We start from the raw sequence: 144,179 nt of genomic DNA on the forward strand, positions 1-144,179 counted from the left end.
TTCATTTTGTGTATCATATGTGAATATGGGGGGCTTTGCTCTAAAATTTTGTTGGTTAAATAAAATACTAATAATCTTTCATTTATTATTCTTCATTAAGCATAAATGGTGCTTCTAACAAAAAGTTATCAAAACTGCTTTTAAACATTCTGTTATTGTCAGAGATCATTGCCTAAAAGCCCAGCAAGAATTAGTTCTAATAGTAGGCTGATTTTGTGCTTTCAAAAGATTAATTAAATGAGGGAACAGCTTTGCCTCTTGTCTGTTAGTGCTCCCAGCACACTCTTGATCATGCAGGGGAAACTGCTATGTACTTATATTGCAGTTGCATCTAGTCAATGTCATGTGCAACTCCAGTCATAAATACCAGAAGTCTTGATCTCTTCTGGGTATGCTTGAAACAGGTTTGGGTTTTTTGGTTTTTGTTTGTTTGTTTGTTTTGTTTATTTCAGTAGGACTACAGTTGTAATCAAAAGTTTCAGGATGACAACCTGTAAAGGTATGTTCTGCCTATTGCTATAGCAGTGCTTTATCAGTAAGTGAGAGCACATCAGCAGCACAGTGTAAAAGAAGGCAAAATAGTTCCTTCCTATTCTCAAACTCATTCTTTAAATTACTGGAAGCTGTTAATTTTTACACAAAAGTGTGTTTCATGTTTGCATTTTTATCTTTCCAGTTGTGAAGAACACTTCAGCACAAATAATTTCAGTGGGGCAGTATCACTTACTGTGTCTAAGCAGAGTGTGTTGAACATTACTGCAATATAATTATTCTTAGCAAAACCTGCAGTCTAGACATAGAGAACAAGAGGAGCAAACTGCGTGCCTGCTTGTGGGTTATTTTCCTTATGCTGTTTTCTCATCAGTAGTGTCAGACTCCTAGGGAAGAGTCTGCTCAAGAGGTTTGTTTCGAGATAGATGGGCTTTCTGCCTAGATCCCAGTTTTGAACTGGGCCAGTAAGGAGACACTGACTGAGAGTCAGTGGTTCAAGGATACTGTGCAATAAATTTTCTTGTCTCAGGGGATTATAGTGAATCCACAGGCAAATGCTGCCTGTGCAGACAGCAGGATGCTGAGCACAGCACCATGGATAGAGAGAGGGGCTGGTGGCCACAGGGGATGCAGAGCATTTTGGGATGCTTCTATGGGAATGCTTCATTAAGGGATATGAGACAGGCTGAGAGATGCCAGTTGTTAAGTCCCGGTCTGATTGTCAGGCTCGGGGAAGGTTTGTAATCATCCCAAGGGCGAAATTAAGACACAAATGAGGTCATATGCCGCCAATCAGACGTTTTATTGGGTAAATATAAAAGAATAAAGCGATAGGAAAGGCAGGAAATATTAGGAGGAAATTAAGCAAGCATTCAGAGAGATAAGCAAAGGATAGTCACCACCATGGATCCAGCGGCGTCCCGTTGGTCCTCAGTCTTCAGTTTTCGGTGGTGGATTGTCACACTCAGGTTTCCTTGTGCCTTGTCTTTTATCCGGTATTGGAGAGGGAGTTTGCCCTCTCCTTTCCCTTTGGTAACTCAGGGCAACATCACGTACCCAACACATGCACATCTAATCACACAATATATATTGTTGGTGGGCAAGTGGCCTGGCCCGGATTGGTGTCCTGTTCTTGGTGGTGCCTGATAAGCCAAAGAATGGCCTGCTGCTTCAGCAAGTTTGCACAAGTTTCCTTGCCAGATGGTGGTACTTGATAAGCCAAAGAATGGTCTGCCCTCGGGTCTTGTCAGAGAAAAGAGTGGTCTGCTGTCCGGTCTTATCAGATAAACACACACAAGCAAGCTTTGAGACAATTGTTCTTAACACTTCAGTCTCTTACACCACCCTGTGGCTCAAAGATTGCTGTCTTGACTCGCAGATCTCTGCCTTCATGGCCCATGGTGGTGATACAGGGAGAGGATAGTAAGGTAAGAAGAGAGCATTTGTTTAAACAATTTTTACAACTAAAGGTCTTGGTTGGTACACTGCACGGATATATTTAACATTGTCTGGTGATGGGGCGGCTATAAATTGCTTATTGGTTACAACGCGCTGAATTAATTCTATTAAACATGGAGTGATACATGGTAAAAATAATAGCATTGCTAAACCACACAACATATAGAACAAGATACGCTTAACCCAAGGGGTACCTGGAAGCCATGAAAAGGGATCAAATTCCCAGCCTTTCCAGGTCTGAACAGGAACCTGGGCTAATTTTCTTATTCCAGAGGTTATTTGTTTAACAACTTGACCGTTATCATCTATTTTTAAACAGCAATTAGAATCATTTAATTTACCACAAACACCTCCTTCTTCAGCTAGCAGGTAGTCGAGAACCATACGATGTTGCAAAATTGCCGTTCGCATTTGTGTGGTTTGATCTGCCAATAGGTCCAAGGCATGAGCAGTTTCATTGGTAATAATTTCTAAAATAGCTTGTAGTCGAATAATGCGATTTAAATTATAAACAGGTTCTTGAGCACTGCTAATCACTTCATTGGGGTTCCAGGTGGCAGGCCCATAGTGTTGGATAATTTGTTCTGGGGGCCACTCATCCTTTCCCCACGATTGGCTACTACCACCTGCTATAGCGGTATTAACAGATCATTTGCTCCGTGTAAGGTCATCATATAATTTAACACCCAAATTATTATCATCATTCTTGGGAAGCAGAAAAAACAGGGGACGAATTACTCCAACATAACATACTTCAGAACACTTTGCTGGTAACACTTTGTATGCATGGTGACCACACACCCAGTAGTAACCCTTTAAGGCTCGATGGCCATTAGCAAAAGGTCTTTTCCATTCTTTTGCTGATTTGCCAGCATGTGCATTGGATTGGAAATATGTAGATTTTTTTGGCCCAAAAGGATTACCATTTACATTACAATTCCAAGTGCTTGAGTCATTTCTACACCACTTACACCTCCATGCTCCCGAATAGGGACTCCAGGTACAGTTGATGCCAGCGGCTTCCTCAAAGATAGTATTGTTTGTAGGAGACAAGAAATAAGGGAATCCAGAGCCATATCTAGATGGGTCATACTACCCCCAGTGGACCTGGCAGACAAGTTTTGTAAATGAATGATAATGTTATCCTGTGTTGTCTGGACTTTTTCTGTTTGACTCCCTGCAATTAGCACATCATCAATGTACTGATAAACTTTAACCCCTTCCTCTGATGGGATTAGTTCTAATTCTCCTGCTAAAGCCTGGTGGGCTGATGTGGGGGAATGTTTATATCCTTGAGGGAGCCGTGTAAAAGTAAACTGTTGCCCCTCCTGGGTAAGAGCAAAACGATCTTGGTCCTGTGGTTGCAGAGGGACCATAAAGAACATATCTTTAACATCAATAGTTGCCATAATAGGATGTGCTTGTTCCTGAACAGTGGCTATGAGTTCGGCAATGTTCGGTACAGCGGCCGTTAACGGGCCCGTGTTTGCATTGAGCCGTCGGTAATCGACTGTTAGTCTCCACTTCCCATTTGGTTTTCGGACTGGCCATACAGGAGAATTAAAGGGAGAGTGAGTAGAAACTACAACCCCCTGTTCCTTTAATTCCTCCAGTACTGGGGAAATCCCCTCTCGTGCCCCAAGGGGCAAGGGATAGGGTTTAACATTTGTTAATCTTGAAGGGGGAAGTAAAGGTGCAGCTTGTAAGAGACCTATATTTATCAGTGGCACACCAAAAGACCAGCTTCCCCCTTTATTGTCTGTCCACACTTTACCCTTCAGGACATCAAGCCCTAAAAGATTAAGTGGGACCAGCCCCACAATCATTTCCACTGGAGTGGCTGTCTCCTCCCCTGGTAGCTGTAAATTGACCGTAGCCAGTGCCTGTGCTTGAACGCATCTGCCACAAACAAACGTCGCTTAGACAATGATATACCTCCGCGCGCTGCATCTTCTGTCTTGGTGGCTGAAATTTGAGCACCGGTATCCACTAAAAATGTAATGGGTACTCGTCTAAATCCTACAAGGCAGGAGATTAATAAATCACCTCGATGACCTATAGTGAGCTGTCTAATATACACCCACCCTTCGCCCCCCTGCTCACTACAAAGGGGCGAAGGAATTAGTTTCCCGTCAGCCTTTGGGGGGCAGTCGAGTCAGTCAAATTGATTAGGGGCGGGGGTGCACTGGGAACCGGACTCTCAAACATTTTTACTTTGGCCACTGGCTTTTCGGGCCACTCTAAAACTAATTTTTCAAGCCTATCAGTTGGTAACCCGTCCATAAGATCTCGAGGAACACCTTTTTGACACCCTACGGTCCACAGGCTATCACGCTTGTTTGAGATGTTTCTTCCGCCAGAAAGTTTAATGAAGGACACTCTCTTTTCATTTTCAAGGTGTGAGGGAGGCTTTGTTTCAGTATGTCTTAAACCCTTCAGGTCTGATTTTGGGGACGGGGTACTAACTGGGCCATATTTTCGCCCGTAATTGATTAATTCCTGAGCAACCTCTCCCCAAGTCCATACTTTAAAATTTTGGTTCCTGCGATCAGAAGTCGCCAGTCCAGGTAGTGCGGTTGAGACCTTTTCGCCCTGGGGCATTGCGTTAATTGTACTTTGTAATTGTATGCCCAGAGGTTTTAAAGATTCAGGGAGGCCCCTTATCAGGGGGGTCATTCATTCAGGGTCCACCGGCATCATCATCGGGGACTCCTGTTTGAGCTTAAGCTCACGATCATACATCATTTGCAAACATGCCGCTTTCTGTATATTTTCTACCAATTGATCAATTGATCCTATGATAGCAAGAGGGTCTCCTCGTTCCAACGGACTGAGGCCTCCAGGCCAGTAAGCTGCCCTTTGGGTTAGGGACCAGGGAGCGCGGTGATCACCGGTAGTTAAAAACACTCCGGGCCCCCAATATCCTTCAGCCTCCTTTTCGCTTAGTAATATCTGGTCCCCACCTGACAATGACACCCTCCACACATATTCTGTCTCTGATTCTTTAGAGGTGCGGCCAAACTCCTTCTTTTTAATTTAGCCAGTTCCATAGCGGTATACGGCACTTCTTTGGTAGTAATTTGAGGGGAGTCATCTTGGTCATTGTCATACGTGAATTCAGTTTTAACCAAAGGTCGGAGAGAGTAAGGAGGCATCTCTAATTTGTCTAATCTTAATTTCATCTCTTCTAACTCCTCGCAAGGATATACAATTTTCTTTTTGGGGGGCGAATGGCCGTCATGACTCTCGCCCGTGAGGAGTTGCTCTTTAAGAGCAGGTTGCAGATAGTCTGCCTGGGCTCTCTCCTGCTCTAGTTGCTCTTTTAAGTTCTCTACTTGTCATTGCAAGGATTGGACAAGGGCTTGTAAGCACTGTATGGTCTGAGACTCGGCACTACGCTGCCGGTCTCTTGCTTCCACAGCTACAACTAAACTGGCACCCAAAATGGCGCATATAATTGATTTTCCTTTTCCGGCCCGAAGTCAAGTGTCCTTTTGCAGGGCGCTGATTCGGTCGGTAACACTCTGCAGATTATGCCAATTATCTTGTGCCGAATCGATACCTGATACCAAAGGGCGTGCATTATGTTTTTCCAAAAAATTATACAGCATGTCCCTGCCCGCAGTGATAGTGTTATCATCATGCGTATTCAACAAGCGGGGTGGTCATCTCAGGAAGGCAGCACGCAAGTATTAATTCTACACAAAGTTCCACCCCTAACGTCCCTGAGAGGTACGCACCTAAAACAGACCAGAGGTAAAACGGAGAAAAAGTGTGGCACTCTCACTTCAAGGGATCCTGTCCGTGACGCCAAAAATGTAAAGCCCTTCTCCGATTTTTGGCTTGTGGAAGGTTTGTAATGATCCCAAGAGTGAGAATAAGACACAAACGAGGTCAAATGCCGCCTACCAGGCCGTTTTTATTGGATAAAAGCAGAAGAATGGAGTGATAGGAAAGGCAGGAAATATTAGGAGGAAACTAAGCAAGCATTCAGAAAGATAAGCAAAGGATAGTCACCACCATAGATCCAGCGGTGTCCCATTGGTCCTCTGTCTTCAGTTCTTCGTTCGTGGGTGTACACCATGGTCTTTTATATATAGCACGTGTCCACAGTCCGGTATATGCGTATACATCCCGATGCTTTAGGTCTCGTCTCGCCTATCACACAGGCTTTACATGACCATCAGCAGGAAACAATGTATATTCTTGGTGGGCATCTGGCCCAGCCCAGACAATGGTTGGTATGTTGCTTTGATGGTGCCTGATAAGCAAAAGAATGGTCTGCTGCTTCAGCAAGTTTGCATAAGTTTCCCCGCAGGCTGCAGTGTCTTGGTTTCACAAGGGTTTCACATTTCCCCGGTGTCTTATCAGGCAAGCATACACAAGCAACCTTTGAGACAACTGTTTGACATTCCAGTCTCTTACACCACATCCATTAAAGGATGGAGATTCTCCTTAGTCCTCCTTTTGTTGCTAATGTATTTATAGAAACATTTTTTGTTGTCTTTTACAGCAGTAGCCAGTTTAAGTTCTAGTTGGGCTTTGGCCCTTCTAATCTTCTCCCTGCATAACCTCGCGACATCCTTGTAGTCCTCCTGAGTGGCCTGCCTCTTCTTCCAATGGTCGTAAACTCTCCTTTTATTCTTGAGTTCCAGCCAAAGCTCACTGTTCAGCCAGGCCTGTCTTCTCCCCTGCCAGCTTGTCTTTCGACACATGGGGACAGCCTGCTCCTGTGCCTTTAAGATTTCCTTCTTGAAGAACGTCCAGCCTTCCTGGACTCCTTTGCCCTTCAGGACTGCCTCCCAAGGGACTCTCTCAACCAGGCTCCTAAAGATGCCAAATTCTGCCGTCCAGAAGTCCAAGGTAGCAGTTCTGCTGACCCCCGTCCTTACTTCTCCAAGAATCGAAAACTCTGTCATTCCATGATCACTATGCCCAAGACTGCCTCCAGCTGTCATATCACCCACAAGTCCTTCTCTGTTCACAAACAGCAGGTCCAGTAGGGCGCCTCCCCTGGTTGGCTCAGTTACCAGCTGTGTCAGGAAGTTATCTTCCACACACTCCAGGAACCTCCTAGACTTTTTCCTCTCCGCTGTATTGTATTTCCAGCAGGCATCTTGTAAGTTGAAGTCCCCCACGAGAACAAGGGCTAGAGAGTGTGAGACTACTCCCAGCTGCTTATAGAGTACTTTGTCCACCTCTTCATCCTGGTTGGGTGGTCTTGAACAGACTCCCACCATGATATCTGCCTTGTTGGCCTTCCCCCTGATTCTCATCCATAAACACTCAACCCTATTGTCACCATTGTTAAGCTCTAGACAATCAAAACAGTCCCTAACGTACAGGGCTACCCCACCACCTCTCCTTCCTTGCCTATCCCTTCTGAAGAGTTTATAGCCATCCATTGCAGCACTCCAGTTCTGCGAGTCATCCCACCATGTTTCCATGATGGCAACTATGCCATAGTTTTCATGCTGCGCAACGGCTTCCAGCTCCTCCTGTTTGTTGCCCATGCTGCGTTCATTGGCATAGATGCACTTCAGCTGGGCTATTGCTCCTGCCACCTTTTTGGGGGGAGAAGCCCTAGTTCCTACATGACCATTCTCAGGCACTTCCGTGGTTTCTAACACATCCATAGCCTTTGCGGCTTTGCTGCTGCATGGCTTTCCATCCCCTACCTCCACTAAGACAGCAGACCAAAGGACCTCTCTAGCACACCGTCCCTCAAGTATACAGGCATAAAGCAGAAGTAACTGTTGAAGCCTTCAGAACATAATGGTGCATGGCCAGGATAATGATTGCTAGTGATTACAGACTCTGTGCAGCCCATGGTAGACCCTTCAGCCCAGGCTCCATGTGCTCCCCCTGTCCATGACATGGTGGTGAGGCAGTCTATCAAGCAGCTGTACAGTCCCTCCTTTTTCAGCCTTTCTTTCTTTAAATTTTCTTTTTTCTTATTTTCTTTCTTCTTCTTTCTTTAAATTTTCTTTTTTCTTATTTTCTTTCTTCTTCTTTCTTTAAATTTTCTTTTTTCTTATTTTCTTTCTTCTTCTTTCTTTAAATTTTCTTTTTTCTTATTTTCTTTCTTCTTCTTTCTTTTTTCTTTTTTTTCAATAGGAACCAAAAATATATAGGGAATGTTGAGCTTTCCCCTCTTATCCTAGGAAAGAACAGGGAAAGAGCAAAGGGAGACAAGTTTCATTATTAAAGTAACAATTCAAAACTGCATTATAGCCGTCTTCACTGGAGATAGATGCAGTGCAGGGCACTGCATTGCATTGCATTGCATTACCTTGCAGACTTAGTCCTGTGATTATTCTGCCTGGGAACTGGCTGGATTGAGTAAAGGCTCCTGTTTAGACCCTTGTATCACAGTTCCTTTTGCTATGGAAAAAAAAAGGTTGATGGCAGAGAGTATGGCACATCATTACCTCTTTCTCAACTATATCTTGGATGTTCCTAGGACCATCCTATATTCTTCCCAGGGCATTCTGTGTTGCAATTGTCAGAGAGATATGCTACCCTAAATGGATATTTCACCTGACTCATTACAGCTATTCTTACATTGTTATGGCAAAAGACCAGAGTAATAGACAACCAGTGTGCTTTGACTCATTTGTGGAAGCTATTTGGTGATAATTTACCAAGAGTAAATATAATTCTCATAAAGATACTGAATCACAAAAGGTGCAGAGGCAGCAGAGTTGGATATAGAAACAGCAACCTAAATTTGTAGCAAATATTGTTGGCAAAAGTGAACGTGATTTGGACCAGTTGTGACTCAAGTCACTGCTTTCCTTTGTAGAACTCTGTTCATTTAGCTCAGCCCCAAAAGTGACAAAGGTAAGAAAGCTTTTTATAGACTCCGCATCTTTTCAGTATGCTAAGCAACCCCCTTACCTGCAGAAAAATTGCAATGGCCCTGAAAGTACATACATATTTTTGTTTATCTGTTCAAATTGCCTTAATTTCTGTTCTTAAGTTATATTTTACAAGAGTGAAAGCAATTAAACCTTCATTGTCCAAGCTTTCAAGTCAGTATGGCAGTACTGTCATGCATCCATTTCATTTGGGAATAGACTAATTCTCAGTCACACTGCTAAAGAGATAAATGCAGCTCCTTAGGTTAATCTTGTTTTATTATTGAGTGACATTCAGATGTTTGCCTCAGTTCAGAACTGTGGACTCTTCCTTAGTTAAACATCTTTTATATTATGAAAATAACCATGATTTCCAATACAGTCGGAAAATTGTAAGAAATAAAAAGGAAAAGAGGAACAAAACAGTGATCATATTAATTTTTCAGTTCTCGTGATTCAGAGGAAGAAAATCAGGATGTACTGTGTGCTGTTTAATTTGTAGTTAATGACATTTATTATAATGACACATTAGACATTCAGAGCTTTGTCTTCTATTGTTTTTTTTTGAATTTTGATATGTTCAGGTTTTGAAATGAAGTAGAGTTGCATTATATTATATTGTATTGTATTGTATTGTATTGTATTATTATATTATATTATATTATATTATATTATATTATATTATATTATATTATATTATATTATATTATATTATATTATATCATATCATATCATATCATATCATATCATATCATGTCATATCATATCATATCATATCATATCATAATACTATACTATACTATACTATATGATATGATAATACTATACTATACTATACTATACTATACTATACTATACTATACTATACTATACTGCATTGCTAGAATGCAATGATATGATATGATATGATATGATATAATATGATATGATATGATATAATATGATATGATAATACTATACTATACTATATGATATGATAATACTATACTATACTATACTATACTATACTATACTATACTATACTATACTATACTACATTGCTAGAAGGGAAGTCTCTTTCTATAAAAGCAGATTCCAAAGCTCAGTGAGGAAAGGATCTGACCCTATATGGATCCAGATTAGACAAAAATGGCTACCTCACTTACAGCGACACCACAGAGGCAGGTGTTTTCCTTGCTTTGCATTAAGTACTGATGATGTGCCCAAGTCAGTACCAAACAAAGGTGGAAAACAAAAAAGGGGGATATAGGAAATTTAACCTTGATACTAACTTTCTCTCCTACAAACAATTCTGCCAGGGAAAAGGGAATGAGAACCTTCTTTATAAGATCATTTCAGCAATCTATTTTAGAAAATATTATTTGCAGTGTTTCTTGTCTGGTTTGGGCACTGCTCTGATGGGAAAAGATGTTTCAAACTCATTTCTAAAGTAGAAAGAGAAGTTCTGGTACTTGATCCTCCAGTTGAATACTTTCTAAAAGGAGTGGAATAATTTCTAAAAGTTGTTCTGCTAGTACAACTAACAGTGATTTTTCAGAAGAGCCACAACAAGAAAACCTAGAAGTAGAAGAAATTTAGCAAACTTCTGCCATATTTGAGTAATGAAGCAAAGGTGGCAATGCCAGTAACTTTGTAAGTAGACTAGACAACCCAATAGAGCTTGCACACGAGAGAAAAAAGAGAAACAAAGTGCACTGGAAGACCATGGAGTGGTGATATCTGAGAGGAATCTGTCAAAACAGAGGTTTTCAGTGACTCAGACACCATTTACTTTACTATATTTAGCATTGGTTTATTTTGCCTAGCACAGGAGTTGAAAACAGAGAGACTGAAATGAAGAACCGGAAATGGTTTACAAAGATTTCTTAACAAGTAATATTCTGTATGGGTGCTTCATCCTAGAACTGCACCTTCTCGTTTTCTCTACATTACTTGATCCACAAAAGTGTAATTTAGGTGAAAATTAATATTTTTTATACCCTAAATACTCAAAAATGGGTAAGTGGAAATCCAGTTAGGTTAAACATGCAAAACACCCTAAATTTTCAAGCTTGTGTATGGAGCCATTCAGTGTAAGAGGTTTACAAAGCTGGGGTTCTGCTACAGTTTCCGTTTTAATCATTTGACTTCCCTGTGACATCAGTCAGTAGATCAAATGCATCCAGAATGAAGCTCTGGTAGGGCCTGCCTATGACAGGAACCTCTGATTTCACTACAGCAAAAACTAACTTTCAGCAATCCTAACTCTCAGCAACTTGCCCTGGCAGTTTCCACATGAAGAGGTGAGGAAGTACATGCTAATACACCGACAGCCTGAGAGGTCCATAAAATAAACTGCCTTTCTCCCATTGTCACTGTAGACCTCTTCTGGGTACAGCTGCCCCATAAGGACTCTGGCAACACGTTCCTGAAACAAATATCTCACCAAGACCAGATGCCACAGAATCTAGTGCCGATATGGCTCATGAGAGGTAATAGACTTCGTCTGTTTATTTCTTTTTTTTTTCTTTTTTTTTTTTAAGGAAATCAAGGAGGAAACTGCTTTGAGAAATAGGAACTCCTGTCTGACACTCAGAAATCTAAATTAATGTGACAAACTGCCATGATTTTCAATATTTATTTACAACTACGTCCCAGTTCATAAATCTGCAGTGGTGACTTCTGCTGTCACATTGTATATATCATATATACAATATATCATTGTATATATCATATATGCATATGTCATATAACAATAATTCAGGAAATGGAAATGTTAGAAATCATCAGTGTGTTGAACTAAACCACATAAGCATTAAATTTTTGCCTGATGTGTGCTATTCCATAGTATTATCAGTACTAAAACAAAAACTGCACATCATGTAATTTTTAATAAGAAAATAAAATTAAAAAAAAAATAACAAACCAATTTTAGTCGCAAATTTTTTGAAGTCAAGAGAAAAAGTTCCATTCTCTTTGGATTAGGCCTTTTTCAAAGATTATGATTTTATCAATTGATGTGAAATGTAAAGCAAAGATCAGGAGTGATATGTAGAGAGTTTCACCTGGACCATACGCATTTATAAAGCTACTGTTCTGACCGGGCAGCATTTTACACTTCTGTTCTTTTTGGATAAAGTCATAGAAGAAAAGGGACAAATAGCTTCATTGTTAACAAAACCAATTTCAAACTCTTCTCTTTGATCCAGTGATGAGATCTGTCATGATTACTGAGAGATACATTAATTAATGTGCTGAAACTCAATAAAGTAAGTAAAGTAACTATTGATTAGCTTTTGTGAACACAAACACACTGGAGGGAAGTCTAGACATAATGCTTATTAAAAACAAATACTGCAGTATTTCACAGTAATAGTTATAATAATTTGGCTTCCAACAGCATTTAGAGCCATTAACATAGAATATTGCAGTGGGTTTTGTGAGCACGAGTGTACCTGACACGCTCAGAAACAAATCTTTAGCTGCTTCTGTGGAACTAATCTGGTATATCAGCTGATCAGCTGCCACCTTTATTATTTATTCTCTAGCCATACATTTTAAAAGATTTTTTTGCTGGGACTTTTGTTGTTTTGTTTTACAACTTGCAGTCTGACACTGTAACTTTAAAGACTACTTGCTTAAAGGATAGATTTGTTCAAGGGAAGTGTGTGTGTGTATCCAGTTGAACTGAACATGGTTATTTCTCAACAGTCACTGATTTCATTTGTCACTCTATTGCTTGAGTCAGGGGAGTGGATTAAGGCACAGGATGTCACTGACACTTTAAGAGAGCATCCTTTTTGGAAAGCCAGTTTATTGTTTGGTGTTTATTTGAATAAAAAGCTCTTCTTCAAAATGTGAGCTGTTTCCTGAGAGGAGGCAGAAGCTGTATTCTTCATACAGAAGAAGTATTCTTCATGGGAGAAGAAGTATTCTTCATGGGAAAGGGAATGATTTAGTGCACCAAGTTACCCAAGGAATTTGCTACAATCCACTCATGCCTCTGCAGAAATGAAAGGATGTGGCCTCATCATAGTCAAACCCATAAAGCACATTGACAGCCAGGAGAACAAGTCCTCAGCAGTGCTACTGGTCATATTGACCAGTGGAAGCTTTTTCTTACTAGAAAATCTACTACAGATCACTCCAAGATTTTCATGGGATTGACTAATGAATAGCAAGGAACAAATTAAGGACAAAGTTGGCTGTTCCATCTTTCACTTCTGTATCTCTTCAGATTGCTGTTTGGCTAAGGTAATAGTCTGCTGTCGTCGCTGTCTTTTGTGTTACCTGTAAAGGCGACATGTTGGGATTAAAAGTCATTGGTCTTTTTCACAAATATTTCCTGACTATATCTACTAACAAGTTTCTGTTGTGTGTTTTATTGCAATCACATGTTTTTGACTAATTGCTGAAATTAAAAGCACTTTGTTACAAAAGCCTAAATAGTTTGTTCTGACATTGTGTTTCAAAATTGTATTTCTTTGCATAGCTTCATGTATTGTTTGATTAGTTTTTTTCCATTATTTGCTTTCACCTGGACAAGTTACATTTAGAATTTATCTGAAAAAGCACCTATTTGAAGTACTTAAACTGGAGGTACATAAACTCTAGGGTCCCATATATTAGCACTGAAAAAACAGTGGAGCAGCCTCACAGTAAGCAGTATATTTAATGTAAATTCTTAAACTGTTATAAAACCCACAACAATATATAACACTCAAATTCTGCAAACTTGTTTCATTTACTAAAGAAAAAAAAATAAGCCTCTTCAATTAACTCTAAACTTCAGAAATATTTTATATAACTACAGGCCTTATGGTTACAACTTCCCATTAACTTCCCTAAGAATTTCAAAAGGGAAACTGAACATCTAGCAGAGAAAAGGGAAAATGAATGTAAAAGACCTGTGGATGGTCCTGAGATAGGTCTTGCATGTGTTGTGCTTATGTTAAAAACGTTTTTTCTGTTAGAAAGGAAAGTTGTCATAGAGAAACATTTGCCATTTTAATATTGTAGAGCAGTGTCAGGCAATAGAACTTTCTGTTTGGGGTCAATCACCTTAAAATAGGTGCAAATGTGCAGAGTGCAAAGATGAAAGCCTCAAAATGAACAAAAGACAGTAACAGTCTCTGCAAGCACCTTTCTGCTGAGGGATTGAGGTGATGTTTCTGGAATAATGTCCTTGAATTTGAAATCAGCTCATTTCAAACATTTTTCTGCAAGAGGTTCATGCAAACTCGAACCATTTGAATTTTGGACAATGGATTTTTGTTATATTTCAGTATCTTTGATTCAGCAGGAACAAAGATATCTTAATTAAAAATAATAAGTCGAAAAAAACGCCCAATTTTTCTTTCAGGCTGACTTCAAAATCCTTGATATTGATTATTTCATTTCTGTATCCTGTGATGCCCATATGTTGTAATGCTTATCTTTTTTTTCTATTAAAAAGTCTATTCTATAGATTATAATGCCATTTTCATCTCCATTGTATGCAAAGAAACTGTTTCCCATTTTACAGTAAATACGTCTGTTCCTCTGCCCCATAAAAGCACCATCTAATGACTTTCAGTAGTTCAAGAAGTCTATTAAATTAGATTTGAGAAATACTTTTATTTACTGCATTACCGTTTTTGTGTTTTCTGTTAAAAAAAAAAATTGGTCTATTAACATAGGGATTGAAGTCTTTTGTCTGCTTCCCAAGAGGAGAGGCATGAATAATAATGATCTGCCTCTACACTGCCTCCCGCTGCTGAGTTAAGAGAACTATAGCAATACTCAGCTATATCAGAAACTCAGTTCTTCTCTATGCCAAGGGAAATAAAACTGTTTTTGATATAATATTGATTTTTGAAGGTTAATTTTCCTTGGATATTTGTGGATATCTATGTATGAGATTGTTATGAGAAAATCAAGGTCAAGTTCTTTCATACATGGTAATGATGTTCACTTTCCTCATCCAATACAGGATTAGAAAGAACAACCTGAAGGTAAAAGATGTAGCTACATTTAAATAATTACATTATGTGGTAACACTGCTGTATCTTTGCATGAAATTTTGGCAAAGGGTGAAACCTGTGAAATGAATAAACAAGCAGTGAGCCATGAAGGAAATATTCACTAAAAAAAAATTACTGCATATCTGGTGCTTCAGAACTCAAGCAGTAACACAGAAGTAACCAATTTGTAGGGGAAATCGTATTTTTGGTGTTTTGTGTGTGTGTGTTTGTACTCTCCTGATCTTTGGAATCTCAGTGATATGACACCTGAAATCTCCTAAATCTTAGCCCTGGCTCTGCATCATTCTTGAGAGGTCTAAAGTTGTGGGAAATAGAACCCCTACATATGCACATATCCAAGCTCCTCTTCACTAAAGAGAAATGATTCTCATATCTCAAAGTGACAGCCATCTCTAGAAATCACAGTGACCTATTCATTAAAGACCTGAGTCCCATGTTCATGGTAGAATTCATTAAGCGATGTTATTCTCTGAGCAAATGCTATAGAACTTCGTGGTCTGACATTCATAAATATTTGTGTCGGGCAATTACCCAGTAAAACTTCAGTGTATCGGAAAAGAAATATTAAAATAAAGTCAGTGTTATTTTATTTTTTTTCTTTAAGAAGATTTGACTTCTGTCACTCAGGTTTAGTGCCCTGCTTCTTTTGCATGAAGAATGGGATAAGCTCTCCACATCAAAAATATCATCTTGGCCAAGGTAATTTAATTCCATCGAATCAGAGCTGAAGCCCTAGTATGTGGAGACGTTTATAGCCCACTGTCATTCTGGCAAGTGACACAAATAGAGGGTGGAGCAGGTGCTGAGCAGAATTGTCATATTTCCATAGCAAGGCTGGAGAGCTTTGTGATTTATGGATGCTCAATATACAACTGTGACGCCCCACAGGTGAATATACAAGTTGCAAATCTGTAAACAGCTACGGTGGGAATTCACTAATCTCTTCCTGCTGTATCTTATTCTGTACAGGTCCTTGAGCTTTGTATAACAAAGTTTTGACATTGTGCTCTGTAAAAACAAACACAGCAGCTTGCCAGGGCTTGTCAGCAAGGACAATAACACATTTTACTAAGTCTGTAAAACTTATCATTGTTCATAATGTCACACTGTTGAGAACTGGAAAAGCAGAACTAATAAGGCCTTTCTAGAACAATTTCTAATGTTCCTTGAAAAGCAAACGCATGGTTTTACTTATTAGATTGAATCAAGGTAATCCAAAGCTCTGAATAAAACTAAGATGATGAGATATTTCTCCACATTGAACAGACAATAAACTTCATGATATCCAGTTAGTTTAGTTGGGATCAGATCTTTTTTCTTTCTTTTTTAGTCCCCATCAACTATTACCTTCTGTTTATATTTTAAAGGAAGCTATGGTCAGTGCCTTTCACTGTGAATAGAAGCATGAAAAGGGAGGAAAATTGGTCTGAAAATTTTTAAAAGAAATCTGCTGTCTCTTAAAAGAAAATGCGATCAACTTTTTCACTCACAAATGGCTATTCAGACAGCAAGACCCATTGATAAATGTAACTTTTAAGTGAGAAGCTTCCTAAAAATATGACTGTGACAGCACAGGCCTAGATGTGCATTTTAACATGACAGATTATAAAATGTTACAACGTAGTGTATCCTGGAGATTATAGGACGTTCATCAACACATTTAGTGGTTTAATTCCTTGGAAATTGGGCCTAGAATCACTGCAACCTTTCCATCTTCAAAATTGCTGCCATTGTAGAAAAAGTTCTTCAAAATATTTCCAGAACATTTGTCAAAAAACCCACAATTTTACAGGTTTTCATCATTGGAATGCATCCATTAGCAACTAAGGATAGCTTCCCAGTGTCTGGGTAGACCCAATGGTGTCATCTGTAGACCCAGTGTTATTTAGTAAGACCAGAAAAATTTCATGTGGGTAGATTCCAGTAACTTTCCAACCCATTGGCACTGTGAGATTGGAAACTTCATGATCAGTTCTATTCTTTGAGAGGGATCAAAAACAAAGAGAAAACAGACAGAAAGGTGGCACTGTTTGGCTCATGTTCTTTCACAATGGAGCCCAGCCCAGCTAATTTATGTGATTAGCTTAGATCCTGCCTCACAGAAACCCTTAGTGTCTCGTTAATCCAGAGTACCTAAAGCTCCATAAATATCAAGTGCTGAGAAGAAAATGCCTTTGAAAACCATCACAGGCTTTTGGACTACGTATTGTAGCTCCTCCCTGACTACACTGACTACGTAAGAGATGGTTTTCCTTCACAGCATGATTCATTCATCACACATTAGGTATTAACCTTTCTTATCAGAGCCGTTTCTTTGAAGCTCTGCCACAATATCCAGTTATCATTCTCTGCCATCATATGGGTGATGCTAATTCAATTGCTTTCATGCTGAGCAGTATCTGGCTCTCTAGATTCTTCAGTAAGTGTGCCATGATTCGGAAGATGGAACAAAACACATTTAGGGCAGGGCTGAATTTTTTCCCTCACTGAGGAATTCATTAGTTGCTGGTGCCTGTACACTTTACATTGCATTGCACTGAAGTTTCCGGTAGAAAAATACCACCCATTGTTTAGGATGTGCATTTCCGAGAATGTTTAAGCATCTGGATCTGAGCACCTAAGGAACTCAAAGGTTGATTAGTGGAGCACCTATGGACTAATAAACCTGCAGGTTAGGCAGTTAAGAAAATAGACAGTCTGGATTGCTGTTTGGGATTTAGCTCGCATCTCAGTTAAAGAGGGTGATGAGAAAAAGAGATATCATCCTTAGGGAATGATACAGTCTTTACATATGGCACAATTCTTTACATATGGATTTGTATGGGATAGCCATAGTTAATAGGTTCACAGTGATTGGGTTTACATGCCCAATACACATACACAGTTTGGGTGTTAACCTTATGGGTATGTTTGCATTCAAAACTTTGTATGAAGGAAATTTTAAATGCAAATGTATTGTCATCTTGTTCTGAAATTTGGCCCTAAATGTAAGAAGCCACACCTCTAGAGGGATTCGATATATTTCACTTTAGGAAAAAAACACTTCCCATATTTATTTTATCTAAATTTCCTCTGATAGTTCATATTCCTGCTACTCTTTGAGCAAACTTTAGAGCTTACTGAATTGGTGGTGTTTGTTGATTTCTATCTAAAGTATATATGTTTACATGGAGTAAAACATGCTTTATTACACTGATGAACAAGTTATTCATTTGACCCTCAAACAGAAAGCTATCTTGATAATATACCTTTGAAATATGCAGCAGTTTGGTCGAAAAATACTCTGATGATACTTTCATGGCTGCCATTAATGTTTTTTTTTCCTCTTCTCTATTTTAAAATGTATTGTCAGATTTATTTACTGTAGTATTAAGTTTCAAAGCCTAACCATTTCTAACCCAGCACTTCTAATGTGATTCAGTCCTTTGACTCAAAAGTCTTATTCTCAGCTATTAAATCAACATGTGCCTTTATGACTCAACATTTATCTGTGGGATGATAATTGAATTCATAATTTAGAAAGGCATCTGTATAAATAGGTGTTTACTAATAACTGCAAAAAATAATCTTGCCATGCTCCTTCTTATAAAAAGGAAAAAAAATAAATGAAGAAAAAAGATCTCTTAAAATCTGTTCTTCAAACAGATATTCTTGATATGAACACCCTCCCACACACCACCCCCCCACACATACACACACAAATGTATTTATTTACATCTGCATGAAACTTCCATACATATCACTTTGTATACCTTACATGTAAAGGCAATTTACACTAGTTTTAAGTCTCCTTTGTATTCTAGGAGGGATGTAAAGATCCCAGAGGGTCTTACTATAAATGAAAGCTTATAGTCTGAGTGTTATTAATTAAATCACTCTTCAACTAGGTTATACTTGGAGCTACTCATGCTATGCATACGTGAATAGACACTGTGTTAAAATCCATGCCATCCTGAATTCATTTCTGATACTTTATAAACAGAGGAAGGCATTGCTAGATATTTCTGGCTTTGCCTTTTTCCCATTTCCTTTCTTGCAATTCCTTCTCAGAAACCCAAAGCTGACATTATTTTCTCGTTATGAGTTCTTGAATCTGTGAGTCATTCTGTAGTAACCATGTATTGCACAACTGCCAGAAAAAACAAGGAACTGGGCATCTCTTTCAGTCCTGTGGTCCTGTGTATCTATAAGTGTCTCTGTGATGGTTATTATGGCTTCCATGGTCCATTTTGCAACTGCCATTCTTTGTGATGTTTGTCACTTCACTTCTGTCCATTCTTTTCTTGACCTAAAAAGTCGTTACTGCTTTTCCTATTTCCATGACAATTAGAGATTGACTGTGAAAGTGAATGTGTCTTTGCAAACATAGAGCCAGTATCAATGGGGAGGAACTAAAAGGAGAATGACTCGAGTTAAGATTCAGGAGACATGAGACTCAGATCTCATGGGAATTAAAATTGGTTTTTAGCTTACATTAAGTTCAAAGGAAGAAAGATGAGACTCAAGTAAAAATTACCATAAAAATGTGTGCCATATGCTACAGGATTTTGAACAGTTTTTCTCTATTTGAAAGATAACTGCAGCATAATTTCTCTACAGACTCACTAGCTGCATCTAAAGTGTTTGGGGATTACCCAGCTGCATGGTCAAAGGATTACATCTGAGAAAAGGCCTTACCAGATTTACTGCAGACTGCCTCTGAAACTGCTATGAATGTAGGTGTAAGACTTATATATTCAGCCACTCCAATGTTGGAAACTCCTTCTGGGAAAAGATGAATGCCAGCAACATGCATACAGGCTTCAAGAAGTGCATTTACCATTTTTCCCCTTAGATTTCCACTTTAGGAAGATATTTGACTTATGGATATCTTCTCTGCTTCAATTGTACCATCAATTTACCAGGAGGCATTGCTGCATCTTGAAGCTTTGAGTTGGTTCTGGGCTGACGTGCCTCAGGCTTTCATCAGAAGGCACCAAAAGATACTCTAGATGTTTCTCTCTTTGTCCCCACCTCACACTCCATGCTAAGGCTTACTATCTGTAAGAATAATATCTCCAGCATAAATGTAAGAAGAGTTTCACACTCCAGCATCAGGCCTGAAAATGAGACGAAGCAAACCAAACTAAAACAGTGATAAACACTGACTACAAAATATAACCAAGGAAACAAGCCCTAAGCAGAGAGCAAGAAGGAGGGAAAAAATAGAGTGGGGAAGAAATGTGATTAATTTTAAAACTTAATTTAATAAATTGTGCTAAAGATGCTGAAAAATGCATTTAGCTCTCAACTTCCAGGACTGTACATTGTGAACTAGCATCTAGCCATAATGGGGTTTCTGCTCCATCAGCTGCAATAATTATTTTCCGTGATTTGCCTTGGTCATTTTATATAACGATTTCTCCGTGTGTGTGTATATGTGTATGTGTGGGTGCATGTGCTTTTGTGTGCATTTCCTTTGGTTCCATTTTCTTATTTTTCTTTTCTATCAAAAAAGAAAACAAAAAAACCCAAAACAAAACACACCAAGAAGGGAAAATAAAGATCATTTAAGACACATTTTGATCACTGCCTTTGTTAATATTTCTTACAAGGAAGTGCAGCCTCCTGGTCAGTGCTCATTGCAGACCCTTTCTCTACCCAGTTTACAGAGAACAAGGGTTCCACCGTGCTCAAGGTCTTAGTCGTGCTTGTCCCCTAATATAGCAGTTAGTATAAATGCTTCCCCTTTTACCACAGGTAGCTTACCTGCTATCGTTACACTTATTTTGCAAGGTTGAAACAAGGCCTCAGGGTCTTTAGCAGTGCTCATCAGACTGCAGGCTCAGATTTGTATACTTGGGACGTTAAAAGTATGTTGTGTCAAGCACTTAAAATCATCAGCTATTTTTTTCACTTGATTTGCTCAAGAACCAGGTGTCACTGTTGGTTGGGAAGTGGATCTCAGTTTTCCCTCCTCCCTGTTCAGAATCTCAGTAAGACCTTTCTCTCCATTTAAATGCTGGTAGTGTTCTATGAATCTCAGTTTTCTTACATTCTCCAACAAGACACGCTAACACACGTGGTCTTGAGAATGTGCAAGTGTATATGTATAAAACAAAAAAACTAAACACAAAAATACAACCTAGCAACAACACTGATTTGGATCATGCTGTGATGTGTGTTTATATCTTTTCGATCTATATTTTCTTTTATTAATCATCCCCTTGCACTGTATCTGAAAGTGTTAGCTACTGTTTCTCAATTACACCCACTGGTAAAACCTGCCCTGCAGTGTTTCTCACAGCAGTTGCCCTTCTAGCGTCAGCTCAGCAGATGAAAAGCAGATGGAAAATTCCAGGGGTTCAGGTCTGAATGTTTCAATGATAAGTTAGCATAACATGGACTGGTGAAAGCTGTGTTTTGAGTCTGCTATGCAAAATGAGACAGCTGCATTCTAGCAGAGCTGTTTGCATGGGAGACTTAGCACTGGAAAGCAGGAACAACAAATAAAGGATTCAAGGAATTCACACTCAAAGAAAGAGTGAAAATAAAAAAGGAAAAGGTAAGTAGTGGGAAAGTGAGTAGCAGGGACAGCTCACCCCACCTAGGGCCCTTTTAGATCAGATTTGCTTCTGTGGAGAGACAAACCGCCAATCCAGGGACATCCTTTAGCTGAGGCATTTATGTTCAGTTTCTGCAGGCTCCTTCTTCTTGCAATAGAAGACAGAGCCCATTTAAGAACCATCCTGAATCATCTGAACTTTTCTCTCTCTCCCTCCACCCTCCCTTTTCACTGACTGCAATGGAAATCTGGGTCAATGGAGTTCCTGATTAGATACCTCTGTTAGATGCCTTGAAAAAGTGAATTGGCTGCAATTTCAGCCAATAGTCAAAGGAAATCAAAAGAGACCCTGGACAGTGGATGGGAGTTATCTGAGTCTGAAACCAACCTCAGAACAGACATAAAGGTTCTGTTAAGGCTTCTTCTTGTCCATGTTAGAGTCAACTTTGGGCCACTCATTACCTCCAAAATGAAGATCAAAGATAATTTTTATCCAAACTGAAGACTGGTGTTTATGAAGCCCTCAAATTACCTCCCACACATGTTCCTCATTCCTACTAATTTTATTTATGTATTTAAATCGTTGCTCACTGGGATACTCTCATCAGATGCACATCTCGCTTTCGGGAGAGTTCCCAGGGGAGAGGCAGTCACACAGTATTACTACAGCCCTGTTAAGTACAACACAAACAATATTCTGCAGTATAACTCAATCTAAGCTAGCAGGCAGCTGTACAGAACAGTCATCCAATCAATTAATTTTAATAATAATACTTAGCACTTACAAAGTATGTTTCAACTTCAAAGCACTTTTCAAACAGAGAGGGCCAAATTGGGGCTTCCCTGGTGTGACTGAATTTGACAGAGGAAGGATAGTGAGAAATATTGTATTGCAAACACAGTTCTGCACCTCTCTTCCCTTTCCTTTTCTCCATCCAGACTCGCAGTAATTTCAGTCCTGTTTTTCCCCTTCATTAGACAATACACAGACATTTCAACAAATCACCACTGTGCCTTTTTCAAGGAGTTCACAATCAAAGCCTGAGACATGAGTTACTTCGTGTATCTAGACAACATGTAGGTTAGAGTTAAACTCTCGCCATTTTTTTTTTCTGACTCAGGATAAGAAAAATGCCACCATGCAGACAGGAGCCTTTTCTTAGTACCCTGGTGCTGGAGTGAAGTGGTACTGCAAAATTCACCATTTCTTTTCCTTTGGCTCCTAGTTTCCGATTCTGTTTTCCATGTAAGGATACCAGTACACTACACCACATATTTGTGGATTTAAGTGGAACAGCTTAAGAAGTTTGCTTCCTTTCCATCCTTTGCTTTCTCCTGCCTCATTTCATGGGAAATTAACTTAAAATGATCTAGCTAAAAAGGGTACTGATGTCAGAAACCACTTTTATTTCCTTTGATATATCATTCCCACAAATGGTCTATTGCACCTACTGGACAAAAACATGCTGTAGGGAGGATGGAGAATGTCTAATGTTATACCTGCTAATGCCATGTTCATTAACTCTCCAATTTTGCTGTTATTATGTGACATGATGCATAATGCATCTACATATTAATAGCAAACACATTGACTACTAAGAAGATGATAATATAGGGGATTATTTAATATCAGATGAAAAATCTCAGCCACATGTATAAAGACAAATTAAATCTCTCTCTCACAGGATGTTCTAGGGCTATCTCAGCCCTTGACATTGCTGTTCACCAAGTGCCAGCTGGGGCTTCACTCATCTTTATTTCAAGTACTGACACAAATTAGCTTTTAAGACAAGACTCTGTAAGAATGCCACATAAAACAGTTCCTTTGTTCTTGCACACAGAGTAAAATTAGTTTTGGCTTAAAAACAGCAAAAAAACCCTGTTTTGTGAAAACTGGTTTGCTGTTATGCTTCTAGTCTTTTTCTCTCCCTCTCTTTTTTTCTTGCTTTTTTGAGATTTAATTTTTTTATTGTTTTATGGATATAAAGCACATAAAGAAAAATATACTGTAGATCAGCTGCAATCATTTTGTCATTGTTGAAGGATATTATTATCTAAAAAGCATTTACGGAAGAGAATATATGATCATTTATATTCATAAAATTTGTTCAAATTAGTTTAATGTTCTCAACAATATATCACACAGCTTTTTCTCTGTTAATCACATGTTTCTTGAAAACAGGACAAATATATCTTTGTGTTTTATCATATCCATTGTTTAGGTTGTATATTTTACATATATGTTGACAAGATAATTTAACTCATTGCACCATTTTGGAGTATTAAATAATGAGGATTTGTATTATATCTATATCTTATGGACCTGCTTTTGATAATTTAAAATCTAAAAAGAATCCTAAAAGGATGCCTTTATGGAACACTGAAGATTTCAAATAGTTTTTGTATTCATGTTCTCTCTGGGAAGATGTTATATTATGTCAGTGATTATTTATCTGTACAACTCTAATTCTGGAACCTTATCTAAATGTAAACACTTCAATCCACAATAAGAGTTCTGTAGTAATATATGTTTTTCAAAACTATTATGTTCCCCAAAGTTGCACTGGTTGGGAAAAAAAATGGTGACATTTGAAAAAAAATTTATAAATTATTTGTTTGTGAGCTTTTGACATTCATGGTTTTTCTCTTTAAGAGATTTCTGTTCTAATTTTTACGGAATTTTGTTCATATCAAAAGGACTGTCATGGTTTAACCCCAGCCGGCAACTAAGCACCACACAGCCACTTGCTCACTCACCCCTCCCTGGTGGGATGGGGGAGAGAATCGGAAGAGTAAAAGGGAGAAAACTCATGGGTTGAGATAAAGACAGTTTAATAGGTAAAGCAAAAGCCACCCACGCAAGCAAAGCAAAGCAAGGAATTCATTCACTCCTTCCCATCGGCAGGCAGGTGTTCAGCCATCTCCAGGAAAGCAGGGCTCCATCACGTGTAACGGTTACTTGGGAAGACAAACGCCATCACGCCCAATGTCCCCCCCTTCCTTCTTCTTCCCCCAGCTTATATACTGAGCATGATGTCATATGGTATGGAATAGCCCTTTGGCCAGTCTGGGTCAGCTGTCCTGGCTGTGCCCCCTCCCAGCTTCTTGGGCACCTGGCAGAGCATGGGAAGCTGAAAAGTCCTTGACTAGTGTAAGCATTACTTAGCAACAACTAAACCATCAGTGTGTTATCAACACTATTCGCACACTAAATCCAAAACATAGCACCATACCAGCTACTATGAAGAAAATTAACTCTATCCCACCTGAAACCAGGACAGCGAGCTTTTGACACTCTTGGTTTTTCTCTTTAAGTTCTTTCTGTTCTAATTTTTACAGAATTTTGTTTATATCATTTTGAGAACTGCACTGTGACTCTTGCCTCTAAATATTGATAAAACGGAGAAGAATATTACAAGTGTGATAACACAGTGAGATGTACAGAGGAGAGTTCTAAAGATACTTCTACTTCTACAGGTACCTTTACCTCTACAGATATTTCTTAGTGGTGCTCTGGCTTCATGTGAGTTATTACATTGTTTACCCACAATTTTTTATGTCATTTATTTTTAGTTGCAAGTTGATTACTGTAATCACAAGAGAGCATCGGTTTCATCAGAACAAAACTTTCTTGGATCCCACAAAGAAACAGGATACGAACTGCATGTTCCAGGTGACAAAATCATTAGGATAAAGTGAAAATGGTACAAGAACTATGCCCCACTCCTTTCCTCAACATTTGCTATTAGATAATCATCAATAAACCTATATTTTGGATCAGTTAATACTATTCATTAATTTTAAAGGAAAAGCAAGTCATTTGATGCAGGACTAGGCATTTTACAAAATGATAAGAAGCATTTGATGCTGTCCTGCGTGACATACTTGTCTCTAATTTGGAGAGACATGTATTCGATGGATGGACCACTCGGTGGATAAGGAATTGGCTGGATGGTCGCACTCAAAGAGCTGTGGTCAACGGCTCGATGTCCAAGTGGAGATCAGTGATGAGTGGCGTTCCTCAGGGGTTGGTATTGGGACCGGCACTGTTTAATATCTTTGTTGGCGACATGGACAGTGGGATTGAGTGCACCCTCAACAAGTTTTCCAATGACACCAAGCTGTGTGGTGTGGTTGACACGCTGGGGGGAATGGATTGCCATCCAGAGGGACCTGGACAGGCTTGAGAGGTGGGCCCATGGGAACCTCATGAAGTTCAACAAGGCCAGGTGCAAGGTCCTGCACCTGGGTCAGGGCAATCCCAAGCACACATAAAGGCTGGGTGGAGAATGGGTTGAGAGCAGCTCTGAAGAGAAGGACTTCGGGGTGTTGGTTGATGAGAAACTCAACACAACCCGGCAATGTGCGCTTGCAGCCCAGAAAGCCAACCGTATCCTGGGCTGCATCAAAAGAAACGTGACCAGCAGGTCGAGGGAGGTGATTCTCCCCCTCTACTCCGCTCCTGTGAGACCCCACCTGGAGTACTGCATTCAGCTCTGGGGCCCCCAACATAAGAAGGACATGGGCCTGTTGGAGCAGGTCCAGAGGAGGGCCACAAAGATGATCAGAGGGCTGGTGCACCTCTCCTATGAAGATGGGCTGACAGAGTTGGCCTTTTTTAAGTCTGGAGAAGAGAAGGCTCCAGGGAGACCTTATAGAAGCCTTCCAGTACCTGAAGGGGGCCTACGAGAAAGCTGGAGAGGGACTTTTTACAAGGGCATGTAGTGATAGGACAAGGGGTAATGGCTTTAAACTGAAAGAGGGTAGATTTAGATTAGATATAAGGAAGAAATTCTTCACTATGAGGGTGGTAAGGCACTGGAACAGGTTGCTCAGAGAAGTTGTGGATGCCCCCTCCCTGGAAGTGTTCAAGGCCAGGTTGGATGGGGCTTTGAGCAACCTGCTCTAGTGGAAGGTATCCCTGCCCATGGCAGGGGGTTGGAACTAGATGATCTTTAAGGTCCCTTCCAACCCAAACCACTCTATGATTCTATAATTTGTGATATTACAATCTGGATTTCATCCAGAGTGATTTGCCTGAATAATGTTTCCTGCATCCCTTAACACCATACGATGCTCTATTATCTTGGGCCACTGTTACCTTCTGTAAGAGACTGGAATGTCAGACAATTGTCTCAAAGCTTGCTTGTGTATGCTTGCCTGATAAGACATGGCAGAATTGCAAAACCCGGGAAACCCAGACACTGCAGCCTGCGGGGAAACTTGTGCAAACTTACTGATGCAGCAGACCATTCTTTTGCTTATCAGGCACCATCAAAGCAACATACCAACCATTGTCTGGGCTGAGCCAGCTGCCTTCCAAGAATATACATTGTTACCTGCCAATGGTCACGTATAGGTGAGACCTAGGCGAGACCTAAAGCACATGAACAATGCGTGGGGCATATACACATGTACCGGACTGTTGACACGTGCCGTATATAACAGACTGTGGAAACAAATCGCGGTGTGTGTACCCACCACCGAAGAACTGAAGACTGAGGACCAACGGGACGCCGCTGGATCCATGGTGGTGACTATCCTTTGTTTATCCTTCTGAATGCTTGCTTAGTTTCCTCCTAATATTTCCTGCCTTTCCTATCACTCCATTCTTCTGCTTTTATCCAATAAAAATGGCCTGGTAGGCGGCACTTGACCTCGTTTGTGTCTTAATCTCACTCTTGGGATCATTACAAACCTTCCCCAAGCCCAAAATCGGACTGGGACTTTACACCTTCATACTTCTAGTTTCCCATACTTTTGATTGACTTGTTTATTCATCACATAGAGTATTTGGGAAAATCTTTTGTATCTCTGTATAACATAACACAGAAGATAATAAACTGAAAAGACCTTTAATCATTATTCCAAGTAAATTGAGGCAATTTCCATTAGCTTGGGCCTTAGTGGTTTTCACAAATGAGGAATATGGTGTTAAAGACTATGACTTACTTTTTTGGGCACCTTGTTCCTGTCTGTATGCCCTAACATTAAGAAGCTACAGGATGGCAACCTTTCTTAGAAGTTGTGAGTGTAGCAACCAAGTAGTTATAGTCATCCCAACAATCTCAAGGATTCGAGTAAAAGTCCAAAAGAATAAATGCTAGAAAATATTAAAGAAATATAAATTCAAATTTCTAGTAAGCATTTCTACACTTCAAACTACTCCTAACTGCTTCAGAAAGACTTAGTTTTTCAGAGTAGGACAGTAACAATGTATCTCATTAAATGCTCACATTTATTTACTCCACCATGTCATGCCCCTGTCATACACAGTTCAAATTTGCTCAAAAGTTACTTGCTTTCAAAATAAGTCATCATCATATCAGGATCTGAAGTGTGCTTGCCCCCACCCCGTCCCCCTTGGGGGCTATATGGCCATTGCAGTTAATTTAATTTAGGAAAAATATAAAATGAATCTTGTTGTACTCCCCCCCGGGAAAACATGTTTCGCAAATGAAGTACTGCAGACAAAAAGAGAGAGCACACACAAGCTTGGGAGCCATGCATCCTCCCAGACGTTCATTTGCATATACCCTCTCCTGCTTAGTGGGCACTGGAAACAGCCCTTTATATTTATCCTGAAACTAAGTATTCCTCGTTAAGCATCAGGGGGACCTAGTGCATTCTGACAGGCTGGTTTTGAAGACACCCTCATGGATTTTTCACTTTCTTTTTCCCCTCCTTTTTCCTCTTGAAAAATAATAAATAAAAATGTATTACATAATTGTGTTGTAGACTTTAATAGTTAATATACTGAGGATTTGAAAGTGATTGGTGAATAGGCAAGAGTGGCAGGTAAGGTGGTGATGGATGTGTGAGGTTGGATCTTGAGACCTGGTCTGATGGCATGAGTTGCTGAATTTTGTGGTGAGCCACACTGAAAGTTTTCAGGACTCAAAGTAACCATAGAGGTGAAGATTTTTTGGTTTCTTTGAGAGGGTCTGCAATTAATAACCTACCTTTTTGCTGGTTTACTCAGTTATTCTGGGTTGCCTACTTGAATTAACATGGGTCACCAGATGCCAAAACACACTGTAATTTCATCTGACCTGGGTAAAACCCTCCCTTGCTAACTTACATTTTAAAGTAATTCCTCAAGGGCCAACTTACGCCACTGGCAGAAGATGTTCCAAAACAGAATAAATGCTATACTTTTTTCTATGAAAAGTAAATGAGGTGGAGGGACCATGTAGTCAGGTCACAATCCACCAGCTCTATATTTGCACTGTTTCTACTTCTTTGTGTTTTGCTGCATGAAGGGAATTGTATCTTGCCTCCAAATAGTTGCAAATGTGCAAACATCTAGGAAAGTGTGTGGGCACCTTCCCTCGACTAGTTTCAGAGACTGAATGCATAAGGTTGAGAACAAGTTATAGCTAAGAGCAGTTATAGCTAAGAAAGAAAGCAACACAAAACACAAAACATGATCCTTTTTGGCTAAACCATTTTATCTGCTTGTTTATTTTTGGGTCCCCTTTCCATGGCAAATAAAAAAAAAAACAAGGAAGTCCTTTCAATAAAAACTTCTCACCACTGTATTACTTCTCTATGTTATTTTGGCCTAACTTTACCTCACCTCAATTTTGGCATTTAGAAGCTGGGGGCATAAAGTCAGGTGCCTGGGTGCTGTCATTGTCAATGGAGAGTGATAGTAGACCCATACCTTTAATTTCTTCTTTTTCTTCTTTCTTCAGGAAAATACTGTGTGGCCAAGAAAGAAAAAAAAGTGAAAAAAAGAAAACCATGTCATTTCAGATTTCATTGTCTCATGTGTTGTCTTGTTAAAGTGTTGCATTTGGCTAGGACTTTCCTATCAACTTACAATTCAATGTAAAGTGACAACGGCAGCCAGACATGGTGTGAGTTCTAAAAGGGTGTCCATCAACAGAGCTTTAAAACTGACGGGGAAAAAAAAGGTTCACAAAATAGAGTTATAGTACTTTTCACCCTAAAATAAATAATAACACTTGAATTATGTTTACATTTCAAAACCATTTAAACATTTTGAGGGTGAGTTTTTATGTTGGTTTTTTTTAATTGATTTTTAAAAATTAATTAAAGCTGCATGCATCTAAAATTGCATAACCTGACTCTTTGAGAGACCCTTCCTTTTGTATCTGGAACTTACCATTTCAGGAATGGATAATGCATCATGAATTTCAAATAGACATCCAGAGGTAGCTCAAATAATTGTCCCCATTCTGTGCTCACAATGACTTTTCTGGTATAGAAAGAAATCTTCTTCACTCTGAAATGAATAAACTGAATTAATTTTAAAAATTAGATTAAAAATGAAAATTATTTTTATTGAAATTTCCCATTTCAAAAAGAAAAATGTCAATTTGCTCTTAAAGTAATGATCTGGTTTTTGACCAGTCCTTCAAAATTTCATAGTATTCCAGATCAGAAGGCACCATTATCAGACCAAGCATCATCTATATCCTGAATTTTGCAAAACTGGTAATTACTGCACATTGGTTCCAATTATTTGTTATTTGTAAAACATTTGGTTAGAATGGAATCTGGCACTGAGCTAGAAATTTCAGAAGACAGAGAACTCACCAATACTTTTGCAGCTTAGTTTTCCTGGTAAGCCAGTTCTTAAAAAAAAAAAAGAAAACAAACAAAAAAACCCCCCAAAGCCGAATCAATTTCTTCCAATTTTGATTAATATAAATACAGTGCATTTGGTATGCATTTTATCTCTGTGTTTCTCTGCAAGATAATAAAGTGGTTTCACATGAGGATGTTTTCCTCTCTTAAGGTACTCAAATGTTTAAGTAGAAACATCCCTCTCTCTTCTTTCTGATAAACAGGTTTATCTTTTCAAATTTAACATTTTTCTCCAGAATAAAATAATTTCAAAAGATATTGACTGATATTTTCCTCTTCTTCACTGCCACCTTACAATGATTAACATCAAGCACAAATTCAGTCTTTCCATTCTTGTATCCCCACCACCATATACGAAGACCAAAATTTCATTATTTTTGCTTAGAACTCAAAAATTATTTAATCAAGACAGTAAACATTCCTTGTCTTTAGAAGCTTCTGAATTTTTTAACCACAGAATCTTTCACTGAACTCTTGTCAAAGTTTTTGAGAACCCAATATTCTATTCCATGATGTGCAATATTCTTTTATTCATAAATATGTATCACCTTGCTAATCTTGCTCCTTGGTTCATAATCTTTCCTAACCATACAGAAAATGTGATCTACAGCACAACTAAGCATCTTCTATGGGCATTAATCTAAATAACATAGCAACTGGTGGGAGACAGAGGAAAAGTGTGTGATTAGGAGCTGCTGCTTCTGCTGCCGCTTTTTTCATCTAACAGTCACAGTCCCCCCTGACGAAAGAGGTGGCTTCAAATGTTGATTGCATATAATTTTGCTCTTAGTGATACATTTGGAATGCCGCTAATATGAACCTTTGATGACAAAGAAAAATATTTGAACAAACAACTAACTCATCAATTCTTACTAATCTAAGTGGGTCTATTAGTGTTTTCCAAAAGCCAATTAGGTATAACTGGCAGCTACTGGTGATAGACTATTCTGGTATTTTCATAAATGCACAGAAGCTGCTAATATGTTATGGACGTCACATAGTCAGTTTTGCTTGAGATATGCTAAGCTGCTAAAACATATGTTCAAAAAGTTACTCAATATAGTAGTATAAAGCATATGGAGTATATTTATATACCCTCCACTATGTACTGAAGGGAAAGGTGTGCTATAAAAGACCTCGTAACCACATAGTAGAGTGTGTCACCTGCTTCTGCACTTTATATTGTTATGTCAGTGAGTGACTTTATTAGCTAGACAAGAACTGCAGGCAGGCAGTAAGTGATGTATATTAACAACTTCTCTCAATTATATCAGGTCCTGACCCTGCTCCCATTGAATTCCATGGCAAAACTCCTACTGACACCAATTGTGTAGGCTTGGGCTTGCATGTTTTAGCATTTGCACACTGTCTTTAATTTTAACTGTATTTTATAAAGACTGAGAGATAGGAGAACATTCAACTTATTTTACAAAAGGGAGAAGATAATCGGTGGCTGAATTTAAGGTAGTTTCTGAAGGTCATAGTTGGAATTACCATAGACAGAGCTAAACTCACATTCTTGTTTTCTGCAGATGTTCAAAGACAGGCAGAGGTGAACTGGTCCAGGATGGAGGTTTTGGAAGGGTTAGAGGACTTGTTCTGTGGGAAGTGTTGCACGTGATCTGCACAGCTACTGCTGGGTTTGCAAAGGAGCTCCGAATGGAATGAAAAAAATATATTCATTTTTCAGTGCTCAAAATTTGTGAAGAAGCAGAATATTGGACAGTCTGACAAACTGATTAACTTATGCCTATTTTTAGGGGCATGCAACTACCTTGCAACTGACAGTTATGCATGGTGTACCCAAACCCGAGTGTGGGAAACCAGGTGATTGTAACTGATTGATAGTGCACAGAAACCTGACTGACAGCAGACAGGAGCACATAAACCTGCTTAACAAGGCTGTTTAATGCAAAGTGGATGCATTTGGTTGCATATAAATACTCTCTCTAGAGTTACACTTTCCTGTCAGATTTTATACTACAAAAATAAAGGGTTCACATGCAGGTACTGGCACATAAGACTTTCACAGCTGTTCCTGAAGGAAATAATTTCTATCACCAGCTGTACTTCTCCTCCCTAGGGATGTAACCTCTATGGATCTGTCCCTTCTATTCATTCCTTCTCAACTAAACATTAAAAAAAATAAGGAAATTAATAAACACACACACAAAATTGTGTGAAAGTTGGGAGTAAGTGGAAATCTGAGGCTCTTCACAGCATGAGTAACACACAGGACTTTGCTTGAGCCATAGCTCATAGCTACTGTATGCCACAAGTCCTACAGACCAGTTTTTATTCTATCCCATGCAGGTTTCTGTTTTCCGCTTCAGTCACCCTTCAAAAACGTTTTTTCATGAAGTCATGTGTGGTCCATAAAGTCAAGGTAATGGCCCTCAAGTATTTACTACTATTAAATATGGGGGATTACAATGGTCTAGTAGAGAATTATATGAAAAAGGAAAAAGAAAGAGCAAATTTAAGGTGACAGTGTGTGTCTCATATAGTACACATACTGACCAGGTATATACCTGTGGACAGAGAAATAAGTGATGTGTTATTTGCAGACACTTTATGTAATCCCTTGGCATACATATGTGCTAGCTGTGGTATGTATATTATAGCCCTAATTGCTCCTGATGTTTGTTGGTATGCAGAAGATCATCTCTGAAGAAAGGTTGCTTTGGGAGAAAAACTAAACTAAAAACCAACACAAAAGGATTTTGTAAAGAAGCCTTTATTCCTATGGAAATGCCACATAGAATTCAGTAGGAATGAAAACATCGAATTTCTGAAAAAAATAGAGTTATTTTAAACTTCAATTAAATCCCATTGCATTGAAACCCCAGCACATGAAAGCATTTTATGTGTGTAACTAACTTCAATGGCATCAGCGGAACTTCAGCTTGTACTTAAATTTAAGCACATGCTTCAGCAGTCCATTGAACTGGAGTCTTGATATGCAATGATATCCTTTCTGCAGTTTTTAAACTACATATTAATTAGCCATTTTACTTCATTCATAGTTATGCTTCTGTTATAAAAGTTAGTACAAGAGTTATGCAGAAAAGTTCTTGTGTGTTATTGAACTCTCTAACATTTTTCTATGAGAATAGTTTCAAGCTTTTTTTCCTCCCTCTATTTGCTGTGCTCCATAGCAAACCTCACAATTTTAATCTTTGTCCTTTAAGTATATCATTTATCCCCAAATAGTGTCATCTGCACAACATAGGTATCTTTATACATATATTTTTACAGTGTCACCTCTTTATCTTCCCTCTCTCTTTACTTGTACTATTTATCAAACAAACTACTTTGTGTTACACCTGTAAACTTTTTGTTTTAAATAAAATATTAATGCCTTCTCTTTATAGATGAAGAAACTTCTGTGGGCTTGAGGCAGACAAGAGGAATTTTCTGTAGATGAGTTTTTTTCCTGACTTTCCTGAAATGGAACACAACATTATATCCTTGTTATAAAAGCCTATCTGATATGTATGCAATATAAATAATACTACATTTTATTAATTTTAAAAATTCTGTAAGATTTTGTGAAATTGCTATATTATACTGTATTATTATTTGAGTCTGTAGCTCATGCTCTACTCAGTTCTGCAGAGCATTTCTAAAGGACAGGGAAATGAATTATCCTTCTGGATACATCAGAGGTTTAATTAGTGGAATACTAAGGTGTCGTGATTTAACCCCAGCTGTCAACTAAGCACCACGCAGCCGCTCGCTCACTCCCCCCTTGGTGGGATGGGGGAGAGCATCAGAAGGGTAAAAGGGAGAAAACTCGTGGGTTGAGATAAGAACAGTTCAATAACTGAAGTAAAATAAATTAGAACAGTTAAATAGGCAAAGCAAAAATGATGCACGCAAACAAAGCAAAATAAGGAATTCATTCACTATTTTCCATGGGCAGGCAGGTGTTCAGCCATCCCCAGGAAAGCAGGGCTCCATCACGCGAAACGGTTACTTGGGAAGACAAACGCCATCATGCCCAATGTTCCCCTCTTCCTTCTTCTTCCCCCAGCTTATATACTGAGCATGATGTCATATGGTATGGAATAGCCCCTTGGCCAGTCTGGGTCAGCCCTCCCTGGCTGTGCTCCCTCCCAGCCCCCCGTGCACCTGGCAGAGCATGGGAAGCTGAAAAGTCCTTGACCAGTGTGAGCACCACTTAGCAACTATTTAGCCACAGCATAGCACTACTTAGCAAGAACCAAAACATCAGTGTATCATTGACATTATTCTCATCCTAAACCCAAAACACAGCCCCATACTGGCTACCAAGAAGAAAATTAACTCTATCCCAGCTGAAACCAGGACATAAGGCTAGCTAAATTATCAGCTGTCTGATAACCAGGTTTGAAAAAGAAAAAAATAGAGGATTTTTGTCTGTTTTCCCAAAAATTATCTGGTCCCCTTGAATTTGAGAAAAGTAATAATTAATTCTGAAGCTATATCTCCGCAAAACATTAAAAAAAAAAACTTTAGTGAAGAACAGTATTTCAAATCTTGGTGAAATGCAAAAAAAAATCATTTTTGAGTGGAATTTTCAATTTTTGAATTCCAGACCAAAGGTTTCACCCAGTTTTAGTCGTTAAATATTTGTGGATGGATAAAGAAAATAAAAAACCCAATATCTTAGTTCATGGTCTAAATACCCAATGTGCCTGTCTTCACCTTTCCATTTATTATATTCTTCCCAGTCTTTGCTGGCATATTTTTACATTATCATTTGATGATAATTAATAACAGAATATAATATATAGCTGATATAAAAAAATCAGTAGCCACTATGATTATCACCATTTTTGACCAACATAGCTATTGTGGCCTGCATGATTATGACAGGAATAAAAGTCCCCCCCGCCCCTTGTTCTTAGGTTGAAACAGCTTCACTATTGCACAGAAGATGAGTATCTAGACTGGATCTGTGGCAGAGATCAGATGAATTTAGTCATAATACTGTATAATGTTAAGTAGACCCAATTACATTTAAACTTTTCTTGAATCTATTAATCTGAATATAACAATGAACAAAATTATTTGAACCTGTTCAATTTGCATGCACTTGAGTTTTGCATCAGTTACTGTAAATCTATCAGCAAGAAATTACAACACTGCATTCTTTTTAACATAGTCAAGTCCTCCTCAAGTGTTAACAATGCAAGAGCAAAGGTATCCAATTGCTCTGAATGAAGCACCAGGGAACAGTGAACTTCCGATATGCGAGCTAGTGCATTGCAATTGTCAGCAGCTGCAGCTTTGTACTGATTCGTTAAAGCACAAGTCAGCTTGGAAGATCACTGTATTGCACAGTTTAAACCACTATGATACAACGTAAGTAAAGCTGACATTCAGAAGGAATACTGTTTTCATTTCTTTGCTTTAAATCACTATCCTTACCTTGCCAAAAATGAGGTCTATATGGAGAAGCCAGTTATAAGAAACAGAAGCCATTTCATATTACTAACAACTTTGATTCTAAGATAAAATTTGTCAAAGGTGGAAGGGAAAAGAAATTAAAAAAAATACAGAAGATATTAGAAGTATTTGTTAGTTTTAATAGCAAATCATGACATTAACCCAAATTGCAAATTTTTTTTTTTCCTGCTCCTAGTTTAAGATGATCTAGATAGTATCCTAAGGTTTGGCTATTCTTCAGGTAGTTCTTAATTTTTTTATATTTTTTATTTTTTCATTTTTTGTGACAGTTTGAGAATCCACACCAAAAAAAAATCTGGAGATGAATGATCCATATTTTTAGAATTTTTTACTCATTCACAAAATTTAGAGAGTATTCTGTGAAATAAACTTGAGAATCATTAAATTTAGAGAAACTTTCCATGATCAGATCTTCAGTTGGTGTAAAACAGTTGCAGATGTGTGCCAATTTATATCAGGTGCAGATCTGACCTCTGACTCTTTAGTTTTTATTCACATTATTATCCACAATATTTCTACATTTATGTTTTAAGATTCATGCTTCACTGATATCTGTACTTCAGACAACTTTCTCTGTCAATCAACTAGACATGTATGCAACCCTCATCACTCCTATTTGAATACGTAAAGCTGTGCTCTCTAGGTGGATGTGGGAATTTCAGTTATCATTATAACCTATGACTGAAGGCTCATCTTTTAGGGGTCCTGCCTACAAATCCAAGTTGCCTAGCAATATCATACGCAGCAACTTAGTTGTGTGGCAAAGGAATTCAGGGAAGCCCAGCAGGGAACCATTAAAGCAATCGAAAATCTAAGAAAGCTCAGCCCTGTCACTGAAATGCAGGTAAGGTGCTCATTATGGGATGAAAGAAAACACATCTCTCAGTTTAGTGTTTAGAGTTGTGAAGATCCCCTTGGAGAACAACATTCAGGCAAGATTAACTACTTTTTGAATATAAGGGGATGAACAGATTCCAAGGGTCCATATCTTCTAGTTTACCAATTGTCAGAGTTGCTTAGAACTTGGACAAGAGAATAAATATCCTTCTAGATAATACCTACCAACCTAACTTCCAATTAGCTGTGTAGCATTCTGTTGCTCATCTTTTAAAAATATTTCAGTTCCTTTAAAATAATGCAGTCTACAATCAGATTTAGGTGCATTTAACACACAGAGAAGAGGTACAAGTCTATGGGGCCACATGGGATCCATCCGAGGATACTGAGGGAGCTGGCAGAGGAGCTTGCCAAGCCACTCTCCAACATTTATCAGCAGTCCTGGTCAACCGGGGACGTCCCAGCTCACTGGAAGTTCACAAATGTGATGGCCCTCTACAAGAAGGGTCAAAAGGAGGATCCGGGAACCTACAGGCCTGTCAGCCTGACCTCGGTGCTGGGAAAGGTCATGGAGCAGATCATCTTGAGTGCCATTATGCGGCAAGTGCAGGGCAACCGAGGGATCAGGCCCGGTCAGCATGGGTTTATGAAAGGGAGATCCTGTTTCACTAACCTGGTCTCCTTCTATGACAAGGTGACACGCCTAGTGGATGAGGGGAAGGCTGTGGATGTAGTCTACTTGGACTTTAGTAAGGCCTTTGACACTGTCTCCCACAGCATTCTCCTGGAGAAGCTGGCTGCTCATGGCTAGGATGGGTGCACTCTACGCTGGGTTAAAAACTGGCTGGATGCCTGAGCCCAGAGAGTGCTGGTGAATGGAGTCAAATCCAGTTGGCGGCTAGTCACAAGTGGTGTTCCTCAGGGCTCAGTGTTGGGGCCAGTCCTGTTCAACATCTTCACTGATGATCTGGATGAGGGGATTGAGTGCACCCTCAGTAAGTCTGCAGACGACACCAAGTTGGGTGGAAGTGTCAATCTGCTGGAGGGCAGGAAGGCTCTACAGAGGGATCTGGACAGGCTGGATCGTTGGGCCAGGGCCAACTGTATGAGATTCAACAAGGCTCAGTGCCGGGTCCTGCACTTGGGTCACAACAACCCCACGCAACACTATAGGCTTGGGGTGGAGTGGCTGGAGAGCTGCCCGTTGGAAAAGGACCTGGGGGTGTTGGTTGACAGCCGCCTGAACATGAGCCAGCAGTGTGCTCAGGTGGCCAAGAAGGCCAATGGCATCCTGGCTTCTATCAGGAATAGTGTGGCCAGCAGGACCAGGGAGGTGATAGTGCCCCTGTACTCAGCACTGGTGAGGCCGCACCTCGAGTACTGGGTTCAGTTTTGGGCCCCTCACTACAAGAAGGACATTGAGGTGCTGGAGCGTGTCCAGAGGAGGGCAACGAAGTTGGTGAAGGATCTAGAGCACAAGTCTTATGAGGAGTGGCTGAGGGAGCTGGGGTTGTTTAGCCTGGAGAAGAGGAGGCTGAGGGAAGACCTTATGGCTCTCTACAACTACCTGAAAGGAGGTTATAGCAAGGTGGGGGTTGATCTCTTCTCCCTAGTGACAAGCAATAGGACGAGAGGAAGTGGCCTTAAGCTGTGCCAGGGGAAGTTTAGGTTGGATATTAGGAAAAACTTCTTCACTGAAAGGGTAGTCAGGCACTGGAACAGTCTGCCCAGGGAACTGGTTGAGTCTCCATCCCTGGAGGTATTCAAAAGATGGGTAGACGTGGTGCTTGAGGACATGGTTCAGTGGTGGACTTGGCAGTGCTAAGTTAACGGTTGGACTCGATGATCTTAAGGGTCTTTTCCAGCCATAACGATTCTATGGTTCTATAATATGTAAGTCAACTACTACCACCCGAAATATATACATATCAAGACATACATTTATCTATCTGTCAAGATCAAGGATCCACCATGTGATCCCAGTGGGGTCCTGACCATAATTAAGGTGCTTAACAAGGTTTTTCTCCCTATTCCTTCTTCATTATAAGTGAGAAAGCCCTTAGATAAAATAAAAAATAATCCTGTTTGTCTTCAGCTCTGCCCAAATAAGAAGAAAGTCTGTGCTGACTACTACTGAAATAAATTAGGTCATTCTTTTCCTTTACAATGCATTGCTTTTGTTGCTGTCCTCCATGCATTTTACTGCAAGACACTGTGAACCTTAAGATAAGCAATTAAAAACCAGCATCAAAGATGGGCAGTGATTATGATATTAATAACTCAGCTCTTCCTCTAAGACTAATTTGTAGTTATATTTGTGTAATTTACTGGAAGTTTCAGCAGCCAGAGTATGCATGGTTTTGTATGTATGTGTGTGGGCAAGTCTGGGCACATGTACAGTAACACTGCACTGTGCAAAGCTTTGATGGCTCTGAAATCTCCTGCTATTTACACTTGTTATGCCTTAAGAGTCTCTGAATAGTGATAGATTCTTCCAAGGATTCCTTCAGTTGTGTTTTGAGCTCCAGTCAGAGGAAAACAAATGTACCATGTGACCCATAGGCCTAATTACAGCAAGAACAAGTCAAAATTTGCATACCAAATACTTCTGGAATCTAAAATACTTAAAGTAAAACAAAATGTTGAAATATTTGTTGATTTCTACTGTGACCGAATCAGAAATCAACAACCCACAACTAGATCCTGGGATTTTGTGTAACTAAGAAAGGAAAAAGAGCACACTGAGGAAGTTATTCCTTGAGAATTATTGGCTCAGATCTATCAATTATTATTTCATTATATTGCCTATATTTCCTCCCAAGTTCTCTGAATTTCCTCTTTTACATTTTATTTTTCTCCTCTTTACTTTCACATAGAAATTCCCCTCCATGTCAATCTATATTTCATGATTGTGGTTTTAGCTTTGTTCTGAAATCACATGCTTTTTTTTCCATACCTGAGCTTCTATGTTAATTCTTTGGCATGGTTTTATGTCAGTAGCCTTCGAAGTAGCATGCGGACGCCTCAGAGTCCAATGGGAATTCAGCCAGTCATGCTGAGGTTTTTCTCCAACCCTGTTTTTTGTTTTGTTTTGTTTTCTTTTGTTTTCTTTTTTTTTTTTTTTCTTTTTACTAATATTTTCTGTTAAATGATTTTGAAATAACTCACTGCTGGAATTAGCCTGTCACAAGAAGGTACACAGAAATTAAAGAAATATGCATGGGTTAGAGCATGGCCATGATTGGCAGATGTAGATGCGTGATAACCCGTCCCACAACCAGATGTGTGCATTCAGATCTGTGGAAATCAAAGAAGAAAATTTGGCACAAACTTCAATGTCCTTGAAGTATACCAGGCATCTGCCAAAACTGTCAGATTAAGCCTGCAGATCTTCAGAAGGGCTACATTTGGCTCTGTGTTCAGAAGTAGTTTATAGAGTGCCCTGCCAGCATAATGTTGGCACAGATAATATCTCTACCTTGAAATTAGTTTTAGGTAAAGACAATTTTATTTCAGCTCACAGAAACATAAAAATTGCCATAGCACACAAGAAATAGATGAATCTGGAATGAGCTTTTAACAACGGTTGGCAGCAGATGCTTCAGAGAAATAGATGAATAATACAACAATTTGCCCAAAGGGAAAGTTTCTTCCTAAGCCCTTACAGGTAGAAACTAGCTTATGCCCTGAAGCATATGAACTTATATCCCTTCCAAAATTATCTTGTTGTTGTTGTTGTTATCATGATTAATAATATTTGTTATAGTTCTTTTTTATGTTATAATTATAGTTATTTACATACGGTCTTGGAAATGTCCAGTTCTTTTTCCTCACCTTTTTTTTTTCCTCCCCCTGAGAGTTTGTTAATGGATGTAATACAGAAATAATGGTTATAATTTTGCAGTTGGAGTGTTACACCCATTTAGGGATATTAAAGCAGTTTTTCCAAAGACTATTAAATTTAGTTTCAAAATGTCTATTTTAGGTTGGGTAAATATCAACATTTAATCCATTAAGGAATTAGCATGAAACGGAGACAAGGTCAATCTTTGCAAAGTGGTATATCTAGTATTTGGAGACCCAAAGACCCCATTTTGCAACTTAGTTTACTTGCCTACAAAAAGCCCAAAGTTCTCTGAAATTTTAGCATGCAATGAAGTCTGAGATCCCCTGAAAGTCATGTGTCTGTTGCTGAATTCCATTGCTTTTTTTTCCCTAATATGATAGTCTGTGAAGTCTCTTCACTTTCTGTTGAGTTAGGTGCTGTACAAACATGTAAAGAAAAGTAGTTCCTGCTTTGAAGAGCTTACACTTTGAACAGACAAATGTAAAGGACTTCAGACAACAGTAAAAGACTGAAGCTGGAACAGAGGGTCTGAGAGACATATAACTCCGGTAACTGTCATTGAATGAGGAGGCTAATGGTAGACTCAAGGTCTCCTAAATTATTCTCCAGTGATGTAATAGACGGCCCAATTTTAAAGTATGGATCTAATCATCCAGTCCAACGTTGTTTGAATAATTTGTATGACATCATATAAAGTGGTCAGTGTTTGGGCTTCAATAAAATGTATTTTTTCAAATTCAATACACCTTTAGTTTAAAAAGCAATATTGAGAACACATCTCCACTCAATACAGGATTGTGTACAGTGTAAGTTTCTGGGAGACAAGTTACAATGACAAAGAGAGGAATTAGGAAAAAAACATAAGCTTAAAAATCAAACAGCAAAACTGACAGCCTCATCATTTTTCTAATCAAATAAGTGAGTTTCTTCCTGTACTCCTGAGCAGAGGAAGGGTGAGAAAGAGAAAACAAATGAACAACAGTGTCTGCCCAATCCTGCAACTCATGAAGAGGGAGAAAGCATATTGTGTATCCTGTCTCATTTATCACTGTCGCCATCAAATCCGTTCTTGGAGGAGGACAGGGTCTTCCAAAGATCTCTCCCTCAATTCTCACTGCCTGGTGCATATCATGCATTATTTGCTGAGTGATTAGTGAGACATCCATGGATATATTAATGTGGAAGGTTGGATGTGTTTGACAAGAAGTCAATGATTCTTTCTGACATGACTTTAATAGACCCAAAAAGGTGGTCGTGGGATGGTACTTCTAATGGGATATAGATATGAACGACCCAAGTTTTATGACAAAGGTCAATGATATTGATGATTAGTGTGGAGAAGATAATTTTGCTGTCCTGGTAGGAGGCAACTTGCATGATTCATGAATGCTTTCCCCACCCGCATCGTTATTTAGGGTGGCAAAAAGACCACAGCAACCAACAGTTATACAATTTATTACGTAATAGTGTATATGTTTAGATATATGTTGGTGACTAAGTGAAGAACATGAAGACCCTTTTCTTATCATGTGTGTGAATTTGGTCTTTTCTACCAGCATTTCATACCTGAGAAGGAAGACTCCAAAGAGGAAACTCAGTTAAAAGCCAGCTGCTAAGGCAGTGCATACCCTTGCCATCTAACCTTAATCTAGGTCACTTTACCACAAATCAAAGTATACATGAATCTTCTAGCATTTAGTACTGAAGGACAGAATGAACTGAACATGTTATGTATCAAGAGTAGTAGTGAAATGCAATGTGAGTCATCAGCTGCCATAACAACTTAACCAGCTTTCGCTACACAAACTCATCAGTGATGTCAAAATCTGAGTGCCTTCAGTAAGAATATGTATGTGGTCACAGACCAAAAAAAGGAAAAATTTTGGTAGTACATGTCATGTATGAGGCTGTCAGAGAGAAGTGAAAACTGGCTCTGTGCTCTCAACTCCAAAAATATGAAAGTTCAGCAAAAGATTTCATCACTGAGGAGAAACTTATGAGGTTTATCAATTGGGGACTTCCTAGAGATTCCTAATCGACAGCTGCATCACCCAGAAATGTTAAGCTCTGCTCACATAACTACTCTATAATTCTCAAGAAAAGAACTTTTGAACTTCTTAGAATGACTAAGCTGTGATGAGCAAAACCCCTTTTGTTATCAGACTGTGACCGTACTACAGGCTTATCACAATATCATCTTCACACAGACCGGATCTGTACAGCTAATGCAATGAGTATGCTCAGAAGTGTTTTTAACCAAAAAAAAAAAAAAAGAAAAAAAATCACACAAACCTCTTTTAACTATAAAATATATGCATGAGGGGAGAAGACAAATAGGGGGAGAGACAATGAGGGTATTACCAAATGTATTTGTAAAACATTTAAATACAGAGAATACTCCCAAAGCCTGGAAATAGTTCCTTCTCCTCACACTCTGCGAGATCTAGTCATATATCTTAATACTAACACATTACTGCTAGGTTTATCCTCTCTTGTGATGAGCATCAAATTCAAAACATATTGTATGATCCTTGAAGTCATACTGTGTGTTCTTGGTAGGAAGCACATTTCTGATAGTCTCTCACAGCAACCAAGAGAATAAATTTATTTGCAGGAACCTGTAATGTTAGTTACAATTGGGGTGCTTTGTTAGCAAGAATTATTGTTGCTTAAGTTGTGTATTTTATAAAAAAGATCTACAGTGTGTGCAAAACAGAGGAACTCTCAGTAAGTTTGCAGGCGACACCAAGTTGGGTGGAAGTGTCGATCTGCTGGAGGGTAGGAAGGCTCTACTGAGAGATCTGGACAGGCTGGATCGATGGGCTGAGGCCAACTGTATGAGATTCAACAAGGCTAAAAGTGCCAGGTCCTGCGCTTGGGTCACAACAACCCCATGCAATGCTACAGGCTTTGGGAAGAGTGGCTGGAGAGCTGCTTGGCGGAAAAGGACCTGGGGGTGTTGGTTGACAGCCGCCTGAACATGAGCCAGCAGTGTGCTCAGGTGGCCAAGAGGGCCAATGGCATCCTGGCTTGTATCAGGAATAGTGTGGCCAGCAGGACCAGGGAGGTGATAGTGCCCCTGTACTCGGCACTGGTGAGGCCGCACCTCGAGTAGTGTTCAGTTTTGGGCCCCTCACTGCAAGAAGGACATTGAGGTGCTGGAGTGTGTCCAAAGAAGGGCAACGAAGCTGGTGAAGGGTCTAGAGCACAAGTCTTATGAGAAGCAGCTGAGGGAGCTGGGGTTGTTTAGTCTGGAGAAGAGGAGGCTCAAGGGAGACAAGATGAAATGGCCTCAAGTTGTGCCAGGGGAGATTTAGATTATATATTAGGAAAAATTTCTTCACGGAGAGAGTGGTTAGGCATTGGAACAGACTGCCCAGGGAAGTGGTGCAATCACAGTCCCTGGAAGTATTCAAAAAACGTGTAGATGTGGTGCTTAGGGACATGGTTTAGAGGTGGATCAGGCAGTTAGGTTAACAGGTTGGACTTGATGATCTCAGAGGTCCTTTCCAACCTTAATGATTCTATGAGTCTATGAATTTCTAGATGCATATTTATTAAATAGTCAAATTTGATAAAATGCCTGATGGAAACAAGCTTCTTGACTACCCCTCCTTAGGATGGTGTACAGCTAGCATAGATTTGATAGGCTGCTGGTTTGAGCCAAGATGGCGGATAGTGAGGGATCTGGAGACCCACATTTTTCAAATCTCCTCAAGAGATGTCCTTGTAACACTGTGGTGGAGCACCTTTGAGGCACTGCAAACAGCTTGTTTCATTCCCCCCTCTTTAGACTTAATGAAATGTAAGAGTACGCCTGAAGTACTAAGAAATTCATTGCCTTTTCTTGCTTCCGCTTCACACACCAGCACACATATACATACTCACCTTGACACCATCTTTAAGTCATACCCACTTAATAGCCTTAGCACTAGAGTATTTAAATTTTATTTAACTCTCTCAGTTGATGTTGGGAAGAAACGGAAGCCCCATGGTCTTCTTATAACACCACTGACACAGCACAGGACAACCAGTCACTGATAGCAGATTTTGCTAAAACCAGAAAAAATTATCAGGCAAAAAAGTTTACCTTCATCCCTTTTAATTCCTCTATTTAGGGTGGGGAGGAGGATAGAATTAGGGAATAAGTAATCAGTTTCAGAAATAATATGCAAAGATTACTGTAGTATTAAATGAAACTATTAAAAGGGGGAATATAAAAAGTTAAAAATGGTAAAGCCTAGATAGAGAAAACAGAATTATGTCTATACTGAATACTGTTTCATTAGTCTCCCCTCAAAAATGTATTAGAAAATTATTTATTGCAGCACTAGACTATGAAAAAGGTTTTATGCATTATCATATTATCTGTAATAATAATAATAAAAAACCCTATTCATCCCCTAAGACTTTTTTCCTAATCTTTCCTTCTTCTTCCAAAACATTTTCTTCAGTATGAATGTGTCTGAAGCAGTGTACAGGTTGCAAACCTAAACACTCCTGAGTTACAATACTACAACACAGCCCATATAGAGCATCTAGAAGTTTGTCAAAATGCTTTGCTCCCTCTTGTCCATGCTTCCTTAACTAAGCCCAACAGATATTGAATGTATCCATGCTAACATTCACCTGTCATAAAGGAATACAACATATGCACACATAAGTACAAGGCCAGTGGTTCCACCCTTGCATATCATAAAATTCCTGTGTTGCATGAGCATTTTCTTCTTTCCAGGATTCACATCCATTAAGAGTACCAGAGAAGGACTGCGGTTGTAACATGCAGATACCTGGTTTTAATCTATACTTTGAGCGTATGAGTTATAGCAGAACCTGAACTGCAGTTAGAAGCTATGAGTGATGGTAGAACCTAATACAACCCTATGTAAATAGATCCAAATCTACAAGCCTATTTCTTGAACTTTATTTGATATATTGTAGTATAGTTTCTTATAGGCATGCTGTCATGGAATTTTTTATTTTTTAATTACAGAATACCTTTCATTTAAATGAATAAAAATAAACACAAACAAACAAAACAGATAAAATGTAAACAAAGTACAGAGAAACAAAATGCTGAAGCCATGAATTATGCTGTTGAAATGAGTGTGTAATATATATTCTAATAGCCAAGTGTACTAGATCTGCTATAGCATATGAAAGGACATCTTAAGAAAATCACATCTTTTCTCCAGATAAGCAAAGACCTGGTCTGAAAAGGAAAATGGATCTTTCAAGGATGTGTCTTTCCTGCCATTTAACATACTGCCTCAGAATAGGACTAAAATCCTTGTCATCTTCTTCTTTAAAGAAAAGAAACATGATCAAACTGATAAAGTGATGTATTTTATGAATAATACATTGCTCAGGGGATTCAATCTGCATTATATACCACATAACCATAATTTTTAATGTTTACTTAAACAGTGGCTCTCAACAAAACACTTAGAATCACTTAGCATCTTGTCCCTGAGCAGTTTGCATTAGAAATCTGGACTGCTTAATTTCATTGTGCTAAAGACATTAACACAAGAGAAAAAAAAATAGTAATCTTGGACTGAAAGAGGAGAAAAAAATCTCTTCAACACAATTTCAAAAGCATATTGTGTCTGAAGTCACCATACCATAAAGGATTAAATTCTCTTATGATTGTACAAAACTAAGCAATAATATCATTACATACATTAGGAAAACTCCAACCTGGGACAGGTCCTTTAACCTTCAGAATCATGCTTTTTGTCTCCCTGTGATACAGTCTGTGAGTTGCCTTACCATTTAAAATTAATTAAGTGATACTAAACTTACTTTTAGGCTGTTTCATCAATGCAGTCTAAAGGGATATAAAGTAAGGAGCTTTTCTTTGGCTGGAATCCAGATACTAATGGTGTTAAAATGCCTTCTTATTGCATTTAAGGCAGTAGTTAGGTCAAGTAGACAAATAGATTTCAGAGGATGTTTAAATAAACACTCTATTTAATGTTGCCTTGGAACCTGCATGTTTTAGTTGTGTAGCCTCAAAATGACAGCTAGTTAGGAGATATTAAAGCAATGGTGACTGTTTAGTTTGGAAAGGAACAAAAATAACATAGAGGTTATATACAGAGAAATACATTTTATAAAAATATATTAGGCATTCATGCATATTCTTCCACATGCCTCTGAAAATATGAAAAGGTTTTTTTAAAAACAATAGATCAAAAATGATAAAAAGAAAAGCTATTTTAAATTAAACTTATTTAGACTGGTAGAACTCACTGGCACAAACTATCATTAAGCTAAAAATGTATTAAACATGAGACAAGCTTTGCTAAAGAAATGCAGTTCTCCAAGACACAGCGGAGAAAACAGAAAAAAAAAGAAAAAATATATTAGCTCCATTGTTTCAGTATTTAAACTAGTAACTGATACAGTTAGGAGAAACTCTCCTAATGATCAGGATCTTTCATAATTTTCCAAGTTTCACTTTTTTAATAGATTCAGAAACTAGTTGGTAACATCATTCTGTTAGAGATGTATTCTAATCAATAGTAATTGAAATGGTTTGGATAGCTGTAGTGATGTGTTCCCATGGAACATGCCTTATTAGAGTTGATCAAAAAATAAAATTTCTGCTCATGATAAATCCTTATGTTTCGACAGCTCTTTTAATCTTGAAATGAAATGAAAGGTCAAAATAACCAAATCCTATGAAGGACAAAAATTTTCACGGTAATTTAATTATTTGAAATTACTGAACAGTTTTGTTTTGAAGTAGTGCTAAACTCTCTGTTGACTTGAATCCCCTGCTTTTTGGAAGTTGTCTGGCATTAAAGCTGTGACACATCAGCCACAGCAACACAGGGCTTCATTGCGTCTTCCATTGCAGAAAATGAAGCCTACCTTGGAAATACACTCCATTTTTCTTAAGAGAAGGGGGAGGAGGCTACTCTCTATTTATCATAGAATCATAGAATGCTTTGGGATGGAAGGGACCTTTAAAGGTAATCTAGTCCAGCCCCCCTGCAACTGGCAGGGACATCTACAACTAGATCAGGTTGCTCAGAGCCCCATCCAGCCTGGCCTTGAATGTTTCCAAGGATGGGGCATCTACCACCTCTCTGGGCAACCCGTTCCAGTGCTTCACCACCCTCATCATAAAAAATTTCTTCCTTATATCTAGTCTGAATCTACCCTCTTTCAGTTTAAAACCATTACCCCTTGCCCTATTGCAACAGGACCTGCTAAAAAGTCTGTCCCCATCTTTCTTATAAGCCCCCTTTAAGTACTGAAAGGCTGCAATAAGGTCTCCCCGGAGCCTTCTCTTCTCCAGGCTGAACAACCCCAGCTCTTTCAGCCTTTCCTCATAGCAGAGGTGTTCCATCCCTCTGATCATTTTTGTGGCCCTCCTCTGGACCCGCTCCAACAGGTCTATGTCCTTCCTGTTCTGAGGACCCCAGAGCTGGATGCAGTACTCCAGGTGGGGTCTCACCAGAGCAGAGTAGAGGGGCAGAATCCCCTCCCTCGACCTGCTGGCCATGCTTCTTCTGATGCAGCCCAGGATACGGTTGGCTCTCTGGGCTGCGAGAGCACATTGTCAGCTCACATCCAGCTTTTCGTCTATCAGTACCCCCAAGTCCTTCTCAGCAGGGCTGCTCTCAATCCCTTCACCCCCCAGCCTGTATTGATAACAGGGATTGCCCCGACCCAGGTGCAGGACCCTGCACTTGTCCTTGTTGAACCTCATGAGGTTCACACAGGCCCACCTCTCCAGCCTGTCCAGGTCCCTCTGGATGGCATCCTGTCCCTCAGGCGTGTCAACTGCACCACTCAGCTTGGTGTCATCTGCAAACTTGCTGAGGGTGCACTTGATGCCGCTATGTCATTGATGAAGATATTGAACAGCACTGGCCCCAGTACAGACCTCTGAGGGACACCACTCGTCACTGATCTCCATCTGGACATTGAGCCATTGACCACTACCCTCTGGATGCAACCATCCAGCCAATTCCTTATCCACCAAACAGTCCACCCATCAAATCCATATCCTTCCAATTTAGAGAGGAGGATATTGTGGGGGACTGTGTCAAAGGCCTTACAGAAGTCTAGATAGATGACATCCGTAGCTCTTCCCTCGTCCACTGATGTAGTCACTCCATCATAGAAGGCCACTAGGTTGGTCAGGCAGGACTTGCCCTTGGTGAAGCCGTGCTGGCTGTCTCGAATCACCTCCCTGTCCTCCATGTGCCTTAGCATAGCTTCTAGGAGGATCTGTTCCATGATCTTCCCAGGCACAGAGGTGAGGCTGACGGGTCAATAGTTCCCAGGGTCCTCCTTTCTACCCTTTTTAAAAATGGGTGCAATGTTTCCCTTTTTCCAGTCCCCAGGGACTTCACCTGACTGCCATGACTTTTCAGATATCATGGAGAGTGACTTAGCAACTACATCAGCCAATTCCCTCAGGACTCTGGGATGCATCTCATTGGGACCCATAGACTTATGTACGTTCAGGTTCCTCAGGTGGTCACGAACCTGATCTTCTCTTACAGTGGGAGGACCTCTGCCCTCCTGATCCCCATCAAATGGCCCATTGACTCGAGAGGTGTGAGGAGAGAGGTTGCCAGTGAAGACTGAGGCAAAGAAGTTGTTGAGTACCTCAGCCTTCTCCTCGTCTGTTGTTACCAGCTCGCCACTTCGGCTCATCAGAGGGGGTCCAGTACTGTGTCCCCTCTGGTAGGGCTATCTATTACCTGGCTTAGGAAGTTGTCCTCCATGCACTCCAGGAGTCTCCTAGATTGCCTACTGCCTGCCGTGTTACTTTCCCAGCAGATGTCAGGGTGGTTGAAATCCCCCAGCAGGACAAGAGCCTGTGAGCGCAAAGCTTCCTGTAGTTGGAGAAAAAAGGCTTCGTCAATAGGCTCCCCTTGATCAGGCGGCCTGTAGTAGACCCCAACCACAAGGTTCCCTTTGTTGCCTCGGTCTCTAATTCTTACCCATAAACTTTCAACCTGCTCATGGCTATTCTTCAGGGACACTTCTTCACACTCTATCCATTTCTTGATGTAGAGGGCAACGCTTCCACCCCTCCTACCTCGCCTGTCCCTTCTGAACATCCTGTAGCCTTCGATAGCTGATTTATTTATGTATTCATTCATTCATTTAGTGGACCTTGTTTTATTCAATATTTCTAAGAGTTAAAGAAGACCTGTAGAATAATGCCAATCAAAATGGATGGCATTGGGTGCACTCCTACAGGAACACCCTTCTTCTCCACCCCTTACATTTCTTTTACCCCAAACTTATCCCTAACTTTTACTGAAAAATAAACTTGAATTTTTATTGTAGAATAAGAAAATCTCACAAACCATATTGGTTGTGCTATGACTTAAGGTTTTGGGTTTCTTTGGTTATTTTTCTTTAGAGGTTTATCCAAGGAAGGTCTTGCTGAATCCACAAAGTAGAAACATACTAAGCATGATATAATTAATATTTGTCTTAAAAGCAAACATAAGCATATGAAAATAGTGTAAGCACGGACTGCATATAAGCATTTTATAATACTGTGATGCTGCTATATAACATCACTATAACACAGGAAAAAGCAGTTTTTAATAAAGTTAAGCATAAATATTTAAATAATATATAATCACTAAGGGGCAAACAGAGACTTGTGGGATAGTTATACAACCAGGGTAAAGGAAAACATGTTCAGGTAGTAAAATCTGCATGAACAAAGAATGTAGAATAAGCAGGAAAGGTGCCTTGGGGAACCAGATGAAGTCTTGTTCCTAAAAATTAAGGGATTATGCTGGATGCAGATGAGATCCCCCTTTCTATTTGGGTAAGGAGTGAGGAGAATAAAACACCAACAAGGAGCAAGGAAAGAATGGGAAGAATAAACTACCCACTCCGCTTCTGGCTTCCGCTATCAATGAGCTCTTCAGCCTGATCACCTCAGTCCCAGTGGCTATGACTATCAAGGAGCACAGTACTAATTGTAAGGCATCAGGCACATATTCTAAGAGAAATTAATTGTTTAAGTGTCTGGGCTTCAATGGCAAATGAAATGACCACTGTCACAGCTGCTTAAAGATCTGAAATATCACTACCCAGAAAAAAAAAATGAATAGCAAGGCAATAGAATTTAAAAATACAGTGGAAAGCAATAACATGATTAATATTTTAAGTCTTTTCATCAGTAATACTATGTCACACTTGTAAACTCCCTTTAAGATTTTTCATGCTGTAATATTAAAGATGTTAAGTGTCATTATGCCCAGTTTATTGATAGCTGAGACATGGTGCAATAAAATAACTCATCTAGGGTTTCCACTTGGCCATAGGTTAGTCTTCAAATAAAATATATGGTTTCTAATACACAATCCCCTGTTCAATCATTTGGGCCATAAAATTGAAGATACTACAGTGGTCATTATTGTGACCTTTGATCCCTTTCTGTATTATTAGTCATTTAAAAATAGTCTTGTAATAAGAACAGTGTAGGAAGAGAAGAGCCATTTACACAGAAGGTTATAAGCTACTCTCAGCAAAGACTGTCTTTTGTCTGGATATTTATATGCTAGTTATCTGTGCAAGTTTCTGGAAATTATCACATTCTGTCACACTTGCAAGATATTATAGGTTTGGGAATCATCAGCTGACAACACCAGCTAGCGATACAAAGTTGAACAATTTATTCTAAGTTTGTTCAGGAACTTATACTTATGTATGGAACCTGACTCTCAGGAGCAAGTGACAAGTGAGAGCTTTAAATGTGCCCAGAATTAATTTCTATTTCATTACTGAAATATTCTACTGGTCTAAATTATTCTGTAACTGCATTTGATCATGTAGCTCCCAGACCAAGGTTCATTTACGCTAAGGTTAGTACAGCTACAACTTGAATTGCTTAACAGTTGGTAGCATCAAAATTAATTCTCTTTCCTTTATTAAACATTTCTATTTTAAGTAGTTGAAACTTGATAAGGAGAAAAGAAAAATCAGAAGTCCAGCCTGGATGGAATGCCCTTAATTATTCCCTGGAATTACAGCACAAGACCCTGAATGGGAACAAGAGCAAACACCAGAGGTCTCGACAGTGTGGGAGAAAGTGAACTTTACCTTTTGGTCAGTAAGTAGCATTGGGATGTTTCTGTTATGGGAAGGGGAGGTTAAAAAAAAAGAAAGTGGTAGAAAGGTGTGAGAGAAAAGAAGGAATTAGCCCCGGAGAGGTAGGATTGCTGCTTCTGCTGCCTTTGGAAGGATGGAAAGTCATCCCTGAGGAGGGATGATTGCCTGATGAAAAGCAAACAATTGCTGTTGTTGACTGAAATTACCTTCTCCTCTGAAGTAGTAGTACCTTTCCCACAGCTCCTCCCTCAGGAGCAATAACAGCAGATCTGCCTTTTCATTGTGCCAACAAAACAGATAATAGTACCATAACTACATTATTCCTATCAGCAATCTGCTGCCTTAGGAAATTACCAACTTTGCCTGTGGCTAAAACCAGCAGCGCTGTCCGGGAACTGCTCAGCTCCTTCAGCTCCTGTGGAAGAGTCATTTAAGGAAATGGCTTAAAACTCTCTGCAGAAAGCCTAGCTGAGGGGCATGAGCTGCACTGGAATAGCCCCATGGCTACTGAAGTAACTTCTACGATATCCTGTGTGAGTTTTGTTATGTTAATCATTTCAATCCTATAGCAGTATATATATAAAAAATAAAGAAAAGAAAAAACCACACTTATGACAATTCTGCTCACAGTCAGATGTGATGTAAGAGATGAGAACTGGACATATTAGGAACAACTTAAGATTCAGATTAGTCTAACAACCCCTTTTGAACATAACAAAAAGACATGGGGCAAAAGGATGCATGTCAAAGAACGAAGAGGAATCATCGATACTGTTTGGCTGCAATTCAGTGGGAGACAGTCAGCTCTGTAGAAAGATTTCAAAATACCTAGATAGGTGTTTAACCTATCACCTGAAGCAGTGGTATTGGATGTGACAAAGGTGTCAGGATCTGACTTACAGTTAGCTGAAGATCATTACGAAGATCATTGTGAAGACGTAGACTTAAGCCATAGTCTTCTCTACAGGAACGGATTCCACTGAATACTTTTACTCATTCACATTTCTGCTCACTCAACAATGATATCAAACATCATTGTCTGATACAGAACACAGCATGAAAAAACCCTCATCTTTATACTGTGGTGAAGCCACCAAGTATTAATAGTGGTACTCAGCTCACCTAACTTTAGGTATCAAATATGTAGCCTTTTAATTGTCAGCCAGCTACTGAGTTTCATTTGTACATCAATGCATCTTGTATAAAAATCATATATATATATAAATAAACATGTCTAAAAATATAAAATTTATTGCCCACAGAGAAAAAAAGCATCTTTCAAAGGATACATCCACCTTATTTTTGAGTCTACCATGGATGAGATGAATTGTTCTCTTAAACTGGCTATTTCTTCCTGCTGACTGTAAAGCCAAACCAGGGTGGCTGGCTTAGGTTTAACTGCCTGATTTTTAAGTGTATAAATGGCATCAATGAGTCTCACAGATAGTTTCTTGCTTGCTCTCCTTAATATCCCTGAAAGTTTCTTGACTTTCTAAACATTGAGGGGAAAGGGAAAGGTAACGATGCCTTCATGTGTTTATGGAGAACATCAGACATGCAAAGTTATAATTACAGCTAAAAATGTGTTTCTATATGTTACTGTAAGTGTCTGAACAGTCAAAATGTGATTTTAAATTTGAGTAGTCAACACCAAATACATTTCAAGAAAGATTAATTGCTGTGTTGCAGACTACCCAAGGTGTAACTATTGTTAACCTCCTTTATGGAAAATTCATAAAATAACTCTTTTGTGCATCTCTTAAAGGTTTAAATTACAATGTTAGTGAAGATGAGTTGCCCCCTTCTTCCTAGGAAAGCCAAGTTTGTGCCCAAGAAGTGTAAGAGAAACTGTTTTGCCCAATAGATCTTGAAAAGCTGGGTTGCTTATCGCTGTAAAGCTTTGAGCAGTTAAGGTAATTTAAATCTGAAGGGACTTGATGTGCACCCAGTATACTGGGTAGCATACATTTAGTGATATACTAAATGGTGTTAGCCTGGGGACACCATGAAAAACAGAAGGAAAAATGGTCTGTATGCATTTGTAAATATGCCAAATTTAAATATTCATAACTTTAAATCTTGTTTCTTTTGAGGCTTTGCTGTCTGTCCTTTCTTGATGAGTGTTATAGGCTTGCTAAATTTGATGTTTCCAGTTTCAGCCATTTGGAGTTAGTGAAGCGCAATAATCCCAAATGGAACATATGGAAACATCATTGTATTTTTTCTTACACACATAACTTGGAACTGGCTGAAATGATTCAACTCAAACTTTTCAGACAAAGAAACACCATTGGCCTGAGACCAAGACCAGGAGATGCAAGACTATAGAGCACATGTTTCAAAAGCTGTGCACATAATACATTACAAAATAAATATGTGAGACTTAACTGTTTTGATTGCTTTGCTGAATCACAAATTCATGGATGCTACACTGTTTTCATACAGCTGTACCTAGGATTAGCCATTATCAAACGAATTCAAGTTATTGGCATATTTGAAGGAATATAGGCCCAGCCATGACTAACAAGACATTGGAGAAGAAAGGAATGTGTTTGAAAACAAAAGTTGGACATTTGAATGTAATTTCACCAAGAGCTGGAATTCAGAGAAGAGATTTAGACATCAAAAACATTTAAAATATGTTTTGTTTAAAAAAAAAAAGATTTCCAGCAACATACTGGTTGTATTTAGCTGTTTGATTCTATAGAAGTGTGTTATAAGTAAACTTATTCACAACATTAAGAGAAGACATTAAAATGTGGACATGTGGACATTTAATTAGAAAAGAAGCAGAGTGCCTATAGAACGTAACAATTCAGGGATGTAAAAAAGATTTAAAAAAAACAGGAAATAAGAAGAAGAAAAGCTGACATTCAAATAAATAGAAGAAAGCATACTGAAAAACCACTCAGGCTTAAGGATTAGTAATGAGTAGACAGCAGTAATGAAATCTGTTTTGTCAATGCCGTCAGTTCTTGAACTGAGGACAACTGCTTCTGATGGAGTGGTATAAACATACCACCAGACTTCAGGAGCTCATAAAGTCCCAAGTATTAATACAGCAAACTACAAACAGGGAGATTGACTTTTTTTCATATGAAAATGATCAAGAATATTTTTATGGATTCACTAATAAGGGAAAAACATTTCTAACACTAAACAGAGCTGTGATTCAACATTGAAATCCTTGGGACTATTCAGTCCAATCATCTTCAGATACTATTGCTCTTATGGGTGAGACCAGAAACAGCAGTATCTTTTCTATCTTATCTATATCGATGTCTAATTTACTAACTTCAGTGCAGCAGATTATCTCCTTCAGTATTATATCATGAATAGGGAAAGCGAATTTCTGCATGATTCCTAAATTTGTTTGTGAGTATGCTTTGGTGAAATTGTCAGTAGGATTCATTTCTGATACTGTTTCTAAATGTCCTATAAAGTTACGTGTGTCATACTTGAACTCTACGTGTATGTGAATATGAATCAAGAGGTTATTTCATCATGTGTCTAACTTTTGTTTTTTACATAAGAGAAGAAGTAAGATATAATCACTAAGGAGCTTAATGAGGGAACCAGTTGTGAGAGATCATTACTGTAGTGACCTACACCATGAGGTTAGAGAGAGAGAGCAAGACAAAGAACTTTCATCCTATTTAACTGCAGTTATAGAAGAAAGAAACAGTTTATATATTTGCTGCTTTTTTACAGCATCTGTTTGGTCTTAAGAAATAATGAGGTTTGAAAAAGATACTGAGGGTTTTTTTGGGTTGTTTTTTGGTTGAGTTTTTTAGGTTTTTTAAAGGGTAGAAATCTTAGCAAAGGCTATGAAGACTGGTTCAGTCCTTGATCACTCATAATGCACAAATAAGAGCATCTAACAGGAGTTCAATTCTCATTTTTTTGGTGAAAGCAACACTCAAATGATGCTGGGCTCTCTTGGACAATACAAATGAAATGGTAGTATTGTTAAAAGTTATCACACAACATTATCCTAAACAGGGAAGAAGAGTGTGTTAGGAACTTCAGAGATTTCGGAAAATAGTGCCTGCAAAATCTGGGAGCTAGAGGGTATGACCCAATTATATTTCACTTTTCTTCCACTTCTTAATTTTGCTAGATAGACTTTACAGCTTGTTGTTGACTGCTGTTTTTATAGAACAATTCATTTTTAGTCATCTTACAACTTTTTATAATTTTATAGCCATAAAGGTCACTCACATAAGATATTCTGTTTTCTGCGAGGCTAGCAGTGAGTTGTTCTCAGGTATTTCCATTTGGAAAACACAGAAATATTTTCTAAATATGATAGGTTTAAATCCACTCAGTTTTTACACATAGTTCCTCAAAATTCCACATACTGCCAAGATTGGGAAGATAACCCAGGTGATACTTTCAAAAGCAAATATTACATTAGCTGCTATTGTCTCAGTTTAAAAAAAAGTAGCTATTACCTAGATAGGGGAAGAAACGATTCACTATTGTTGATTATCTCTCTGTTTATTACTTATTAATTTCCTACAGAGGTAGTTCATGTGAAAGTATTGTTCAATCAGGGCTCAAACCATACTGTTAATGTATTCAGGGCACTTAGAGATGCAAATAATCGTGTTTTTGTTTAATAAAGGCTCCATGGAAAATGTATAAATGTGTACAAATATACTGGTGTGCAGGTTTTCCAAATTTCTAACCTCACTCTCTCTGTTTGCAGAAAAAAGACTGGTTATAGGGTTCAGTTTGCTATCTGAGATTAAAACTTTATGTGTTGAATGAGGTGACCTCCTGAAGTAACTTTATCTCCTACCAAGACAATTTAAAGGGAGCTTCTATCCACCCTACTCAGTTGCCTGAAGTTATGCACAGTAACTATTTCTGGAAGCGTTCAGACACTAACCATCCTCCACTACTCAAAGAGGGAGTTTGTGCTAAAACGCGAAACTAATTATAGGAAATTATTATGTTTGTTCTATACAGGACATCACTTTAAACTTTCATATACAAAGAATGGTGAAAACATTAGAAAAAAAGACCTTTTTCTAAGTAAAGTATGTATTTGATTAGACCTGTGAAGGAAATACACTTCCCATCTTTTGAAGATTTTCAAGAGAGAAAAGAATGCAAAAATATGCATCTGATATGCAAAAATATGCATCTATAATATGATATTCATCTCTTTATCCCTGAAATCTTTTAAGTTTTTAATTAAGTAGATGAGCAAATAAGCCCATTGAAAATAAAGCAATGCTAAAATCATGTAATTCAGAAATTAATGACCTAAGTTCAATTTCTATTTTCTCTCTTTGACTAATTAATATGTACCTATGTACCTAGTGTAGCAGGTCAAAAAGGGGAATTAAGCTGATATCAAGTGAAGTTTCTTCAGTCAGTGGAGGAACAGAGCTCGCTTCAGATGCAGAAGAAACAACTTCCAAACAGTGATCATGATGAGTCATAGACATTTTTGACACATGAGGTTGGTGTCACAATCATTTACATAGTGGATGCTGTTGATTATATTCAAGTATATGTTGAATATCCAAAGGCTGTTCTTGCTGATGGTCATGGAGATGCATGACTAGAAATCAACTCAGGCTTCAAGAATGCTAGTTAAATTTTTTGTTAGTTACTGCTGCAGACATAAAAATGGTTTTGACTTTGGACTTTGGATGTGAGAGTGAATTAAGTATATTATGATTTGCATTCATGTACGAAAGGGCATCTTTTTCTTTTTAACGGAATCAGAAGAGGAATTGACCTGCAATGCACTAATGTGTCAGGTGTGAAATGTTTGCAACCTAGGAGTTTGACATCAGGTGCCTTAAAACATTAGCAAAAATTAAGCTTCTTTCCCAGATAGTTGAAAAATCAAGCAAGACTGATTCTCGTGGTATTATAGAAGGAATGCTCATACATTTGAACACAATGCATAGAAAGTATGTAAACGATGGATAGAGTTTGTAAATGGCTATGTAAATAGACAGTGAAATTGTAAAAAATATCAAGTTTAAGGATCTTAGGGGATCTCCTTTAGGGAAAAGAGGAACTATTTTCCTGTGAAATGATCTGATTTTATTTTTCCTTGTTTCTCCTAAGCCACAAGGAAAACAAACAAAACAAAAATTTAGGCTGTGCTTGTTAGAAATGCAAATGAAATAATACTAATAGAAAACCACAAACTTACAGTTTGTGAGTTTTACTGTTCAAGTGTATAGTATTTTCTACAAAAATAATCATTAAAAAGTGCACACTCAATGAGGGAACAGATATTTAACTAGCCTATCCTCATCTATCAGTCCACAGTTTGCTGGATATAGACTGTTAATATCACATTAACCCAAATTATCCACAGATAGAGGATCCTGGATGACATGCTAGGGAAAGAGACAACTCCCACAATCCATGACCATGCTTCTTCTTTTGTTTTTCTTTATGTATACTTTTTTTCTTTATTGTTGGATGACACAAGATACAAACTAAATTAAAGTGCAATAACATGTGGACCCACCAAATAGTTTTGAAAACCTACATCTAAGAAATAGTTCCCCATGACACCAAGAAATTATTCTCTGGATTCTTTCATATAGTCCCCAAATTTGTTTCACTTTGACAAACTTCACTTTTTTATTTTCTAAATATTTTATTTTTTTTTTCTAAAAGCAAAAATGTTTTGTAAAAATACTCTTGACCCATTCTGTAGCCTGCTCTGTAGGTATATAATGAACCTTTTCTCTCTTGTAATGTCATTTTCTCTAAGCTAACTGAAGGAAAACCTGTATGGCAATAGCTCACTTTTCCTATGTCTAGCATCTTAGGAAAGGCTGTTCTTATTCCTATGTTTTCTTAGCCTTATTTATTTATTTATTTAAGCATATATACGAATTTGACTTTATACTACATTATCCAGCCTGGCTTCTCTTAGACAAATAGAACAATGCCAGTGTTCATGGAGGGAGGAAGAGGGGGGAGGAGAGGGGAATGCTGAAGGAATACAGGGCTGGAAGGAAGAAAAGGGTCCTGCTGTTTGGTAGGCAGCCCTGCTGGGAAATCTCAAATCAAATTCTTTTGAAAGGGAGTGTTATTAAAAGTAACTTTAATCTTTCCAGCCAGACGACTCATAAAAGCATACAATTAAGTCAAACAAATGACAAGAGCACTCTCTCTCCTATCTGTTTCCCCCTTCAGAGAGTAATTACTACAGGGCAGTCTTGTCTCGTTTTGTGCAAATAACAGTGGAGTGCTTGAACGAGGTGCCAGTTTCCTTCTCCCGAGCCCAGCCCCTCTTGTTCACTCCTACCAACACAAGCCTGGCTAACATACGCAGCCAAGAACAAAGAGGTGAATTTCAATATTTCCTCTTTGTGCAAGGTTAATTGAAAATCAAAAAGTCAATTTCGTATGTTTTATTAGAACTGTTAGTGCATCAATTTTCTTCAGTTTCCTGTCACTGCAGGAGAGCAGAAGAGACAGAGCCATGCATTTGGATGGGAGTTAGTGAGGAAAGAAAGAGAAAGAAAGAAAGAAAGAAAGAAAGAAAGAAAGAAAGAAAGAAAGAAAGAAAGAAAGAAAGAGAAAGAAAGAAACGAAAGGAGGAAAGAAAGAGAAAAGAAGGGAGGGAGGGAGGAAGGGAGGGAGGGAGGAAGGAAGGAAGGACCAAACAAGCAAACAAAAGGAGGAAAGAAAGAAAGGAAGGAAGGTAGGAAGGAAGGGAGGAAGGAAGAGGAAGAAAGGGAGGGAGTGTCCTGGTTTCAGCTGGGATAGCATTGATTTTTCTTCCTAGTAGCTGGTATAGGGCTGTGTTTTGGATTTAGTACGAGAATAATGTTGATAACACACTGATGTTTTAGTTGTTGCTAAGTAGTGCTTACACTAGTCAAGGACTTTTCAGCTTCCCATGCTCTGCCAGGTGTACAAGAAGCTGGGAGGGGGCACAGCCAGGACAGCTAACCCAGACTGGCCAAAGGGCTATTCCATATCGTATGATGTCATGCTCAGTATATAAACTGGGGAAGAGTTGGCCGGGGGCAGCGATTGCTGCTCGGGGACGTGCTGGGCATTGATCGGCGGGTGGTGAGCCAATTGTATAGTGTATCACTTGCTTTGTATATTATTATATTATTATATTATTATATTATTATATTATTATATTATTATATTATTATATTATATTATTATATTATATTATATTATATTATATTATATTATATTATATTATATTATTATTATTACTATATTACTACCATTCTATTTCATTTTACTTCAATTATTAAATTGTTCTTATCTTAACCCACGAGTTTTCTGACTTTCACCCTTCCAATTCTCTCCCCCATCCCACTGGGGTGGGGGGAGTGAGCGAGCGGCTGTGTGGTGCTTAGTTGCTGGCTGGGGTTAAACCACGACAGGGAGGAAGGGAGGGAGGAAGGGAGGGAGGGAGGAAGGAAGGCAGGGAGGGAGGAAAGAAAATATTTTTTTTACTTCAGGTAAGGCTAATGTCAAATGAAGGTTGTTTTCAGAAGTGTCCAGGTGTTTCCTTTTTTTCTGCCATTTTCTTATTTGGGACCACATTTAAGACAATGTGAAGTAAAGCAGCAATCTGTCATGGTGTTGTCCGAAAAGCAGATTCTTTGCCTGGTGTGCAATAGGCCAATAATCACACACTCAGGAGAGACATTGCTTATTTATTTATTTCATGTCTGCACAGAGATGGGTGCTAGGTGGTAACTCCACAAAGCTAGCACACCATCCTGATCGTGTACAATCTTTTTATACAACGCAGAAGGCAGCATCAGCAATTAGTCAGGTTTAGAGATAACTTCCGCTTATACAATTGGTCTATAAGTTTCTCGCTTTCAATTAAAGAGACAGTACAACATTTTTATACTACGCATGCTCAGAGGTTGAGGGTCTTCTCATTCAGGCTAGGGTCTCACAGTAGTGGGTGTGATTTTTAGTATTATAATGACGACAGTTCACAGTAAGTATGTAATAGTTTACATACTTCCAGGATGCTCAGGGTCGGTTCCTGATTAGGAGTTCCTCAACTAATCACCGTTGTCAGCCTCAAGGATGGTCATTCCCACCCCAGACCATATGTTTGTATTTAAATTTCCTGTTCACATACAGATAGTTATGCAAAATCGAGACATATGGACCCTGAGTCTTCTTTTGCCAAGTTGGAAGCATCTTGATTAACTGTCTCTTCAAGGCCTAATTGTTTTAGCTTGTCAACTTAACATTTACAAAGTACACCTTGCACAAAATGGTCAGACCACTCAAAATCTCTAATTTAACCTTCAACAATGGTAAACATTTTAGGTGGCAAAGGAAGCAAATGCCAATATTTATCATTCATCACTTATTGTCGATAGTTGTTTCCTGCTAAAATTAGCAAGCAGATGAGAATGATGAATCTCTACATATTTTATCAAGGACTTAAGAAATTGTGGGGAATAATTACTTTATTTTTCTGCTCTGGAAAATGCCTGAAGCCTTGGTGTTGTTTTCTATTCTGATGATAATCTGTTCAGGTCTGCGATACTCACTCATTAGATATTTGCAAGGTGTCTTGTTCACCTGAAGCCTCCATCTCTGTTAGAAGTTATATATGCTGCTGTAATAGAATCAATTCTAGGAGATCTTCAAGAATGCTCTCTTGGAAGCACAAAGCCAGTTTATCCACTATAATAGAAAGGGAAGGAAGCGGAGCAAGAGGCCCCCTTGGCTCAACCACGATCTCCTGGGTCTGCTTAAAACCAAAAGAGATGCGTACCAGAGATGGAGAAGTGGAAGATTATCCATTGAGGGGGATCCAAGGGGATTGCCAGAGTGTGCAGAGATGCAGTTAGAAAAGCAAAAGCTCAGCTTGAATTGGCACTGGCCAGAGACGTCAAAAATAACAAGAAAGGGTTCTTCAGGTATGTAAGTTGCAAGCAGAAACAGAAGGAAAACATAGGCCCGCTGTTAAACAGTAGAGGTGAATCAGTCACCAACAATGCTGAAAAGGCAGAGGTTCTCAACACTTTCTTCACCTCTGTCTTTACCAACACTGTTGGATCCCAGGCATTGGGAACAAAAATCCAGGAGGATCCAAACATAGACCCACCATCAGTGAAGAAGGAGTTAGAATGTGAATTATTACAGGAGTTTGACCCCTACAAATCGATGGGCCCTGACGCCATCCACCCGAGGGTGTTGAGAGAGCTGGCTGATGTCATTGCAGGGCCACTCTCTATAATCTTTGAGAAGTCGTGGAGATCGGGGGATGTCCCAGAGGACTGGAGGAAGGCGAATGTTACCCCTATCTACAAGAAGGGCTCAAGGGAGGATCTGGGTAATTATAGGCCCATCAACTGTTAAGTCCCGGTCTGATTGTCAGTCTCGGGAAAGGTTTGTAATGATCCCAAGGGCGAAATTAAGACACAAATGAGGTCATATGCCGCCAATCAGACGTTTTATTGGGTACATATAAAAGAATAAAGCGATAGGAAAGGCAGGAAATATTAGGAGGAAATTAAGCAAGCATTCAGAGAGATAAGCAAAGGATAGTCACCACCATGGACCCAGCGGCGTCCTGTTGGTCCTGTCTTCATTTTTTTGGGGGTGGATGGCCACACTCAGGTTTCCTTGTGCCGTCTTTTATCTGGTGTTGGAGAGGGAGTTTGCCCTCTCGTTTCGGTTTGGTTACCCAGGGCAACATCACGTACCCAACACATGCACATCTAATATGTTGCTGGTGGGGCAAGCGGCCTGACCGGATACCAGTTGGTGTCCTGTTCTTGGTGGTACCTGATAAGCCAAAGAATGGCCTGCTGCTTCAGCAAGTTTGCACAAGTTTCCTTGCCAGATGGTGGTACTTGATAAGCCAAAGAGTGGTCTGCCCTCGGGTCTTGTCAGATAAAAGAGTGGTCTGCTGTCTGGTCTTGTCAGATAAACACACACAAGGAAGCTTTGAGACAATTGTTCTTAACACTTCAGTCTCTTACACCACCCTGTGGCTCAAAGATTGCTGTCTTGACTCGCAGATCTCTGCCTTCATGGCCCATGGTGGTGATACAGGGAGAGGATAGTAAGGTAAGAAGAGAGCATTTGTTTAAACAATTTTTACAACTAAAGGTCTTGGTTGGTACACTGCACGGATATATTTAACATTGTCTGGTGATGGGGCAGCAACAAACTGCATGTTAGTCACAACACGTTGAATTAATTGAACAAACCATGGAATGATACATGGTAAAAATAATAGCATTGCTAAACCACACAACATATAGAACAAGATACGCTTAACCCAAGGGGTACCTGGAAGCCATGAAAAGGGATCAAATTCCCAACCTTTCCAGGTCTGAACAGGAACATGGGCTAATTTTCTTATTCCAGAGGTTATTTGTTTAACAACTTGACCGTTATCATCAATTTTTAAACAGCAATTAGAATCATTTAATTTACCACAAACACCTCCTTCTTCAGCTAGCAGGTAGTCGAGAACCATACGATGTTGCAAAATTGCCGTTCGCATTTGTGTGGTTTGATCTGCCAATAGGTCCAAGGCATGAGCAGTTTCATTGGTAATAATTTCTAAAATGGCTTGTAGTCGAATAATGCGATTTAAATTATAAACAGGTTCTTGAGCACCGCTAATCACTTCATTGGGGTTCCAGGTGGCAGGCCCATAGTGTTGGATAATTCGTTCTGGGGGCCACTCATCCTTTCCCCACGATTGGCTGCTACCACCTGCTATAGCAGTATTAACAGATCGTCTGCTCCGTGTAAGATCATCATACAATTTAACACCCAAATTATTATCATCATTCTTGGGAAGCAGAAAAAACAGGGGACGAATTACTCCAACATAACATACTCCAGACCACTTTGCTGGTAACACTTTGTATGCATGGTGACCACACACCCAGTAGTAACCCTTTAAGGCTCGATGGCCATTAGCAAAAGGTCTTTTCCATTCTTTTGCTGATTTGCCAGCATGTAATAGAAAAGTTTGGAATGTGTTTTCTCCAAAATACAAGTATTCCTAGCACATGCTGTAATTCCTTCTTTGACTCAGGCATTTTTATCTGATCTAGTGTGGAGAGGTTATCCTGACGAATAGATGTCATTCCTCCTTTCCACCAAATCCCTAGAAATTTAACTTCATTTGAAGGAGTCTGAATTTTCTCAGGCGGGATCTTTAACCCTAGGCTTTCTAAATGAGTGATAATGTTATCCTGTGTTGTCTGGACTTTTTCTGTTTGACTCCCTGCAATTAGCATATCATCAATGTACTGATAAATTTAACCCCTTCCTCTGATGGGATTAGTTCTAATTCTCCTGCTAAAGCCTGGTGGGCTGATGTGGGGGAATGTTTATATCCTTGAGGGAGCCCTGTAAAAGTAAACTGTTGCCCCTCCCAGGTAAAAGCAAAACGATCTTGGTCCTGTGGTTGCAGAGGGACCATAAAGAACACATCTTTAACATCAATAGTTGCCATAATAGGATGTGCTTGTTCCTGAATAGTGGCTATGAGTTCGGCAATGTTCGGTACAGCGGCCGTTAACGGGCCTGTGTTTGCATTGAGCCGTCGGTAATCGACTGTTAGTCTCCACTTCCCATTTGGTTTTCGGACTGGCCATACAGGAGAATTAAAGGGAGAGTGAGTAGAAACTACAACCCCCTGTTCCTTTAATTCCTCCAGTACTGGGGAAATCCCCTCCCGTGCCCCTAGAGGCAAGGGATAGGGTTTAACATTTGTTAATCTTGAAGGGGGAAGTAAAGGTGCAGCTTGTAAGAGACCTATATTTATCAGTGGCACACCAAAAGACCAGCTTCCCTCTTTATTGTCTGTCCACACTTTACCCTTCAGGACATCAAGCCCTAAAAGATTAAGCGGGACCAGCCCCACAATCATTTCCACTGGAGTGGCTGTCTCCTCCCCTGGTAGCTGTAAATTGACCGTAGCCAGTGCCTGTGCTTGAACGCATCTGCCACAAACAAACGTCGCTTAGACAATGATATACCTCCGCGCGCTGCATCTTCTGTCTTGGTGGCTGAAATTTGAGCACCGGTATCCACTAAAAATGTAATGGGTACTCGTCTAAATCCTACAAGGCAGGTGATTAATAAATCACCTCGATGACCTATAGTGAGCTGTCTAATATACACCCACCCTTCGCCCCCCTGCTCACTACAAAGGGGCGAAGGAATTAGTTTCCCGTCAGCCTTTGGGGGGCAGTCGAGTCAGTCAAATTGATTAGGGGTGGGGGTGCACTAGGAACCGGACTCTCAAACATTTTTACTTTGGTTGCTGGCTTTTCGGGCCACTCTAAAACTAATTTTTCAAGCCTATCAGTTGGTAACCCGTCCATAAGATCTCGAGGAACACCTTTCTGACACCCTACGGTCCATAAGCTAACACGCTTGTTTGAGATGTTTCTTCCGCCAGAAAGTTTAACGAAGGACACTCTCTTTTCATTTTCAAGGTGTGAGGGAGGCTTTGTTTCAGTATGTCTTAAACCCTTCAGGTCTGATTTTGGGGACGGGGTACTAACTGGGCCATATTTTCGCCCGTAATTGATTAATTCCTGAGCAACCTCTCCCCAAGTCCATACTTTAAAATTTTGGTTCCTGCGATCAGAAGTCGCCAGTCCAGGTAGTGCGGTTGAGACCTTTTCGCCCTGGGGCATTGCGTTAATTGTACTTTGTAATTGTATGCCCAGAGGTTTTAAAGATTCAGGGAGGCCCCTTATCAGGGGGGTCATTCGTTCAGGGTCCACCGGCATCATCATCGGGGACTCCTGTTTGAGCTTAAGCTCACGATCATACATCATTTGCAAACATGCCGCTTTCTGTATATTTTCTACCAATTGATCAATTGATCCTATGATAGCAAGAGGGTCTCCTCGTTCCAACGGACTGAGGCCTCCAGGCCAGTAAGCTGCCCTTTGGGTTAGGGACCAGGGAGCGCGGTGATCACCGGTAGTTAAAAACACTCCGGGCCCCCAATATCCTTCAGCTTCTTTTTCACTTAGTAATATCTGGTCCCCACCTGACAACGACACCCTCCATACATATTCTGTTTCTGATTCCTTAGGGGTACGGCCAAACTCCCTTTTTAATTTAGCTAATTCTGTAGCGGTATACGGCACTTCTTTTGTAGTAATTTGAGGGGAGTCGTCTTGGTCATTGTCATACGTGAATTCAGTTTTAACCAAAGGTCGGAGAGAGTAAGGAGGCATCTCTAATTTGTCTAATCTTAATTTCATCTCTTCTAACTCCTCGCAAGGATATACAATTTTCTTTTTGGGGGGCGAATGGCTGTCACCACTCTCGCCCGTGAGGAGTTGCTCTTTAAGAGCAGATTGCAGATAGTCTGCCTGGGCTCTCTGCTGCTCTAATTGCTCTTTTAAGTTTTCAACTTGTCCTTGCAAAGATTGGACAAGGGCTTGTAAGCACTGTATGGTCTGAGACTCGGCACTACGCTGCCGGTCTCTTGCTTCCACAGCTACAACTAAACTGGCACCCAAAATGGCGCATATAATTGATTTTCCTTTTCCGGCCCGAAGTTTAGCGTCCTTTTGCAGGGCGCTGATTCGGTCGGTAATACTCTGCAGATTATACCAATTATCTCGTGCCCAATCAATACCTTGTACTGAAGGGCGTGCATTATGTTTTTCCAAAAAGTTATACAGCACCTCCCTGTCCACAGGGATAGTGTTATCATCACCCATTTTCTACAACAGCACACTTCAAGCAGGTTTAGTATTCAACAAGTGAGGGTGGTCGTCTCAGGGAGGTAACACGTAAGTGTTAATTTTCACAAAAGTTTCACCCTCTACTTCCCTGAGAGGTACGCACGTAAGTCAAGTAAGTTTAAAGGTAAGACAAAGAAGAGGTGCGGCACTTTCACTCCAAGGGATCCTGTCCGTGATGCCAATAAAATGTTAAGTCCCGGTCTGATTGTCAGGCTCGGGGAAGGTTTGTAATGATCCCAAGGGCAAAATTAAGACACAAACGAGGTCATATGCCGCCAATCAGATGTTTTATTGGGTAAATATAAAAGAGTAAAGCGATAGGAAAGGCAGGAAATATTAGGAGGAAATTAAGCAAGCATTCAGAGAGATAAGCAAAGGATAGTCACCACCATGGACCCAGCGGCGTCCTGTTGGTCCTGTCTTCATTTTTTTGGGGGTGGATGGCCACACTCAGGTTTCCTTGTGCCATCTTTTATCTGGTGTTGGAGAGGGAGTTTGCCCTATCGTTTCGGTTTGGTTACCCAGGGCAACATCACGTACCCAACACATGCACATCTAATATGTTGCTGGTGGGGCAAGCGGCCTGACCGGATACCAGTTGGTGTCCTATTCTTGGTGGTACCTGATAAGCCAAAGAATGTCCTGCCGCTTCAGCAAGTTTGCAAAAGTTTCCTTGCCAGATGGTGGTACTTGATAAGCCAAAGAGTGGTCTGCCCTCGGGTCTTGTCAGAGAAAAGAGTGGTCTACTGTCCGGTCTTATCAGATAAACACACACAAGCAAGCTTTGAGACAATTGTTCTTAACACTTCAGTCTCTTACACAGTCTTACTTCAGTCCCTGGGAAAGTTATGGAACGGATCCTCCTGGGGGCCATCACGAGTCAAATGAAGCACGTAATTGGGAAAAGCCAACACGGCTTCACCAAGGGCAGATCATGCCTGACAGATCTGGTGGCCTTCTATGATAAAGTGACCTGCTCTGTTGACAGGGGGCGAGCGGTGGTCGTTGTCTACCTGGACTTCTCCAAGGCTTTTGAGACGGTTCTCCACGGCCTCCTCCTGGAGAAATTGATGCGTTATGGCCTAGACAAGTGGTCTGTGAGGTGGGTGAGGAATTAGCTGGTGGGCCGTACCCAAAGGGTGGTGGTAAATAGCTCTTTTTCAAACTGGCAACCTGTCACAAGTGGGGTCCCCTAGGGATCGATATAGAGCCCAACGCTATTCAATATCTTCATAAGTGATCTGGATAACTGTAGTAAAGATAAGGGCTGGCGACCGGAAGATCACGTGCTGTACGGAAAGAGTTAAGGGTCGACCCTCCCTTGTCTCCGCCCCTTATAACATGACACGCCTACTGCTGGGGGTATAAAGCCTGGGTCGGCTGGAGATCTGGCGGGATAACCTTGATGTGTAGTGTTTGCTACACAGTGGTGACCCCGACGTGATCAGGCAACAGCGATGGAGCTTGCGGAACTCATAAAGGTACTAAAGTCGGTAACGACAAGGGTGCTCAGGAGGGGGTTTGCGGCAAGGCGGCGCCGGCCTGCCGCACGTGGCGCGCTGATGGGGCATGAATCTCCTGGGAATGAAAAGCCAACAAGTTTAGTTTTGGAGGGGACACAGGCTGGCTGGGAAGGAGTGGCCTGTGGGACACAGACGGAACCGTTGTTACTGGGGGCTGAGCCAACGGAGGAAGGGGAGGTGCAGGGAGACTATGGTGCAGCGGGAACAAAGGAGTCGGGAAAGGTGTTCCCGATACAAGTGGGGAGTTTAGAGCGGCCACCCACGGAACCTTCGGCACCTCCTGCACCGGCGGATCTGCCACTTCCTCAGTACCCCTGGGGCGAGTTGCAACAATGTGTGGAAAGGGAGCTGACTGATAGGTTGCTGAATTGGGTCCTGGGGGCCGATGTGGGATCCCAGCGGTATCGCGAACTACGTGAAGGAAGATGGCGGGAAGGAGAAAAAGAAGGCAAAACACCTGAGGACGCCCCGTTGCATCCCAGTGATCGACGAGTGCTGGACGCACAGAGAGCAGAGCGCCGGACATCGAGGGGGGGTGGTGGTAGGGCTCCCCCGGCACTGCCAGTGATACCTGAGCCACCAGAGGGAACTCCTATCCCTGGGGCAATGGGAAATCAAACTGGTATTCCCTCACAGTGGAGGGAGCCTGTACACGATTACCCCATGAGCTCTGATAGCAGTGAGGGCAAAGGGGGCGACAAGGGATCCTCGATTGTTGCTCATCCGCCCCCGCTTCCGAGACGGACTAACGAGGTTTCAAGGGAACTCGAGGCATTGATCAGCCGATTGAGAGGGGTGGTGGCAAATGCGGAAAGTCTTACGCCAGGGGGAATGCCGAAAGAGAGGGCAAACGGGACGGATTGGTGGATGATTGCAAAAAATTGTGTCTTGGAAGGAGTGCGATTCCAGGCCCCTCCGATTCAAGCATTTCCTATCCGAGCAGCCCCAGGTGGAGGATATGAGTGGCAACCGTTAGATGCGAAGCTGGTGAAAGAATTGGTCACAGCGGTGAAAAGTCATGGATTAAATTCCCCAGAAACCCAAGTCCTACTAGACTGTGTTTTTGCAACGCCGCTTGCACCTTTTGATATCATTCAGTTGATGCGGGCCGTATTGACCCCCTCGATGATGGTATTGTTTAGGGAGGAGTGGAGGAATCGGTGCACCCAAGTTGTTATCGAGGCGCAACAGGCCAACCATCTCATGGCAGGAGTGACTTTAGAGCAGCTGATGGGTGAAGGGCAGTTCGCAACTCCTGAGGCACAGGCTCAGCGAATGCGGGGGCGCGATTTTGCTGCATCTTCGAAAGCTGCCCAGGAAGCGATACGCATCATCGCGGCTCTTGATAAAAGGGAGCCTCCATGGGTCCAAATACGGCAATCGTTAAGTGAGCCCTTCACAAAGTTTTTAGACCGGCTGCAAGCGGCACTCCAGGTTGCTCGACTTCCTGAGCAGGCTAAGGAGGCAATATTGCTTGACTGTGCACGTACACAAGCAAATCCACAAACTGCAGTGTTGCTAAGACAGTTACCCATAGGGACCACGCTTTCACAGATGATTCGTTACGTGCTGGAACAGGAACAGGCGCAAAGTATGCAACCGGTAGTGGCTGCGGTCCATGCGGCCTGCCGCGGCGCACGACTTATGTGCCATAAGTGTGCGGGGCAAGGACACATGGCGCGACAATGCCCTTCAAAAATAAACACCCCCGGAACAGGGGAAGGAGAGAGAGACCTACGATGCTGGCGCTGTGGGCGACTAGGCCACAGAGCTCGACAGTGCAAAGCGGGGAGTCAGCAAAGGACACCGGGCTGGGGAAACGAGAAGAGGGGATGGCTGAGGGCCGTGCCATCCCCACCTGCCCCAGCGATCAGCTCAACAGGCCCGACGACAGCAGCGCAATGTATGGCACAGGGAGTCTCTCCTTCCCCGGGACCAGCACAGTCGCCTGCGGTTCCAATGATGCAATATCCAACTCGGCTGCCTTGGGGAGATGGGAGCGCGCAATAGAGGAGGCTGGGGATAGAGCCTCGCCGTATGTGGCACTCACCCTAAACATGACCACACGACCAGAAGTAGATATTATAGTTACTCCATGGCTCCCAGAGTTGGGGGGAACACCACGCCTCGTATTAAGAGCCCTTTTGGATACAGGAGCGGACGTTACAGTAATCCCATCACATCTATGGCCAGATGATTGGCCACTCGAACTGAGAGGTTCGCTGCAAGGCGTGGGAGGCATGCAGACCTCGCATCAAAGCAGGAACCCAATGCAAATTATGTTGAAGGATCCGGAATCCGGACAAGCTAGGGTAGCATGGTGTAACCCCGTCATTGCTGAGTTACCCATTGTCATCTTGGGACGATGTTGCTTGCAGAAGGTGAATATAGTGCTGCGTACAAATTTATCATAATGGCCACTGCCTGTGTCCGCCCATTAAAACTCACCTGGTTGACAGATAAGCCAGTGTGGGTAGAGCAGTGGCCATTGACAGAGGAAAAGAGGGCGGCTGTTCGACAATTGGTACAACGCGAACTTGACGCAGGACACATCGAACCCTCTACAAGTCCCTGGAACACCCCCATTTTCGTGATAAAGAAAAAATCGGGGACATGGCGACTGCTACATGATCTACGCGCAGTTAATGCATGTATACAAGACATGGGCCCGCTACAAGCGGGCCTCCCTTCTCCGGCCATGATTCCACCTGACTATCAAATAGTGGTTATAGATATTAGAGATTGCTTTTTTAGTGTTCCCTTGCATGAAGAAGATAGAGTACGCTTTGCCTTTACTGTTCCTGAGCCTAACACTCAACACCCATGCGCCAGGTATCAATGGAAGGTGTTACCCCAGGGCATGAAAAACTCACCAGTCTTGTGTCAAATTGCTGTAGCTGCTGCGATACGCCCTATTCGAGAAAATTTCCCTACGGTCATCATTTTCCATTACATGGATGACGTGTTATTGGCGTCCAACCAAGAGGAGTTACTGGAAAAGGCACGCGTGCAGCTGATAGTCAGTTTGGAGCAGCATGGGTTACACATTGAGCCTCGGAAAACACAGGTAGGGCATGCAGTGAAGTACTTAGGTACTCAACTGAGGCCACGAAGCGTGACAGCACAATCATTTGAAATTCGGACTACAGTGACAACACTCCATGAGGCGCAAAAATTAATTAGACAACTATTGTGGCTTAGAAACTTTATTCCAATATCTGAGGCAGAAATGACTACATTATATCAACTCCTGAAAGGAGGAGATTCCCCGCTAGCTCCAAGGACTCTTTCAAGAAACCATCAGGAGATTCTTAGGACAATTATGGAGAGGGCCCAGCATTGGGGTCTTGCTCGATTTACACCTGAACAACCAGTCGCTGCCCTGATTTACATGACCGATACCGCTGGCCATGGTTTACTAATTCAAAATAATGGTGAAAAAGGCTGGCCTTTTGCTTGGTTGTATCAAGGCAAACCAAAGACGGCTTTAATTTCTTGGCCAACATTATTATCCCAGCTTATTCTCCGCTGTCGGAGGCAAACTCAACACTTAACAGGGAAGGACCCGGAGGTCATTGCATTGCCCTGTTCTTTGGCACAGTGGGAGTTGGTACTTCCACAAGTGGGGCTTCTGCAAGCGGCGATAGCTGAATTTACGGGTCGTATTGAAGGTCTAAGACCACACCCCTGTGGGGAGATAATCCAGGTACTCCATTTTTTGCCAGCTAGTGCCATAGTTGAACAACCCACCGGAGGCCGCACGGTTTTTACCGATGCGTCATCGATTACAGGGAAAGCTGTCGTTACATGGCAGGAGGATGGTGAGTGGACCCACATTAGTTATCAAGATCAAGGGCAATCCGTACAGTATCTTGAGGCCAAAGCAGTATGGATGGCTCTCACTCAATGGCCCGAAGAGGCCTTGGATCTAATCACAGACTCTTGCTATGTATATAAGTTACTGAAGAAGTGCCGATGGGCACTTGGGGCAACGTCGGAGATTGCCGGAATGTTGCTCACTGCACTGCAAATGAGAACCGCTCCTGTCTGTCCTATCCATGTTAATAGTCATAGTTCCATACCGAGTTTTCTTTCTGCTGGGAATGAAGTAGCGGACAGCTTAGCAAAGAGCGTACTGGCAGTTGAAGAAACTTCTAACCTAAGGCGAGCTTTCCGCCTGCATGAGCTGCTCCACTGTGGAGCTCGCGGTTTAGCTAGGCTCGCTGGCATTACGTTGCAAGATGCTCGCTCTGTGATTGCTGCTTGTCCTGTGTGTTCCAAAGATCCCCTCTGGGAGGCAGGGGTAAACCCTCGAGGGTTGCAGCCCAACCAAATATGGCAGTCTGATGTTACGATTTATGAACCCTTTAATCCACGTAAGTATCTGCATGTCACAGTTGATACCTGCAGTGGAGTTATTTTAGCCACTATGCATGCTAAACAAAATGCTCTCGCAGTTATTTTACATTGGCAGGACTGTATGGCGCAACTTGGCATTCCACAAAAAATTAAAACAGATAATGGAGCGGCATATGTCAGCAAGAAGACAAAGGACTTTTGCGCGCGCTGGGATTTTCAGTTGAGTCATGGTATTCCCTAGAACAGTACGGGCCAAAGCATTGTAGAACGTGCGCACCGCACATTAAAAGGGTTACTCGACCAACTTAGGGAGGGGGAAAAGATAAGCCCAGGAACAGGGGTTCCCCCTCCCCTTGACCCTCCCTTATTTCGGGCACAGCGTCTGTTGACGACGGCACTAATTACCTTAAATCATACCATTCGAGGGAACACCTATAAAACCCAGACTGCAACCCAGGCACATTTCCGGCTCAATGAGAACGAAGGGCCTTACCCCTTGGTTCAAGTACGGGACCTGCAAACCCGTGAATGGGGGGGCCCTTATTCCCTCCGTTGCCTGGGACGTGGGTATGCGTGTGTGCAAACCGAGAAAGGGACGCTAGAATGGGTACCCAGTCGAAATATTCGACCGTATGGACATTAATCAATCTATTGAGTCTTATCTTGACAGGTTACCATTTCCCTATGCATCCTGATGATGTGGGGGAGTAATGAGGGAGCCGCAACGAACTACTGGCTGGACTGGGCAAAATCCATGAACGTAACGGATGCGTCTGTATAAGTCTTACCATATATCGATTATTTTACATGCAGCTTCCCCAGCAAGATCCAGAACTACTGGAGCTAAGGGAGGGGGAAATGTAGTAAAGATACGGGCTGGTGACCGGAAGATCATGTGCTGTACGGAAAGAGTTAAGGGTCGACCCTCCCTTGTCTCCGCCCCTTATAACATGACACGCCTACTGCTGGGGGTATAAAGCCCAGGTCGGCTGGAGATCTGGCGGGATAACCTTGATGTGTAGTGTTTGCTACAGATAACGGGATCAAGTGTAGCCTGATGAAGTTTGCAGATAACACCAAACTGAGTAGGGAAGTAGACACTCTGGAAGGGAGAGCCACTCTGCAGGAAGATCTGGATAGGCTGGAAGAGTGGGCTAACAAGAACCTTATGAAGTTTAACAAGGACAAGTGTAAGGTCTTGCACCTGGGAAAACATAATCCAGGAGTGCAGCCCAGACTGGGATCCACCTGGCTGGAGAGCAGCTCCGTGGAAAGGGACCTGGGGGTCCTGGTGGACAGGAAGCTCAATATGAGTGAACAGTGTGCTGCTGCGGCCAAGAAGGCCAAAAGGATGCTGGGTTGCATCAACAAGGGCATCACCAGCAGAGATAAAGAAGTCATTATCCCTCTCTACTCGGCGCTTGTCAGGCCACACCTGGAATACTGTGTACAGTTCTGGTCCCCGTTATACAAAAAAAGATGTGGACAGGCTGGAGGGGGTCCAGAGAAGGGCCACCAAGATGATCAAGGGTCTGGGAAGCCTGCCATATGAGGATAGGCTGAGAGAGCTGGGCTTGTCCAGCCTTGAAAAAAGGAGGCTTAGAGGTGATCTCATCACCATGTACCAGTACTTAAAGGGGAGCTACAAAGAAGATGGAGACTCCCTTTTTACAAGGAGTCACATGGTGAGGACAAGGGGTAATGGGTGCAAGTTACTCCCAGGGAGATTCCAGTTGGACACGAGAGGAAAATTTTTCACAATGAGAACAATCATTGGAATAATCTCCCCAGGGAAGTGGTTGACTCTGCTACGCTGAACACGTTTAAGACTCAGCTGGAGATAGTGCTGGGCCCTCTCGTCTAGATTGTGCCAGAAAGGTTGGACCAGATGATCCTTGAGGTCCCTTCCAACCTGGTATTCTATGATTCTATGATTCTATGATAATTAATTATAAGGCAATGGAGAAACACGCATTAGTGAAATTCATGTTTGTGAAGAGTTTGCACACCAACTTACATATTCAATATAAAGATTTCAAAACTATTCTGCACCATCTTGAAAGTTGTGAATGTCACTGCAGTAGTGGAGATCACTTTTACTCCCAAGGCTAAGAGTGGATTCAAATGGCTTCCTATTCTTCATATGGGGTCAAAATTAAATAATTGGTAGCAACATTAGGATAAAACATGATGTTCCTTTCATATGGTGTCCTTGTGAACTCAAGTTTCCATCATTAATTTCTTGAATTCAGGTATTTTTTATGATCCTACATTTACAATGAAAGTGACATGAAAAATTTTCTTTTGGGTTGGTGATTGTACAGTGTTTAATACAATGAGAGAAATGAGTAACTACTGTAAATATTATTTCACGTTGTATCTTCTGCTGCAACTCAAATTTTCTGACTTCTTTATGGCACTTTCTTTCAACAAAACCTGGGTAGTCTTTAAAGAAGTTTAGTGAAAATAATCCTCTCCTGCTTGTTGTGAATTTCCCCAGAGTATGGGACTTTTAAAGATGAAAATCTGTGTCCTAATCCAAAACTTATTAATACCAAATGAACTCTTCCTACTGAAGTTCAGAACTGCTCTTTAGCAAATATTTTCTGTTATCCTAACTTGTTACCCCATCTTTCTCATTTATTTAATATGGATTTGAAGTAAGAAATTCTGTGCAGAAAAAAATAGATTCCGGCCAAGATTGGCACATGAGCTTTGTTTTTCTGCACATCATATCTCCCTTCCAATCTGCATTCCCCTCCCTTGTTTAGATGAAGAGTTTCATCCAGTCTTGCTTTGTCCAGCAAACAAGTTTTATTTGTTTGCTCTCATATATTTTTGTTGTTGTTGTTGCTGTATTCAAAGTACACATTTAATCTATTAAAGTTTGCCATCACAAGTGTCAAACACCTCTGCTTAAAGCTGAGTAAATGCTCGGTCATGCCAAAATTGAAGCTTTCAGTATGTTGCGGAAACCAGCTGTGACCCATTACTAAAGCAGAAGCATTTGCTCCCACGACTGCTGACTGCATGGAACATATACACCCTTTTTAAGGTTTGTCAGGACAGCAACAGGGCTTTTTTTTCTTTTTTTTAAAAGCCTTTTTAATTTTGTGGAGACAGTTCTAAAAGCAGCTTCCTGGGGCTGTCTGATCGCAAAATCCTCTCAGTCCTTCTTACTCTGTAGGAGGGCCATCATATTTGCTGCTCTCAGTCAGTAGTTGGCTTTTCTGTCTCCCCTCTGTATAATGACTGGAGTCAAGAGGCCAGCACCTTACCCACCTCCAGAGATGATGTTATAGCTCAAACTTTAAAATGAGATTTTTTTCTTTCTGTTTTCTTTCAGTTCACACTTTTCAGGCAAAATCTCCATTCAATTCTACTCATTAGAAATATTTGAAGCAATGACTTTCTATTTATTATCTTGGTCCCAAAACAATTCATTTATTTTCTGCAAATGCAAAATAAGTCCTTTCATTCCAGCTTCATTTCTGGTTTCAGTTGTGATACAGTTCCCAGTTGTTATTTCTGCTTTAGTGCAGTTTTCTGCATAGCAATGCCATGGAAGTCTACATCTAGCATGAAGTATATATTGATTCTGATTCTTAAAAACAAATCAGATAAAATTTCCACTGAAAAACTTGCATAAAGAAGATGAATGAAGTGGCTACAGGACTGCTACATTACCGTTAAATAACAGAGACAGGATTAAATAACACATCTTAGCTCTCAGCACAGGAAAAATTCTTCGGTTGCCTATATATTTTGCACTTGTGATATGCCGTTGGCCCCAGGAAGAATACATTTTGAAAAGTTGGTGTATATTAAATTGTTATTTTTCATATCATTCTGCCGCCAATGTTAGTCTGCTTTGGCTAAAGGTAAGGACAATTTTTTTTTTTTATTTCTTTTTTTTAAGTTTGAGGTTACACATTCATCTGAAACTTTTAAGTGGATACTGAGAATTGATAAATCCTCATAAACCAGACTTTAGTGACTAGAAGAAAAGAAATGGAAATTAAAGTAAAGATTTTTTGTTGTCCCTGGAAGTAGTGAGGATGGACAAGATCTTTACATGTACGTTGATCACAGGATAACTATGAGATACCTGTATGGTGGAGCCGTGAAAAGTCTAACATAGTTCTAGAATGGATCAGATTTTTTTTTCATTTCATACAGAAATTGAATTTTTAATGTTACAGTACAAGGCACTGGTAAGATCTTTTCAGGAATACTGCGAGCAATTTCTTGTGCCTATGGACTTAATCAAGGGATTCAAGCTGGAACAGGTACAGAAGGGACTATAAGCGTATTCAGAGGGATGGAATGGAGCATATGCATAAAGTAAAATTTGCAGGTACATGTCAAGACAGAAAGAGTATTTAAGGTTAGAATAATTAAGAAAATTAAAAAATATAAGAATTGATGATGAATAAAAGGAGACCAAAATTTTAAGGTTTCTACTTATCTAGTAGTAACAGTAGTAGTAGTAGCAGCAGCAGCATAGGACAAAGAACCTGGTTTGGTTTTGATGGAAAACAATAAGTACATAGAAGGAACTGCACTGTAATTCCCAAAGTCAGAAAATTATTTTTGTCTTGTGAGTTCCTGAACAGCTCTTGTTTCTGAGATGAGTCTGGGTTGCTAATTATTTTCACTTTATACCTTGTGAATGCCAAGCCTTAGGACCTTTATTGTTTGCCTAGCAGGGTCAGAAAAGATTTCCTCTTCCATAGCCCATTCATGAATAACTTAACACATTTTCTTTTGTTTCTTGTTTTTCTCTGATGCGTTGGAAACTAGCTCCAGGTAGCAGCTCTGGGATGAGTGCATCATGGTTTTTAGTGTTTTTAAAATTTCTCAGGTGTCTGCTTTATAAACCCATAAGGTGCACCTAAAGTTAACTAACCATAGGATTTGGGGTCAGAAATGATTTGCCAGGTGGGTCAGCTTGCCACGGATTTGTGTGGGGATGGCTTACCTTTCCCTGTAGCATGGGTTCATCTCCTCAGATATCTAAGAATTTTACCAAACTTATTATTTTATTAGGGAACACACTATTTAAGAGCTTGGACACTGTAAATGCCTATAATCTCTCTTGCTGTATTCCTGAGTTGATTATAAATTTGGCTTTTAGTCTGTTATTTAGTCTGTCTTCAAAGTGTCTGTAGCAGGCTCCTTCCCATATGCTCACTATCCAGAGCAACAAGGAGATGTTTCAGGTGAAGCTGTACTGTCCTCTCCCATCGTGGGCACAGGCAATGCAGGTGGTGCTGCCAACCTCTGCTATGGGCACCCTGGAGCTTCCTGCAAGGGCAGAAAGAGGGGAGGGTGTTTCTGAATTTATTTTTGCCCTGCTGACATCATGGCTGTTGTGCTGCTTCCTTCATATTGGTCTCTGAGCATATTCCAGATAATATATTTTTATAATTATAATATTATATATTATATTAATATATTATTAATATATTATACATTATATATTATATAAATATTATATATTTATAATTATAATATATAATTATATATATAAGCTTGCTTGTGTGTGTTTATCTGATAAGACCAGACAGCAGACCACTCTTTTGTCTGATAAGACCCGAGGGCAGACCACTCTTTGGCTTATCAAGTACCACCATCTGGCAAGGAAACTTGTGCAAACTTGCTGAAGCAGCAGGCCATTCTTTGGCTTATCAGGCACCACCAAAAATAGGACACCAACTGGTATCCGGGTCAGGCAGCTTGCCCCACCAGCAATATATTAGATGTGCATGTGTTGGGTACGTGATGTTGCCCTGGGTAACCAAACCGAAACGAGAGGGCAAACTCCCTCTCCAACACCAGATAAAAGATGGCACAAGGAAACCTGAGTGTGGCCATCCACCACCGAAAAACTGAAGACTGAGGACCAACAGGACGCTGCTGGATCCATGGTGGTGACTATCCTTTGCTTATCTCTCTGAATGCTTGCTTAATTTCCTCCTAATATTTCCTGCCTTTGCTATCGCTTTACTCTTTTATATTTACCCAATAAAATGTCTGATTGGCGGCATATGACCTCGTTTGTGTCTTAATTTCGCCCTTGGGATCATTACAAACCTTCCCCGAGCCTGACAATCAGACCGGGACTTAACACTGGCAAAGTAGATCTCATTCTCTGCAATGGTTCAAATTAATCTCAGTTTCCAATTTGTGAAGATACTGCTGAATGAGTGCAAGGATAGCTGGAACAAGACTCCCTAGTTTGTATATATTTTCAGGTGGTCTGCAGTAGAATTAAAGTAAGTCCTTGCCTATGCTGCCTGTATCTTTTATCAGTTACAGTTGGCCTTCTCTCAGTTTTAGCCATCCGCATGCCAGCTGTCTAGATAAAACTTATTATTTGTGCCCCATTTAAAGTCAAAACAGAAAGATGAACACTCCCAAAAGATGTCACACTCCATGTATCTTAGACATCTAATCTAACATTTAGCTTTCTCCATTAACTGGAGACAAAGCTAAACCAAGTGTCTTAGAACAGCCAACTTCTGCACATATAATGTTAACTAAAATGATTAACCTTAACATCTTTTAATAATTCAATGAAAATAATTAGATCCATAGAAATATTTTCACTGACTTCAGTGGGGTTTGAGATTGGACCCTAAGGATCCCCTATGTTTTTCTGACATTTATCTTTTTTTTCCTAAAAGTAGTTTATAATAATGCTGTTAAGTGTTGGACCCCTGAACATGTATACTGAGGTCCTTTCTCCACTGACTTTTTAAACGTCCTCAAGATAAGAGCCTGATATTAATAAGAATTTTCTGTATATTACTAAAAAAAATTCAAAGCTTTACTTGGATATTGTTGTTTTATCCTGCACAGCAATGCTTTCTGCAGATATACCGAGGAAAGTAAGGATAAAAAATTTGATACTTCAGGATGCTTTTCTGCACAATTTGATATCTCAATTCCAAATAACCCCCAAAGAAAAATAGGTCTTGTCTTTGAATATGATCTAGAGTTGGTAGATATTAAGAGTTCCACTGACCTATTTGGAGCAAAGCCATTTTTTAAGAAAAATGAGGTTTTGTTTCATCATTTAGACACTTGTTGGATCTAATCAGAGATTTCTATCATAGAAATATTATGATGATTCAAAATAGCTGAGTATTTCTGAACATTTCCAGAGATGACTTTACCTTGTGAGTCTTGAAAAAGAACAACATATCAGCTGACTATGTGGCAGATTTCTTAGTTTCTTGAGTGACTGTTAGGTTCATCCTTATTCAGAATTAACCCAACATAGAGACTCAGATACAATAGAAACAGAGGGCATATCAACACACAGATTTAAATAAACAAAAAAACCCCCAGAAACAAAACCCAACTTTCTGAGGAGTTAGCCTTGGTGGGAGACTGCAAATCAAAGCTTCTGCTTAGGTTTTTGTTCCAATTTAATGTTGAAATCTTGCTTTCTTTTTGGTATTTGAGTTTGGGAATATTTTTTGTATTGCAGTTTAATATTTGTCATTGATATACAAATCAGTAATTTGCAATTGCACAGAAACCTGATACACTGGGATGCACTGTAGAAAAACACATAACCCAATAGCTGAAGTGAAGTCTTGAAAACAATCAGTTGCTTACAAATGTATAGCATCTTTCATATCCCTGGAAGTCTGTGAGATGGAAACTTGTTAACATGTCTCATAGCATGAATTTGCTTATGACTTCTTCAACTCAAGCATTACTTTTTTCTCCTTAAATTGAGTTAGTGAACTCCTCAGTGTTCAGCAGTGTGGCTGCAGTTCAGATGAAAAATCTGAATTTTCTTTTGGCTTTTTCATGAGGGTCACATTGTAACTCCTTGTTTTGCACTGTAGATTTGAAAGAGGAGGGATAGGTAGTCAATGTTGTGTTTCTGTCTACTTGGTTATACAACTAAGATGGAATGGCCTTTTTAGAAAAGCATAGCTTAGAAAAGCAAGGCAATAAACTCCAAATATGTTCAAATCTGAGTGTCTGTGCCTATTTTTTCATCAACAGATACCAAAACTTAATGCTTAACTAAAAGCCAGACTTTGAAATCAAGGGATAGCAGAGCAAACCAGCACAAAATATGTACTTTTCTAGTCTCAGAGTTAATTTGATGCAGGATATTAGTTCAATCCACAGTCAAGAGGGAGCAGCTGCAAAGTGCATTTCAAAAAGAGAAAAAAGTTCTTGAAAGCATCATAGTATTGAGAACAGGAATGTGACTTGTCTGTATTAGAAAAACATCCCTGTTAAGAATGTGTTTCATTTAAAATTTAGCCACAGAAATGTCAGTGAAGATCTAATGATTCCAGAGCTGAGAACAGGTGAAAGGGAAGGGGCATAAGTTGAAAAGGGACACTTTTAGGCAATACACATAATTCCCATCTTTTTCTTAGTGCTCCCTTCTTTTTCAGACTTGTAAAGACCCAAGTAAACCTTCTGCTCAGGCCCCCTTTCTAAGGCAGGTATATAAGCTGGGAACTAGGTTATGACAATATCATGTCAGAAGATGCTTTAAGCACAAGTTCACTGTATAATCAAAGGAAAGTGGCTTACTTGATGGAAGGTAGCTTATATCTCCAAATCCTGGCTCAGGAGTTTGACTCATGTTTTTTTTACTGAATATAATTCCAATGGGGGAAGGATAAAGCCCTGATTTCCTTGCTGGGATACAACTATGTTTCTGATCCATGACTATATTGCTAAGTGAAATACTGATTTGTGAAATCTGGACTGACCTCTGCTTCTCCTTAAGCTACTCTTCAGTACAGGATAAAAAGGTGGAAACCAGAGAGAGGTCACAAAGGAAGTGGCAAGGCTTGACTGTATACATGCACTAGCCTCTTGATAAAACAGATCAGTTGAAAAATCTTGAACAAAACCACTGACTTTGCTATTACTGTGAAAGGGCTGCATGGGCAGAAGTAAGTGTTTTGAGAAAGGCACTGTATTCACAGTTGTAAAGAATGGTGTGTTCTTTATATTCATCAAACAACAGACAGAGAGAAAAGACAGCAAACTTCCTTGAGAAACATCTGTTGATCAAACCTTTTCAGAATTACCTTTGCCTTCCAAATGTATGGCAGATATAGTAAATCTGTGCTTTTTCCATACTGCTTCTCAGGCTGTGGCGGTGTGCTCCCCCTGTACCCTCCTGCCTCCCCCCCCACATCTGACCTTTTCCCATGGCCCTGCTCAAGTGATAATCACCAGTGGCAGTTGTGATGGATGCATCCAGCTCAAAGTGGATTCAGGGGAGACAGATAACAACACAACAGCCAAGGGCTAATTTATGGAAATGTGTCTACCTAACCACAGTGCTGGTCAGTGTCCAACTCAAGCTAGATTTGGAAGAAACTAACATACGCAGTCGGTATGTAAATATGACTATGAGTCAATCATCTAACCCCCATAAATACTGAGCAGCCCAAGAGCCCTTTGAGCTCTCCTGCATGGCAGCGGGCTGCACACCAGTATCTCCCCTTGAGTAGGGATGCCTCTCAAGGTTACTCCTCGAGGTTGAGAGATTCCTTGCCGCAACAGGTCCTTGGTAAGTGACTAATAGCATGCTAAACTTTGGAATCTTAGCTAAGTGATATAAAGGATTGATTGCGCATATATAATCCTTTAGACATAAACTGTTGACCAAGTCTGGGACTAGGATTGGATCCAGCCGCACCTAGACTCCTCTTTGAGAAGGAGTTTAGAAAGCAAGGGGGTCCTCTCTGAACCTCATGACTCAACGGGAGGGTCTCCCTGACAGTCTTGTCTGACCCTGTCCCCTATGCAGTAAATAATCAAGTGTATCTATCTTGCCATCGAATCTCATTAAACCACTGTCGCATTTATTATCAAACTTTGTTATCAATAAACATATTGCTCTTACAAGTGCACTCTCACTCCATCCACGACACAGGCTTAGATATTGTATCCATCCAATACTACTTCATGCAAACCAAAAGGATTGCACAAATCCTGTGAGTCAGTCCTAACTCTCTTTCTTGAGCCTGCTAGCAAGGGTGATAACTAGCACTGAAGAACCTGGATAAGGGATGTAAGCAAGAATTAGACTAAGGATTAGACTCAAAGGTTAGTCTCAAGGTGACTTAGGCTCCTAAATTGACACCAAGATAGGATTTAGATACCACAAGTCCAAAACAGAGGACTGGAAAATCTCTGGCCCAAGTCCATTCAGCCTTTAGTTTCTCATTTTATATCAAAGTCCTCCTGATTGCACCTGGGAAGCTTTTGAGACTATTTAGATCTGACTTTGTCTTGATAGAGACATTTTAGCACTTAGCTCAGAACCAGTTGCTTTGCCCAAGTTGCTATCAGATCAGATAGCATGCTCTGGAAATCTGACAAAACAATGATTGTTTTTCTCCCAAAATGCAAATTTGGCTAGTTTATTTAAAGTGCAAACATCTGAAACTGTGTGGGTTCAGATTAATTTTCAAGCCTACAGCTGTAGGCTGCCCCAAAATGGGGGTGAAAGGAACAGGAAAGGGGAGTGATAAGGAATGGGTATTTCCTGCCTTCCTCTTGAAGCTGTATTATTTTGCAGTAAATTTCTGCTTCTTAGGCTACAGAGAGAGAAGAAAGGTGATAATTATTTTTTATATTTCTAGGAGTCTTTCTGCTACTGCCAATGAACTTGGAGGTGGGGAGGAAGCTGAGATTTATAGACCACATAGGAAGACATACAGAGTAATATGGAAATATATGATAAAAAATAAAGCATCTGAAGATTTAACATTGCAATGGTTCACCTTCCAGTTTTTGGCCTCTGAAATGGGATGAAGTTTCAGGAAAGTGCTTGTATTGCCTCCACTGTTAAGGATGTGAGAAAGCTGATGCATCAAGCAGACTCCAGGAGCCTGGGAGGGCATGTAACAGCCTGGTGTTACATGCCCACCGGCTGCACTTTCAGAACCTAGAAATCTCTCCGTCCACATCTAATAGATGCAGCTACTGCTGTTTCCCTTTGTGGGTTTGACTGGCAGCAAGGCTGAGGGTACATCTCACAGACAGACGCACACACTCGCAGAGGATGCAGACAGGGGGACCGGCCACACAGACTGCCACAGGCACAGCACTACCTTTAGTAGCACCCACATGCGTATCAACAACATTCAGGTAAAACATAAATATAGAAAACCCAGTCCTGTTCCACCTCTCCAGCTGATCAGGATTGAAGTTCACACACCCCCTCAATCTCTAGTTTCACAAACACTCGTATTCACAGTTCTTCAAACACCAGCGTGGCCTCTAGGTCTGTCTAATGTATAGGTCCATCTAGTATGCAGGTTTCCTCCTACTTGTTGACTAGTCCAGCTTGAAGTCAGATAACAAAGAGTTGCATGCAATCACTCAGTCATCTCACAAGCATCCCCACAGTCAGGGATGCCTTGAGTATTTGCACAAGCTCTCAGTCTACCTAATATCCATGACCCTACCCCAGAACCCCTAGCACCACTGGCTCAAACTGTGAGTCTTTGCAGATGCAGGTATCCTACTCATCAGTTAGTTCAGCTTGAAGTTAGCTAGAGAGTTATACATACACACACATGCAGGAATGATTAACTGGGGAAAAATAAATAAACCTATGTTTTTCTAGTTGCTGGCTTTAGACCTCTCATACATACACATGCACTCCAACATACGCATACATATACACATAAACAGCAACTGACATACTGACATACTGACCTATGAGCCCTGTGACCAGTGGCCCCTTTCCCAGTTTCTGGTAGCTAATCTTCTCTTGCACACTGGTCTCTCTGGATGCTGACACCTAGATCTATGGGCCCTGTGACCCTCATCCCCTTTGCCAGTCTCTGGCACTTAGATCTTGCAGCACTCACATGTAGGACAGAGAATAAAATTGCACAGGAGAAAATAGTCAAGAAAAGTATTTAATAAGAAGGTAGGGCAGACTGCTGTGATCAGGCACAGGGCTCCATCAGACAAGCACACAGCCCGGAAACTTGCTGGCAGGTGGCTGCTGCTTTTATCTGCCCTCCTTTCTATTTTCCCACATTTGTTCTTCCCCCATCCATTCTCAGCTCCCCCTTCCCCCACCTTTGACACTTCCACTAATCATCGTGTGACAAGTTTTGCACAGTTCCACAAGCCCCTTCTGATACTTCATAATACTCATGTCACTCTTGAGTCCCCCTTTTCAGGTTGACCCTCTCCAAGGCTATGTCTGAGCAGTTTCATTAGTGGCCCATCAGCCAGTGGCTGAAGAGCTCAGGTCTTCATTATTGTCTCCATTATCACCTGTTTGTTAGCTCTGTGTGTCTGTGTCTTTAATTTATCACTTTCCTTGTTAGTTGTTATTTCTTTTATAGTGAGTAGTCCTGAACAAATTAATTTAGTGAACCAGATGGTCTCATGTGCTGTTTACCCTCACATATACAATAAATGGAAATCATAGAATCATAGAATACCAGGTTGGAAGGGACCTCAAGGATCATCTGGTCCAACCTTTCTAAGCAAGAGCACAGTCTAGATGAGATGGCCCAGCACAAAAGAATGAAACTTCATAGAAAGGGACTAACAGTAGCTATCCACAGATGATAACTGTGGTTAGCAAAGTTAGAACAAAGGGAGAACATCATTAAGAAATGTTGACAGGAGTGTAGGCTTGACCCTTCTCTCCCCCCATTCTGGACTGCAGGGCACCAACGTCCATCCTGTTGGGGGTCTAAAGTCTAGACTGATCTTTTCCTGACACCAAGAGACTCATGCCCTCAGAGAGAGACTACTGAAGACCAGGTGAAGTACTAGGGTGTCCTGAGTGGATATAAATTGTATGCCACATTTCTACAGTGGAGACATCTAGGTTCCCTTTTCAGTTAGTACAAAAGAGTAAGCACTTTTAGAGTGTGTTTCATCTGTTTCTGTACTAGATCTTTAAAATATCTCATATATATGTCCCTTTAGTCAACAGTATGATATTGGATCATCAGAGGATGATTCATTTAATGTATTTGTGCATCTGTCAAAGCACAATACTCAGGAAATCATTCTCTAGGGGTAGCAGTGCTCTTGTGCTATAAAGGAGACAAGAAAACTAGCTCAGATATAAAAAATCATGATATGGTTATCGACAAGCAGGTAGTATGGGTCATGCTGGATACACATAACATCTGTTTTCCAAGAATTGATTAGGTTTAACTTTTAAAGGTTGAATTTACATTGTAAATTTATATTGTTTCCAATCACTGAGAGATAATTAATCTACCCATAGAGATGTTGTATCTGGCAGTTTAGCTCTCAGGGAAGCATATTTCCTATTCAGATGTCTGTGTATCTACTGACCTTCAGGAATAATTCTTTTATATGTAGATATTTTGCTTTTGCTGGCAGTGTGTGTACAGGTTGCAATACGGATCTCCTATCCTGTCCAGGTGAGAAGCAAGGATAGGCAAGACAAAACAACGAAGTATTAGTTTCTTGTAGACTAAGAACTAGGGCACTGAAATATTCAGTAACTTGCTTACAGTCACATGCATCCTATTTAGTACAATTCAGATTGAATTTACCTCTTCATCAATTTAATTTTAATCTCCAGATTGTATTTCCTCCACTGACATTTTTAACAGAGATTTTATTTTATAATATTAAAGTCTCATAATTTTGTTTTGGTACACATTACCCAATATATTATGTAAAACACAGTACTTTGCATAAATGGGCCATCACTATTTAGAAAATATATTTAAATCACCACTTTTTAAAAATACTTTTAAAAAGTAGGGTAAAAAAACAGTAAACAAGAAATTGAAATATTCAAAAAAAATTTGGTTCAACAAATATCCCCTTCTCCACAGCCATTCTTTTTCCAGTTCTTCCTCATAGGCATGAGTAAGAAAACAAAATGTCTTCAATTAATTAATTCATCAGTCTTAAATGCAGAAAGAATCATCTTTTCTAACATGGGCCAGGGAATTCAAGAGTTAATTTCTGCAAGACTTATAATTTTTCAGTGGCCTTGGATGGAGCATATTCTCATGGAACTACAACCCCAAGCAGAGATATTACAGATAACTTCTAATGTTTTGCTTTAACTTTTGCATTCCTTTGTCAAGGAATCTGCCAGGTTTGTAGAAGCTGGTAAGTTAGGAGCATAAGAAATGTTCTTTCTTATTTTTATACATCTTGCATATTGCCAGGTGTTTCACAGCTATCTCAAGTGGATAGTTTTTTTCTATCATATATTTTATCTTCACAGCGTTAGAGAATTCAAGGCAGAATCAATGAAAACACAGGGTTAAACAAAGCTGTGTGACCTGTATTAGCTGGCTGAAAAGATACTTTAATGTCTTAACCACAACCTCAGTATTCACCTAGCTACTTATTTTGTTGGGATTTAGGCCAATTACATTTGTAATTATGCTATATATCACAAAAAGGGGATTCTGCAAGAGTCCTAGACCAACATGTATCATTAGGAAAGTTCTTATTAAAAAAAAAAAAAAAGAAAAATATGTGGTTAACTTCAAATAGCAATTTTTTCCTTCTGTCCAGGAAAAATATTCTGAGCGTAGTCATATCTGCCACTATGTAATACTATTATATAAAGACAAACATGTATCTTCAAGGAATGCTTCACTTCTAGTGCTATGTTCATTTTCACCTTTACTTCAATTCAAAGTTTTGATGCCAATGGAAGAAACTCTGTGTTACCTTCTACAACGAAGAATCTGAAAATGTATTTCCCTTTTGTTCAGCTTCATAATTTTAACTTTTAATTAGGAAAGTGTACATTACACAGACTTGCAAGAGTTCATGAGAATTTCAACTTATGGAGATTTCCATACAACAGTCTGTTTAACATAAAGATGGCCTTGTGCATGGCACTGAATATGGAATTCTGAAATCCAATTTCTACTGTCAATTTTACTTCTAATCTGTATATGGCATTAGGTATGTCATTTCAGCTTCCCATGCCCTTAGCTACCCTTCAGTCCTTTACCTTTCCTTGCTGTTTAGACTATTAACTCTCTGAGGCAAGCACTTTCATCTTGCAGGTAGGTGTACAGTGTCTAGCACAGCTAAAGTACTATTAGCCCTTGAGGCACTGCAATAGTATTAAATAATTTCATCTAACCATGAAATAATAATAATAATTTCATCTAACCTTGTGGAGTAATTAATTGTGAAGCTGGAAGAATAATTCTAATATATAATAATTCTAATTATATAATGAGGAACATGGTCTCAATAATTTTACAACAGTGTCCTGCTAATTGTTATTTCCTTTACCACAACTGCAGCAGGGAAAGTCAGTAGCTGATGGAGATTCATGGTGGAAAGACAGAGATAAAGAGCCAAATTTCAAACTTTTGATTTTCAGTGCTTCCTCTGAAACTTACTGGCTCCTCTCCAAGTTTCTTGTCTAGAGCTGGGAGTCAGATAGTTCCGAGCTGTCTTTTGTCATTGTGTGGTTAAGATAACCATTGTCAGTTCTTCCAGGAAGCATCATTCCTAGTGAATTTAAGCAGGAATTTGGTGAGGAACACTCTGTAAGTTCCAACCATGAGGTCAGAGGGAAGGAGCTGATAAGTGTTTTCCTGTCAACAGGTTTCTGATATCAAGATTTTCCTATCCAGTAACAGTCATGTCCTCCAGAGCAACCTGCTCTAACTGACCCTATTTGAGTAGGCAAGTTGGACTAGATGATCTCAAGAGGTCCCTTTGAACCTCAATGATTCTGTGATTTATTTCCAGAGGCTTTCATATAGGTTTATAAACACCTAATTAATGAGTTAATAACATGGGATATTCACATGTTTCCAAATCATGATACCAAAGTGAAATTTCCTGGATTTCATTATTTGCTAATATGTTAGCCTTAGGAGGAAACATATTTCAGTCAATAAGTTGGTAAGACTCAATTTTCTGAAAGGTGTAATATCCTTGAAGACAATGTCATCTTTCCAAGACTAGTCTTTAGTCTTTCTTCTCCTTCCTTTCTAAAATCACTTTCTTGCTACTCTCACAGCTTTGTTATTTTGGTCTAGTAGGACCAGAATAAACTTTTTTGTATTCCTTTCTGGGCTGGCTTTTTAGCTGCAGAACCATGAATGTGCCAAACATATTCTGATTTATTATTAGGATTTTAATAGCAATTCAAGGATCACATGAAGATTTTACTATCTTCTTACTTAAATATACAATTTTATGTCATATATATCTGGTTTTGGAACTACTGTTAAAAAGGCAATGGTTTGAGCATAGAAAGACATTATGTTGGTGGAGTTTTTTTGTGCTGTTCAGCAATGGATATCTGTGAAGTAGCAGGGTACTATATTACGATCACTATATTTTATTATTTTGTCTGCTTGTTTCTCAAAATGAAGAGACAATATGTTCAATTGCCTGTCAGTGTTTAAGAGGCATTTGGACAATGCCCTTAAAAATATGCTTTAACTTTTGGTCAGCCCTGAAGTGGTCAGGCAGTTGGGCTAGATGATTGTTGTAGGTCCCTTCCAACTGAACTATCCTATGCTATGCTGTGCTGTGCTATACTATTCTATTCTATTCTATTGGAGCATACCAACAGGCGTGGGGAATTTGTTTAGAAGTTTGCTGGTGTGAGAAGGTTAGATCTCTTGGGAAATGTGGTTTCCAGAAGTAGCATGCCTCTAGGTCAGGATTCAGAACTATCTTGGATGGTTAGAGGTTTTCTTTTGTATTTGTGCATAAGTCTGCATTCTGTATTCAAATAAATTGTCTCTTAAAGAATACCTGAGTTTCAACCGCAAATACAGTAGCAGGTACCGCAATTCATAGGCTGACCCTCAGAGGTTTGGCTAGATGTTTTATATGAACACTGAAAGAAAGAAGTAAAAGTTAATTGTTGATTTCCTACTTTTTGCTGCTGATAAAATGAGCTGTGCTATGGAGTGTATCAACATGACATTCACAATAAAATTACATGTGCTTCACCAGTATAGTTCACTCTCTTCCATTGCTTGCGTGACCCAACTAAAGAAAACACTTAAGCACATGCTCAGGACTGACTGGTTTAGGACATTTTCAGGCTATAATGAGGAACTGTATAAAAGTCCCTCAGATCAGTATAGACTGCAATGGATGGCATTTATCTGTCTCATATAGAGCACCAAAAGTTGTATATATTTTAGCTAGTCACTCTAGTTAAGTAATCTAGCTAAGATAGATTTTCTTTACAATAGGTGGAGTTGAGTAGTTATTTTTAGCATGTGACCCTTCAACTTATTTTATTTACATTAGTATGAGACAATAGAACTATGTCTAGTCCAGTGAATCCCACTCTCACTTTGTCCTGACAGCTCATTTTATCCTTGCTTGTCTCATCTCATCTCCCTTATTGCCCCATCCCAACAAAATATCAAAGGGAAGCATACCTAGACTTCTTTTAAGGCCATACATACCCAAGAGCTATATGAGCAACAAGGCAAAGTACTAGCTTTCCTGTGATAAGCACCACAATTTTTTTGGCAGGGGAGGGAGGAATCAGGAGGATTAGGGAAAGTAAGCTGAATTGTTTTGCACATAAATACCTATGTGTTTGGCTGGTGTGCTACAGGAGAGATTGCCTCTGGGCTGTTTTATGTGCCAACTGTTTGGGGAATTGTGTTTTGTTGCTGTTGTTTTTTATCCCTTTCCTCCCCTGTTTATGAATTATTGTAGCTTGTATGATCCAGCTTTGGTGTGTGCGTGGGGGTATTATTTATTTATTTATTTGCTTATTCAGCATCTCCTCTTTACCTTATTCACCCCTTAGGAATGGGGAGGGAGTGTAATGGCAGCCATTGTATACAAAGAAAATAACCCTGGAGGACCCCAGAGAGGGTTGAGGGGTTTAATGAAATCATTAGGATATAGTTCTTAGATATTTTTACACAGTAGCTATTCAGAGAGAGGAAGAATCCACTCTGTCTAAAATAGGAATTTACCAGAACACAGGACAAAACTAAAATAGTTATTAATAATTAATGACAGAAATAAAGAAAAGGTAGGTGGTGCTAACTGAAAAATAGAGAAGCATGAAAGACTATTTAACTACACTGTCTCAGCAATTAGTTAACTTATCTTCTTTCTTGTAATCAGATAGGTAAAGTAAATTCCCTCCCTTTTTTAAAAGCAAACTCAAGGTGTTATGACTTTTTTCACTGCTTTTCTCTATAGTCTTTGTCCTGCCAGGGCAACAACACAGGAACTGATGTGCCTATTTCTATGCATTATGTACCGACTCTAAGGGTGTACTTTCTTTGCTCAGATGCAGATGTCTACTATGCAGATGTCTTCATCAAAGCTCATCATCCTAATAATCCTCTGTAATCCTTGGAGGAAAATAGTCCATTTTAAGTGTGATTCCCCTCATCATAATGCAGTCATTAAAAATATATGAGTGTTCATATACTAGATCCTTTTCTTTTCTTTTTTTTTTTTTTTAAATAAAGAAACCTCAGATATAAATGTATGGAATATTTCACTAAAGACAGATGAGATAAGTGAGTGATCCACAAACAGGATTATGAGTTTCACCATCAAGACACATCAGTTAGGTGCTGCGATTCACCACTGCAAAATTAAAGTCCCTTTTTGGATTTTAGACACTTGCCTTGACACACAGTTGAATTTTTAGAGTCAAAACACTTCTCAGTACTCTTGCAGGAACACAGGTAAGATCCATATGTACCAGAATAATTGTACATAAGATAGTAAAACATTTAGACTTACATTACAGAAATCTTCATTTTGCCAGTATTCCTATAATTCATGCATTGGGTATATATTTTCTATTTTGCAAAAGAACTCAGCAATAAGAGCTGCTGGGCCTCAAGCACATGAAAACATCTAGCAAATTTTATCCATGAGCTGGCTACAGTAGATGGCCATGAATATTTGTTTAACCAATAATTCGGTTCCTTTATCTATTTGAGCTCAGGTACTATGGTTTTCTGGCATAACCTAAAGTAACCTCTCACTACAGTCTTTTTACTGAAACAATTTAAATATGTGCATACATTATCACAACAGCAACAAAAACAACAACAAAAGAAATTATTGATTTCTGCACAAATTAAGCTCTTTGCTAATTTGCATAGATACAATTGAAACAATAAACTCAATGAGAACAACAAACTGGCTAAATAGCTTAATGATCATTTAATTTTACATTTGGTAATGGATACCCTCTTTTTTTTCCTTTACTAATAAGATGTAAATTATAATCAACTGCTTTTAAATCTTAGAAGTATAATTCTGTAGATTTTAACTGCTATGGAAAACCGTGTGATGGAAGATCCATCTGCTACTGTTACTAGCAGTGATTCAAACATGGCAGTGATTCTTTGCTTTACATGTTTGATTGTGTATTGCAGATGTCAAAGACTAAACCAGACCAAAACCTGCAAATCCAGTCTGAAAAGTAGATGTGTCCTAATCTCTAATCTTAGCTTTCCACATAGGGCAATAGCGATTGTATTGTAGCTCTGTTACTGTATGGGCTGGTCTATGTTACCTACAAAAACCAGTGACCTAAAGGCTGCTCTAACTTGTGCCATAGTGGTATGGCCTGCTAGAAGAGGAGAATGACTGGTATAAGAAAACTCCAGCACATCCAAAATAGGAGCTGCCTTTACCAACTTAGTGCTAAAAGAGACTGACATAAAGTGGCCAAACTGTAATTGACTTTTTGGGCTCAAGATCTAAAAAAGTGCATGCCTTGACACAGACTTTGAAGTGGACTGATTTTTCAAAGTATTTAAAGCCCAACATTTTCCACTCATGTTTAAGTAATTTTCCCGTATTGATATTTTCTTATACTTTGCTTTCTCTGGGTATCCTTACCAACAAAACACAATTGCTAAAATCCTTACTGAAAGCAAAGCCAGTTAAAGTTTAAACACAGATTCATCTGAAGATCTGAATAGACAGAAAAACTACTTAGTCTTGTGATTTGGTCTGACAAATGCTAAAGCAACGACAAAGAGAATTGCCTTTCTAGTGATGTGGTATAAGAAGCTAGTCTCCACCATTAGGCACCATTATCTTCCCAGGTGCTCTTCTAACTTAATTTAATATAATCATAGAACAGAATATCCACCATTCACTGTATTTTCTTGGATAAATTTCATAGAATCATAGAATCATAGAATACCAGGTTGGAAGGGACCTCAAGGATCATCTGGTCCAACCTTTCTGGCACAATCTAGATGAGATGGCCCAGCACTATGTCCAGCTGAGTCTTAAACATGTTCAGCGTAGCAGAGTCAACCACTTCCCTGGGGAGATTATTCCAATGATTGACTGTTCTCATTGTGAAATATTTTCCTCTCGTGTCCAACTGGAATCTCCCTGGGAGTAACTTGCACCCATTACCCCTTGTCCTCACCATGTGACTCCTTGTAAAAAGGGAGTCTCCATCTTCTTTGTAGCTCCCCTTTAAGTACTGGTACATGGTGATGAGATCACCTCTAAGCCTCCTTTTTTCAAGGCTGAACAAGCCCAGCTCTCTCAGCCTATCCTCATATGGCAGGCTTCCCAGACCCTTGATCATCTTGGTGGCCCTTCTCTGGACCCCCTCCAGCCTGTCCACATCTTTTTTTGTATAACGGGGACCAGAACTGTACACAGTATTCCAGGTGTGGCCTGACAAGCGCTGAGTAGAGAGGGATAATGACTTCTTTATCTCTGCTGGTGATGCCCTTGTTGATGCAACCCAGCATCCTTTTGGCCTTCTTGGCCGCAGCAGCACACTGTTCACTCATATTGAGCTTCCTGTCCACCAGGACCCCCAGGTCCCTTTCCACGGAGCTGCTCTCCAGCCAGGTCTGGATCCCAGTCTGGGCTGCACTCCTGGATTATGTTTTCCCAGGTGCAAGACCTTACACTTGTCCTTGTTAAACTTCATAAGGTTCTTGTTAGCCCATTCTTCCAGCCTATCCAGATCTTCCTGCAGGGTGGCTCTCCCTTCCAGAGTGTCTACTTCCCTACTCAGTTTGGTGTTATCTGCAAACTTCATCAGGCTACACTTGATCCCGTTATCCAGATCACTTATGAAGATATTGAATAGCGTTGGGCCCTATATCGATCCCTAGGGGACCCCACTTGTGACAGGTTGCCAGTTTGAAAAAGAGCTATTTACCACCACCCTTTGGGTACGGCCCACCAGCTAATTCCTCACCCACCTCACAGACCACTTGTCTAGGCCATAACGCATCAATTTCTCCAGGAGGAGGCCGTGGGGAACCGTCTCAAAAGCCTTGGAGAAGTCCAGGTAGACAACGACCACCGTTTGCCCCCTGTCAACCGAGCAGGTCACTTTATCATAGAAGGCCACCAGATTTGTCAGGCACGATCTGCCCTTGGTGAAGCCGTGTTGGCTTTTCCCCGTCACGTGCTTCATTTGACTCGTGATGGCCCCCAGGAGGATCCGTTCCATAACTTTCCTGGGGACTGAAGTGAGACTGATGGGCCTATAATTACCCAGATCCTCCCTTGAGCCCTTCTTGTAGATAGGGGTAACATTCGCCTTCCTCCAGTCCTCTGGGACATCCCCCGATCTCCACGACTTCTCGAAGACTGTGGAGTGTGGCCCCGCAGTGACATCAGCCAGCTCTCTCAACACCCTCGGGTGGATGGCGTCAGGGCCCATCGATTTGTAGGGGTCAAACTCCTGTAATAATTCACATCCTAACTCCTTCTTCACTGATGGTGGGTCTATGTTTGGATCCTCCTGGATTTTCGTTCCCAACGCTTGGGATCCAACAGTGTTGGTAATGACAGAGGTGAAGAAAGTGTTGAGAACCTCTGCCTTTTCAGCATTGTTGGTGACTGATTCACCTCTACTGTTTAACAGCTGGCCTATGTTTTCCTTCTGTTTCTGCTTGCAATTTACATACCTGAAGAACCCTTTCTTGTTATTTTTGACATCTCTGGCCAGTGCCAATTCAAGCTGAGCTTTTGCTTTTCTAACTGCATCTCTGCACACTCTGGCAATCCCCTTGGATCCCCCTCAATGGATAATCTTCCACTTCTCCATCTCTGGTACGCATCTCTTTTGGTTTTAAGCAGACCCAGGAGATCGTGGTTGAGCCAAGGGGGCCTCTTGCTCCGCTTCCTTCCCTTTCTTTTATAGGGGATAAACTGGTTTTGTGCTTCCAAGAGAGCATTCTTGAAGAACTCCCAGCACTCGCTAGAGCTCCTTTATCCTCCATGGAAGCTTCCCACGGAATCCCTTCCAACTGAGCTCTGAGCAAGCTGAAGTTTGCTCTTCTAAAATCTAGAACCCTTGTCTTGGTGCTAACCTTCAGCATGCTCAGCCGGATCCCGAACTCCACAATATTGCGATCACTGCAGCCAAGGTTGTTACTGACTGAGATGTTACACAGCAGGTTTTCTTGGTTTGTGAATAGCAAGTCCAGCAGTGCCTCCTTCCTGGTTGGCCCATCTAACATTTGTAAGAGGAAACAGTCCCCTACACATTCCAGGAACTTGATGGATGACATGCGAGCTGCTGTATTGTTCTTCCAGCAAACGTCTGGGTAGTTGAAGTCACCCATGAGAACCAGGTTCTGTTGACCAGAAGCTTGCCTTAGTGTCCCAAATATTGCTTCATCGGCTTTATCGTCGTGGTTTGGAGGTCAGTAGCAGATGCCCACTGTCAGGTCCTGCTTGGAGACGACCCCTCTGATTTTAACCCAGAGGCATTCAATAGAGCACTCACAATCACCGTAGTTGACTTCGATACCTTCGAGGTTTTCCTTAATATAGAGTGCAACTCCTCCACCTCTTTTTCCCTGTCTGTCTTTGCGAAACAGCCTATAACCGTCCATTGCGATTCCCCAGTCATGTGAGTTGTCCCACCATGTCTCAGCTACTCCTATATCATAACCTTCTGACTGTGCACGGAGCTCCAGGTCCTCCTGTTTGTTTCCCAGACTGTGTGCATTTGTATACATACACTTGAGGTGATTGCTCCTCTGGTACACATCTTGGGAGACAGCTAAGGAACATTTGTCGCTGCTCTGGTTGGCCTGACTTACTCCCCAGTTGGATGTGGTGGCATGAGCATTTCTGTTTTGGACCCCACCCCCCGAGTCCTTCAGTTTAAAGCCTGCCTCACCATTTTTTCATTTCTCTGCTGTATTCCACCAGTTCCTATGAATTCTCAAGCTGCAGAAGTGGCAGACTTAATTTAACATCAAGGATGTTTTTAAAACAGAAACATAGACACACACAAATTCAAACCTTTTCGTAACTTGGGAAAAGTTTCCTTTGATAGGCAATCAGAAGGAATAAAGAGGGTGCAGATCTCACTCAAGGGTAGCTTGAGGGCATGGTAAATTTTGTTGATCAAGACCATGAGATACTCCAGACTTAGAGGAATCTGAATATGAATACTGAGATGAACTTTCCAGCTGCCACCATCCCTAATTAATAGACCAAAGCAATCACTAGCTATCCCCGTACTTTATGGAAAATTGCAGGTAGATTCACATCTGAGCTGTGCTGGCTAAGATGACCTCTATCAAGAACTTCAACATAGTAAAATCCAGTTGTACCAGTCGACTTCTTGCCTGACTAATGGATGTTGCAAATGTATTGCTAGCAGGACAAAAGCTATGTGGCCACCTACAGCTTTCTGTCAAGACTTTAGAAAGAAATACCAACTGTGTGATAATAAGAAATCAGCTTGCCAAAACATTACGAAAAGCAAGAGCTTCCAACTCACTGAAACTCTACTTAAGTTATTATATGCTTGAATGGCCCCTGGAACAACAGATAGCTGTGCAATTAATGCAAACCTTGTCATCCTTCTCCACCTCCCTTGTCTCTGCACAGGGCGGTAATGAGGCTCTTTTAGACACAGAATGTGTGCAAAGCCCTGACAAACCACCTCAGTATGCAAAAAAAGCTGAAGGGAACCACAGAAAACATGACCGCAGTTACAAATGATGTCAGCCCTTTCTATATTCACAACTTTGGCTTTTGGAGTCAGTTTGCACTGAGGTGGAAGGATGTATGCTCAACTGTTGTTATGTATCTATCTCCAAGCAAATTATTTTCACTCTTTAGGAACAAAGCAACAAAGTCACAAGGGGAAAGCTTGCTCTTTTTCATGGACTAGCCATTTCCCTGGTAGGATCTATTGTGTGTCAGGTGGAATAATTACTGTCTGAAGTTTCCTGTTCAGATGAAAAAGCATTGGCTGGTAAACTATTTATTAATCAATTCTAAAAAAAAAAAGAAAGCACACCTGTTTTGTAAAGTCACCAAATAAAACACAATGCCAGACTTTCTGCACAACTTAGTTTTGAATTACCCAGCTTTAGAACAGACTTGTTTCATAGACTAATCACATGCTTTATTCACTCTCTTCTTGCACAGCTCTTTTTATAGAGCTCAATTTTGCAAATTACTCTGCTGTGCAATTGACCTCACTTCTAGAAAAGACTGTCTGTCTTAAAAATTCTACCTTGGTCTTTTCAGTTTGAGGACATTATTCCCTATAATACCATCATTAACCACCTTAAATAGTTCCTCCAGCAATTTCATGTTATCAAGTATTTATAGACAGTTACCATCATCTTTATTTCTTGAAAGAGGTTCATATAGCTTCATAGCTTCATAGATTATGAAGCCAGAAGGGACCATCATCTGACCTCCCTCATAACAGAAGTCATTGGACTTCCCTGAATTAATTCTGTTTGAACTAGAATATATCTCTTATAATATTTTGACTTAAACATTTCTAGCGTTAGTGAATCTACCAAAACCCTAAGTTGCTCCAGTGGTTCATTACCATACCTGTTAAAAGAAAAGTATGGTTTCCTTCTGGTCTTAATTTCTGCATCACTGAATCTAGGTAAGCACAGTACGTTTCCATTACACAGATAAGCAACCAAATGATAACACATGAGGCGAGAAGGGAAGGTCTCCAGTTTTGATTTGTGGGTGCTTTTCCAATTGAACTTGGCAAGACAGTCTTGTAGCTATGCAAGGTGAAAAGGATATTCAGAAGTCTATTCTAAATAACTGTGTGTTCCTGATTCTGTGGCCTAATTCACCTCATTAGTATTGCTGTGCTAAAAAAATACACTGCTGATTTTGGGGTTCTTGGCTCTCACTGCAAAAAGAGACAGAAGCATACATGAATATTTAATGCAAAGCAATACATTTTAAGAGTCTGAGCAGTGCACTCAGAGATTTCCATTTGGCCTTCTCAGCACTCCTATACACACCCTTTCAGCAAGTTACCCAACCTCCTGTGCATCAACTCATTTGCCTTGAGTCAGACTCACTAACCAGACAGATGTGCCTCAGAGTAAGTCATATCTATGAAGTATTTAGAGAACTTTTAGTGAAAGTTGTAATGCTTTATTATCATTGCAGATGATGAGTTTTCCTCTCCTGTTTCTCATGCTTGTTGAGCCAATTTTCAATTGGTGTTTCTTGATTTCCTGTGTGTGAAAAGATCACAAAGCATTGAGTAGTTTCTTTTTTTGTTCTTATTTGCAGCCCTTATCACTCCCCCTAGAATTACAGTACCTGCTTGCAATCATGTAGCATTACCTATTGAGAAGACTAAAAATAAAGATGCCACTGCAGCTGTAACACAGAATGGCACATTTTGAAGCTGTTTACGCTTGTTTTGTGCAACCCAAGATCAGGAATTTCATCTGTTACAGAACATCAACTTGCTAAACACAAATCTTTCCTATCCAAAAAAGTCACTAACTATGTGAAGTTGTAATCTTGAACAAGCTGATATCAGCAGAATGGAAGTGATCCTAATGAAGATACTGGATTTCATAGAGATGTAGCTGTATTAGAAATGAGGGATGTTAGGAAAGGCATGCTCAACAGTGGAGCTAAATTCAACATTTTACTCTGTGCATGACTATGAAATAAGGAAGAGCTTGGGGGACTACAAGGAATATTTTGGAATGAAACAAACTCTTATTTCTCCCATTGGACCACTTTAAACCCATTGCCTAAGAGGGCTCTATGATGGGGGGGAAAAAAAAAGCTTCTAAATGAATGCAGATTAAAATGACTTTGTTGAATATTTTCACAAAAACTGCATTTGCAACTAAAAGCTCTCAGCCTCCTTCAGGGAGTAACTAAAGATGTGATTCATCTGCCTCAACCTAACCTTCTGAGTCTGTATCTGAGATGATCATCATCAGTTTCTTAATATCAATATAAGGAAATGGGCAACATCTGGATAACATTCATCCCATCCTAAGATAGGGGCCTACGATAGATGTATTGCCTCTGGTCATGCCTTTCTCTCGACTGATTGTAGACAAATTTTCAAACTGGCTCAGACATCAAATTTTTATATACCTAGGGTTAAATTAGATGAATACCAACCCTAAACCCCTCTAAATAATCTTTATGTAGGAACAGAGTAAGAGTTCCCCCAAATTAGAAGAAATTAAAGGCAAAATTTGATCTGTTGCATTTAGCCTCCTAGTTTCATACCACTGATTTCACCTGGGGGGGAAAAAAAAAACAACCCCCAAAAAAATCGACTCTTCACTTTCAGTGTTAAGCACTGGTGTGGTTTGTGCACATTAAATATTTACTCCTTTCGATCTAATAAATTACAGGTGTGTAAAATCATCCGCCTCTTCACTCAATTCATATACACATATCAGAAAAAACCTAACATTCTGTATGAAAAGGACTTTGTGATTTGTCAGTTATATTGATTGGAGTGCATATAAAAAAAAAGTGCAATAGACAGTGCAAGGCAGGGTATACTCGTTTCTAAAATTTGTCATATACATGAGAAAGCTTAAATTTTTTTTTGGTCTTGTTATGGATCAGTATGCATCACTATTATCTACTTTGAAAATCCAAATAAGATGCTATTCAATGAAGATAACTGATCATAGTTATTAACCTCATTCACAAAAATTTCATTCTTTTCTTATTTCATTCACAAATATTTTGTGATTAGCTCTAATTAATTTGTATGATTCTCCAACACCATGTAACAAATGTTTCTCTTGAATACCTCCCTACATTCAGAATACTTACTAAATGAGTTTGTTAAATGGGTATATATTGTGTGACTGGTCATTTTAATCTCCTTATAATTAACATTCATCAACTGGGCCAAGATAATTGCAATAAAAAAGAAGAAACATATCAACAAACCACCCAACTATCAGTTCTTAGATATTGACAATTAAAAAATAAGGTCACCATCTCTGGGAGAAATGCAGGGCATCTTCCTTATAACTTCAGCATTGTCTGGGACATTTCTAACACAGAATGTGATGATTTGTAATGTTTCAGACTACATTTCATCATCTTCCCAGAGATTCAGATTACAGCTTCATCACATTTAGTATCTGTACTAGAGTTTCATGGAAGATACTTCACAGGAGGAATTTGGAAATGATACACCATAGCCACGTAGAATTACTTTGGATTGCATGGACCTGCTGAACTCTGGCTGAAAATGGTAAACCCAGGACTTCTGTGAAGCATCCCTGGATTTCAAAAATTGTTCAGTCATTTTTGGATGTGGAGGAGTAAAAGATTACCTCTGCTGAGATTCGGAAACGTCATCTTTAAACAGAAGTTACTGATTTTACAGAGGTAATACTGAGAAATAAATGCTTCTACCTGGGACAAAAAAAAGTTTAAAAATTACATTTCTTCTTTAGCATGTACTGGGCATCTTGGGTGCTATGAATACCAGTCTAGTTGTAGGAAAGTTTTCAGTTCCCTCTCAAAATCAGCAAAATTAAGCTCAGTATTATAAATTACATTCTTGGTGCTGGGCAAATGTCGTGGTTTAACCCCAGCCAGCAACTAAGCACCACACAGCCGCTCTCTCACTCCCCCCTGATTGGGATGGGGGAGAGAATGGGAAGAGTAAAAGTGAGAAAACTCATGGGTTGAGATAAAGACAGTTTAATAGGTAAAGCAAAAGCTGTGCATGCAAGCAAAGCAAAGCAAGGAATTCGTTCACTACTTCCCAGCGGCAGGCAGGTGTTCAGCCATCCTCAGGAAAGCAGGGTTCCATCACGCATAACGGTTACTTGGGAAGACAAACGCCATCACTCTGAACGCCCCCCCCTTCCTTCTTCTTCCCCCAGCTGTATATGCTGAGCATGATGTCATGTGGCATGGAATAGCCCTTTGGCCAGCCTGGGTCATCTGTCCTGGCTGTGCTCCCTCCCAGCTTCTTGTGCACCAGGCAGAGCATGGGAAGCGGAAAAGTCCTTGACTAGTGTAAGCACTACTTAGCAACAACTAAAACATCAGTGTGTTATCAATACTATTCTCACACTAAATCCAAAACACAGCACTATACCAGCTACTAGGAAGAAAGTTAACTCTATCCCAGCTGAAACCAGCACAGCAAACTTAGTCATTGTCACGCTGACCATTACCAAGTCCGTTTGCAGGATGTGCCTTTACTCTTTTTAAGTCTCTTTTTTTTTTCAGATGTGAAATAGAAATAATCAAATTTGGCTACCTCATGCCATGTTGTTATGTGTGGAGATAAATAGATATTTCACCCTCTCACAATACAAAAATAAATTATTTTAATTTCTTGATTTTACATAGATATTTCCCTCTTATTTGGCTCTTGATGTATTGAGAGCGTGGCAATTAACCTTGTATCCCAGAGAAATAAGGAGAGAGAAGGATTCAAAATTCTCAGTCCCCAAATCTCATGCCTTCCGTGTTAGTGACCCATGTCCAAACAATATTTGATATGTTCTTTCATCCCAGCCAAGTGGATTTTGCCAGGACCTCAAGGGCGGGAAATTCCAGATAATATTAACTGTGAAGAATATGTGTAAGAGGGGAGGGATGGCAAAGGACAGAGTATATTTACTTAAGCTCTAGCCCATTTTCATTTCCAGGATTTTGTCTACATGCTTTACTGAGCCTTTGCTCAGAAATTAGACTGCTGTCTTTAAATCTTATGCCCTGCTTTGGCTTTGAAGCTGTTTCATAAGCTGGCAGCTTGGATGTGGCACAGCCATGAGGGCATATTTTAAAGTGTCAGATCTAATACTAAGCTTTTCAGTGTTGGAAAAGAATTGTAATTTGCTTTGAGGGCTGGACTTATTATTGAGAAACATTGTTGTAATCCAAATTTTTCATTAAATCTCTTTCTCTTTCCTTCTATTGCTCCCTCTCTTTCCCACACACATGAACTCATACACACTTATACTCACAGGCACACTCGTACCTCATTCTTTTTATCTCCCAGTCCCTTTTATATCAGAAAAAGAATTGAGCCTTGTCATTTCAGAGGGAAGTGGCAGCTTGATTTAAATACATCATTAAAAAGGAGAAGATAGCAATTCTGAAATCTAGATATTATTTCATTATTTGCTAGCTTTCCAAAAGAAAATGTCCCATTTTACTGCTTGATCATAAGCCAGGTTGTGTTAAAATACTGATCTGATTATCCAAACATGTGAAACTTTGCATTTTGCACAAAACAAAATATCGATTATGCATACTGTACCACACCTTTATGCTGTCAGAAAATGAGATCAAATATCAGTTTACAATGCTCATTGAAGATGAAGGATGAGAGAGAGAGAAAAAGATAAAGGAAAATTTCCCTGTTGTCAAAATAGTCTGTTTTTCAGAACTCTGGTTCTGTGATTTGTCCTTTCACTTCAACATTTCAGGACCCTTAGCAAAAAGGATAGAGTTAAAAGAGATGTGGCAAATTTCCACCACTAGCATTACAGAATGCACAGCTAAACATTTCCCCAAAGTAGTTACTCCAGCCACTGGCATGACATTCATTCAGCTCTGTCTTGTAATCACATAATGTGACAATGTTAAGCAATAAGATTTTTAATACATCTGTCTGCTTAGCACCAGGACCTCATATTAGGGACCTCCAATGCAATGCTATTGATGAACAGCTGGTGGCAGGAGGATCATGCTTTTCAAATGAGTCTGTAATGATCTGCATTTCAGATGAGTTTGGATGTCATGTCAACAGCTGTAGAGTGGACCATACCCACCAGGCAAAGATCACTAACCACATTGTTCCTTGTCCAAATGTGTGATATAGGAATATATATATACATATATGCACATATATATTTCTCCATTATTGCTTGGTTTGCTAAAAACAAGCTAACACACTCCATTTTAGTATGTTTGGCAAAAACTTGGCACCTTTGCCTATTATCATGGAGAAATCCAGAGAAGTAGAAATACCATTGTCTTAGGTCTGATATCTTTTTTGAATGCCAAGATAAAAAGTACTCCCTTTCACTAATTTATGAAAGACCTCGGTGACTACTGAATCCCTAAGAAAGCAAAGAGAAACATCAGGCCTGAGCTCATGACTGTTTCACCAGTCTTGTTCATGCTTTACTTTCAACAAATAACTATAAATGCAGCTGTAAGAGCAAGGCATTACAATTTTTTGAGGTAATCACTCATATAAATAAATACTTAAGCAGCTTTCCAAAGTGGAGGAGGACGGTAAAAGCCTTGAAGCTTTCTTTTCTCTAAAAGTTAAATTAATCCTGCTTAGTATGATTATAATGTTATAACCAGACTGAGTTCCTGTTCCTTTGTTTTATTGTCTTGCTTTTCTTATAACTAGAAAAAAGAGCTAGGTGATTTAATTCTGTCTTCAGGCTTCAAAATTATGAGTACTGGTTTTATTAGTTCCTGATTTTTATTAATCATACAATTAACACTCATTAATCAATGCATATTTTAAAGCTATGGGAACAGGGTTTTTTCCAAGTATAAATTTCATTCTTAGAGAAAAGTAGAAGCACTGAAAAGAAAACCCTAAATCAGTTTGTCTGTAGATAATAGTAGTAAGAAACAAAAACATCTTGCTAGCAGCATCTGTCTTGGCAAAGTTAAATAACAAATTCAGTGTCCATGGATGCTGACACTATATAGTTTGTTAACGAGAGAAGAAATTATAATTTGTCTGTATTTCAAATTGTCATCAACTATCTTCTGGAAAAATCAATGCATTTTAATACTTGTTCCCAGGGAGAAAGGCATTTGTCTTCCAAGGATCTGAAAATTAGCTAAGAAATCTATGAGATAAGGTCATATTGTGGTTTTGATATCTTCTGCTTATTCTTTCTCTCTCTGTCTCTCTCCTTATGTACATATGTACATACTTATGTACAGGCCTGTCAGCCTGACCTTGGTGCCGGGAAAGGTCATGGAGCAGATCATCTTGAGTGCCATTACGTGGCACGTGCGGGACAACCAGGGGATCAGGCTCAGTCAGCATGAGTTTGTGGAAGGGAGGTCCTGCTTCACTAACCTGGTCTCCTTCTATGACAAGGTGACCCGCTTAGTGGATGAGGGGAAGGCTGTGGATGTTGTCTACCTGGACTTTAGTAAGGCCTTTGACACTGTCTCCCACAGCATTCTCCTGGAGAAACTGGCTGATCATGGCTTGGATAAGTGCACTCTGCGCTGGGTTAAAAACTGGCTGGACGGCTGGGCCCAGAGAGTGGTGGTGAATGGAGTCAAATCCAGTTGGCAGCCGGTCACAAGTGGTGTTCCCCAGGGCTCAGTGTTGGGGCTGGTCCTGTTCAATATCTTCATTGATGATCTGGATGAGGGGATCAAGTGCACCCTCAGGAAGTTTGCAGATGACACCAAGTTGGGTGGAAGTGTCGATCTGCTGGAGGGTAGGAAGGCCCTGCAGAGGGACCTGGACAGGCTGGATCGATGGGCCAAGGCCAAATGTATGAGATTCAACAAGGCTAAGTGCCGGGTCCTGCACTTGGGTCACAATAACCCCATGCAACACTACAGGCTTGGGGAGGAGCGGCTGGAGAGCTGCCTGGCGGAAAAGGACCCCTGGGGGTGTTGGTTGACAGCCGCCTGAACATGAGCCAGCAGTGTGCTCAGGTGGCCAAGAGGGCCAATGGCATCCTGGCTTGTATCAGCAACAGTGTGGCCAGCAGGACCAGGGAGGTGATAGTGCCCCTGTACTCGGCACTGGTGAGGCCGCACCTCGAGTACTGTGTTCAGTTTTGGGCCCCTCACTACAAGAAGGACATTGAGGTGCTGGAGTGTGTCCAGAGAAGGGCAACGAAGCTGGTGAAGGGTCTAGAGCACAAGTCTTATGAGGAATGGCTGAAGGAACTGGGGTTGTTTAGCCTGGAGAAGAGGAGGCTGAGGGGAGACCTTACTGCTCTCGACAACTACCTGAAAGGAGGTTGTAGCTAGGTGGGGTCAGTCTCTTCTCCCAAGTCACAAGCGATAGGACTAGAGGAAACGGCCTCAAGCTGTGCCAGGGGAAGTTTAGGTTGGATATTAGGAAAAACTTCTTCACTGAAAGGGTAGTCAGGCATTGGAACAGGCTGCCCAGGGAAGTGGTTGAGTCTCCATCCCTGGAGGTATTTAAAAGAAGGGTAGACGTGGTGCTTGAGGACATGGTTTAGTGGTGGACTTGGCAGTGCTAGGTTAACAGTTGGACTCGATGATCTTAAGGGTCTTTTCCAACCTGGATGATTCTATGATATATGTTTATAGATACATATATACAGATTTGATCTGTATATTCATATATGCATATGTGTATACGCATTTTTTTTTAATGTGTATGTATTTGGATACACACACGGACAGAGCAAATCTGGGTCAGCAATAACTATTATAGTCTGAATGCTGCTCAGAACAAAGTTACCACACGGTTTCATTTCTCGTTTCTATCTCCATGTGCATATCTGTGTACATTTGCGTGTGTACAGGTGTGCGTAAACAAGAATCTGATTAGAGCTGTCTTTGTTCACTTTGCTTATGGCTGAACTGGATGGGTCCCAGAGTAAAAAGAGTAGTGACTAATCCAGGGGCCACCCACAGCCCTTGAGATTGTTGAACATCAACAGGATTATCTTGAAAAGCATAAAGAGGAGAAAAACATATTCTTTGGTTTCCATGCAGACAAGGGCTTGTTCTTTATTTTTAAATAAATATTCTCTGTTTTGCATTGGTTTTCACATTGCCCTTCCTATTCTGTCTACATTGTCTGCACTCTGCTTAGGCCATCATGTGCAAATTTTAGCCAATGTTGTGACTAAATGTGCAACATAAATCATGCTCCTGTTTAACCGAAGGCATCCCTTCAACTTTGGACCAAATTTCTCATCAGATACAAATCAGAATAGTTTCCCATTTTAGCTATACCTGTATACACTAGTCATATGTCTGTTTCCTGGATTGATACTACAATATTATTATGATAATATGTATATAGCATTGCACAGAAGTAGCTTTTTAAAAATAGAGAAACTGAGTTTTGCACCAAAATTTCCAAGCTCAGTTCAAGCTCATGTTCAGGCAGCTGTCAACCAACACCCCCAGGTCCTTTTCCACCAGGCAGCTCTCCAGCCACTCCTCCCCAAGCCTGTAGCGTTGCATGGGGTTGTTGTGACCTGGCACTTAGCCTTGTTGAACCTCATACAGTTGGCCTCATACAATTGATCCAGCCTGTCCAGATCCCTCTGTAGGGCCTTCCTACCTTCAGGCAGATCGACACTTCCACCCAACTTGGTGTCGTCTGCAAACTTCCTGAGGGTACACTCAATCCCCTCATCCAGATCATTGATCGCACTCACTCAAAACTGAAATTCAAAGTGAATCTAGGAAAAAGAAAACAATAAGTGAGCTTTAACCACAAAAAATAGATCTACATGTTTCTGCAAACAAACTCCTCTGGTTTCTCTCACCTTTTTTTTTTTTTTTAAATCACATCTTTTTTTAAGAAATTTTCTGCCTTGTTATTTCTCTTTTGGGGGAGGATGCATATATTTACACATCTAAAAATGTGTACAATAATAATAAGATGCAAGCTCTGTAAAGGATTTTGAAATTGATCTGAAAAGAGTATTAAGTCATTCTTTTGTCTAAAGACAACTGTGCTAACTTTCTCCTCTCAAAAGACTGGAGGAGGCTGTCTCTCCACTTTGCATACAAAAGTGTAATGGGTAAACATATCCAGGCTTCTTACCCATAACTACCCACTCACAAAGCAAAGCAAACAGCAACATGGATATACTTTGACTTCAGCAACCAGACTGTAAGTCCATCCTTTGCTAAAACCGTGCCCGCATTCAGGAGGTGTAACCAAGATCCTTCTTGGTGTTCATTTAAAGACGTACTAATCTTGAGTCATTTCTGTCCATTTATTACAGAAGTCAGAGATCCCAAAGGGTGTCTGATCCAGTGTTTGTTACATACTGACAAGTGACATTAAGCAGTGACCTCCTATAGATCACTAAGGGTCCTGCAGTCTATCAGTCCAGTCAGTGAGCAAGTTTAATAGCAAAAATACAGATAAATTCTGGAGAATAAATGGAGTTTATATTAAAAAAGATAAATTAAATACATATAGTTGTATAGAAAGAGCAACTGATTCTGGCAGTCAGAATTTCTTAAATATTTTTAAGAATAAACGTGCATTAATGTTGAAGCAAAGTTTTCTTTTACTGAGCTCCTTCATGTGAAGTTCATCACATATATATATTTCATGCACATTTCCTACTTTTCTTGGTCTTCTAAATCACCATTATCTCAAATCACCTTACAGAAGATGCCAGTATGATTACTGCATTTTATAGGACACAGAAGGGATAAAACCTAAATAGAGCAGACAATACTTATAACCATACTCAAATCTTCAGAGTTCCACCTCTGTGCTCTTTCCTTTAAAGAATTATCTGAAGTGCCAGGCCCAAGATTTTCCATAGATTTACTGCTAGTTTAATCCATGAACTCCATACAGATTTTTCCTTACATAATAGTATATTTACGTTATGGATTTGTGTCATTTTACTTCCATCTGAAGGAACAAGGAAGAGCAGCTGTAAGGAACAACACATAAGGTTAAACAGAGTAATTATTTTTCCTGGCAGTAGTGATTTTTTTTATTTTTATTTTTTTTAATGACATCCAGGTCATCTATTTTGCTCCTCCATTTCTTGCTCATCTTAAATATAGAAAAACAAAATCTTGTGGATGTTTTGTTTGAAATATGCTGCTTTAACTCTGTGAAGTAGAATATGAGCTTTTGCTTGACACAGTCAGATCACCAATAAATTGTACAGAAAAAAAAATAAAACCCCTTTGGCAATAATCAGCGGTCATACAAAATTTGACAAGCACAGTAAAACTGTAGCCATTGCTGAGGGGAAATTCTTAGTCTCGTCAAGTCTTTTACTGGCTGGGAGATAAAGAAAAACAAAGTAAAAATAGATCTGGAGGAGGAAAACTGTGGGCAAAAAAAAGAGAACACAATGTAAAACACAGCTGTGGCACCTAGAATAATATAACTATTTCCTTGAAAGATGTTTTCTTCTTCCCTTCAAACTGAAATTTGGCCCTGCTCTGAACACTCAAGCAAAAACAGCTTATGGATGGATAGATTTATATCCAGAGATGGACATAAAAAACATTTGATACTGAAGATATAGGATAGTTGTGTGGGCAGTTGTTAACTTAAAAATTGGAAGTTATTCGAGAAAAGGCAGTGAATTTCTGACTTGTAAATGTGTGAATAAAGACCGTTATCCACGTTACTCTGTTGTAAATACCTTTTGGGATGCTACATTCTTTACTCAGACTTCCCAAGAGGTAAATTTTCCCCTTTTACTGTGTATGATAATGTAAACATAATTGGTATCATATTGATAAAAAAATCCATTAGAAACTTCAAGATTTTTAGATGAACGTATTTTAAGAGAAATTAGATACTTAACCTGCTCAGACACTTTTAGACATTGCTAGTCATCTATAGCCTTAAGCATTTAAATATCATTACAAATCTGGTGGAAAGTACACACCAATCCAGACGTGACAATGGTCCCCTTACTTGAGGCAGTGTCAACCACATGTTTCATCTGTTGGTCTTGCATCAGATACTTCTCTAAAAACTTATAGATACAGAGTAATGGAAGGAAACAATCCGCTTTATGTTATATCTCAGCACCTATGCAACCAAAAAAAAGCTTACATTCCTGGATGTGCTGCCATAAAGCCTTGTACTCAAAGGTTTCCACTACAGAGTCCATTTCTGTCAGTTAAGGTTTTGAGAGGAAAGACATGATGGTCAGCAGTGTATATTGCTAAATGGATGAGTGCCTTTTGCTCCTTCCATCTAAGTAACCATCAGAAAACACAAATAAACTTTCACTAGCAGAGATATGTCAGACCACAAAGGATTGGTGCAAATAAGTTGAAGCTGATTACTACAACAGGTGGAAATGATCCCCTACTCTGAAACATCTACACCTCTATGTTTGATTGTGGAGGTGTGGAAATACAGCAAGCAAAAGCTGATACCATTGGCTCAGGTTAAGTCATTACTAATGAAAGGATAATGGAGCTTGTAGTGTGAAAGGAAAAGGCTGTGGCACTTACTGCTCTTGATTTTCAAAGGCCTGAAAACCAAGTCTTTGAAGAGAAAATTACTTATTTCCCTGTAGAACTGTGGGGAACTGTTTGTTTCTGATTTCTGTTTTCTTTTTTTAAGTAGAAAATGACCTTTTATTTAAATAATGTTGTGCAGAAAAATATTGGAATTTTAAATATGACAGTCTAGCCCTAAAAAAGCACACATTTTCTCTCTCTCCCTCAAGTGGAAAACACAACTTCTTTTGGCAGCCAAAGCCTCTCCAAATTATATTTCTTATCAATTTTTGAAGTTTTCTTCTTTCTATCTCAGTAGAAGCTGTAAAAATCCAATTAAAAACGGTGAGAATGAAAAACTAAAAATTTATTTATTTGTATGTTGTTTTCAACCACATTATTTTAATAGAAAAATAAACCAAAATGACTTCTTTTTATTTATTAAAGAGCAGAAAAGCTGGCACTAAAGCTATTTGTATAGAAAAGGAAAGAGAAAAAGAAAAGTAAGAAAATAGTACCATAGAATCATTAAGGTTGGAAAGGACCTCCGAGATCATCGAGTCCAACCGTTAACCTAACTGCCAGGTCCACCTCTAAACCATGTCCCTAAGCACCACATCCACACGCTTTTTGAACACTTCCAGGGACTGTGATTGCACCACTTCCCTGGGCAGTCTGTTCCAATGCCTAACCACTCTCTCCGTGAAGAAATTTTTCCTAATATCTAATCTAAATCTCCCCTGGCACAATCTGAGGCCATTTCCTCTTGTCCTGTTGCTTGCTACCTGGAAGAAGAAACCAACCTCCACCTTGCTACAACCTCCTTTCAGGTAGTTGTAGAGAGCAATAAGGTCTCCCCTCAGCCTCCTCTTCTCCAGACTAAACAACCCCAGCTCCCTCAGCCGCTCCTCATAAGAATTGTTCTCAAGACCCTTCACCAGCTTCGTTGCCCTTCTCTGGACACACTCCAGCACCTCCATGTCCTTCTTGTAGTGAGGGGCCCAAAACTGAACACAGTACTCGAGGTGCGGCCTCACCAGTGCCGAGTACAGGGGCACTATCACCTCCCTGGTCCTGCTGGCCACACTGTTGCTGATACAAGCCAGGATGCCATTGGCCCTCTTGGCCACCTGAACACACTGCTGGATCATGTTCAGGCAGCTGTCAACCAACACCCCCAGGTCCTTTTCCACCAGGCAGCTCTCCAGCCGCTCCTCCCCAAGCCTGTAGCGTTGCATGGGGTTGCTGTGACCTGGCACTTAGCCTTGTTGAACCTCATACAGTTGGCCTCATACAATTGATCCAGCCTGTCCAGATCCCTCTGTAGGGCCTTCCTACCTTCAGGCAGATCGACACTTCCACCCAACTTGGTGTCATCTGCAAACTTCCTGAGGGTGCACTCAATCCCCTCATCCAGATCATTGATAAAGATATTGAACAGGACCAGCCCCAACACTGAGCCCTGGGGAACACTACTTGTGACCGGCTGCCAACTGGATTTGACTCCATTCACCACCACTCTCTGGGCTTGGCCATCCAGACAGTTTTTTACCCAGCGGAGAGTGCACTTATCCAAGCCGTGAGCAGCCAGCTTCTCCTGGAGAATGCTGTGGGAGACAGTGCCAAAGGCCTTACTAAAGTCCAAGTAGACAACATCCACAGCCTTCCCCTCATCCACTAAGAGGGTCACCTTGTCATAGAAGGAGGTCAGGCTAGTGAAGCAGGACCTCCCTTTCATGAACCCATGCTGGCTGGGCCTGATCCCCCGGTTGTCCCACACGTGCCACATAATGGCAGTCAAGATGATCTGCTCCATGACCTTCCCCGGCACCGAGGTCAGGCTGACAGGCCTGTAGTTCCCCAGATCCTCCTTCCGACCTTTCTTGTAGATGGGTGTCACATTTGGTAACTTCCAGTCAGCTGGGACCTCCCCGGTTGACCAGGACTGCTGATAGATGATGGAGAGTGGCTTGGCGAGGTCCTCTGCCAGCTCCCTCAGTATCCTCGGGTGGATCCCATCTGGCCCCAGAGACTTGTGGGCATCCAGGTGGAAGAGCAGGTCACTAACTGTTACCTCTTCGACAACTGGGGCTTTATTCTGCTTCCCATCTCCATCTCCCAGCTCAGGGGGCTGAATACCCTGAGGATGACCAGTCTGACTATTAAAGACTGAGGCAAAGAAGGCATTAAGTACCTCAGCCTTCTCCTCACTCTTTGTGGCAATGTTTCCCTCCACATCCAATAAAGGAGGGAGATTCTCCCTGGCCCTCCTTTTGTCACTGATATATTTGTAAAAACATTTTTTGTTATCCTTAACTGCAGCAGCCAGTTTAAGTTCTAGCTGGGCCTTTGCCTTTCTAATTTTCTCCCTGCATAACCTCACAATATCCTTGTAGTCCTCCTGAGTTGCCTGCCCCTTCTTCCAAAGATGGTAAACTTTTTTTTCCTGAGTTCCAGCTGAAGCTTTCTGTTCAGCCAGGACAGTCTTCTTCCCCGCCTGCTCGTCTTTTGGCACATGGGGACAGCCTGCTCCTGCGCCTTCAAGACTTCCTTCTTGAATAACATCCAGCCTTCCTGGACTCCTTTACCCTTCAGGACTGTCTCCCAAAGGACTCTCTCAATCAGGCTCCTAAACAGGCCGAAGTCTGCCTTTCTGAAGTCCAGGGTAGTGGTTTTGCTGACCCCCTTACTTACTTCTCCAAGAATTGAAAACTCTATCATTTCATGGTCACTGTGCCCAATACAGCCTCCGACCACCACATCACCCGCCAGGCCTTCTCTGTTCGTAAACAGCAGGTCCAGCGGGGCACCTCCCCTGGTTGGCTCGCTTAACTTCCTGACGCAGCTGGTATCTTCCACACACTCCAGGAACCTCCTAGACTGTTTCCTCTCTCCTGTGTTGTATTTCCAGCAGATATCTGGTAAGTTGAAGTCTCCCACAAGAACAAGGGCTAGTGATCATGAGACTTCAGCCAGCCGCTTGTAGAATACTTCATCTGTTTCTTCATCTTGGTTGGGTGGTCTATAACAGACTCCCACCAGGATATCTGCCTTATTAGCCTTCCCCCTGATCTTTACCCATAAGCACTCAACCTTATCATTACTTCGTTGAGCTCTAGACAGTCAAAACACTCTCTAACATACAGAGCTACCCCACCACCTCTCCTTCCTTGCCTATCCCTTCTGAAAAGCTTATAGCCATCCATTGTGGCACTCCAGTCATGGGAGTCATCCCACCAGGTTTCCATGATGGCAACTACATCATAGTTTTTCTGCCGTGCAATGGCTTCCAGCTCCTCCTGCTTATTGCCCATGCTGCGTGCATTGGTGTAAACGCACTTCAGTTGGGCGATTGATCTCATCTCCAACACAGGCATGCCACCCCTAGGCTCATCCCTATCAAGCCTGGTTTTATCCCCTTCCCCCTTCGCATCTAGTTTAAAGCTCTCTCAATGAGGCCTGCTAACTCTTGAGCCAGAATCCTTTTCCCCCTTTGAGACAGGTGAACCCCATCTGTCTCCAGCAGGCCTGGTGCCATGTAAACTGCCCCATGATTGAAAAACCCAAAATTCCACTGCTGGCACCAGCCTCTGAGCCACGTGTTAATGAGATGGGTCTTCCTATTCCTTTCCATATTCCTCCCTGCTACTGAAGGGATGGAGGAAAACACTACCTGTGCTCCTGATCCTTCAAGCAATCACCCCAGTTCTCTGAAATCCCTTTTGATCATCTTTGTACTTCTCTCGGCTACCTCATCACTGCCAACCTGAACAACCAATAGTGGGTAATAATCAGATGGTTGTACCAGCCTAGGGAGCTTCCTAGTAATGTCTCTGACCCGGGCCCCAGGGAGGCTGCGGACTTCCCTATGGGATGGGTCCAGTCAGCACATCAGGTCCTCTGTTCCCCTCAGAAGGGAGTCGCCTATGACAATTACCCTTCTTTGTTTCTTACCAGTGGCCGTTGTAATGTGTGGGGCTGACTGGCTCCCCCTAGTCAACCCCCTGGATGGATCTTTGTCTGCATCATCATCCTCCTGGCCCTCAAGTTCCAGAGCCTCATACCTATTGTGTAAGGGCACCTGGGAGGGCGAGGTCAGCCAGGAGAGGATTCACCTGCTGCATCGAGCAGGGATCTGTTTCCACCCCCTCCGTCTCTTAGGTCCCCTCCTTCTGCCTGGTGGCAAGAGGGTAGGGGAGCCTCTCCTTCTCTTGATGCTTCCATCTGGCATGCTCATCTCAGGGATGGTAGGGAGTGGCTCCACCAGTCTATCTCCCTCTTGCAGTCCCTGATACTCCTCAATTTTGCTACTTCTTTCAGCTCTGCCACCAGGCTGAGCAGATCCTCCACCTGCTCACACCTCATGTGAGCGTTATCTTGGCTGCCCTCCATCACCAGAGCAAGGCTCTGGCACTCCCTGCAGCCAGAGACCTGGGTGGCAGCATGTTTTAGTGGGAGCTCTGTCTGCATCACCACATCCCTTCTGGCAATGGCTCTTGCCTGAGTAGAAACCATGGCTAGGTCTCTTCTGGGAGGACGAAGACCACAAGTAGAGCTCGCCATCTGACTGCGCCCTGCCTGCGCGAACTGCCGCGCCACATCCTGGTCACTACCGCTCCCTAGGGGCGTTTATATCTCCCGCGGTTACCCCGGCAACGCCCAAGCCCCGTCTGCCTCGCTCTCGAGAGCTGCCGGTTTTTGGTGCAAAAGCCCCACCAGGCTCTTTATCGTGTTCCCCGGCTGAGGAGACCCCCTTTTCCATTCTAATCTAGCACCCAGTTGCAGGACTTACCGTTGGTGCCGCCACGTGCCTCGCCGACTGAGTCATTAAATCTTCAATTAAGTACAACATTTCAAAAAGTTTTTAGGTCCCAATGCAATTTACCTGAGACTGTAAGTCAGAGGACCCTTCTATTCCCTGGATACTCACTCTGGCTGTCACTTAATACTGATTTAACAACCACAAGAAGAACTTTGCTGTTTAAATATTTAACATTCCATTCAAATGTGAAACAGCACAGTAGAAATTGGTTCACAGTCTCTGACACAGGGTCCCTTATAGGAGAAAAGTAAGGACTTGTAAGAGCAGAAGTCAGAAAGTCAAAGGCACAAAATGAGTTACTATTAGCAAAGGATGTAAAATGGATCAAGGAAAAGTTTTCAAAGAGTCTAAGAAATGAAGGGTGGATAAAAGAAAATGTTAAGTCTGCTACTTAGCAGAGGGGGAAGAAGCAGATAATAGATGATAAGGAGAAGGCTGAAAGGCTTAATGGGTGTGTTGCTTTAGCTTTCACTGAAAAGGCTGATAGTAACAAGGTACTTAAGGCAGTGATAGTTAACAAGGGAAGAAAGAGGCCACAAGGCAGAATTAGGATAGCCCAGGTTAAAGAATATTGGGATAACCTGAACATTGTCAAATCAACAAGGCCTGATGAAATCTAATCTACACTGTTAAAGTGTCTGTCAGAAGTGGTGTAAGGAAACCTTTAGCAACTATTTTTGAGAATTCACCAAAAAGGTCCAAATGAACTTGGAAAGGGCAGTTATATTCTGGGATTTGAAGGAAGCATATCAATGAAACTGCAGGTCAGCAGTTTTGTCTTCTTTTTAATTAGCATTAGACCTCAAATGCATTGGAATCCTCTTGTCTGCCCCAAAAGCAAACACAAAACTATTTTTCCATCTTTCAGGAGAAGAAGGAGAATGAATGAATCCCTGGCAATCTGGGGAACTTATGTCCTGATCCAACAATCACTGGTGTCAAAGGAAATCTTTCTGTGGACTTTGATGGGGTTTCTATCAGCATGTCTATGAGTGCTCTGAATGAGAATGAGAAGGGGATTATGAGTTTAAACAGAACCTGAAATGTTCTAGTCTATTTTCATAGGTCTGGCAGAGAGGATTACAGAAAGCAAAGAAAAAAGTATGAATACATTGATTTGGGGGGGTTTAATAACTTAAAGCTCAGCACATAGCATAAATATATGTTGTCATTTTCTTCTGGCTTAGGCCAGACAATACAGAAAGAAGAAACTAGTTTAACAGGTGATGGTTTCAATCACATCTTAAACAGGATTTTACTTGCTGTTCTCATAGTGCATCTAAAATGCAGAGAAAGAAACTAAAGACAGAGCACCGGATTCTACTCTGTCCTGGTTTCAGCTGGGATAGAGTTAATTTTCTTCTTAGTAGCTGGTATAGTGCTGTGGTTTAGTATGAGATTTATGATTTATGATTTAGTATGAGAATAATGTTGATAACACACTGATGTTTTAGTTGTTGCTAAGTAGTGCTTACACCAGTCAAGGACTTTTGAGCTTCCCATGCTCTGCCCGGCGCACAAGAAGCTGGGAGGGAGCACAGCCAGGACAGCTGACCCAGACTGGCCAAAGGGCTATTCCATACCGTATGACGTCATGATCAGTACATAAATTGGAGGGAGTTGGCTGGGGGGAAAGCGATCACTGCTTGGGAACGGGCTGGGCATCAGTCAGTGGGTGGTGAGCAATTGCGTCGTGTATCACTTGCTTTGTATATTATTATTGTATTATATTATTATTATTACTACTATTACTACTATTCTATTTCATTTTACTTCAATTATTAAACTGTTCTTATCTCTACCCACGAGTTTTCTGACTTTCACCCTTCCAATTCTCTCCCCCACCCCACTGGGGGGGAGTGAGTGAGCGGCTGTGTGGTGCATAGTTGCTGGCTGGGGTTAAACCACGACAGTCCTTTTTGGCGCCCAACGTGGGGCACAAAGGGTTTGAGATAATAACAGATTAACCAGAGTGTATTAAGGAATTTGTATCTGTTAACAGTTGCTGGTCATAATATTGATTCATCTGCTCTCGGTATTAGTCTACCTGATCTGCACCATGCTCTTGTTTTTGCAGTACGTGTTAAAGATTGGTGTTGGGTTTTGCAGTTTGCTGTGCTCTGCAGTCATTAGTGATGTTTTGCCTGGGAGATTTGTTATTAAAACACTGACCTTGAGCGCTATCTGGTATTTGGGTTCTGTACTGAAGCCGTTACTGTACTTCGGGTACCACCTCATGGAGACAATTAGCAATTATACCTCTTCCTCTGAGAGACTTTTTATGGAGGAAATACAGAATAGCACCTTCACTGCCTTCTTCTATGATGTTTCCTCCTTCATTACAACAACTTTTTTGTATCTTGAACATCCTTGGGTAGTTAAGATACATCTGTTGGTATTCCTTAGGTATATTGTTTCGGTTTTGTCTAGAGTTAATAAGCATTTTAAGAATATCATCCAGAGATCTGCCCCAAGGCTGGATAATTATGAGTGGCAGGGTGTGTGGGAGAGTATGGGCAAATGCCTAGGACGGTGGGCCCCTCCAGTGTTTTGGAATTTCACCCCTGAACAAGTGCAGAATCCTGAAAAATTAGTAGAACATTTGGAAAAAGTATGCTGTCATCCTGACAATTCTAGGGAGACACAAATCACTGCAATGTGCTGGGGCCTGGCCCATGCCTACCGAGCCCTATTAAACACTATTCAGAACCCTCAAGGGGAAGAGAAGGTCTCTGGATCTGACAACAAAACAACTAGCGCTGCAGCTATGCCAGCCCCGGCAACAGACACTGCGGCTACGCCAGCCCCTGTAACAGGTGCTGTGGCTACACCAGAGAACCAACCCGTGCCAGTATCAGTTGCCCCTATACATAAGAAAAAATACACAAGAAAATCAACTCGTTTAGTAAGGGCTGATGATGAACCAGGGCCATCACAAGAACAGGAGGAGGAAGAGGCAGAACCCACAAATGAGATGGTAACAACCCGATCTCTGTCCCTGAGTGAGCTGCGAGATATGCGAAAAGATTTTAGTCGTCATCCAGGCGAGCACATCATCACTTGGCTGCTCCGATGCTGGGATAACGGGGCCAGTAGCCTGGAATTAGAGGGTAGGGAAGCCAAGCAGCTGGGATCCCTTTGTAGGGAAGGGGGCATTGACAAAGCGATTGGAAAAGGGGCAAAAGTCCTCAGCCTCTGGAGGTGACTTCTGGCAGCTGTGAAGGAAAGGTATCCTTTCAAGGAAGATTTTTTATGTCAGCCAGGCAAGTGGACCACCATGGAGAGAGGTATCCAGCACCTGAGGGAATTAGCCGTGCTGGAGGTGATGCATAATGACTTGAACAATGAGCAGTTATCCAAAGATCCAGACGAAGTCCAATGCACACGACCCATGTGGTGGAAGTTTGTACGGAGCGCACCATCATCGCACGCAAACTCATTGGCAATAATGACCTGGAAAGATGAAGAGGGACCAACGGTGGATGAATTGGCTGGCCAACTCCGACAATATGAAGAAAGTCTCTCTTCCTCCCTACGGGCCTGCGTCGCGGTTGTGGAGAAACTGCCTGGTGTGCTAGCTGAGAAATTATCCCGGGAGTTCCAGCGATTCAAAGAGGACATGTCCTACTCCTCACCTGTACGGACCAGTATCTCAGCCATCAGGAGTAAGCATCCCTCTCTTCAAGAGAGAAGATATAGTGAATACACACCACGGGCCACCCTGTGGTTTTATCTGCGTGACCACGGAGAGGACATGAGGAAGTGGGATGGAAAATCTACCTGGACCCTAGAGGCACGAGTACGTGAGTTGCAAGGAAAAACAATTACAAAAGGTGGTTCTTCCAGGAAAATTGCTGCTCCAGTTTCCAGTGAGCAGTTCCCTAGACAGGATAAAAGGGCTGATTTTGCTTCCGATCTCAATAAAGGGGTTTTTGATTCGCATTTACAAGAAGCGAGTAACGAATGCTATGACCAGGACTAGAGGGGCTCTGCCTCCAGCCAGGTGGAGAAAAGGGACAACCGGGTGTACTGGACTGTGTGGATTCGATGGCCTGGCACATCAGACCCACAGGAGTATAAGGCTTTAGTAGACACCGGTGCACAGTGTACCTTAATGCCATCAAGCTATGAAGGGGCAGAACCCATCTGTATTTCTGGAGTGACAGGGGGATCTCAACAGCTGACTGTATTGGAGGCCGAAGTGAGCTTAACCAAGAAGGAGTGGCAGAAGCACCCCATTGTGACTGGCCCAGAGGCTCCGTGCATCCTTGGCACAGACTACCTCAGGAGAGGGTATTTCAAGGACCCAAAAGGGTACTGGTGGGCTTTTGGTATAGCTGCCTTGGAGACGGAGGAAATTAAACAGCTGTCTACCCTGCCCGGTGTCTCAAAGGACCCTTCTGTTGTGGGGTTGCTGAGGGTCAAAGAACAACAGGTACCAATTGCTACCACAACGGTGCACTGGCGGCAATATCGCACCAACAGAGACTCCCTGATTCCCATCCATAAGCTGATTCGTCAACTGGAGAGCCAAGGAGTGATCAGCAAGACTCGCTCACCTTTTAACAGTCCCATATGGCCAGTGCGAAAGTCTAATGGAGAGTGGAGACTAACAGTAGACTATTGGGGCCTGAATGATGTCACGCCGCCACTGAGCGCTGCTGTGCCAAACATGCTAGAACTTCAGTACGAATTGGAGTCACAGGCAGCCAAGTGGTATGCCACCATTGACATCGCTAATGCGTTTTTCTCAGTTCCTTTGGCGGCAGAGTGCAGGCCACAGTTTGCTTTCACTTGGAGGGGCATCCAGTACACCTGGAATCGACTGCCCCAGGGGTGGAAACACAGCCCCACCATTTGCCATGGACTGATCCAGACTGCATTGGAACAGGGTGGGGCTCCGGAACACCTGCAATACATTGATGACATCATTGTGTGGGGCAAAACAGCAGCAGAAGTTGTTTTTGAGAAAGGGAAGCAAATAGTCCAAATCCTTCTGGAGGCTGGCTTTGCCATAAAACAAAGTAAGGTCAAGGGACCTGCACAGGAGATCCAGTTTTTAGGAATAAAATGGCAAGATGGACGTCGTCAGATCCCAATGGATGTAATCAACAAAATAACAGCCATGTCTCCACCAACCAGCAAAAAGGAAACACAGGCTTTCTTGGGCGTTGTGGGTTTTTGGAGAATGCATATTCCAAATTACAGTCTGATTATAAGCCCTCTCTATCAAGTGACCCGGAAGAAGAATGATTTCAAATGGGGCCCTGAGCAACGACAAGCCTTTGAACAAATTAAGCAGGAGATAGTCCATGCAGTAGCCCTTGGGCCAGTCCGGGCAGGACAAGATGTAAAAAATGCGCTCTACACTGCAGCCGGGGAGAATGGCCCTACCTGGAGCCTCTGGCAGAAAGCACCAGGGGAGATTCGAGGTCAACCCCTAGGGTTTTGGAGTCGGGGATACAGAGGATCCGAGGCCCGCTATACTCCAACTGAAAAAGAGATATTGGCAGCATATGAAGGGGTTCGAGCTGCTTCAGAAGTGATTGGTACTGAAGCACAGCTCCTCTTGGCACCCCGACTGCCAGTGTTGGACTGGATGTTCAAAGGGAGGGTCCCCTGTACACATCATGCAACTGATGCTACATGGAGTAAGTGGGTCGCACTGATCACCCAACGGGCTCGAATAGGAAACCCCAGTCGCCCAGGAATCTTGGAAGTGATCGTGGACTGGCCAGAAGGCAAAGATTCCGGAATATCGCCAGAGGAGGAGGTGACGCGTGCTGAGGAGGCCCCACTGTATAATAAACTACCAGAAAGTGAGAAGCAATATGCCCTGTTCACTGATGGGTCCTGTCGTCTTGTGGGGAAGCATCGGAGGTGGAAAGCTGCTGTATGGAGTCCTGTACGACAAGTTGCAGAAATAACTGAAGGAGAAGGTGAATCGAGTCAGTTTGCAGAGGTGAAAGCCATCCATCTGGCTTTAGATATTGTTGAATGAGAAAAGTGGCCAATGCTCTCTCTCTATACTGACTCATGGATGGTGGCAAATGCCCTGTGGGGCTGGTTACAGCAATGGAAGCAGAGCAACTGGCAGCGCAGAGGCAAACCCATCTGGGCTGCCGCATTGTGGCAAGATATTGCTGCCCGGATAGAGAACCTGGCTGTAAAAGTACGTCACGTAGATGCTCGCGTACCCAAGAGTCAGGCCACTGAAGAACATCAAAACAACCAGCAGGTGGATCAGGCTGCTAAGATTTAAGTGGCTCAAGTGGATCCGGACTGGCAACATAAGGGTGAATTATTTCTAGCTCGGTGGGCCCATGACACCTCAGGCCACCAAGGAAGAGATGCAACATATAGATGGGCTCGTGATCGAGGGGTGGATCTGATCATGGACACTATTGCACAGGTTATCCATGAATGCGAAACATGCACTGCAATCAAGCAAGCCAAGCGGTTCAAGCCTCTCTGGTATGGAGGATGGTGGCTGAAATATCAATATGGGGAGGCCTGGCAGATTGATTAGATCACACTCCCACAAACCCGCCAAGGCAAGCGCCATGTGCTTACAATGGTGGAAGCAACCACCGGATGGCTGGAAACATATCCCGTGCCCCGTGCCACGGCCCGGAACGCTATCCTGGGCCTTGAAAAGCAAGTCCTGTGGCGACATGGCACCCCAGAAAGAATTGAGTCAGACAACGGGACTCATTTCTGAAACAACCTCATAGACACCTGGGCCAAAGAGCATGGCATTGAGTGGGTATATCACATCCCCTATCACGCACCAGCCTCTGGGAAAATCGAACGATACAATGGACTATTAAAGACTACACTGAGAGCAATGGGTGGTGGGACATTCAAACACTGGGATAAGCATTTAGCAAAGGCCACCTGGTTAGTCAACACTAGGGGATCTGCCAATCGAGCTGGCCCTGCCCAGTCAAGACTTTTACGTACTGCAGAGGGGGATAAAGTCCCTGTAGTGCACCTAAAAATTATGACGGGGAAGACAGTTTGGGTTACTCCCGCCTCAGGCAAAGGTGAACGCATTAATGGGATTGCTTTTGCTCAAGGACCTGGATGCACCTGGTGGGTGATGCGGGAGGATGGGGAAGTCCGATGTGTACCTCAAGGGGATTTGATTTTGGGTGAAAATAGCCAATGAAATGAATTGTATAATGTTAATTTCTATATAATACTGGATGTCATCACTTCAATGTTTACTATGTGCCATATCAACAGTATACAGTAAGAATCACCCAAATTAATGAAGAATGAACTTTGAGGAAACCAAGCAAAGTGCAGAGGTGATTGATAGAACCAGAACTGGCTTCAGCATGCAACAATCCAACACCACACACCATCTCTCCTGCCCTGAAAGACTGTTATGACAGATGAAGCCCAAAGTCATGGACTAAATGAACTCAACGAAGGTTTTGGAGGGATACCCTATAGACTATGGAAATTATGTCTATGTTTGTATATATATATCAAAAGACTGGAAAAGTGGTGGACTGTTCAGCTTTCCATGCTCTGCCTGGTGCACAAGAAGCTGGGAGGGGGCACAGCCAGGACAGCTGACCCAGGCTGGCCAAAAGGCTATTCCATACCATATGACATCATGCTCAGTATATAAAGTGGGGGAGTTGGCTGGGGGGCAGCGATCGCTGCTCGGGGACGAGCTGGGCATCAGTCGGCAGGTGGTGAGCAACTGTATAGTGTATCACTTGTTATTGTATTATTATTATTTTATTCTTATTATTACTACTAGTATTACTACTATTCTATTTCATTTTACTTCAATTATTAAACTGTTCTTACCTCAACCCATGAGTTTTCTCACTTTTACCCTTCCAATTCTCTCCCCCATCCCGCTGGGGTAGGGTGAGTGAGTGAGTGGCTGTGTGGTGCTTAGTTCCTGGCTGGGGTTAAACCACGACAATGTGCCATTCAGTCTTTTTACCAAAGCAAGTGCATTCTTACCTTGACTTTAAAACTACCATTAAGCGATTATTCCTAAGCTTTTGCAAAGATCTCCCTTTTAGAAGGACTAACATAATTATTTAGGGTTTTTGAAGGGTGCAAATATAAACATCGTCATTTTCACATTTTAACAGATAGACTTGATGTAAGAAAGGCTTGGAATTGGCTTCTGCACAAATATAAGCGTTTCCTCTCTTCCCATTCCTGTCTCATTTGAGAATAAGTAGCAACAAAAAATGTTTCTTAACACCCAATGGTGTACTTAATGCTGGCAGAAGTATGTGTCTCCTATAGATTTATGGTGAGAAATGTCAATATCATAGTGTCTGTGACAGCTCTTATCTCTGCTTTGTTGGGCTGCACGTGTATTAAAAGCTGAAAGCTAACTTGCTTTTTCTTATTTTATGTCTGGTTTTGAGGCTCATGCTTCAACCATCACAACAAGGTCACATGGACACATGGTGGATGTTATAAGTGGAATCATAAAAGTTTGGCCACTTACCTGAAATGAACCAACACGTTAGCATTGATTATTTAAAAAACTCATAGCAAAAATAAAAAACATAAGAATAGCAGCACTGGTTCAGATCAGGGGTTCTTCTTGCCTATATTGCTTCTCTAATGGTGACCATGAAAGATGTCTAGGGAAGAGCAAAAGGAGGGCAAGCTAGCTATAATATATTGTATAATTAAACTGCATGGAAGGTGCCACTACCTTGAGAAACATCTGTGAATGTGGGTGGTCCCGTATAAGTGTTTAAGTTAAACTCAGCCTCCAAGTTAGGCTTTTATTCACTGCCTTAGCAATGACTGCTTCAGTGGTAACACATACTGGAAAAGAAAATCAATTAATCAAAATTAAAATGTCTTTGAAAACATTTCTGACCAATGCCACCAATGAATCAGATCTTCTGCACACCCTAAGAAAGAGCATTATAAACAAGATTCTTATCATGTAACTTCAGAGGTGTTAAGTAAAAATCTACCATCCAAAAGCAGAGCTGTGGTAATAATTCAGGAATCCAAAGCCATGTTTGCCAGTATGGATGTGTGTGACTGCTTCTCTATACATTCATAGATGTCCATAAGTATCAGAAGCAACAGTTTCTGGTGAATGTGAACTAAGAGGGGATGACATCCACGTGGTTCTCTGTTGTAACCATGTACTGATTATAGCAATAACAGTCATTTTTACTTCTACAGCCTTTTCATCTAAGAACTTTCACAAGCTTTAATTCGTTAACCTGTACAACAGCTCTGTGAGGATGCCTATGTAATAACAAGTCTGGATCAAGGTCTGTCACTGTCATCGTTCTCACTCTTCCTCTGTCTCTATCCCTTGCTGTTGATGCCTAATTTAAAGTGTGGTTCTGCAGCACTTACTCTGACTAAGCAATATTTAGTCATACAGGTATTAATCTTTGGGTAACATCAAGGATATCGGTGTCTGGCAGGCACTGAGCTTCTATTCTGAAGGGCTAAACTGGCTTCCCTGGGGCAGAAAACTCATCTAGGTCCTCTGCTCCCCTGAACCCCACCAGCCAAGCACAGATAAACCAGCTCCCTTCTGCTTTCACTGTGAAGTACTTATGTTAAGAACTTGTTTACTTTTATACTGTTTCTACATCTGCCTGGGAACACTATGTGATACTACAATATAGAAAATAAAAATGATGCTACAGAATTGATATCACTGTAATTTCTTCAAGAGACTTTTCAATGCAATTCATGGTAAAGTATTATGCAAAAAAATAGAGCCATATCTATAACATTGAAATAAGGGTGATGTTTTCAACATTGCTCTGTTGTTATGCAACAAATAAAATAGGAGCTGATATATTACAGTGCACTCATTGGGGCTTGTATCCCACTCATTAGTACCACTTCATCACCCACAGCACATTACATGCACTGACTTCCTAGCTCCCTCCTCTCCGTCTTCCCTCATTCAGGACAAGGATGTGCTCATCCCTGACAGCAGAACAGTTTTATAGGTTTTTGAGGCTGAAAAGTTTCATTCTACTATTTAATAACAGACAGCTAGGATTTCATTTAGGCTAGTGCTTGCTAGGCTAGTACTTGCTAGAGATCCTCACCCTCAGAAAACATGTAAACACAGATGAAAAAACAAAGTAAGTTTCTGGAAAAAGCCATTTGTAATCTGTACTGCTGGAGTAAAAACTTTGTTCAATTATTTAAACAGATCTGCAGTCCTTCCCATTATCTAAACAACTTCCAGGGGCAAAGTTTTATCCCAAGAAGACAAGCAATGGAATCAGAAAACCACTATTATTAGAGGTTGTGTACAATTAAAATGCTCTGCTTGGTAAGGATGTACTCTTTTCATTGAACAGATTAAGATGGTTTGGGGCAGAAACTGCAAACCTTCAGTTCTGACAACTCAGAAGATTTAGTTAAAAAAAAAAATACTCCTTTGCATTAGTTGTCTGTGAACTCCTCCCCAGTTGTCTTTGAGCAGGATTTCTACAAGTAAATTAGCATGCTTGGATGTTTGTGTGTATAAGGGAGAGCACCACTAAACCAGTGTATCACTTGCAACTTCTGCTGAAACAAAGCTTGTGCCTAGCATTAATAGATCAGCCTTTACATACGTTCAGTAACTGAAGACACGGGATGGCTTCTGCCTATGCAAATCCTCACTGGCACATTAGGCTGTGATGTTCACATAAGGTTGGTGTATGAGAATGAAGGGTCTTCTGATTGCTCATGGCCATCTACATGGACTTCATGTCTGTTGAATGACTGAATGTCTGACCCTTCTTTCTGGTGGTCCCTTTTTTTGTGGATGTCAGTACCATAACAAGGAATGACAGTTTCTAAGGACCTTGTGCTGTAGTGTCTGAGCAAGTCATTTATATTGTACATAATTTGAGTGGTTCTGGCCATCAAGCAGGTAAAGCTGTGTCCTACTTATGTATATCTAAGGTAGGTCTCTGTCGATGAGCTATATTAAGTTAAATTCTGCAAAGCCAGGAAGAAAAAAAAATCACAATTTTCCCACAAAACACCATCCCCCAAGACACTTATTTCCTTTTTAAAGAATAAGGGGAATTGTGGTAGCTCAGATCCACCTATGTAGTTATTTGTGACAAGTGTTGGTTTCTGCTGAGTGACTATTCTATGGGTATGTAAAAATACATTTATCCCTTGAGCACTGATGGTGTTAGCGCACCTACCTAAGGAAACTTAAAGGATGAATTAGCATTTGCAAGGTATTATGAGATGAAGATCACAAGAGAAGTGCTAAATTTCATACTATTATTATGACTCATGTCATTGCTTACATCACTGAGTCACGCATTTCTGACAGGATGAGATGACACCTGTAGATGGTGAAGTACTGTAAAAAAAAAAAAAGTGACATAACAGCATAATCATGGACCTTACAGTATTTTTTGTATTTGTGAAGAATTGCAAAATAACAGCAACTAGAAAAAAATATAGATAGGTGGGCACATCTATATACCTACAGATTGTGGTTGGTTTTCCTTTCCTTTCCTTTCCTTTCCTTTCCTTTCCTTTCCTTTCCTTTCCTTTCCTTTCCTTTCCTTTCCTTTCCTTTCCTTTCCTTTCCTTTCCTTTCCTTTCCTTTCCTTTCCTTTCCTTTCCTTTCCTTTCCTTTCCTTTCCTTTCCTTTCCTTTCCTTTCCTTTCCTTTCCTTTCCTTTCCTTTCCTTTCCTTTCCTTTCCTTTCCTTTCCTTTCCTTTCCTTTCCTTTCCTTTCCTTTCCTTTCCTTTCCTTCCTTCCCTTCCCTTCCCTTCCCTTCCCTTCCCTTCCCTTCCCTTCCCTTCCCTTCCCTTCCCTTCCCTTCCCTTCCCTTCCCTTCCCTTCCCTTCCCTTCCCTTCCCTTCCCTTCCCTTCCCTTCCCTTCCCTTCCCTTCCCTTCCCTTCCCTTCCCTTCCCTTCCCTTCCCTTCCCTTCCCTTCCCTTCCCTTCCCTTCCCTTCCCTTCCCTTCCCTTCCCTTCCCTTTCCTTTCCATCAAAGAAAGTGTGTCTCATATTTGTCACCCCTTGCATGCATGCACACACACACACACACAATGCCTGCACACACACAAGTAAATAGACTTGCTTATACAAAAAGTGTTCAAGGAAAAGGCTGTGCTTGCCTGAAGCAGAGGCCAGATGCTTTGACTTCCAGCTTTCTTCCATCAAAGCTGTGCAGTTTCAAAATTAAAATCTACAGCAATAATGAAACATATTAAAATGCACGCAAAGTCTTGAGGGCTTATAATATGCCAAAAACTGGCAATGCATGTTTACATCCATATATCAACTTGGATGTGCTGAAAAGATTTAAAGTGTAAAATATGCAAATATGTGTCATATTGTCACACTTGGTCTCCCTAATGGAACTCCCTTTCATCTCAACTCTCCTTAATTTCATGAATATTGCATGCCCCTCACACCTTTTACTCCTGCTGTTGCTAGGCTGAGAAGATTATGAAAATATGCTAATAGTAACTTTCATCAAATAAAAGTTGCAATAGTCTGAATAATAAAAAAATGTCTCTTAAAATACAAATGGTTGAGGTTTTTTAAGCTATTTAATTTTCTACTGGAATCTCAGACAAATACTGGCCAATTAAATCAATAAGGAAATAGTGGGGAAATTATAAAAACCTTTGCATGTAGATTGGTGAATTCAGCAAATATTTGTGGGCATGTGTGCATGCATGTGTTTGTGTGCACATAAACATGGTAAACATCTCGGGTGGATCTATCTGGACAAAGAACCTGGGGAGGATTTCAGTTTTGCCATACTTTCATTTATGCACCAGACTCTCCTTATTTTCTTTGATTTACAAGGCCTGCTAATCAAGTAAAAGTAATTTTAAAAGTTTCCTCACATTCACTGTACAGCCCAATTCTACTAAAGCTTTCAGAAACCAGTACTTCTTTGATGAACAGAGCTCTTTGGACATTTAGGGCCAAAAAATTAGAGCTAAAATATAATTAAAAAAAGGGATTTAAAAATAAATCTATATATTTTTAAACTGCATGCATTATTTCTAGTGGATTGTCAGTTCATTCTTGGCATTTGAGTTAACTTCTTCAGCTTAATTCAAAAGTTTTCCTGTGTATTACACTTCTGTTGTTAGAAGCATTCATTAAATAAAGCCCTTTTTTCTATTTTCAGGTTTTAAAGGAAAAGGTTTAAAGAGAGAAAGGGGAAAGAGAAGGGAAGGGAAGTCACAAGAAAACAGGTGACATATAGACATCATACAGGCAATGACTAAGGACCATTTTAACAAAGTCACAGGATGGCTTAAACAACTGTGTACTGTCTGCAGGTGTAGTGTGGCCTTAAAGATATATGGGGAGTCATATCTTTGTTGAAATCACTGTGGGTGGGAAGAGACAACTACAGCTGGCCACAGAGAGAAATATGTGGCCACTTCTGGGGGGAAAGAGGGAAGGAGAGATGCAGAAGCAGATGTTGACACAGGTTGCTGATGCGACACTTATTAGGCTGTCATGGGCATGTCTCTGCAGAGTGCCCCTTGCAGCATAAGTGCTGAGGAAAAGGCCCGGATCCCAGCTGACTTTGGTGATGGTGTATGTCCACCCCCACAGAAGGAGATGAGCTCCTGAGAACATCTCTCCTTGTAAAACCAGAGTGACACACTAGACATCTTCCCCTTTGTAGCATTCATCCGGATACACTTTTTGAAATCCAGCAGTTCATAACAGAGTCAGCTGCAATGGGCTAATATTGTAAAGAGTAAAAAGTCTGTCTGATTACTGTTTCCTTTATTTAAAATCAAGGAAAAAAAAACAAGCAAAGTTTTCTAAGCGTTTCTGTTGCAGCCTTCCTACCGAGGCAAAGATCTCACATGAAATGGGCCTTTTTTAAAAGAAGACACTGCAGCTCCACCTCAGTTCATGTGTCTAGACGTTAGGCTGGAGCAAACTCTGACAGAAAAACAGGTAGTGGTTTAATTGTATCAAACACCTTTCAGAAACACCCCCCTACGTCATGGCACTACCATGGTTGCTGTCGACACATGGCATGGGGTACTGATAGATGAAAAGCTGGACATGAGCCAGCAATGTGCGCTTGCAGCCCAGAGAGCCAACCGTATCCTGGGCTGCATCAAAAGAAGCATGGCCAGCAGGTCGAGGGAGGGGATTCTGCCCCTCTACTCTGCTCTGGTGAGACCCCACCTGGAATACTGCGTCCAGCTCTGGGGTCCTCAGCACAGGAAGGACATAGACCTGTTGGAGCAGGTCCAGAGGAGGGCCACAAAAATGATCAGAGGGATGGAACACCTCTGCTATGAGGAAAGGCTGAAAGAGCTGGGGTTGTTCAGCCTGGAGAAGAGAAGGCTGAGGGGAGACCTTATTGCAGCCTTTCCATACTTAAAGGGGGCTTATAAGAAAGATGGGGACAGACTTTTTAGCAGGTCCTGTTGCAATAGCACAAGGGGTAATGGTTTTAAACTGAAAGAGGGTAGATTCAGACTAGATATAAGGAAGAAATTTTTTATGATGAGGGTGGTGAAGCACTGGAACGTGTTGCCCAGAGAGGTGGTAGATGCCCCATCCTTGGAAACATTCAAGGCCAGGCTGGATGGGGCTCTGAGCAACCTGATCTAGTTGTAGATGTCCCTGCCAATTGCAGGGGGGTTGGACTAGATGACCTTTAAAGGTCCCTTCCATCCCAAAGCATTCTATGATATGATTCTATGATCTCTGTAATAATCATGTAACTTTCTAAAACTGTTCTTTTTATTATCTGTCCTAAGCTCATCTATTTTTAACTGTTGAGATTTATTATAAATGGAATAACACAGCTTATAAGGTCAGGTAACCCTTGATTACAGCTACTGTAAATCAACCTAGATTCATTTTAATGAGACATCATTCTTTTTTTTTTTTTTTTTCCCTTTCATTTCAAAGAGTTTCTCAAAGAACAAACTTTTTCATTGATTGGTGTATGATCATTTTTTTGGTTTCTTTTTCCCACGGATTTCAATCAATGAACTTCCATTATTTCCAGAAACTCTGAGAGTTTTAGTTTTACTCTTTTTTTAACGGAGCCACTGGAAATCCAAAGAGAGCTGTGGCTGTTAAAAATGAAACTTTGCATTAAGCAACAGAATACATCTTTCTGATAGCTCTGTAATTCTTCTACAGCTTTGGGATACGCAGGTTAGCTTACATAAATAAAGCCATATGGATTAGATGCTGAAAGCATTTTAAGCACTTCTGTTGCACTTTAAATGGTGTTTACTCTGCATCAATTCATAAAAATCCCACCTAGCAATGGGCTAGGTATCTCAGACTGCAGACATTAGTTGAACTAAAGGTTCTCAAAATGCATGTGCCCAGAGACAGTATTGCCCAAGCACTGTACATATAACTCACTATTGGGCTCCGACAAAAGACCAGAGGTTCAGACAGTCGCTATGTCTGCTCTTAAGTTCCCTGGAAAAGATCCATCACTCACTTTGCAGCGAGGACCCAGAGGTGACGCTGCCTACTGGAATAACAACACAGCTGGACAAGGACTTAACCCCACGACCACACATTCAAATGGAGTCTTTCTTTCTGACCAGTAGGACCATGTCTGCTTGCTCAAGCTATCTTTGATCCTATGTATCTTAAAATTATGGCTAAAAGAGGGCCTGTGCCAACTGAAGGGACAAAGAGTAGCCTTTCCCCCTCACTGATCTACAATTTCACATCCATCCTTTTGAGGGTTAGTACTGTCAGATTGAATCTCCCTGCGTTTCTGTAAACTGCAGTCCATTTCTGATGTTCTAGTTGAATGGAAACTACTGACAAAGTAAACAAAAAGTGCCTGCCTCTTTCTCTCCCCATTAATGCCATCTTCTGTTTATCTGTATGCAGCAAATTCGACATTTGAAAATATGTGTGATTAGATGGCATGTGTATTCCTTTAAGAGACTATTCCTTAGCAAGACTTCTGAAGAGTCTATTTCTTTTAATTTTTCATAAAGTGTAGCTTATGAAAAATTTAAATGAAATCATTTAGTAGTGATTGCTCCATAAACACAACATGAACTCCTTTAAAATTCCAATTATATAGGGGCTCACCTTTTTAAGTGGTTCTGAATGAGAATAGCTAAGTGCAACCACAGTCCTTTCAGCTGGATGGGATGTAAAACCAAGGGCTTGACCATTTTTGGCCATTAGAAATCTATAGCTTTTTTCCACCCCATGCAAGTACAGGGTGGATAGCCAGCTGATCTGGCTAAATTCCAAATGGAATAATTACATTCTAGCTACTTAAAATGCTCCCTTCAGTTTCAGTTATTGTGGTGGTGCTTCCCCCCCCTCCTCTGGACCACCTTACAATCACAGGGACTCCTGTCAAGGCTTGGCCTTTGAGCAATGAGTCTGGCGATTAGGTGCCCCTTGGTCGTACCAGGCACTCTTGCACGGCTGAGCTGGAGAACAAGAATGCCTTGATCTCACCTGGCATAATCAGTCACCCCTTGACAGCTTGGGGACATATCATTGTGGATTGTAACTCGGGCGGATCGGTACGGGAGGATCGTACCTGCCTTGCTGAGATTAATGAGAACTTAGCAATTACCGACCAGAGCTGTGGCCAGAATGGAAATTTACGGATGCCTAAAGTCAATCATCTCACAACCCTATAAACAGCAGTACCACGGGAGACCCTTTGAGCTCTCCTGGACCGCAGCAGGCTGTGTCAGAATCTCCCTCTGAGTGGGACGCCTCTCAGAGCTGTGAACTCTTAAGTTTGCATACGGAGGCGTGGCAACAGGACCTGAGCTGATCTCCGGTGCCCTTCATTCCTTGAGGCTCAACCTTCGCCCACTGAGACAATCATTTGAAGTGAGTATTTCACTGAGCTCAAGGGGAATTTTTGATGGGTACCTTTATCTGGGCATACCAAACTCTCGAGGGATTTTAAGAGGTACCTTTATTAGGTCTATTGTGTGATTGTGTGTGTGTGAGAATTGATTCAAATATCATAGTAAACTTCATTTAATCACTTTGCAGATACTAGAGTAACCAATGATTAGTTACTGCTAAATTCTTGTGATTCTCTCCTTACTGTGAACAAACCCTAAGTTGCTGCTAAATACATATAATCCTTAGCCATAAACCATTGACCAAGTCTGAGACTAGGATTGGATCCACCTGCACCTAGGCTCTTCTCTGAGAAGGAGTTTAGAAAGCAAGGGGGTCCATTCTGAACCTCGTGACTCAATGTGAGGGCCTCCTTCACCCCCCTTGTATTTCCTTCTATCTCAATCTTCCCTTCTCTCTCTCTTTCTCTCTCTCTCTCTCTCTCTCCATATATTCCATTCATTTAATAAGTGATAGAGTGAACCTTGCCATCGAACTTTGTTAAATCACCCTTTTATGAATTTCTATTAAAATCACTATTTGCAAATATCTTTGGCGGTGATTATTTAAGCAACCTAACCGCTCATTTGAGACAGTTGCAGACAATATTCTTTGCTTCCTCCCCTCCGATGACGTGCTTCACTGCTGCCTGCTGTTAAACAGCTGCCATGTTCTACCCCAGAGTTAGTGACATTTTACTGGTTGTTAAAATAATAATAGACTAGCACTTACGCACTTAGAGGAGACTATAGGAGAGAAGCTGACTACTTTATGGACTGCTAATAGATGGATCTTAAGGTGTGGTATCATAGTCGCTATGAGGGACATGTACAGAGATGTTCATTAAGATGGCTCCACCAGAGTCAATAAAGCTATGTTAATTTACACTATATAGAAGACAATTTCAAAGTAATGAGTAGATTCAGAAATGCAGGCCTGATCTTGATCGTTATGAAACATAAATTGGGACCAATTCCATCAAGGTAAACCAGTTTAATAGATGGTAAATATGATCAAAAGCAGACCCTTTGACTTTACACCCTTCAGGGACAAGACTCTCCTACTTAACATTAAGCATGCACTTAACTGTTTTTTTGTGAAAGGAGAAACTTGATGGAATAGAGAAGCTAATTTCAACTTTTGTGTGAGAGCTAAACCCATTTTAATAGTATTGAACATCTCAAATAAGAAGTGATGTGCTTTTAAACACAAACTCACGGCAAAGTTTCAATGTAAATATTTCTGAATTTGAACACAAATGCATGCTTTCTATTGGTCTGGCAGTGTACTCAGCAGCACATCCTTTATCATGCTTTTTTGAGTGCATTCTGTGTTCCTGAGAATAATTGCTCTTTTACTAACATGTATATAAAGAGAAAATGCTTGTCAGAATTTTTGTATGAAACCAAACAAAAAGTAGATAAATAATGCCAGTTCAGATTTAGCAAACATACTTGCAAACACATTTTTCTATTATTCAATGAGCTTGATATTTAACATATATTTCCTGCTGTAGCATAAGCCTGTTACCTCTTGCTCCTCATGGATGGGGGAGAACAATTCATTACTCCTCCCTTTACAATGTCCCTTTACATATTTGTAGACAGATATTTTATGTCTCCCCTCAATTTCCTTTTTGTCAGAATGAATATGACCAGCTCTGTTAACCTTTCCTCAAACTGGCAGCATTATTTTCCAGTCCTTTTTCTGATTCTCTTGCTCTTCTCTGAATCCATTCCAATCAGTCTTTTCTTTTTGAAATATAGCGCACAATATTCCAGCATGGCATTGGTTGCCTAGAAAACAGAGAAGGAGAAAGAAAGAGAAAGTGAAGGACATGTCAACATTTGCAAGTTCAAAAGTGAAGTTCATTGCAATTTAACTGCATATGTTCAATGTGTCCAACAAGTTCAGGACTTACTGTTTATGAAAATTGAATAGATGTGATTGAAATCAGCATGGTTGCAAGTGGTAATGATTACCCAAATGGATTCAAAATATGCAGATATATTTTAACTATGTCACTTTTTTTCACTACCCAATCTACATAATGCTTCTTATAAGGCATGTGAAGTTTTGATCTTACAAAGACTTACACACATGATTGAGTAGCCATGTTCATCCTCCTGGGACTATTTCCTCCACCATGTGAGAAAGCCTTTGAATGTTCCCAGACCAATATAACATCCAAGACAATATTGTACTGAAAATGTTATTTTCCTTGTACCTTCCTGATGACTTCTTGTACTGCTCCATACACAGTATTCCCTGAACTTGTATTTACATAGTGTGGTTAATGTTTTTACATCTTACTTATCTTTAAATATCTCTTTTCATTGATTTCATGCCATTCCTCCACATACCAAGACTGTATTGTATTTTCTTTGCAACTCAGATCCTTGGAAGATATTATCTCTAGAGAAAGTTAATGCATTCTGTTCCCCAACTTGCTAGCTAAAGCACAGGACCTCAGGGAAGTCACTCGTGAACTTCGCACTGTTTGACAGCAAGTGTCAGACACAGTCAAGTTGGGTCCACAATTCTAGGCACAGATTAGATAATTAAGTGGGCAAATGTCAAACGATAACTGTGCATGTACATAATTATTCAATCTGCACACATAACCCTCTTAATGTTTGCAAATTAGGCATGCAACTTCATCTATAAGTTAGTTGAATGTGTTTTCACACTCATCTAGCTAAAAAGTCAGGCATACAAACTGTAATAATTATACTATTGCTATGATTCTACTTTCACTTGTAAGAGTCCAGATTGCACATTTTCATTTAATGACAATTCTCACAAACTATACAAAAGTCTTTTGAGTTTGAGTATGTCCGGCCAACTCGCCCCAGTTATATACTGAGCATGACGTCATATGGTATGGAATAGCCCTTTGGCCAGTCTGGGTCAGCTGTCCTGGCTGTGCCCCCTCCCAGCTTCTTGTGCGCCACGCAGAGCATGGGAAGCTGAAAAGTCCTTGACTAGGGTAAGCACTACTTAGCAACAACTAAAATATCAGCATGTTATCAACATTATTCTCATACTAAATCCAAAACACAGCACTATACCAGCTACTAAGAAGAAAATTAACTCGATCCCACCTGAAACCAGGACAATATCCACCCCTTATTCCATACCATATACGTCATGCTCAGGTCTTTCAAATACATTCCAATTAATCATTACCACTTTTCCAGTCTTTTGACATATTTTTTATATAAATATATATATACACACACACACATATAGACATAATTTCCATAGTCTATAGGCTATCCCTCCAAAACCTTCGTTGAGTTCATTTAGTCCATGACTTTGGGCTTCATCTGTCATAACGGTCTTTCAGGGCAGGAGAGATGGTGTGTGGTGTTGGATTGTTGCATGCTGAAGCCAGTTCTGGTTCTATCAATCACCTCTGCACTTTGCTTGGTTTCCTCAAAGTTCATTCTTCATTAATTTGGGTGATTCTTACTGTATACTGTTGATATGGCACATAGTAAATATTGAAGTGATGACATCCAGTATTATATAGAAATTAACATTATACAATTCAGTTCATTGGCTATTTTCACTCAAAATCAAATCCCCTTGAGGTACACATCGGACTTCCCCATCCTCCCGCATCACCCACCAGGTGCATCCAGGTCCTTGAGCAAAAGCAATCCCATTAATGCGTTCACCTTTGCCTGAGGCGGGAGTAACCCAAACTGTCTTCCCCGTCATAATTTTTAGGTGCACTACAGGGACTTTATCCCCCTCTGCAGTACGTAAAAGTCTTGACTGGGCAGGGCCAGCTCGATTGGCAGATCCTCTAGTGTTGACTAACCAGGTGGCCTTTGCTAAATGCTTATCCCAGTGTTTGAATGTCCCACCACCCATTGCTCTCAGTGTAGTCTTTAATAGTCCATTGTATCGTTCGATTTTCCCAGAGGCTGGTGCGTGATAGGGGATGTGATATACCCACTCAATGCCATGCTCTTTGGCCCAGGTGTCTATGAGGTTGTTTCAGAAATGAGTCCCGTTGTCTGACTCAATTCTTTCTGGGGTGCCATGTCGCCACAGGACTTGCTTTTCAAGGCCCAGGATAGCGTTCCGGGCCGTGGCACGGGAGCACGGGATATGTTTCCAGCCATCCGGTGGTTGCTTCCACCATTGTAAGCACATGGCGCTTGCCTTGGCGGGTTTGTGGGAGTGTGATCTAATCAATCTGCCAGGCCTCCCCATATTGATATTTCAGCCACCATCCTCCATACCAGAGAGGCTTGAACCGCTTGGCTTGCTTGATTGCAGTGCATGTTTCGCATTCATGGATAACCTGTGCAATAGTGTCCATGATCAGATCCACCCCCTCGATCACGAGCCCATCTATATGTTGCATCTCTTCCTTGGTGGCCTGAGGTGTCATGGGCCCACCGAGCTAGAAATAATTCACCCTTATGTTGCCAGTCCGGATCCACTTGAGCCACTTAAATCTTAGCAGCCTGATCCACCTGCTGGTTGTTTTGATGTTCTTCAGTGGCCTGACTCTTGGGTACGCGAGCATCTACGTGACGTACTTTTACAGCCAGGTTCTCTATCCGGGCAGCAATATCTTGCCACAATGCGGCAGCCCAGATGGGTTTGCCTCTGCGCTGCCAGTTGCTCTGCTTCCATTGCTGTAACCAGCCCCACAGGGCATTTGCCACCATCCATGAGTCAGTATAGAGAGAGAGCATTGGCCACTTTTCTCATTCAACAATATCTAAAGCCAGATGGATGGCTTTCACCTCTGCAAACTGACTCGATTCACCTTCTCCTTCAGTTATTTCTGCAACTTGTCGTACAGGACTCCATACAGCAGCTTTCCACCTCCGATGCTTCCCACAAGACGACAGGACCCATCAGTGAACAGGGCATATTGCTTCTCACTTTCTGGTAGTTTATTATACAGTGGGGCCTCCTCAGCACGCGTCACCTCCTCCTCTGGCGATATTCCGGAATCTTTGCCTTCTGGCCAGTCCACGATCACTTCCAAGATTCCTGGGCGACTGGGGTTTCCTATTCGAGCCCGTTGGGTGATCAGTGCGACCCACTTACTCCATGTAGCATCAGTTGCATGATGTGTACAGGGGACCCTCCCTTTGAACATCCAGTCCAACACTGGCAGTCGGGGTGCCAAGAGGAGCTGTGCTTCAGTACCAATCACTTCTGAAGCAGCTCGAACCCCTTCATATGCTGCCAATATCTCTTTTTCAGTTGGAGTATAGCGGGCCCTCGGATCCTCTGTATCCCCGACTCCAAAACCCTAGGGGTTGACCTCGAATCTCCCCTGGTGCTTTCTGCCAGAGGCTCCAGGTAGGGCCATTCTCCCCGGCTGCAGTGTAGAGCGCATTTTTTACATCTTGTCCTGCCCGGACTGGCCCAAGGGCTACTGCATGGACTATCTCCTGCTTAATTTGTTCAAAGGCTTGTCGTTGCTCAGGGCCCCATTTGAAATCATTCTTCTTCCGGGTCACTTGATAGAGAGGGCTTATAATCAGACTGTAATTTGGAATATGCATTCTCCAAAAACCCACAACGCCCAAGAAAGCCTGTGTTTCCTTTTTGCTGGTTGGTGGAGACATGGCTGTTATTTTGTTGATTACATCCATTGGGATCTGACGACGTCCATCTTGCCATTTTATTCCTAAAAACTGGATCTCCTGTGCAGGTCCCTTGACCTTACTTTGTTTTATGGCAAAGCCAGCCTCCAGAAGGATTTGGACTATTTGCTTCCCTTTCTCAAAAACAACTTCTGCTGCTGTTTTGCCCCACACAATGATGTCATCAATGTATTGCAGGTGTTCCGGAGCCCCACCCTGTTCCAATGCAGTCTGGATCAGTCCATGGCAAATGGTGGGGCTGTGTTTCCACCCCTGGGGCAGTCGATTCCAGGTGTACTGGATGCCCCTCCAAGTGAAAGCAAACTGTGGCCTGCACTCTGCCGCCAAAGGAACTGAGAAAAACGCATTAGCGATGTCAATGGTGGCATACCACTTGGCTGCCTGTGACTCCAATTCGTACTGAAGTTCTAGCATGTTTGGCACAGCAGCGCTCAGTGGCGGCGTGACATCATTCAGGCCCCAATAGTCTACTGTTAGTCTCCACTCTCCATTAGACTTTCGCACTGGCCATATGGGACTGTTAAAAGGTGAGCGAGTCTTGCTGATCACTCCTTGGCTCTCCAGTTGACGAATCAGCTTATGGATGGGAATCAGGGAGTCTCTGTTGGTGCGATATTGCCGCCAGTGCACCGTTGTGGTAGCAATTGGTACCTGTTGTTCTTTGACCCTCAGCAACCCCACAACAGAAGGGTCCTTTGAGACACCGGGCAGGGTAGACAGCTGTTTAATTTCCTCCATCTCCAAGGCAGCTATACCAAAAGCCCACCAGTACCCTTTTGGGTCCTTGAAATACCCTCTCCTGAGGTAGTCTGTGCCAAGGATGCACGGAGCCTCTGGGCCAGTCACAATGGGGTGCTTCTGCCACTCCTTCTTGGTTAAGCTCACTTCGGCCTCCAATACAGTCAGCTGTTGAGATCCCCCTGTCACTCCAGAAATACAGATGGGTTCTGCCCCTTCATAGCTTGATGGCATTAAGGTACACTGTGCACCGGTGTCTACTAAAGCCTTATACTCCTGTGGGTCTGATGTGCCAGGCCATCGAATCCACACAGTCCAGTACACCCGGTTGTCCCTTTTCTCCACCTGGCTGGAGGCAGAGCCCCTCTAGTCCTGGTCATAGCATTCGTTACTCGCTTCTTGTAAATGCGAATCAAAAACCCCTTTATTGAGATCGGAAGCAAAATCAGCCCTTTTATCCTGTCTAGGGAACTGCTCACTGGAAACTGGAGCAGCAATTTTCCTGGAAGAACCACCTTTTGTAATTGTTTTTCCTTGCAACTCACGTACTCGTGCCTCTAGGGTCCAGGTAGATTTTCCATCCCACTTCCTCATGTCCTCTCCGTGGTCACGCAGATAAAACCACAGGGTGGCCCGTGGTGTGTATTCACTATATCTTCTCTCTTGAAGAGAGGGATGCTTACTCCCTGATGGCTGAGATACTGGTCCGTACAGGTGAGGAGTAGGACATGTCCTCTTTGAATCGCTGGAACTCCCGGGATAATTTCTCAGCTAGCACACCAGGCAGTTTCTCCACAACCGCGACGCAGGCCCGTAGGGAGGAAGAGAGACTTTCTTCATATTGTCGGAGTTGGCCAGCCAATTCATCCACCGTTGGTCCCTCTTCATCTTTCCAGGTCATTATTGCCAATGAGTTTTGCGTGCGATGATGGTGCGCTCCGTACAAACTTCCACCACATGGGTCGTGTGCATTGGACTTCGTCTGGATCTTTGGATAACTGCTCATTGTTCAAGTCATTATGCATCACCTCCAGCACGGCTAATTCCCTCAGGTGCTGGATACCTCTCTCCATGGTGGTCCACTTGCCTGGCTGACATAAAAATCTTCCTTGAAAGGATACCTTTCCTTCACAGCTGCCAGAAGTCACCTCCAGAGGCTGAGGACTTTTGCCCCTTTTCCAATCGCTTTGTCAATGCCCTTCCCTACAAAGGGATCCCAGCTGCTTGGCTTCCCTACCCTCTAATTCCAGGCTACTGGCCCCGTTATCCCAGCATCGGAGCAGCCAAGTGATGATGTGCTCGCCTGGATGACGACTAAAATCTTTTCGCATATCTCGCAGCTCACTCAGGGACAGAGATCGGGTTGTTACCATCTCATTTGTGGGTTCTGCCTCTTCCTCCTCCTGTTCTTGTGATGGCCCTGGTTCATCATCAGCCCTTACTAAACGAGTTGATTTTCTTGTGTATTTTTTCTTATGTATAGGGGCAACTGATACTGGCACGGGTTGGTTCTCTGGTGTAGCCACAGCACCTGTTACAGGGGCTGGCGTAGCCGCAGTGTCTGTTGCCGGGGCTGGCATAGCTGCAGCGCTAGTTGTTTTGTTGTCAGATCCAGAGACCTTCTCTTCCCTTGAGGGTTCTGAATAGTGTTTAATAGGGCTCGGTAGGCATGGGCCAGGCCCCAGCACATTGCAGTGATTTGTGTCTCCTAGAATTGTCAGGATGACAGCATACTTTTTCCAAATGTTCTACTAATTTTTCAGGATTCTGCACTTGTTCAGGGGTGAAATTCCAAAACACTGGAGGGGCCCACCGTCCTAGGCATTTGCCCATACTCTCCCACACACCCTGCCACTCATAATTATCCAGCCTTGGGGCAGATCTCTGGATGATATTCTTAAAATGCTTATTAACTCTAGACAAAACCGAAACAATATACCTAAGGAATACCAACAGATGTATCTTAACTACCCAAGGATGTTCAAGATACAAAAAAGTTGTTGTAATGAAGGAGGAAACATCATAGAAGAAGGCAGTGAAGGTGCTATTCTGTATTTCCTCCATAAAAAGTCTCTCAGAGGAAGAGGTATAATTGCTAATTGTCTCCATGAGGTGGTACCCGAAGTACAGTAACGGCTTCAGTACAGAACCCAAATACCAGATAGCGCTCAAGGTCAGTGTTTTAATAACAAATCTCCCAGGCAAAACATCACTAATGACTGCAGAGCACAGCAAACTGCAAAACCCAACACCAATCTTTAACACGTACTGCAAAAACAAGAGCATGGTGCAGATCAGGTAGACTAATACCGAGAGCAGATGAATCAATATTATGACCAGCAACTGTTAACAGATACAAATTCCTTAATACACTCTGGTTAATCTGTTATTATCTCAAACCCTTTGTGCCCCACGTTGGGCGCCAAAAAGGACTGTCGTGGTTTAACCCCAGCCAGCAACTATGCACCACACAGCCGCTCACTCACTCCCCCCCAGTGGGGTGGGGGAGAGAATTGGAAGGGTGAAAGTCAGAAAACTCGTGGGTTGAGATAAGAACAGTTTAATAATTGAAGTAAAATGAAATAGAATAGTAGTAATAGTAGTAATAATAATAATATAATACAATAATAATATACAAAGCAAGTGATACACGACGCAATTGCTCACCACCCACTGACTGATGCCCAGCCCGTTCCCAAGCAGTGATCGCTTTCCCCAGCCAACTCCCTCCAATTTATGTACTGATCATGACGTCATACGGTATGGAATAGCCCTTTGGCCAGTCTGGGTCAGCTGTCCTGGCTGTGCTCCCTCCCAGCTTCTTGTGCGCCGGGCAGAGCATGGGAAGCTCAAAAGTCCTTGACTGGTGTAAGCACTACTTAGCAACAACTAAAACATCAGTGTGTTATCAACATTATTCTCATACTAAATCATAAATCATAAATCTCATACTAAACCACAGCACTATACCAGCTACTAAGAAGAAAATTAACTCTATCCCAGCTGAAACCAGGACAGAGTAGAATCCGGTGCTCTGTCTTTAGTTTCTTTCTCTGCATTTTAGATGCACTATGAGAACAGCAAGTAAAATCCTGTTTAAGATGTGATTGAAACCATCACCTGTTAAACTAGTTTCTTCTTTCTGCATTGTCTGGCCTAAGCCAGAAGAAAATTAAAATATATATTTATGCTATGTGCTGAGCTTTAAGTTATTAAACCCCTCAAATCAATGTATTCATACTTTTTCCTTTGCTTTCTGTAATCCTCTCTGTTGGACCTATGAAAATAGACTAGAACATTTCAGCTTCTGTTTACACTCATAATCCCCTTCTCATTCTCATTCAGAGCACTCATAGACATGCTGATGGAAACCCCATCAAAGTCCACAGAAAGATTTCCTTTGACACCAGTGATTTTTGGATCAGGACATAAGTTCCCCAAACTGCCAGGGATTCATTAATTCTCCTTCTTCTCCTGAAAGATAGAAAAATAGTTTTGTATTTGCTTTTGGGGCAGACAAGAGGGTTCCAATGCATTTGAGGTCTAATGCTAATTAACACAGTACCAAAGAAGACAAAATTGCTGACTTGCAGGTTTATTGATATGCTTCCTTCAGATCCCAGGATATAACTGCCCTTTCCAAATTCATTTGGACCTTCTTGGTGAGTTCTTAAAAATAGTTGCTAAAGGTTCCCTTACACTTCTGGCAGATACTTTAACAATGTAGATTAAATTTCATCAGGCCTTGCTGATTTGACAATGCTCAGGTTATCCCAATATCCTTTAACCTGGGCTGTCCTAATTCTGCCTTGTGGCTTCTTTCTTCCCTTGTTAACTATCACTGCCTTAAGTACCTTGTTACTATCAGCCTTTTCAGTGAAAGCTAAAGCAACACACCATTAAGCATTTTAGCCTTCTCCTTGTCGTCTATTATCTGCTTCTTCCCCCTCTGCTAAGTAGCAGACTTAACATTTTCTTTTATCCACCCTTCATTTCTTAGACTCTTTGAAAACTTTTCCTTGATCCATTTTACATCCTTTGCTAATAGTAACTCATTTTGTGCCTTTGACTTTCTGACTTCTGCTCTTACAAGTCCTTACTTTTCTCCTATAAGGGACCCTGTGTCAGAGACTGTGAACCAATTTCTACTGTGCTGTTTCACATTTGAATGGAATGTTAAATATTTAAACAGCAAAGTTCTTCTTGTGGTTGTTAAATCAGTATTAAGTGACAGCCAGAGTGAGTATCCAGGGAATAGAAGGGTCCTCTGACTTACAGTCTCAGGTAAATTGCATTGGGACCTAAAAACTTTTTGAAATGTTGTACTTAATTGAAGATTTAATGACTCAGTCGGCGAGGCACGTGGCGGCACCAACGGTAAGTCCTGCAACTGGGTGCTAGATTAGAATGGAAAAGGGGGTCTCCTCAGCCGGGGAACACGATAAAGAGCCTGGTGGGGCTTTTGCACCAAACCGGCAGCTCTCGAGAGCGAGGCAGACGGGGCTTGGGCGTTGCCGGGGTAACCGCGGGAGATATAAACGCCCCTAGGGAGCGGTAGTGACCAGGATGTGGCGCGGCAGTTCGCGCAGGCAGGGCGCAGTCAGATGGCGAGCTCTACTTGTGGTCTTCGTCCTCCCAGAAGAGACCTAGCCATGGTTTCTACTCAGGCAAGAGCCATTGCCAGAAGGGATGTGGTGATGCAGACAGAGCTCCCACTAAAACATGCTGCCACCCAGGTCTCTGGCTGCAGGGAGTGCCAGAGCCTTGCTCTGGTGATGGAGGGCAGCCAAGATAACGCTCACATGAGGTGTGAGCAGGTGGAGGATCTGCTCAGCCTGGTGGCAGAGCTGAAAGAAGTAGCAAAATTGAGGAGTATCAGGGACTGCAAGAGGGAGATAGACTGGTGGAGCCACTCCCTACCATCCCTGAGATGAGCATGCCAGATGGAAGCATCAAGAGAAGGAGAGGCTCCCCTACCCTCTTGCCACCAGGCAGAAGGAGGGGACCTAAGAGACGGAGGGGGGTGGAAACAGATCCCTGCTCGATGCAGCAGGTGAATCCTCTCCTGGCTGACCTCGCCCTCCCAGGTGCCCTTACACAATAGGTATGAGGCTCTGGAACTTGAGGGCCAGGAGGATGATGATGCAGACAAAGATCCATCCAGGGGGTTGACTAGGGGGAGCCAGTCAGCCCCACACATTACAACGGCCACTGGTAAGAAACAAAGAAGGGTAATTGTCATAGGCGACTCCCTTCTGAGGGGAACAGAGGACCTGATGTGCTGACTGGACCCATCCCATAGGGAAGTCCGCAGCCTCCCTGGGGCCCGGGTCAGAGACATTACTAGGAAGCTCCCTAGGCTGGTACAACCATCTGATTATTACCCACTATTGGTTGTTCAGGTTGGCAGTGATGAGGTAGCCGAGAGAAGTACAAAGATGATCAAAAGGGATTTCAGAGAACTGGGGTGATTGCTTGAAGGATCAGGAGCACAGGTAGTGTTTTCCTCCATCCCTTCAGTAGCAGGGAGGAATATGGAAAGGAATAGGAAGACCCATCTCATTAACACGTGGCTCAGAGGCTGGTGCCAGCAGTGGAATTTTGGGTTTTTCAATCATGGGGCAGTTTACATGGCACCAGGCCTGCTGGAGACAGATGGGGTTCACCTGTCTCAAAGGGGGAAAAGGATTCTGGCTCAAGAGTTAGCAGGCCTCATTGAGAGAGCTTTAAACTAGATGCGAAGGGGGAAGGGGATAAAACCAGGCTTGATAGGGATGAGCCTAGGGGTGGCATGCCTGTGTTGGAGATGAGATCAATCGCCCAACTGAAGTGCGTTTACACCAATGCACGCAGCATGGGCAATAAGCAGGAGGAGCTGGAAGCCATTGCACGGCAGAAAAACTATGATGTAGTTGCCATCATGGAAACCTGGTGGGATGACTCCCATGACTGGAGTGCCACAATGGATGGCTATAAGCTTTTCAGAAGGGATAGGCAAGGAAGGAGAGGTGGTGGGGTAGCTCTGTATGTTAGAGAGTGTTTTGACTGTCTAGAGCTCAACGAAGTAATGATAAGGTTGAGTGCTTATGGGTAAAGATCAGGGGGAAGGCTAATAAGGCAGATATCCTGGTGGGAGTCTGTTATAGACCACCCAACCAAGATGAAGAAACAGATGAAGTATTCTACAAGCGGCTGGCTGAAGTCTCATGATCACTAGCCCTTGTTCTTGTGGGAGACTTCAACTTACCAGATATCTGCTGGAAATACAACACAGGAGAGAGGAAACAGTCTAGGAGGTTCCTGGAGTGTGTGGAAGATGCCAGCTGCGTCAGGAAGTTAAGCGAGCCAACCAGGGGAGGTGCCCCGCTGGACCTGCTGTTTACGAACAGAGAAGGCCTGGCGGGTGATGTGGTGGTCGGAGGCTGTATTGGGCACAGTGACCATGAAATGATAGAGTTTTCAATTCTTGGAGAAGTAAGTAAGGGGGTCAGCAAAACCACTACCCTGGACTTCAGAAAGGCAGACTTCGGCCTGTTTAGGAGCCTGATTGAGAGAGTCCTTTGGGAGACAGTCCTGAAGGGTAAAGGAGTCCAGGAAGGCTGGATGTTATTCAAGAAGGAAGTCTTGAAGGCGCAGGAGCAGGCTGTCCCCATGTGCCAAAAGACGAGCAGGCGGGGAAGAAGACTGTCCTGGCTGAACAGAGAGCTTTGGCTGGAACTCAGGAAAAAAAAAAAAGTTTACCACCTTTGGAAGAAGGGGCAGGCAACTCAGGAGGACTACAAGGATATTGTTAGGTTATGCAGGGAGAAAATTAGAAAGGCAAAGGCCCAGCTAGAACTTAAACTGGCTGCTGCAGTTAAGGATAACAAAAAATGTTTTTACAAATATATCAGTGACAAAAGGAGGGCCAGGGAGAATCTCCCTCCTTTATTGGATGTGGAGGGAAACATTGCCACAAAGAGTGAGGAGAAGGCTGAGGTACTTAATGCCTTCTTTGCCTCAGTCTTTAATAGTCAGACTGGTCATCCTCAGGGTATTCAGCCCCCTGAGCTGGGAGATGGAGATGGGAAGCAGAATAAAGCCCCAGTTGTCGAAGAGGTAACAGTTAGTGACCTGCTCTTCCACCTGGATGCCCACAAGTCTCTGGGGCCAGATGGGATCCACCCGAGGATACTGAGGGAGCTGGCAGAGGACCTCGCCAAGCCACTCTCCATCATCTATCAGCAGTCCTGGTCAACCGGGGAGGTCCCAGCTGACTGGAAGTTACCAAATGTGACACCCATCTACAAGAAAGGTCGGAAGGAGGATCTGGGGAACTACAGGCCTGTCAGCCTGACCTCGGTGCCGGGGAAGGTCATGGAGCAGATCATCTTGACTGCCATTATGTGGCACGTGTGGGACAACCGGGGGATCAGGCCCAGCCAGCATGGGTTCATGAAAGGGAGGTCCTGCTTCACTAACCTGGTCTCCTTCTATGACAAGGTGACCCGCTTAGTGGATGAGGGGAAGGCTGTGGATGTTGTCTACTTGGACTTTAGTAAGGCCTTTGGCACTGTCTCCCACAGCATTCTCCAGGAGAAGCTGGCTGCTCACGGCTTGGATAAGTGCACTCTCCGCTGGGTAAAAAACTGTCTGGATGGCCAAGCCCAGAGAGTGGTGGTGAATGGAGTCAAATCCAGTTGGCAGCCGGTCACAAGTAGTGTTCCCCAGGGCTCAGTGTTGGGGCTGGTCCTGTTCAATATCTTTATCAATGATCTGGATGAGGGGATTGAGTGCACCCTCAGGAAGTTTGCAGATGACACCAAGTTGGGTGGAAGTGTCGATCTGCCTGAAGGTAGGAAGGCCCTACAGAGGG

The 144,179-nt window shown here is 41.4% G+C and overlaps 1 protein-coding gene and 1 pseudogene across 1 annotated transcript; both read right to left on the bottom strand.

Moving 5' to 3' along the window:
- Window positions 1-4,071: 4,071 nt before the first annotated feature.
- LOC148054941 (uncharacterized) lies at window positions 4,072-5,561 on the bottom strand (annotated as a pseudogene).
- A 28-nt stretch (window positions 5,562-5,589) lies between these two features.
- LOC148054942 (uncharacterized) lies at window positions 5,590-65,927 on the bottom strand. The gene is made up of 3 exons (XM_087763642.1): window positions 64,497-65,927; window positions 62,656-63,019; window positions 5,590-5,690 (listed from the first exon to the last, which is right to left on the bottom strand). The coding sequence occupies exons 1-3, from the start codon at window positions 65,925-65,927 to the stop codon at window positions 5,590-5,592; spliced, it is 1,896 nt and encodes a 631-aa protein (XP_087619768.1).
- Window positions 65,928-144,179: the final 78,252 nt, after the last annotated feature.

The sequence above is a fragment of the Nipponia nippon genome, unplaced genomic scaffold, assembly GCF_047370975.1.
Source record: "Nipponia nippon isolate SJK-2023a ecotype South Korea unplaced genomic scaffold, ASM4737097v1 scaffold_29, whole genome shotgun sequence".
NCBI lineage: Eukaryota > Metazoa > Chordata > Aves > Pelecaniformes > Threskiornithidae > Nipponia > Nipponia nippon.

What these genes read in the sequence shown, in the direction of transcription:
- LOC148054942 (XM_087763642.1), bottom strand. Translation starts at nt 65,927, where the DNA reads ATGGGTGATGATAACACTATCCCTGTGGACAGGGAGGTGCTGTATAAC. An exon ending in CCGAAAAGCCAGCAACCAAA is followed by an intron (nt 63,020 to 64,496) that starts GTAAAAATGTTT and finishes CTGCTTCCCAAG; the next exon opens with AATGATGATAATAATTTGGG. An exon ending in TGAAGAAGGAGGTGTTTGTG is followed by an intron (nt 5,691 to 62,655) that starts GTAAATTAAATG and finishes GGTCTGTTTTAG; the next exon opens with GTGCGTACCTCTCAGGGACG.